Source organism: Crotalus tigris, unplaced genomic scaffold (genome assembly GCF_016545835.1).
Source record: "Crotalus tigris isolate CLP2741 ecotype Arizona unplaced genomic scaffold, ASM1654583v1 scf7180000017752.986373038:1224578, whole genome shotgun sequence".
In the NCBI taxonomy this organism is placed as follows: domain Eukaryota; kingdom Metazoa; phylum Chordata; class Lepidosauria; order Squamata; family Viperidae; genus Crotalus; species Crotalus tigris.
This window is the reverse complement of record NW_024096614.1, coordinates 607,373-744,142: the sequence shown is the minus strand read 5'-3', so window position 1 is coordinate 744,142 and position 136,770 is coordinate 607,373. Positions and strand designations below refer to the sequence as shown.

The 136,770-nt window shown below is 40.3% G+C and overlaps 3 protein-coding genes across 4 annotated transcripts; all 3 read right to left on the bottom strand.

The window, feature by feature from the left end:
* Positions 1-35,772: 35,772 nt before the first annotated feature.
* LOC120306751 (cytochrome P450 2J5-like) lies at positions 35,773-63,305 on the bottom strand. 2 transcript variants are annotated; one of them, XM_039340531.1, is made up of 9 exons: positions 63,085-63,305; positions 57,042-57,204; positions 51,042-51,191; positions 50,686-50,846; positions 48,218-48,394; positions 44,219-44,360; positions 42,806-42,993; positions 41,770-41,911; positions 35,773-36,388 (listed from the first exon to the last, which is right to left on the bottom strand). In XM_039340531.1, exons 1-9 carry the CDS (start codon positions 63,253-63,255, stop codon positions 36,204-36,206), a joined length of 1,479 nt encoding a protein of 492 aa, XP_039196465.1. In that variant the 5' UTR covers positions 63,256-63,305; the 3' UTR covers positions 35,773-36,203. The 2 variants fall into 2 exon arrangements, with proteins under 2 accessions (XP_039196465.1, XP_039196466.1); XM_039340532.1 differs by having other exon boundaries at positions 63,090-63,223.
* Positions 63,306-67,163: 3,858 nt separating this feature from the next.
* On the bottom strand, positions 67,164-80,962 carry LOC120306750 (cytochrome P450 2J5-like). The gene is made up of 7 exons (XM_039340530.1): positions 80,474-80,962; positions 80,113-80,273; positions 79,373-79,549; positions 74,202-74,343; positions 71,661-71,848; positions 70,966-71,107; positions 67,164-68,230 (listed from the first exon to the last, which is right to left on the bottom strand). Exons 1-7 carry the CDS (start codon positions 80,664-80,666, stop codon positions 68,046-68,048), a joined length of 1,188 nt encoding a protein of 395 aa, XP_039196464.1. The 5' UTR covers positions 80,667-80,962; the 3' UTR covers positions 67,164-68,045.
* A 10,868-nt stretch (positions 80,963-91,830) lies between these two features.
* On the bottom strand, positions 91,831-122,562 carry LOC120306742 (cytochrome P450 2J5-like). The gene is made up of 9 exons (XM_039340497.1): positions 122,349-122,562; positions 120,058-120,220; positions 112,672-112,821; positions 112,311-112,471; positions 103,871-104,047; positions 99,688-99,829; positions 97,234-97,421; positions 96,048-96,189; positions 91,831-92,440 (listed from the first exon to the last, which is right to left on the bottom strand). The coding sequence occupies exons 1-9, from the start codon at positions 122,514-122,516 to the stop codon at positions 92,256-92,258; spliced, it is 1,476 nt and encodes a 491-aa protein (XP_039196431.1). The 5' UTR covers positions 122,517-122,562; the 3' UTR covers positions 91,831-92,255.
* Between the last annotated feature and the right edge of the window lie 14,208 nt (positions 122,563-136,770).

Here is a 136,770-nt window from a genome sequence, read left to right as displayed (position 1 = left end):
CCAAATGGATCTAACCCTAACCCTAAACCTAGCACTAACCCTAATTTTCATTGTCAATGGGATTTTCCCATGTATTTCACTGCGGCCCACAAAAGAGTCAGAACGAAAACTGTTATGTTCCCTTTCCTTTGAGAACTTCCTAGAATCTAGCCCTAACAACCCTTTTAAGGCCTTACTCCAAAGGGATGTAACCCTAACCCTAACTCTAGCCCTAGCCCTAACCCTAATTTTCATTTTCAATGGCAATTTCCCATGTATTTCACTGTTTCAGCTGTTTTGTTCTCTTTCCTTTGAGAACCTCCTTACAGCCTTTTTCATCCATGACTGCAAAGTGATCTAATTCTAACCCTAGCCCTAACCCTAACCCAACTTTCATTTTCCTGGTCAATGGGATTTTCCCATTTATTTCACTGCGGCCCACAAAAGAGTCAGAACAAAAAGCTGTTATGTTCCTTTTCCTTTGAGAACTTCCTAAAATCTAGCCCTAACACACTTTTTCATCCATGACTGCAAAATGATCTAACCCTAAACCCTAACCCTAGCCCTACCCTAACCCTAACCCAACTTTCATTTTCATGGTCACTGGTATTTTCCCATGTATTTCATTCCTGCCCACAAAAGAGTCCGAACGAAAAGCTGTTATGTTCCTTTTCCTTTGAGAACCTCCTAGAATCTAGCCCTAACACCCCTTTTCAGCCCTGACTCCAAAAGGGTCTAACTCTAATCCTAACCCTAGCTCTAGCCCTTACCCTAATTTTCATTTTCAATGGGAATTTCCCATGTATTTCACTGTGGCCCACAAAAGAGTCAGAACGAAAAGTTGTTATGTTCTCTTTCCTTTGAGAACCTCCTAGAATCTAGCCCTAACACACTTTTACATCCATGGCTTCAAAGTGATCTAACCCTAACCCAACTTTCATTTTCATGGTCAATGGGATTTTCCAATGTATGGGCTAGATTCATCCAGTTCTCTGAACTCAGGAAAAGTTATCTACCAGTTCTGCTGATCCGGTGCGAACCAGCTGAATCCCACCACTGAGCACCCGGTCTCTTTTATGGAAAAATGGCTGGTAGTTATTATGTATACCTGTTCTGTCCCAGCCTATGTCTGCCCTTGTTGCATCACAAGAACTAACTCCTCTTTAACAGTAGGCTGGAAAAAACTAACCTCTTTTTATTTCCAAAACAGTCCTGATAAGTTTTTCTCCAAAACAAAGATAACAGAATACTTTTCCAAGAGATAATTGGTTACAAAAACAAACAGAGCAGGAGTTAAACAAGAAATTCACTGGTAAAACAAACAGACCATGATCCCTGGAAGTTCTTTACAAATGGTTGCCTTCAGCAACCAGCACCGCCCACACCTTCCCCTTTTATAAAGCAGTCCCAAGGCATGGCTTCTCAATGCCTTCTCCTCCTCCCCTGGAGTTGTTGTATTGACTGCTGCTGACCTGCTCTAGATAATTGCCTGTGTCTACGAGCATCAATCATGTCTATCAGCTGTGAATCCTCCAAGTCTGACTCATCCTCCCCACATAGCTGAGTTTCATCTGGAACACGATTGGAGGGGCCAGGCTCTTCATCAGATTGTGAGTCTTGTAATTCATCAGAGCCTCCCTCTGACTCTGATGGCTCTCCAAATGCCTTCTCCACCTCCTCCTCAGATTCCCCAGACTCAGCTGTTGGGAACACAGGCTGGCACGGAATCATGCACTACCGATGAAGGAGAAGCCTGTGTGAGTGGAAGGTACGCACGTTTACCAGTCACTCACCCACACACACCGACCTATGCTGTGCTGTCAAGCCAGAAAGTTTGGGGACCGCTGTTTTAGACTCACTGTGTGTTGAGATTTCATATTTTTTCTTTTCAGCTAAAATTTCAGTTTTTCTTCCCACCTGAGATTTTTTTTCTCAAATTTTTATTTATCTGTCCTTCTTTCATACATCTTTGGATTACAAACTATAGGGCCACCTCATTTGCATTTAAGTTCTACTTCAACACTAACTATAGGAGGCATCAAAAGACTAACATTTAAGTATTGAAATTTTCAGAGTACTCCAGAAATGGCATCTAAACTTACAAGACTTTTTTGTTGTTGTTGCTATGCTGGTGATAGTGAAATGATGGATTCCTTCATGGACAGAACCACTTTGGTATAGGGGTTAATGCTCCAGCCTAGAAACTGAGATATTCTGAGTTTTAGTTTCAATCCAAACACTAAATTAACTGGCAACACTGGGTGAGTCCCTCTCTCTTGACCCTAAAAATGGTCAATGGCAAATCACTTCTGAAATCTTGAAAAGAAAACTGCAAAGATTTATCCAGGCTGTCGCCAGGAGTCAGGACAAGAGCACACATACCTTTTGGGGAGAATAGTACCACAGATGATTTCCAAGGCTCCCTCTATACTTTACATTCATGATGCTGATAGAAACATATTTGTTTGGGAACCTTCATCTCTTTAATAGAAAAGATGACCCACCAAATGGAAAAAGCCACCAGTGACTTTCACAATAATTTCAAGGGCTTCAATTAACTTCTGGAAGTTTTCGTCTTCAGGAACAAACTGATAGCCAAAACTCAAAGAACATATGACATTAGAAATTGCATGTTGTATTGGAAATGAAGGGTCAAATAGCTGGCCTGCAAATGAAGATATTTTATAATGAATTTCATAAAGAAGAGAACTTCTAAGGGGATGAAGGAAGAAAAATGGAAATTCTGTCAATTTTTTTCAAAAAATTAAAATCAAATCAAATGCATCTCTTTTTATCTGAAACACCGAGAATAAAAAAGATTATTTTCAGACAGACGTGAACCATTTTCATTTCATTTGTTTGTCTAAAGGTCTCCACCAGTTTCTGAGTTGCATCTTCTATTTGATGCTCAATGCTTTTCTTCCCCAGGCCCAGCTTCCGCAGAGAAGTGATGACAATGTGTCTCTGCTGTTTCCAGGTGTGGCCACTGGAGAAAATAATTCCTGTGGACATCAGAAGACAGTGATAAATGATTCCTGATAACATTCATGTTAAAAAACTAGCTAGGTCTAGTTCTTGCCAAACAGCTATAATGCACATCAAAGCCTTCTAAGATTATGTAATTATGTAATTATGAAGAAGTGATAGAGGGAGTTGCAGTTGCCAGAACCTTGGGCAACAGTGACCACATCATAATGGAATTCAATATAATGCAAACAGACGCAATAGAATATAATCCAACCAGTGTCTTAAACTTAAAAGTACTGATTTTAAGAAATTCAGTGAGAGCCTAAGAAAAATTCCATGGATAAAAATCCTAAAGGAGAAAGCAACTCAAGAACCATGGGAAACTCTGAAAAATACGATAAAAAAACCCCAGTCCAACACAATACCACTGAAAAAGAAAAATAAGAAATCCAAGAAGAAACCAGCATGGTTGCACAAAGATTTCTCTGATAAACTGAAAGAAAAAAGGATAAGTACAAAAAATAGGAAGAGGGAACATAAGTAAGGCAGAATATCAGCAGATAGCCTGAATCTGTAAAGATGAAGTCATGAAAGCAAAGGCTCAGAATGAACAAAGACTTGCAAGAAAAGCCAAAGATAATAAAAAAAAGTTTATTTCCACATATAAATAATAAGAAAAAAGTCAACGAAACAGCAGGTACACTAAATAGAGAAGATGGAAAGGAAGTAACAGGCAGTAGAGAGAAAGTAGATCTGCTCAATTCATTCTTAGCATTAGTCTTCACGCAAAAAGAAACTATAGCCCAACCTACCAAAACATATATTTCTAATCTGTAAAAAACAGACTAGAAATAAAAATTAAAATAAGCAAGAAAACCTGAGAGAACACCTGTCTGATCTTGATGAATATAAATCACCAGGACTCGATGGATTACATCCCAGAGTTCTGAAGTAGCTGGCAGATGTTATCTCAGAACAATTGTGTCATATCTTTCAAAAATCCTGGAGCACTGGGAAGCTACCAGAGGATTGGAAAAGAGCTGATGTGGTTCCTATCTTTAAAAAAAAGGGTGGGTGGGGAAACAGACCTAGGAAACTACAGACCAATTGGCCTAATATCAATATCTGGGAAGATACTGGAAAAAAATAATCAAAAACCAGATCTGTGAACATTTAGAAACAAAGTTATAACTAGCAACCAGCACAGGTTTGTTAAAAACAGATCATGTCAAACCATCTTATTTCATTCTTTGAAAAATGGAGGCTAGCTGCTTAGCAAAGACGGTTCTTGTTTATTGATGAGCAGAACCAGCAACAGCATGCAGTTCTGGGACGGATGACGAAATGGCGTTGAGAGTGGGTGGGTTTTTATACTTTCTTTGGGCTTTGTATTTGAGATGCCTGTTGTGAAATGTACTTTGACCTATGCTTGAGTGTGCCCTTTTAGTATTCTAATTGTTGTTGCCTGACTCCCATTGTGGCTTGGAGGTCATGTCCTGTTCTTGGAGTTGAATGGAGAATGTAGATTTTAGGAGTCTTTGTTTTTCTAATCCCATCAGCTCCAGCCTTCTTTGGGAGCTTTGACTGCAAGTGTTTTGCTGATGAATACTGTGGCCACAGTCTTTCCGACTGGATTACCAAATCTCCATTTCTAAAGATTGCCCTCCTCAGGTTTCTGCCTGAGAAAAGGTAAATTGGGGCTGTTTCTGCCTAAGGTTTTTTTCTTCTCTATTTCTCCTTCAGGGGAAATATAATATTCTGCCCCTTTTTAATATTAAGAATAAATAATATTTTAATCTGGGGAAACAGCAGTGGTGGGATTCAAATATGGGAACAATCGGTTCTCTGTGTGGATGCTGCTTCTGAAAGTCCATTCTGGGCCTGGGCAACAAAAAATTAGCTACCGGTTCTGCCGAAGTGGTGCGAACTGGCTAAATTCCACCACTGGGAGGGGGACTTGCTACACTTTTATGGGCCTAAATGCCAATTACTTTGGAGGCAAGCCATCAATAAATGAACAGTTACAATAAAGCTTAGCTAAAACTAACAAACTTAGTATATTCTGAACCAGCATGTGATACTTTTTACCTGACTTATTTAATTGATAAATGTTCAGAATCTTTATTTTTTTAAAAAAAAAAAAGACTCAAAACTGTGTTCTGAACATTAGACCATGCATGGCTGGGCTTCATTAATGTCATTAATCTTAGAGTTTATAAAGTCAGGCAACAAGGTAGAAAAACCCAGGATACATTCAGTTTGTTAATGCCCATTTGTGAGAAATTATTCTTAGAAAAAGTTATTAAGTGGAAGAGAGAAACTGGGAAAATATAGAAGTGCAGTTTTATCAAAATATGACTAAGCTATATCATTTACAAAGGAGCAGTTTCTAACCCTTAAGAAACTAATTTCTTAAATTTGGAATTCACTACAAATTTGGATTCTTCTTAATCAGATATTGTAAAAGAAATTTCAATTCTTGAAGACATTAAAATCATCTCCCTGCACTTAAGAAGACATGCATGTTTCTTCCTTTTATCAAGTGATAAAAGAAGGTCGGGTGAGAAGGAGAGGATTTTTTTTGAAGAAATGAAGGAGGAATAGGGGAAAAAAATTCAAAAAATTAAGATATTACCTGAAGAGTCAAGCATGCCACTTTTATAAACAACACATGGCATTGGACACTGAAAGTTGCTTCTTTTTTCATTATGTGAAACCAGCTAGAGTGCTGTGAAATAATCAGTGCCCTGTGTAAAATTAGCATCTTTGAAAGTTTGTGTCCTAAACTTTTTGGTTTTTGAGGACGATCAGAAAACTCCAGGTCAAACTCACCTTGTGAATCTTTTTTTTTTTAATGTAATCTTAGAAAATATAGGAGAATGTTATATTCACTCTGAGCTATGCAAGGCTCATTATGTGGCTATGAATACATATGCAGAAATCAACTATTTCCCCCCTTTATTTTAATATATAGTTATTATACTATATATACAGGCAGTCATCAAATGATAACAGTTTATTTAGTGACCATTCAAAGTTTCAATGACACTGAAAAAAAATAACTTATGACCGTTTTTCACACTTGCAACCGTTGCAGCATCCCCACAGTCATGTGATCAAAATTCAGATGCTTGGCCACTGGCATGTACTTATGACAGTTGCAGTGTCCCAAGGTCATGTGATCCCCTTTTGCGACTTTCTGATAAGCAAAGTCCATATGGGGAAGCCATATTCACTTAGCCACCGTGTTACTAACTTATCAATTGCAGTGATTCACTTAACAACTATGGCAAGAAAGATCATAAAATGGGGCAAAGTTCACTTAAGAAATGTCTCACTTAACAACAGAAATTTGGGGCTCAGTTGTGGTCGTAAGTCGAGGATTACCTGTCTGTATAAGGAAGCCATCAAGAGTTACCTGATGGTAAGATGGGTGGCCAATAAATAAATAAATAAATAAATAAATAAATAAATAAACAAACAAACAAACAAACAAACAAACAAACAAACAAATATGTTTTTTTTTCACTTTTAACATTGCAAGCCACCGGAGACACTTCATGATGAGATGAGTGGCAAACAAATTTAGTAAATCCTCCTCCTCCTCCTCCTCCTCATCATCATCATCATCATCACCATTTTCATCCCTGGTCCTTTCCAAGGACTCAATATATATTAATGGTCTGGTCATACAGACAGAATTTGTGAAAAACGAATCTGCAAAATCTGGAGGAAGAGACCAAATATAAAGGAAAAGGAAGGGACTGAAGAGACAAAACTGCATCCAGTTTTGGTCACCACGATGTAAAAAAAATGTTGAGACTCTAGAAAGAGTGTAGAGAAGAGCAACAAAGATGATTAGGGAACTGGAGGCTAAAGCATAAAAGGAACGGTTGCTAGAATTGGGTATGTCTAGTTTAATGAAGGATGAGGGGGGACATGATAGCAGTGTTCCAATATCTCAAGGGCTGCCCCAAAGAAGAGGGAGTCAAGCTATCCTCCAAAGTGCCTGAAGGCAGGACAAGAAGCAACGGATGGAAACTAATCAAGGAGAGAAGCAACTTAGAACTAAGGAGAAACTTCCTGACAGTTAGAACAATTAACCAGTGGAACAACCTGCCTCCAGAAGTGGTGAATGCTCCAACACTGGAAGTTTTTAAGAAGAGACTGGACAGCCATTTGTCCGAAATGGTATAGGGGGTTGGACTAGATGACCTCCAACGTCCCTTCCAACTTTATTATTATTATTATTATTATTATTATTATTATTATTATTATTATTATTATTATTATTATAAGATGGAAAAAGTGTTAATTAAATGGGGATGATGAGAGCCTCCCAAAAAGAGGTAGATGTTTAGTGAAAAAGAAGTAATGTCTAAATTGATGTATGAATATAACGGACCAGATAGAAAGCTATGGAGGTGTACAATAATTTGGTGCAAAGTGGATTAACATTTCTTTTGCTTATCTCATGTCGATAAATTATTTTGGTTACTATGCCTGATTTCCCCCCAATACTGTGAATAATCTTACCAGCAGTTATCATTATTACAGGGTGAAGGTTATTTACATACAATTTCTTACTACTTTCACTTACCCAATCCTTTCCCTATAGCGATCAAGAAAGAGTCATCTGGTCGATCAGAGAATTCTTCTGGGAAGCTGGCCATTCCTTCTTTCACAGTTTTGAATCCAGACAGCACTACTAGAAGGTGAGGTCCAAGCCACATGGAGTATATATTTCCATATCGTTTTACATGCTGCCAAGTGAATCAAAGTTGAGAAATGTTACAATCAAATAAAACAGACTCTTTGTCAGAACCCAATTATATTTCATCTCTAGTTTTCGACTATGGAAAACCTCATTTCTGCCCGCTCTGGATTCTGTCATACTACGAAGGGGAAGGGGGGTGAGCAAAGAGGTTTTATGGCTCTCACTTCCTTCAAAGGGACTGAATGTGGATATCATCACTAACCATAACAATAGGGCCCATCACCTTTCATGTACTCCTCTCTGAAGTCTCCCTTCCGCCGGCCGTGAGGAAAAAGGGGGTGGAAATGTAATGCCGGAGATTGTCACTGGAAGGATGGTGGGGGGGGGCTGCTTGGGACCACTTAAAACCTTGAATGGGAGGACTTAGGCCCCAGGTCCTGTCTAGAATGCCTGCAACCATTTTCTCTTAATAAAGATGCCTGTTGGAAGAAATATTCCAAGAGTTCTGTCTTCTTAAGATGCAAAGTGGGGTGGGTCCTTACACTCTTTATACCTATTACACCCAGGGCTTTTTTTGTCATAGAATGCCCAGAACGGAGTTCCGGCACCTTTTTTGGATGGAACCTTGTAGGGTAGGCAAGGCAGGTTGTGTGACGTGTATGAGTCCCGGCACCTTTTTTTTAAACAATAAATGCACTGATTATACCCACCTACAATTTTTCTTAAATCCTCAATTCTAAGACCTTTCACCATATGCAATTCTCTGCTCTTTAGAATTCTTTTTTCTCCAAGATCCCTGCCAAGAACTTCTTTATCTACTTTAAAAAAATTGCTGGGATGTTCCTTTCTCTGTGTTTCTACTTGAAGTCCACTTTCTCCCATCTAATAATAATAATAATAAAGTTGGAAGGGACCTTGGAGATCATCTAGTCCAACCCCCTGGTCAGGCAGGAAACCCTATACCATTTCGGACAAATGGCTGTCCAGTCTCTTCTTAAAAACTTCCAGTATTGGAGCATTCACCACTTCTGGAGGCAGGTTGTTCCACTGGTTAATTGTTCTAACTGTCAGGAAGTTTCTCCTTAGTTCTAGGTTGCTTCTCTTCTTGCTTAGTTTCCATCCGTTGCTTCTTGTCCTGCCTTCAGGCACCTTGGAAAATAGCTTGACTCCCTCTTTTTTTTTGGCAGCCTCTGAGATATTGGAATACTGCTATCATGTCCCCCCTCATCCTTCTCTTCATTAAACTAGACATACCCAATTCCAGCAGCCTTTCCTTATATGCTTTAGCCTCCAGTCCCCTAATCATCTTTGTTGCTCTTCTCTGTACTGTTTCTAGAGTCTCAACATCCTTTTTACATCGTGGTGACCAAAACTGGATGCAGTATTCCAAGTGTGGCCTTACCAAGACATTGTAAAGTGGTATTAATACTTCACGTGATCTTGATTCTATCCCTCTTTAATGCAGCCCAGCACTGTGTTGGCCTTTTTGGCAGCTGCAGCACACTGCTGGCTCATACTTAAATGATTGTCCACTAGGACTCTGAGGTCCCTCTCACAGTTACTACTATTGAGCAAGGTACCCCCTATACTATACCTGTACATTTGGTTTTTCTTGCCTAAATGTAAAGCCTTACTTTTTTCACCATTGAATTTCATTTTGTTAGAATTTATGTCTGTTTGCTCCCTTCTCCCATGCCTCAAATGAGAGATGGTCTTCTTACTGCCCACTCCTCCTGTGACTGACAGATATGTGAGCCAATGGTTATGTGAAACAGATTGTCCATGAATCACATTTTTTGAGCCCTACACTTTGAATGGTTTGCAAAGGCTTTTTCAACCTCTTTATTCTCTGCTTTTTTAAGCCATCAACTGCTCAACTTTCCAACTGATTGTTATATTGAGAGACAGTCTACAGACTTTGTTGTGACCTGATCTAGTGTTCTTCATCAGATGGGTTGCAACCTGAATTAAGATTGGCCACAAGAGCAACTCAATCTCCATAAAACTAATTGGTAAAAATCGATCATCTTCCTTGTAATATATGATCCCCGCAGATAGGTTGGAGTAGAAGACCTCCAAAGTCCCTTCCAACTCTGTTATTCTATTATTCTGTTAGTCTGGAGGATAACCTTGTTAGTCAAACCCAAATCCAAAAGAGTTTAGTAACACTATTACAATCTATAGAGAGCCTTATGAAATTGCTGGTACATTTCACAATAGGCATCTGAAACACAAAACCCAAAGAAGGTATAAAAACCTACTCACTCTTAATTGTATTTTGTCAGCTGTCCCAGAACTGCATGCTGTTGCTGGTTCTGCTCATCAATAAACAAGAACCTTCTTTTCTAAGCAGTTAGCTTCCATTTTTTATTCCTGGCTTGGAACTGGACCTGATTTTTTTTCAACAAGCCTTTTCTCATTCCAACTGAATCATCTGATCTTTGCTTGTTGTTCTAGCATGCCAGAATAAGTATTGAATAATAAGGAGTATTACCAGCATGACTTTGCAAAACACAGCATATGTTTATCAGACTACTAATATGGTAAACTGTGTTCTGGGTTCTCTTAGGACAAGAAGAAAAAACAGAATGAACACCCGAACTATACATGCATCAGATGCAAATTATGTGAACTACTACAGGAAAAGGTTAGGAACTTAGAAGCAACTCTAGCCAAACCCCAACATACAAAAGAAAGCTCCACCCAAACTGAACCAAACAACGAACAAATAACTCCCAGATGACTTGACCCTACCTATAAACCCTTGGAGGAAGACAAATGGAGGAATGCCACACATAGAAGGAAGCACATTATGCAAAGAAAAAAACAGCATACAACAACCAACCCCTTCTGTCCAATCCTACCCAACTGACCAATCGATTTCTCCCCTTAGACAGAAACACACAGACCCACAACCTCCCCTCAAAGAAGACATGCAGACACCTAGCAAAAAGACAACTTCAAATATCCCTAAAAAAGTCACTTCAAATATCCCTAAAAATGCTACATCTGAGATAAAACAGAAAAGCACCCCAGACTGCAGGCCCCCCAACAGAAAAGAGAGTGTTGGTAATAGGAAATTCTATCCTCAAAGGAACAGAATCGTCCATCTGCAAACCAGACATACAATCCAGGGAGGTATGCTGTCTCCCTGGAGCAAAAATCAAAGATGTGACTGAGAACCTAATCAAAATAATTTGGCCCACAAATTACTACCTCCTCCTTCTCCCCCTCCACATTGGGATGAACAACACAATAAACAACCTGAGTACAATAGTGAGGGATTACAAACAGCTAAGCAATAAAGTCAAGAAGCTAGAAGCACAAGTAGTGTTCTCATCAGTACTCCCAATGAAAGGCCAACACTCATTGAGGGAAAGGGAATTTTAGAAATAAACCATTGGCAAAAGGGTTGGTGTTGCCAAGAAAACTTTGGTTTCCTGCATCATGGACTGCATTCCCTACACCAGTGGTTCTCAACCTGTGGGTCGGGACCCCATTTGGGGTCGAACGACCATTTCACGGGGGTCGCCAAACAACGCAGTCCGCCATTTTTTCCCCCTTTTCCTTAGCTGTGCTACTCCCTTTTATTCTATTGGCTTTTGAAAGCCAATAGAATAGACTCTCTTGAATAGAGTCTAATTCTATTGGCTTTCAAAAGCCAATAGGAATTGTCCAGGCTGTCTCTGCCCTGCTGAGCCCGCCAAAAGTCCCATTCTGCAAACGGTGCTGCACCAGTTGAGTAGTCCTCAACTTACGACCGGTTGAGTAGTCCTCGACTTACGACCGGTTGGGGGTCACGGCATTAAAAAGGTTGAGAACCACTGTCCTACACAAAGGACTCTTGGAAAGGTATGGGCTACACCTCACGAAAACAGGGAAATATGTACTTGGAAAAAAACTGGCCCAACTCATCAGGAGGGCTTTAAGCTAAAACTGAGGGGGGAGGGTGACCAATCTCTAGAATCTCTAGAACCTAAAACAATCACAAATCCCAAGGAAACAAATCAAACAATGAGGTAGGCAAAGATGAAAAAAAGAAAAGAAAAACTCAAACAACAATCAGGAGACACAGGAAACACTCCCATGGACAGGCATAAAAATCTTAAATGCTTATATACAAATGCTCAAATCTTGGGGAACAAACAGGGCAAACTATAAGCAATAGTACACGAGGGAGGCTATGACATAGTTGGCATAACAGAAACCTGGTGGGACGAAACCCATGAATGGAATGGATAGTTGGATGGATACAAATTGTTCAAAAGAAACAGGTGTACAAAAAGAGGAGGGGGGTTGCACTATATGTAAGAGAACACTACACATCTCAGAAATGCACATAACCCAAGACAAAATATCTCCAGAATGTATATGGGTCAATATAAAAGAGGAAAAAAGTGACATTACCATAGATGTATATTACAGGCCACCCAACCAACCAGAAGAAACAGATGAACTCTTTGCCAACCAGTTAACAAATGCATGCAGGAAGCACACCACAGTAGTAATGGGAGACTTCAACTATCCAGATATCAACGGGGAGACAAACTCTGCAGTGAGCAGGAGATCAAACAGATTCCTAACAAACCTAGCCGATAACTTTGTCACCCAAAAGGTGGAGGAGGGAACTAGATGTAAAACTATACTGGACTTAATCCATACAAACAGAGAATAAGTGATAGAGGGAATCGAAATTACCAAAACTTTGGGTGAAGGTGATCACATCATACTGGAATTTAATATAACACAAACACAAGCAATAGAAAGCAATCCAACCAGTGTCCTAAACTTCGAAAGAACTGACTTTAACACACTAGGAAAAATCCCATGGGTGAAAATCCTAGAGGAGAAAACAACCCAGGAAGCATGGGAAACCCTGAAAAATGTGATCACAAAAGCCCTGTTCTGTTCTGTTCTGTTCTGTTCTGTTCTGTTCTGTTCTAAAGGCCTGGAGACTAAAACATATAAAGAACGACTGCAGGAATTGGGTTTGGCGAGGGGCAGGCCATCTTTGGGGAACGAGGACTCGCTATGTTAGAGCGATTCCTTGTTTCGGCTCCTCAAAAGGCTCATCCTGTAGTACTGGTGACAGGGGAGTACAGGGCCCTAATTGTAGGCTGCTGTTGCTTAATGCCAGGTCCGTTGTCAGCAAAGCCCTCCTTGTCCGTGATTTAATATTGGACAGCGGGGCGGACCTGGCATGTATAACCAAAACCTGGCTGGGCCCTGAGGGGGGCGTTTCCCTCTCAGAAATGTGCCCGAACGGGTTTGTGGTGCTTCATCAGCCTCGACATCAGGGCAGGGGTGGGGGAGTGGCAGTCATCGCTCGGAAGTCCTTGAGCCCTCGTGGGATTCCTGCCCCGGAGGTTGTTGGGTGTGAGTCCCTCCTATTGAAGTTGGGTTCACGGGTTCAGTTGGGCTTGCTGCTGACGTACCTACCTCCCAGCAGCGTTGCAACAGCCCTGCCTGCGTTGCTGGAGTCAGTAGCCGGGTTGGCGGTGGAGTTCCCCAGACTTATAGTACTGGGGGACTTTAACTTACCATCACTCGGCGATCACTCAGAGGCGGCGCAGGAGTTCATGGCTTCCATGGCAACCATGGACCTGACCCAGGTAATTCAGGATCCGACTCATAGGGGTGGTCACACACTCGACCTTGTGTTTCTCTCGGGGCAATGGAGACATGATCTGGAATTAAGGGGAATAGAGATCTCGCCCTTGTCATGGACAGATCATTTCCTATTGAGGCTGGACTTCGGAGCATCACTCCCCCATCGCAGGGAGAGGGAGCCGACTAGGTGGTTCCGCCCCAGGCGCCTAATGGACCCAGATCGGTTCCAGGAGGAGCTTGGGGAAATACCTGACTCCCTTGTCCACAACTCGTCTGGGTCCCTGGTTGCGGCCTGGAATGAGGCGGCATCCAGGGCCCTGGATCGAATTGCGCCTTTGCGACCTCTCTGTGGTGGTGGTCCCCAGAGGGCTCCTTGGTTTACTGAGGAGCTCCGGGAGATGAAGCGCCACAAGAGACGTCTAGAGTGACGTTGGAGGGCCAGTAACTCTAAATCTGACCGATCACTATTAAGAGCCTATCTTAGGACTTATTTAGTGGCGATAAGGGCGGCAAAGCGTGTTCACTTTTCCGCACTTATTGCGTCCGCAGAATCTCGCCCGGCCGCCTTGTTTAGGGTGACCCGCTCCCTTCTTAAAGTGGAGGAGGCGGAGGAACCCTTGCAGGGGAGAGCTGAGGAGTTTGTTCAGTTTCTTTCGGACAAAATCGCTCAGATTCAGAGAGACCTGGACTCCGACTGGGCAGTGCCAGCCGAGTTGCCAGGGGCTGGTCTTAGTCATGTTATCTGGAGCGAGTTTGAGTCTGTGATCCCTGATGAAGTGGACAAGGCCGTGAGGGCAATGAATGCCGCCACCTGTTTATTGGACCCGTGCCCCTCCTGGCTGGTTTCTGACAGTAGGGAGGTGACACGAGGCTGGCTCCAGGCGATAATCAATGCTTCCTTGATGGAGGGGTCTTTCCCGCAACCTTTAAAGGAAGCGGTGGTGAGGCCCCTCCTCAAGAAGCCTTCCCTGGACCCAGCTGTTTTGAAGAACTTTCGTCCCGTCTCCAACCTCCCCTTTGTGGGGAAGGTTGTAGAGAAGGTGGTGGCGTCTCAACTCTTGCGATCCTTGGATGAAACCAATTATCTGGACCCTTTTCAATCTGGTTTCAGGCCCGGCTACAGCACTGAGACTGCTTTGGTCGCACTGACCGATGACCTCTGGCGAGCCCGGGATAGGGGTCATTCCTCTATCCTGGTGCTTCTTGACCTCTCAGCGGCTTTCGATACCATCGACCATGGTATCCTTCTGCGTCGTCTCGGAGAGGTGGGGGTGGGCGGCACCGTATTGCGGTGGTTCTCCTCCTACCTCTCTGACAGGTCGCAGTCGGTGTTGGCAGGCGGACAGAGATCGACCCCTAGGCACCTCGATCATGGGGTGCCTCAGGGCTCGGTCCTGTCCCCCCTCCTTTTTAACATCTACATGAAACCGCTGGGTGAGATCATTCGGCGACACGGGGTGAGGTATCATCAGTACGCGGATGATACCCAATTATATATCTCCACCCCGTGTCCTTTCAGTGAAGCAGTCGACGTGATGTGCCGGTGCCTGGAAGATGTGAGGGTCTGGATGGGGGTGAACAGGCTTAGACTCAACCCTGACAAGACCGAGTGGCTCTGGGTCTTGCCTCCCAAAGGCCAACTGGATGGTCCATCTTTAGTCCTGGGGGGGGGGCAAATTTACCTCCCTCAGTGCAGGCACGCAACTTGGGTGTCCTCCTGGACTCACAGCTAAATCTGGAACAACATCTATCGGCTGTGGCCAGGGGGACCTTTGCACAGGTTCGCCTAGTGCACCAGTTGCGGCCTTATTTGGACCGGGAGGCTTTACTCACAGTCACTCATGCCCTTGTCACCTCAAGACTGGATTACTGTAATGCGCTCTACATGGGGCTACCCTTGAAGGGCGTTCGGAGGCTGCAGTTGGTTCAGAACGCAGCCGCGAGAGCGATTGTGGGCGCGCCAAGGTACGCCCACGTGTCACCTATCCTCCGCGAGCTGCACTGGCTTCCTGTGGGTCTCCGGACGCAATTCAAGGTGTTGGATATCACCTTTAAAGCCCTTCATGGCATAGGGCCAGGTTACTTACAGGACCGCATTCTGCCGCACAGCTCCCAGAGACCGGTGAGGTCCCATAGATTGGGCCTCCTTCAGGTCCCATCGGCCAGACAATGTCGGCTGGCGGGCCCTCGGGGAAGGGCCTTTTCTGTGGTGGCTCCGACCTGGTGGAATCAACTTCCCCCCGAGGTTCGAACTACTCCCACCCTGCCGGCCTTTAAGAAGGCTGTTAAAACTCTCCTGTTCTGGCAGGCCTGGGGCTGATGTCCCCGGGGGGCCGGAATATGATCGGACTCGCGGTATGACTGTTTTATTTTATTGTTTTTTCATTGTTTTAACTTTGTACGCCGCCCTGAATCCTTTGGGATTGGGCGGCATATAAATATTTGAAAATAAATAAATAAATAAATAAATAAATAAATAAATAAATAAAAGAAGAAATAGGGGAGACATGATAGCAGTTTTCTGGTATCTGAGGGTCTGCCACAAGAGAGTGGGAGCCACATTCACTAAAATAGCAGAGGGAAGGATGAGAAACAAGGGTTGGAAACTGATCAAAGAGAGAAGTAACCTGGAATTAGGGAGAAACTACCTGACAGTGAAGACAATCAACCAATTGAACAGCTTGCCCCCCAAAAAATCACTGGAGATTTTTAAGAAGAGGCTAGACAATCACCTATCTGAGACGGTATAAGTTCTCCCGCTTGAGAAGGAGGCTGGACTAGAAGACCTCCAAGGTCCCCTCCAGCTCTATTCTATTCTATTCTATTCTATTCTATTCTATTCTATTCTATTCTATTCTATTCTATTCTATTCTATTCTATTCTATTCTATTCTATTCTACTCTCTTATTCTATTCTATTCTACTCTCTTATTCTATTCTATTCTATTCTATTCTATTCTATTCTATTCTATTCTATTCTATTCTAATATGGTAAACTGTTTTCAGGCTTTTCTTAGGCCAAGAAGAAAAAGGGAATGAGCTTTTTCTCTATCCAACAGAATCATTTCTCTAAAAATGTACATGTGCTGCTTGGAAGACAGTCACGAATAACACTCTCAGCTCATGAACTATTTATTTCTCCTGTTTTTTTCTCCCTCTTTGTAACTGTTGCTTGGAGATGCATTAGTTCACGTAAAAGCCTTTTGGTGCTTCATTGGGGATAGAATCCTGAAAGTTGTTCTAGCATTCCAAAATAATTTTACAGTACTCAGTCACTATGTCCTGATACTACATTCTGGGTTTTTATTTTTATTTTTTTTAAATTATGAAATTTATTTGCTGCCCATTTTGTGTCAAATGACTCTGGGTGCCTTACATTGTAAAAAAAAAACATTAAAAACCACTAAAATAATCAAATATAAGTAACAAGGCAGATGAAATAAAACCATTAGCACAAGATGGCAAAAGAGAGAGCTGGATGTACAGGGGTGGGGAAGGTGGAGTTACCATTTAACTAGACAATTATCTCCAGTGTGATGCTCACCCATTGGATCCCAAGCCATCTGACAAAGCCAAGTCTTAAGACTCTTACCAAAAGTCAGGAGGGTGGGAAGCAATCTCAACTCAGTGGATAGAATGTTCCAGAATGCAGGAGTCATGGCAGAGAAGTCACTTTTCTTCAGTCCTGCCAGCTGAAATTCCTTGACTGATGGGATCCACAGTATCCCCCCTCCCTCTGGTGGAGTGGTGGACCTGGTCAATCCTATCCGTTTTTAGGGTTTTATAACCTGCAGCTTGAGTTGTATGATTCTTTTTACCTTTGATTTTTTGATGAAATATTGGAACCCAGAAGAAGAATGTCTTTCACTATCTAGGCAAGAATGTTGTTTCAACTTGATTTAACAGACAATGACTAATTATGGTACCGTCTATTGGAGGAATATCATTAGAGTATCATAATTCCACCAACAGTGGTATCCAATTAAATGATATTCCCCATCACACACCGTTTCTTGAAAATTATTTCTGAATTCTAAGGAGTTACATATCTTATATTGCTAAAAGACTTGATGCTGGGGTATGTGCCAACAATGGAGAGGTAGTCAAATTAGACATAAAGTCTAATAATCACCAATATCTACTAAGCAGATATGAAATCTCTGTACAGACAAATCTGTTTTATTGCTTCCTTTTCCAACCAGCTACATTACCTAAAAAAGGTATTACTCTTCATAACTCAGATCCAGAAAGTTTTTGAAATCACTATAGAATTGCAAAATTAGAGAGAATCATTTAGGCTACCAAGTTTCACCTATTGTCCATTGCAGGAATGCAGCATAAAGCATCTTCAACAGAGGAATGTCTCATTTGAGCAGAGTGAAGGGGAAACCACCCCTCCCTCTGGTGAATTCATTGCATTATTAAAGCTTTTTTTTTTTTTTTGTAAAATTGAACTAGAATTTGCCTTCTAAAAATTCAATCCCATCATTTCACAACTGGCTCTGTGAAATGTTGGTGAAAAGGTCTTGGCTTGAAAATTCGGGCATGATGAGAAAATTAATTAACCAAGTGTCATTACTTGATTAATTAAATTCCTTATCTTGCAGGAATATTTTACCCAGTGAATACATTTGTTTATAGTTATGGTACAAAAAAACCCCATTGAGAATTATTGTTCATATTACAGCTTGATTATTTAGAAAGAAATACCTTCCGGAAAAAATCTTCATGAAGCCAAAACCCCTCAGCCCACAAGGTCCCAATAAGAGGTAGAGCTAAAGGACCAGGAGGCAAATGTCTTTGGGACCAGAATTGTTTGAAGAAAAACACAATCAGCAGAGCAAGCAGCAGGTTCAAAGTGGAAAATGTGTGTATAATAATGTATAGTAATAATAATACTGTATATTCCGGCGCATAGGGTGACCCAGCGTATAAGACGACCCTTGAGTTCGACGCCGGGTTGCAAGACGATCGACGCCAAGTCGCAAGACAATCGACGCCGAGTCGCATGCTTAGAAAGTTGTCTTATACACCGGAAACTATGTTATTTCCGGCATATAAGACGATCGACACCGAGTCGCATGCCTAGAAAGTCATCTTATGCGCCAGAAACTACCTTATTTCCGGCATATAAGTTGACTCGGCGTATAAGATGACCCCCGATTTTGGAGGCTGTTTCAACGCTCTCAAAAGTCGTCTTATATGCCGGAATATACGGTATGTATTATTCTTAGTATGAAGTATAGTATGAAGGAAGAAAAATGCAAATAAGAAACAACGGGACAACAAGGACAAATATATCTAAAGAAGAATAAGGGGGGGGGGAATGTAAATAATAGAAGATTACCGTTATGAAATTGCTGTTTAAAAAAAGGAGGAGTACACACTGTGTGTGTATGTGTGTTTTGATTAGTAATAGCCATCCTTTGTGATATTGTGTTTTGCCTTCTGGGCCAATACCTTTATTATTCCTTTTATGCCTTACCATCAAATTAGTGATTGCCTTAATATATTTCATTCTAAGCACAGACTGAAAGCTGAATCATTAAAAAGAAATCTAAGTTCACATCTGCCCTTGTTCTTGAGTTCCAGTTGTTCCAAATGTCCAGACTCAGGTTTCATTTGGATCCCCCAGTTGTCTCCTTGAATTACGTTCTTGCTTGTTATTAATTTGCTAGTTCTCTAAATGTATAAATTGTCCCATTCACCAGGGTAACTCTAGATGATATGCAATAGGTGACTTTCTTTCTCTAAATGCTTTTGCCCACACCCCAGATCTTGCAACCAATTAAAAATAAACAAACCCCTTCTTTATAAGCCACAGTTCAGGTCAGAAATATGTGAATTAATGTGATAACATCTTGTTGACAAAATACAAGCATTAATTAGACAGAGGATTAAAAAATGTGTTGCTTTATGTTTTTGTTCAATGGAGTACAGCGTTCAGGAAGAAAATCTGAAGCATCAGATAAAAGGAACCAGCAGTTTAGTTGTTTAGTGACCATTCGAGGTTATAAAAGTGACTTATAGATATATTTCATTCTAAGACCAGACTGAAAGCTGAATCATTAAAAAAAATATTGAAGCTCACATCTGCCCTTATTCCTGAGTTCCAGGTATTTTCTTTTTCTCCTTGGGTACACAGCAAAATTCTAAGAAAGAATGTCTTTCCTTAAATGGTTTGGCCCCCCACTACAAATCTTGCCTCTGAGTTATATATATGGGAATTTCTACAAACTGTGAGTTGAAAAAGGAGAAGGTGGGAGGAGGAAAGCAGCTAAGGCCCTGCTGATTGGATCTCCATTGCATTTAAACTGCCCAGAGCTTGCTGGGAATTGCTGCAAACTGTGAGTTGAAAAGGAGAAGGTGGGAGGAGGAAAGCAGCTAAGGCCCTGCCGACTGGATCTCCATTGCATTTAAACTGCATTTAAACTGCCCAGAGCTTGCTGGGAATTTCTACAAACTGTAAGTTGAAAAGGAGAAGGTGGGAGGAGGAAACTAGCCAAGGCCCTGTTGATTGGATCTCCATTACATTTAAACTACAAAGACAGAAATCATTAACTATTTGGGATTAGAGCAAGAAGCTATCTCTCTTTCAGGTGCTAATTTAAAAAGTAGGTTAATCACAGGACATTAGCTCAGGGTAATGGCATGTTCATTATACAATTATGAAATTTCATTACAAAAGTTGATTCCTGTAGTGAAACAGGGCTATAAATGGAACATGAGAATACTTCATCAGGTCTATATAGGTTGTGTCTAGGTGCTGTAAGAATTAAAGCCAGGTGTGAACTGTGGCATGGAAAAAGAGTAGGATGTTATTAAGACATAGTAGTAGATATAGTAATTACAGTATCCTAAATATCTATTTATTTATCATACTTATATAACCACTCATCTCACATTAAATAATACTCTGGGCCCTACGCAACACTTAATTAAAAAACAAAAAATACATAAAATACTTGCAATTAAAAAAAATAATGAAAAATGACATAAAGCAAGAGGGAGCTGTTGCATAATTTCCCCAGTCCCCTGGTCTCTCCATTGTTTAATATAGTAAGAATCATTTTTTAAACATTAAAAACATTAGACTTTAAAAGAGTTGATTCTAACAAACTGAGAGAGAGCCTAAGAAAAATTCAATGGATGAAAATTCTAAACAGAAAAACAACTCAAGGGTGGGAAACTCTGAAAAAATATGATCATAAAAGCCCAGTCCAGCACAATACCACTGAAAACGAAAAAAAAATAAGAAATCCAAGAAGAAACTAGCATGGTTGCACAAAGATCTCTCTGATAAATTGAAAGACAAAAAAGACAAGTACAAAAACATGGAAAGAGGGACACATAACTAAGGCAGAATATCAGCAGATAGCCTGAATCTGCAAAGAGATAGTCAGGAAAACAGACTCAGAAAGAACAAAGATTTGTAACAAAAGAAAGATAATTTAAAAAGTTTCTTTCAACATATAAATAATAAGAAAAAAGTCAAAAAATGGTCAGTCCAGTAAAGAAAAAAGATGGCAAGGAGGCATCGGAGAGAAAGCAGAGTTGCTTAACTCATTTTTTGCATCGGTCTTCACGCAAAAAGAAATTATAGACCAACCTACCAAAAACATAACTGTAAAAGACAGACTACAAATAAAAATTAAAATAAGCAAGAAAATGGTAAGAAAACACCTGTCTGACCTTGATGAATATAAATCACCGGGACCCAACAGATTACATCCCAGAGTTCTGAAGGAGCTGGCTGATGTTATTTCAGAACCATTGTATCATATCTTTAAAAAATTCTGGAGCATTGGGGAACTACCAAAGGATTGGAAAAGAGCTGATGTGTTCCCATCTTCAAAAAGGGGGGAAAAAACAGACCCAGGAAACTTCAGACCAATCAGCCTAACATCTATACCTGGGAAGATATTGGAAAAAATAATAAAGAAACAGATCTGCAAACATCTAGTAATAGTAATAGTAGTAAAGTTGGAAGGGACCTTGGAGGTCATCTAGTTCAACCCCCTGCTCAGGCAGGAAACCCTACACCATGTTGGACAAATGGCTGTCCAGTCTCTTCTTAAAAACTTCCAGTGTTGGAGCATTTACTGCTTCTGGAGGCAGGCTGTTCCACTGATTAATTGTTCTCACTGTCAGGAAGATTAGTTTCCACCCGTTGCTTCTTGTCCTGCCTTCAGGTGCTTTGGAAAATAGCTTAATTCCCTCTTCTTTATGGCAGCCCCTGAGATATTGGAATACTGCTATCATGTCCCCCTTGTCCTTCTCTTCGTTAAACTAGACATACCCAATTCTAGCAACCGTTCCTTATATGTTTTAGCCTCCAGTCCCCTAATCATCCTTGTTGCTTTTCTCTGTACTCTTTCTAGAGTCTCAACATCTTTTTTACATCGTGGTGACCAAAACTGGATGCAGTATTCCAAGTGTGGCCTTACCAAGGCATTGTAGAGTGGTATTAATACTTCACCTGATCTTGATTCTATCCCTCTGTTAATGCAGCCTAGCACTGTGTTGGCCTTTTTGGCAGCCGCAGCACACTGCTGGCTCATATTTAGGTGATTGTCTACTAGGACTCCGAGGTCCCTCTCACAGTTACTACTATTGAGCATGGTGCCACCTATGCTGTACTTGTGCATTTGGTTTTTCTTGCCTAAAGTAGAAGCTTGCTTTTCTAGAAACAAATAAAGTTATAACTAGAAGCCAACACAGGTTTGTTAAAAACAGATCATGCCAAACCAATTTTATTTGTTTCTCTGTCAAAGTGACTAAATTAGTAGACCAGCAAAATGCTGTGGATATAGTATACTTAGACTTCAGCAAGGCATTCGATAAAATAGACCACAACCTGTTTCTTGGTAAACTAGAAAAATGTGGGATAGATAGCATCACCACAAGATGGATTTGTAACTGGCTGACAAATTGTATTCAATGAGTGGTCCTTAATGCTACATGGAGGGAAGTAAGCAGTCGGGTACCACAAGGTTCTGCCTTGAGCCCAGTACTTTTCAATATCTTCATAAATGACCTAGATGAGGGAATAGAAGGGGAACTCATCAGATTTGCAGATGACACAAAGCTGGCAGGAATAACCAACACCCCAGAAGACAAGCTCAGGATCCAAAAAGATCTTGACAGACTTGAACAATGGGCCCTATCCAACTTCATGAAATTTAGTGTGGAGAAAAGCAAAGTTTTACACCAAGGCAGGAAAAAACAAAGGTACAAGTACAGAATAGGTGAAACCTGGCTCAAAAAACAATAACTGTGTGAGAGAGCTTAGAGTCCTAGTGGATAGTCATTTAAACATGAGCCAGCAGTACGCAGCAGTAGCCAAAAAAGCTAATACACTCCTTGATTGTATAAAATGAGGCATAGAATAAAAATCACATGAAGTATTATTACTGCTTTATAAAGCCTTAGTAAGACCACACCTGGAATACTGCATCCAGTTTTGATCACCACAATACAAAACAGATGTTGAGACTTTGAAAAAAGTGCAAAGAAGAGCATCCAAGATGATTAAAGGCCTGGAGACAAAAACATATGAAGAATTGAGTATGGCTATTCTAGAGAAAAGAATGACTGGGCGTGGCATGATAGCAGTATCCCAGTCTCTGAGGGGCTACCACAAAGAAGAGGGGGTCAACTTATTTTCCAGAGCACCAAAAGGCAAGACAAGAAACAATGGATGGAAACTAATCAAGGAGAAAAGCAACCTGGAATTAAGGAGAAACTTCCTAACAGTGAGCGCAATTAACCACTGAAACAGCTTGCCTTCAGAGGTTGTGGGTGCTTCATCATTGGACATTTTCAAGAAGAGACTGGACAGCCACCTGGCTGAAATTGTTATGTCCCGAGCCTTGCAAACGGCTTGGGCATTTGCAGGCAGTCCCGGGCAGGTGCAAAGCTGCCCGGGACCAGACAGGCTGTCGCCAGCGCCGTGCGCATGCGCGGGTGCTGGCGCGGGAAAAGTATCGCATTTACCCGGGAAATGTCTATATAAGAAGCTGGGAGGTTTTGGGAGCTGCAGAAGCCATCTACTTGTAAGCTGAACGCAGAATAAAGAAAACTGAGAACTCCAACTGCTTCTCGTGTCTGCTTTCCGCCAAGGACTCAACACTGGCGACAAAGGTGGGATTGCCTTACACCGCCTGGAAAGGAAGAAGTGTAAGCTTACCCAAGTGAGTCCTGAGCGGCGGAACGGCGTCGACTCGGCAGCTACCCGCCAATCCAGTGCGCATTCGGGGGTAGGCTGGCTGATAGACCCGTCTCCTGAAGATGGCAAAAATCGGAAGGCTTTCGGAATTCGACGTCTCACATCCAGAGCGGTGGGAGTCATACGTAGCCAGGTTGGAGAACTACTTCAAGGCAAACCAAGTGAGGGAAGAGAGCTTGAAGGCTGCCACCCTGCTTTGTGTTTGCGGCCAAGACGCCTTCGACATCGCAGAAAACCTTGCAGCACCTGTTCCAGTAGAGTCTGTCAGCTACGCAGATCTGAAGAAGCTAATGAAGGAGCACTTCCACCCCAAGATGTCCGTCATCGCATGGCGCCACACCTTCGAGCAGAGGGATCAACGGCCCGGTGAGTCGGCCAAAGAATTCATCGCCGCATTACGGAAGGCCACCAAGCACTGCGAGTTCAAAGACCTCGAAGAACGACTGAGGGACCGATTCGTGTGCGGGTTAAGGCATCGAGATCTACAACAAAGACTTTTCGCTAAAGAAGAATTGTCATACCAAGATGCCTTAAGGGAAGTCACCGCAGAAGAAGCAGCAGGCGGCGCTGTCAAGAACATGCGGCCGATCAGAAACAGTCCAGAGGTTGCATCCGTGCACCAGGAAGACGTTCAAAGAAACTCCGAGGAGGATCCGGACGAGGAAGTCGACCGTCTCCACCCCACGAAGGAAGAAAAACAGAAGGGAAGCTCTCCAGCTCCGCTCAAGTGCATCGGCTGTGGAGGTCGCCACAGGAGAACCGACTGCAAATTCCGCTCCGCTACCTGCCGGGCATGCGGCAAACAAGGACACATTGCAGCTGTGTGTCTGGGCCGACGAAAGGTACAACCTCAGGAAGAACTGCGCCTGAAAGGTACCAGATTCCCCAGCCAGAATAGGGTCGGGTTTTGCGCTTCGCGAAGAAGCATCCTTAGGACAGGCACACACAAGCCCATTAAGAAAAAGCTGTCACTCAAGGTGAAGCTACAAGGGGGTCCATTATCTATGGAACTAGACACAGGGTCTGCCTTTTCAATTATCTCCTTGCATACATTTAGGAAGATTTGTTCCGGTAGGGGAACTCAGGCCAAGTTAAGGCCTTCTGACATTGTGTTAACAGATTTTCAAAATTCAAGAGTGTGTGTTAAGGGGGAGGCCACCCTTAACGTGCAATACAAGAGTTGTGAAGGTCCACTAGACTTAGTAGTAGTAGGGGGTGAACGAACGAGTCTCATAGGACTCGATTGGTTTGAGGCCCTGGGGATACACGTCACAGGACTCAACAGTTTACAAACACTCGACCTATAGGAAGTCTGCAAAGAATTTGCAGATGTTTTCAGCCCCCAGCTGGGCACATTCAAAGGACCCCCTGTGTCCTTTAAGCTAGACCCCACTGTCACTCCCATTAGAATTAAAGCAAGAAGGGTCCCTTTTGCTTTAAAGAGTAAAATGGACACTGAGTTAGACAAACTGATCCAACAGGGAATCCTAGAACCTGTTGATTCCAGCCCTTGGGAGACCCCCATTGTCACGCCTCTAAAGGCAAATGGGGACATTCGCATTTGTGCTGACTACAAATGCACTCTTAATAAGGCATTGCAGCAGCATGCCTATCCTGTTCCTGTGGTCAGTCATATTCTGGCCTCCCTCAAGGGGGGGTGCGTTTTTGCAAAGCTTGACCTAGCTCAAGCGTATCAACAGCTGCCTGTTGATGATGATGCTACTATAGCTCAGACTATTGTGACCCACAGGGGAGCCTTTAAGGTAAAAAGGCTGCAGTTTGGAGTGAATGTCGCTCCTGGGATTTTCCAAAGCGTAATGGAAAACACACTGCGGGGCATACCGGGGGTTTGCCCCTACTTTGATGATGTCTTAATTGCAGGAGACTCCACACACATTCTCGCTGAAAGGCTAAGAGCTGTTCTGTTAAGATTCAGGAAATCAGGCCTCAAGCTCAAAAAAGACAAATGCAAGATTGGGGTGCCTTCTACTGAATTTCTGGGGTTCAAAATTGATGCTGCTGGGATTCACCCTGCTGAATCCAAACTGACTGCTATTTTAAAAGCACCTAGGCCAAAGTCCAAGGCCGAACTTCAGGCCTTCCTGGGCCTCCTGAATTTCTACAATTCTTTTCTTCCACAAAAAGCTAGTGTAGCTGAGCCTCTTCACAGGCTACTAGACAAGCAAGCAGTGTGGCAGTGGTCACAAACGCATGAGTGTTGTTTTAACAAAGTCAAGGCTTTGCTCACTTCTAACAGTGTACTTGCACATTTCAACGAGTCTCTTCCTGTGTGCATCGCTTGTGATGCGTCCCCTTCCGGGGTTGGAGCTGTCCTGAGCCACCTCAGGTCTGATGGAACTCAGGTTCCTGTTGCATATTACTCCAGAACATTGTCTTCTGCTGAGCGCAACTACGCTCAGATAGACAGGGAGGCTCTGGCTGTTGTTGCTGGAATTAAAAAATTTCATGACTTTCTATATGGCAGGCACTTCACGGTCTTCACTGACTATAAGCCTCTGCTGGGACTGTTTACCACACGTAAGCAGACTCCCCAAATCATTTCCCCTAGAATGCTTAGGTGGTCTATCTTTTTGTCTGCATATGATTTTTCCTTACTCCACAAGCCTGGAAAAGAAATGGGCCATGCTGATGGCCTCAGTAGATTGCCTCTGCCGGTAGTAGAAGCTGACCCTGCGCCAGCTGTCAACATTCTATCAATCCAAGCCTTGCCCGAGCTCCCTCTTAGTGCCAGGGATGTTGCCGCTGAATCAGGTACAGATCACACACTTTCACGTGTCCGTTCCTGGGTTTTGTCCAGTTGGCCTGAGCACTGTCCTAGTCCTGAGTTTCAGAGTTTCTGGTCCAAAAGGAACGAGCTGTCCCTTTCTCAGGGTTGTCTGCTTTGGGGAAACAGAGTTGTCATTCCCACCTCAATGAGGAATAGGGTCTTAGAATCCCTCCACGAGGGTCATCCTGGCATTGTTCGTATGAAGGCTCTTGCGGGCAGCCACTTGTGGTGGCCTGGTTTAGATAAAGATATTGAGGCTAAGGTGCATGCATGCCACCTGTGCCAACGATCTCGCCCAGAGATGCCCCAAGCTCCCGTGCATAGATGGGAGGAAACACAGTCCCCATGGTCTAGGGTGCACATTGACTACGCTGGACCCTTTCAGGGCCAGTTCTTCTTGGTCCTTGTTGACAGCCATTCGAAATGGCTTGAGGTTGTACCTGTATCATCCACCACCACTGCAAAGACTATTCAGGTACTGAGGGGGATTTTTGCTGCACACGGGCTGCCAGATGTCATTGTGTCCGACAACGGCCCTCAATTCACTTCCTCCGAATTCCAAGCTTTCTTACAGGCAAACATGATTCGTCATGCCACATCTGCACCCTTCCACCCGTCCACCAACGGTATGGCTGAACGTATGGTGCGCATCACAAAGGACGCATTGAAAAGACTCACCTACGGGGACTGGCATCACAGGTTGGCTGACTTTCTCCTTTCTTATCGCACCACACCGTCCACTTCTACCGGGAGAAGCCCAGCTGAACTTCGCTGGGGGCGTCAACTTACTACTAAACTTGACCGGTTGCATCCGGACAGACTGCCTTCATCTACCTCACATCCTAGGGCACCTAGACAACTACTTGTGGGAGCCCCGGTTTGGGCTCGCAATTATGGGCCTGGTCATACATGGGTCCCCGCTTCTATTTCCAGGGTCACAGGTCCTCTCTCCTACGAGGTAGCCCTGGACAACGGTCGTGTCCTGCGTCGGCACATCGACCAACTCCGCCCTCGGCGGGACTTTTCAGATGAGACTCCTGGGTCTTTTCCCGGGGGGGAGGGGGACCCTTTGGAGCAAAGGGAAGGGCACGAGCTGCTGCCCATCTCCACTGATGGAGCTACAAATGGCCCATCCCAGGGTTCCGCGAGAGCTCCGAACAAGAATTCTATGAGTCTACCTAATTACCAGGCATCCACGCCTACTCCAGCCAGGGAGTCACCCCGGGGGCATACTCACTTTCCACACACATCACACAGCACTCCAGCAACGGAGGATACCCGGGGGCATCCCAACAAATCATTCCGCGCAAGAGAGCTGGCACACAATTCCCAAGGTTGGCCTGACCTTACCCCAAATCCTACAGGGGGTCAAACATACAGGGAGGTGGTCGAGGAACCAAGTCCCGACTACAACACCTCTAGTCCAAATCAGGGAGTAACTGAGTTTTGGGAAAGTACAGAAACCCACACAAGCCCAGACACAGAACGGGGTTCAGGGAATGGACAGCCTCCTGACAGGTCTTGGATGGACCTAGGAGGTTCAACAGAGATGCCCAGCAGTGGCTATCACTTCAAGGGGCCCGAGGGTCTACAGCTAGGCAGGTCAACCAGGTCACAAAGGGACAGAAGCCCTGGCCTGACGAGCCCGGTGGGCGAGCAAGCAGGCCAGGCAGCGGGGCACAGTCCTTGGAAGGCACCAAGGCAAAATAAGGAGAACAGGCTCACATCTCCCTCCAGTCAGGGAACTCATGCTAGTAAACCAGAGCTGAGAAGGTCACAGAGAGCAAAGAAGTCTCCTAAATACTTAGAGGATTACATAACATTGCTGGCTAAACAAAAGCCAGGTAACGATAGGAGCACTGAGAAGCAGAACACGGCATAAAATAAATGATTATATGTTGGTAGTAGTTTTAGCCCGGGGGAAAGGGGTGTTATGTCCCGAGCCTTGCAAACGGCTCGGGCGTTTGCAGGCAGTCCCGGGCAGGTGCAAAGCTGCCCGGGACCAGACAGGCTGTCGCCAGCGCCGTGCGCATGCGTGGGTGCTGGCGCGGGAAAAGTATCGCATTTACCCGGGAAATGCCTATATAAGAAGTTGGGAGGTTTTGGGAGCTGCAGAAGCCATCTACTTGTAAGCTGAACGCAGAATAAAGAAAACTGAGAACTTCAACTGCTTCTCGTGTCTGCTTCCCGCCACGGACTCAACAGAAATGGTATAGGGTCTTCTTCTTGAGCAGGAGTTGGAGTAGAAGACCTCCAAAGTCCCTTCCAGCTCTATTCTGATTGATCTACTGTTTTTTTGCCAACTAGTTCTGAAATACAACAAATGTAAACCTTTACCATTTGAACCAGATAACACTCAGGGAAGCTAGGTGGCTCTTACATGGAATAATATTCCTTGACTTGCTCCATTTATTGTTTTAAAAATGAAAGGCTGAATGATGAGCCCAATGTCCCCTTGAGAGACCCTAGGAGATGTTTCATCAATCAAGGAAAGAATTTATAGATCTAAAAGTAAAAAGCAAAACATTGTCAGTATCTGAAGGAGCCTTAAGAATATAGTTGTGGATTACATGCCTTTCTTCCCATATCTGGGCCATAGTTTAGTATAGCAGAATTATCCATGGGATAATTTGAACTGGAAATCAGGACCCAGTTACAGTAAAGCACAAATTGGTTATGAGCAGTCCTGGAGTCAAAGTCACATGTAAAGATGTGGGAGGTTATACTCATATGCACATGAGAATATACGTGTGTATGGATAAAGAAGCAAGATATCTGATTAGGTAAATAGAAGAGCAAGTATTCAATTGCATCATGTGCTAATGAGGTCAGTATGGCCATTAGGGTGTAAGATAATGGGGCAGGACTACAATGTAATCCAAAGAGTTGCTTTGGTTAATGAGACGGGTGGCATATAAATTTAATAAATAAAAAAAAAATAAAAAAAATAATTGGGGTTCTGAAAGAACAAGGAGGCTGTTTCTATGAACACATATATCTGAGGAATATAATTTCTATTGATTACCCAGAACTCTATTCATTTCCCAGTATCTCTTCCCAGCTTATTATCCTTGGCCTACTAAAAGTTTGATGGCTGAACTGAGAGTTTTAGTTTCCCTAGAAAAGTGTTTTACGTAGAGAAATAGCTATGTCAGTGCTCTATTTTGGTAAATTACTGCATTTGGGTGCACAGGACATTAAACCAGAAATTAGTCACATATACCAGAGTTATGTAACACACAATTTAAACAATATAATTGGTTAGTCCATGATCCAACTTGTGGGGAAACTCAGTTCTTAGAAGAATGCAATTGTTTAAATCGAGTTGATATATAGAGCTATAAGGCCAAAATTGATTATCTTATTATAACAATCTTCTAGTTTACAATTGTAAATGTTTTTCTTTGTTGATAGCTGGCATTCCCAAACTGCCTCCTCCTCTTGATTTATGACAGATATTTTATTGCTGTTTCATTGCTTCAGTCCCCCCTTTTTGGTTTCTGAAGGAAAACATGTGCAGGAACTAACTTGAGTTCCATTATTTATAGTAATTTAAGATACTTTACCTATGATATAATCTATTGTTTATACATTAATCTTTCCTGTCTTTCCAAGACATATAAATATGAGTGCATCCCCTTGCTGTTGGGGTGTCTCTCTCACAATATGCTTTGCAGCGAGTCCCACCAGCCTGTGCTATTTAATAACATTTCCATACACATATGCTTTATGAGGGTGTTAGTCTGCTTTAGTCTGGCAAGATTCTGTCTATGGATGAGGATCAACAAAGAAATCTGTTGGAAGAATCAAAATATATCTTTCTTGATTTTTGTACTCAGCTCCTAATGCAGTCCTAGATAGCACCATCTCTTCCTTCTGCATCTGGTCCCTTGGATGAGGAATGGCAGGAATCTATAGAGATTGAAGTAGAAGGGGTGATGGGAAGGAGAAAGAGGCTAAGAGAAGAAGGATACAGAAGGTGTATCCTTGGATTATCATTGTAGTCCTACCCCATTACCTTACACCCTAATGGCTCTACTCTCATTAGGCACATGGTGCAATTGAATATTTGTTCTTGTCTTTACCTGATCAAATATTTTGCTTCTTTATCCTTACACATGTATATTCTCAGTAGAGGCTAAAAGAAGAAGGATTGCTGCTACCAATGAGAAAAAAAGAAAATATCTTCAAAATTGTCTTCATACAATCTTGTAAAAAAAAAAAGACTGAAGAGGGTCAGCAGATAGCTGAGTATGTAGATGCAGCCTCTACTGAATTATTTGAAAGGGGAAAGCTACCTCCTAATGCTTCAGCCCAAAAGGCCGAATTATATATTTTACGCTGGATGGGTTGTCTCGCCTAAAGGAAAGTAATTAAAATGCAGACTGATGCTCACTGTGCCTTTGGGATTCTGCATCTTTATGAGCAATTATAGAAAGAAAGAGAAGGTATTTATATTAATTTTAATCCCCCATAACTCTTAGAAGTGAGAGCAAATTTGCTGCAATGTTTAATGTCCGCAACCTGTGAACCATGGCCCAGTACTAGACTATGGCCTGTTGGCCATTGGGCTGCAGGAACAGATAGCAAGTGCATGCACATGTGCATTCCCCCCCCACTTGTGCTAGCACCACCGCGTGGCTGCTAGTGGCCCTGTTTGCACATGCGTGGGGGCGCTAGTACTACCAGCATCACATGGGCAGTAGCGGCCCATTTGCACATCTGTGTGGACACCAGAGTGCCACCAGCGCTGCCATGAGAACACATGTGCAGATGCGCATGCGAACGCGGGGCCACACATGGACACATTTCCCTGCTCCTCCCTTTCCATCTGGGCCGCCAAACCCAAAAGTTTGGGGAGCTTTGGTTTAAGGCATTAGAGTAGAAGCTGGGAAACTGTGAGTTGGCCTTGGGCACAAAACAGCTGGGTGACCTTGTACCAGTCACTTTCTCTAAACCTTAGGAAGGAGACAGTGTCAAACCACTTCTGAAAAAAAAAAATTCAATCAGTTCTGGGAGGCTGTCAGTTAAAACGTGCTGTATACCCAGCACTGAGATTCAAAAGAAAGACCACTAAATTTCATAGTATGTTTGGCATGAAACAAGTTATCGAATTAGGAGGAGTGAAAGTAATAGGAATTATTGAGTTACAAAGTAAAAGTAAGTACTAACATACAGAACCCAATTTCTCAGAAAGGTTGATCAGATGATCTCCAAATCAGCTGCATTATGCTGCATTAGAATTGGGCAATTATAATTGCTCCATGTTTGGAAATGGCTCATTTTTCTTAAAGGCCTGTGGAAGAGCTAATTGCAATGATTCATGGGATCGAAATAGGTATTTTAAGATAATTATACTTCCATCATATTTGAACAGCGCCTCCCTTTAATTGAATGAGTGGATAAATGTGAAAATTTGAATCCAATCAATTGAGTCAGTCCGGAATTACCCATATGGTGCTCTTTATCATTATCTCAATCTTCATCATTGATTGTTTTCCAAGAAACAATTCCATGGCACAAGGAATGAGTATGCAGGAAGACACCATCGTAAAGTCATTCCTGTCACAGATGTTGGATGAGTGGTGAATCTGGATGTCAGGACCTTCTATCCCAAATATCTATTTTCCTGCAATAGTTCATACTGTCAGAAGCTAGGACAAAACACGGTTTCTTCAATAATCCACTAACAGGTAATATACATTCTTCAACAATCACACAAAAGCTACAAATAAAAGTCATCTTATATCTGTCTGTCAGTCCGTCTGTTGATTCATTGTTGATCTACTGCACAGATTCCTAAGGTAATCCTGAAACAGAACAAAAGTCTGATTGTATAGTACATGGATGCACTCTGTTAAGCTTGATTTAGAGTTGCCCACAACTGCAAAGAGGCATCATTGCAAATCCACGCAGCCAAGGAGTTGATGGGCAAGTGTAGGTTGTAGATGGCTGCGAAGGCCAATGCATGCCTTCCAACTGCACCTTGTGCAAAGGTGCGCATCCTGCGTGCTGATTGGTTGACCTAACGCCCTATTCTGCGCTTTGCTTTTTGAGTACCCCGTAGCTAGAAAGAATATTCACAAATGTATAAATCAGTGGTTCTCAACCTTTTTAATGCCGAGACCCCCAACCGGTCATAAGTTGAGGACTACTCAACTGGTGCAGCACCGTTTGCAGAATGGGACTTTTGGCGGGCTCAGCAGGGCAGAGACAGCCTGGACAATTCCTATTGGCTTTTGAAAGCCAATAGAATTAGACTCTATTCAAGAGAGTCTATTCTATTGGCTTTCAAAAGCCAATAGAATAAAAGGGAGTAGCACAGCTAAGGAAAAGGGGAAAAAAATGGCAGACTGCGTTGTTTGGTGACCCCCGTGAAATGGTCGTTCAACCCCAAATGGGGTCCCGACCCACAGGTTGAGAACCACTGGTATAAATGCAACAGCTATACAACCATCTCTGAATGACAGATGCATAAGTTCCCTGATGTGCAGCATAGAGAAGTCCAATCTAGTCTTTAACCTTCCGCATAACCATGAGCACCAATTAGCAGTCACAAGTCATGATGAATACTCATTCTATTCACAACGTATCAGCAGCCTCAACCACAGGTTCAGCTAAAAACTATTAGCATCCTAGTCAATGCCAAAACCCCATATTCCAGGGAATTCTTGGAAGCTTCACATTCAGACAAATCAGCCCTCAATAGACACATAAAGATAAACAAATTTACATATCTTACTAGAGAAACAATAAAAAAGCTAAGAAGGACATAAAAAAGTCAGAGTACTGTACATCCTTCCTAGCACCTGACATCCAAATAAGCAGGAATTAACACATGACAAATGAACAGAGAACAATACCTGATTAAGATATTGCCACAGAGAAAACCCAACCCCCATCAAAACTGGCTGGACAAGCCATTATATATATATAAAGAGAACAACTCATGTTGTTGCCCAACCGGGCAATGAAATATCTGCAAGCAAATAGCCAAACACCAGGAGTTCAACCCTGAGCTACAGATACAGATTGACATAGAGAAAAAGAGAAGCAGCAACAACTATAAGGCAATCGAGTAGTGAGAGAGAATCCAGTTCCTCTAAGTATATTAGAAAGAATCCAGGAATCAACAAGGAGAAAAGACAGCATGATAGAAATATCAATAGTTTTACTTGGTCCACTGCTTTCTCTACTGATTCTGCTCTCTCTGAAACAATGGTGGTCCCGAAGACACTTCCCGCCCGGTCCTCCTTCTCTTCCAATCCTTGGAAATGCATGGGCTTTGCAGATTAAACATAATGAAGACATTTTGAAGCAGGTATTTATTTCTTAGCATAGATCCAATAATTAATTAGCTAAACCATCAACAGAGGCAATTCTACTTTATTTTTTTTTTCTCCTGTGATTATCTCCTAAGTTGCTTTGCTAGTAAAATATTCTGATGCTATATTAATATTATAATAACTTGATGAATAAAATGAGGACAGTGTTGATGAAGGCAACTCTTTTTTCCCAACAATACTTACAAAAACACAGGAACAGCCAGGTAAGTGGAATATATCAACTTGGAAAGCTATTTGGCAAAAGAAGAAACAATTCAAGATTTGACTCGTCCTATCAGATGGAGAATTACATGAGCAAACACTTGTTTGCATATGGTTAAAAGAATAGAGAACTTTTAACATAAAGGGGCCCTATAACAAGAGGGATAAGAGATTTAAGTAGTATAGTATGTTTTACAATATATAAAAAATAAAAATATTGGGATGATGTAACTTTGATAAATATAAATATAAAGAAATATAAACTGATAAGAAAGGATCTTATACGCAGGTGCTATAAGAGCGATGAGAAGTATAATATTTTTATAATGTATGAAATATGAAAATATTGGGATGGTGTATTTAAACGGAAAAATTTGGATATTTAGATGACTGGCACTGAGAAAATCATGACTGATAAGAATGGATTGAATATAAGGGGGAAATTAAGCTTAAACAAAAATCATGAAAATAGGATGCATGGTGAACTAATGAGATAATTTTTATAAGAATAATGTAAGCCGATAAAAAAAGTTATACATAGATGTTAACATTATCTGTACAAATATGAAAAATGTCTATATTTAATCATTAATATATTGAAAATATTAAGAATTATATTTGTTTAAGGTTGAAGAAGGAGAATACAATTGGGAGAAGGGAAGAGCAAAGAAATATATTAATTAATATACTAATTATGGAATTATCAAAACCAATCATTACTGACTGTTAATTAATTATTATTGCTTTTTTTCAAATATTCTATTCTATTTTAGTATTCTATTCTAGGTACCTATTCAATTTCCAGGGGTCTCCAACCCCATTCAGAATTGGGCTGTGCAAGTGGCGGGAGAGCCCGTATGTGCATGCAGTTCCTCTCACGCAAGTAGTAGTTGCTTGCGCTTGCACGTGAAGCTCCATGTTCAAGAGGTGAGCGTTAGCTCCACTTGCACAAACGGCAGACACTTGTGCCCACTGCTCACACAAATGGAGCTGTGCACCTGTGCATACCACTCACACAGAGTATTCTGACTCAAATCTAAAGTGCCTTCTTTTAAATCCAGTCAGATAGTTAACTCAAAAGAAAAGATCTTATAATAAACAAAAATATATTTATTAGAAAAATTACTTGCATTCACGCTGTGGTTGATACTCCTGGAAAATACATCTTTGTCCATTTCTTAGACCGTCTCTTTAGGTAAGGGAATGATGCTCTTTCATACCCTCTTTATAATAACTCAGGCTCATTGTGTGACCTTCCATGGCCCATGCTTCTTACAGACAAAGATATTCCCATGTGGCTTGTGTCCAGGAAGTCTCCCAATGACCTTTGAGACTCCTTCCACTGACCCATCAACATATGTAGCATTTAACCCAATAACTGCCAGACACTTCAACACACTGATACCTGCTCTCCACATAGAGCTATACGGTCCATAGAGCTATATGGTTCAGAATACAGAGCTATCCCCTCTTTCCCACATCTCTCTGCAGGGCCACCAAGCTGGAAAGGTTGGGGACCGCTGTTGTAGAGAAAATTATTAGGGCTGTAACCCCAGATGAAGCAGATATTAAAATTCAGTCCAGGTTCAGCCCTAAGTATGGGATGAAAAGTGCATTGGTCGATCTTGTGGATGTTCTGCATTTGGATTTGGATGGGTGGCACACCCTTTCCTTGTCTTCCATTAATTCTGTCGGCAGCATTTCATCCCTTCAAGGATGATATCATTTTGGATATCATTATGAAATTTGCTCTGGCTGTTGAAAGCGAAGTCCATAGGAGAATGTTATTAAAAATGAAACAAGATACTAAAACTAAATGGAAAGCAATATGTTTTATTGGCATCAAAAAAAAAAAAAGAAAGAAAGAAAAAGAAACAAGTGAAATATAACAAAGTTAATGTCTATGGAGATTCTCAATCATCCAGATCATGGTTATCTCAGAGGTGCTTTATCCCAAAAGGCATCTGAACTTTCTTGGGTTTTTTTTTTATTTGAAAACATTTTGCTTCTCATTCAAGAAGCTTCTTTGGTTCTAACTGACTGGGGGGGGGGGGAATGGAAGGATTTATATTCTTTGTAGTCATCTCAATATTAGCACTCTGAGGGTTGCTTTTTAGGTAATCAATAAAGTCCAATTGCTTTTTGGAAAAAAGCATCTTTGGGACATAACAAGCTTAGTTAGCATATTTTTCACCCGCATCTCCTAGTCTTTGGTTGACCTTGTTAGGTACTGTATGTTGTGTGAACCCAGCAATAGGTTGAAGAAGTAAATAGAAGCAAAATGCAATATTAAGTGAATAGGTATATAGGAAACATTTATGATATTGAATAGCTGTAACTAATTTTACGCTCTTTATGGTGTTTAAGCTTAATAGTGTAAGGGAATCGCACACAATTTGTAAGGGTGTGGATGTGCCATCACTTTTACAACAGGAGCTTCATTGAGTTCTTTCACTCCTTCAGGCAACCGAAAACTGAAGGCCCTCAGCAGGCTGGTCAGAACGATGAAGACCTCAATTCTTGCCAGCAGCTCTCCCACACATGCCCGTTGACCTGTAGATGAGACAAAGCATGCATAAAGGGAATAATAATCAGTTCTCTAGAGTATTTCCCATCAGCAAGGAAATCTGAAAGGATTTGTAGCAGATGAAATAGATTTTCATGATAACCCTGGTATCTTTTAGCAGATTCAATTCCTAGAGCTTTTTTCTCCCTTTTTGTCAGAAAGATGCCATTAATTCAGGTTGTACTAGATGGAACACCATTTCAAAGGCAAAGTTATACATGCATAAAAACACTGATCTGGCATCTTTTTCCAAAGATGGGCTTATAAAGTCACTTTCTCACCTCTCTTGCCCACCAACTTATTCCACAATAATATAGGTAGAGTAAAGAGAGGAGGTATGGGCATGGGAATTCCCTTTCACTAACAAACACCTATTCTTGTTATTCTTTGCTTGCTACATCCGTCTGTCTGGATAAAAGTTGGACTCACAGTCTGCAAAGCAGCCCTTCTTGTCCTCCTCAGAGTAATTGCTACTGTGGCCTTGGACTGCGTTTGATTTCTTTTCCTCAGGGATGTAAATATTCATGCTGCTTAGATTGTCAATTCAGGAGTGACCCAGGATGTCAGTTTTGCCATGACTGCCATTGGGTTTGTCCAAACTACAACTGAGTCCCAGATGCTGACTTTGATATTTTGTTTCTCTCCAAACAAGAACCATAGCACTAATTGCATATCTCTCATGGACAGATGTGGATACCATTCTGCAGGGATGGAAGTCAGCTTCTGCAGAAATTGGAGATGGTCTGAAGTAGGCGTACTTCAGACCACAGTCTGCAGGAATGAAACAGTCTGGATTTCCGGCCAGCAGCGTCATTGGCTGGGAGACTCGGGATGCTGAGCTATTCAGCTGAGTTTCTTCTTGTTTGGGGACCCTAAATGGGCCAGAAGCCGCCCCGGAGAGGTGGCACTGAAGGAAGGTACTTCCAGGGACCTAGGAGAGATGGCGATCTCTCCGATAGGTCCAGGAGAAGCCTCCCAGAAAGCAACAGAAGAAAGGCTAGCTAACTTTTTGTCTAGCCCAGGGATTCTCAACCTTGGCAACTTTAAGACTTGTGGACTTCAACTCCCAGAATTCCTCAGCCAGCAAAGCTGTAAGCTATGGAAGTCAAGAAGCTCTACTTCAGTGGTTCTCAACCTTGACAATTTTAAGGCATGTGGACTTCAACTCCCAGAATTCCACAGCCAGCAATGCTGGCTGTGGAATTCTGGGAGTTGAAGTCCACATGCCTTAAAATTGTCAAGGCTGAGAACCACTGCTCTACTTAAACTGATTGTAAACAGTGTGTTTCAAGCTGGGTAAGAAATATTTTTCTCTATCCTACTTATTTTCCTGAAAAAAAAAAAAGAACTCCCAAGAAGCAAAAATACCTCTGAGAGTGAAAAAAGGGGAGGGATTTCCCCCACTTTTTTGGTCATTGGAAGCAGGGAATTGAACTCTTTAAGGTGAAAAAGAAAACTGAAAAATGATCCAACACTGACATCTACTGGTGGATGAGGAGCTATAAAGCTTTTGTCTGTGGCTTTTAAAATCTTAGTAAATACAGCTGCTTAGAGCAGTGTTTCCCAAACTTGACAATTTTAAGGCATGTGGACTTCAACTCCCAGAATTCCACAGCCAGCATTGCTGGCTGGAATTCTGGGAGTTGAAGTCCACATGCCTTAAAATTGTCAAGTTTGGGAAACACTGGCTTAGAGAAAGCGATATTTACAGAAACAATGGATGTTTTACAAGAGGAAATATGTGATATGCTGCAATCCATTCAAAGGACAATGATTTCAAACCACAAAGAAATACAAGACAGCTTTGCAAATATAAGTCAACTTATCTCCAATTTAAGCTCACTTCAAAAAAAATCCTCAGGAGAATACAGCAGAGTTGATGGAATATAAATCAGAGGGAAAGGACTTAAAGATGGACTTTTACAAAAAAGAAAAATATGATTTAATTCAAGTGGAAGGAAAGTCAACTTATATTTCAACATCACAAAACAAATTGGATGACAACAGAAGGGATTTTAATGGAAAGAAAAGTGCAAGTGTTCAGGACAGAGATGTTGATTTACTTTCCACACCTATAGGAATGCCTATAATCGTAGGGGAAAACCTTTGGATCCAGCAAAGTATATTGATCAAGAAGAATTCTGGGCAAAGAAAAGAGATTAAGAAAAAAAAATGATAGGACATATCAGACAGAATATTTTAAAAAGAAACGTGTTTGAATATGGTTAAAGAAATAGAAAAAAATTGTAACACACCATTTTAAGAGGGATGAAATGTTTTAGATAGTATATATATATATATATATATATATATATATATATATATATATATATATATATGAATTAGAGTTAAGGGATTAGATGATTAGATTTATTTGAATAGAATGTCTAAAAATTAAATATATTCTTAACTATGATTAAAAAGAATAAGAAATTTGAGAAAATAAATACTACCAAACCAGGAGGGATATATATTTTAAATACTATGTTATTTCCTCTGTTCTGTTATTACTGCTTTCTTCTATTCTCTTTTATTTTTTATTTTATTTTATTTTTTATTTTATTTTTCTTCATTCTTTCTCTTTTCCTCTCTTTTTTTTACCAATATATTTAAAACTTAAGAAACATAAAAATGTGAGATAGCTTATATAGAAAAAATAGAATCAAGTTTGTTAATGTAAATGTAACAAATTGTCACCAGTAAAAATTACTTAGAATTTGGTGGGAGAAATAAACTGAAATAAGGACTGTAACAGGATTGATGATAAGGCAATTCAAATGAGTGGAAAGAAAAGAATGCATTAATATGATGATTGTTTTTTAGGAATATTGGAAAAAATATATACCAAATTGTCACTTATTAAAACAATAAGAATTATATTAATGTAATGTTTGCAAAAAAGGATGTTTCAGGGAAAGAGGAAAGTAAACAAAATTAATATATGAAATACAGACTATAGAAATTAATTGTTAAGGATTGTTTTTACAAATGTAACCCAGACATCACACTGTTTACCAACTATTGTGACTTATGTTTGTGCAAAAAAAAAAAAAATTAATAAAAAATATAGAAAAAAATGAAATAGTCTGCTCCAGGTACCAGATAAGTCTGGACGGGTTACATCAAGGGGCTTATGCCTCATCTGTTTGTGGAGTCTGTCTGATTTGTGAAATATGGAGATAGTCCATGCAGTTTCATCACCATTCATAAGTGCTGCTTTTTACTAATCGAGCTTAATCATAGCATAGGTTTATCATCACTCTCAAATATTAGTTATGAAGAAAGCAATGTCTCACAGCTCCATTCACATGTGAATGAAACTGGCCACTTGAACTGCAGCTTTATCTGCCTATGATATTAAATCTGTTTTGGTTCTCTTGACAAATAAGCTATGCCAGAAACTTAATGAGGGGAGAGGTAATTCTTCTCCCTCCATCAGTTACTTTCAGTTCATTGACCATGCATCTCTCTGGTCCATTGGTTGGAGTTGAGCTGCGGGGACACAGTGGTTCCAGTCCTTCTGTTGAACTATAACCAGAAAGTGATTCCACAGAATTATGTAGAAGAGGTTATTTTGGGGGGATTACTATTATGCTTTGGTCATTGATGCTGGGAACAGAATGACATCAGTATGGCATAACTCCCATGTTTAATGCTCCCCACTAACCAACTCCAAGGAAATAATCAGTGTCCTTAAAAGTTTCATCAACTCGATAAATAGTTGGCTAAAGGAAAAATAAGCTGAAGTTAAATCCAGACCAAATGGAAGTACAACAGATAAGGAGAGAGCTAAACTTGGGAAATGAGGTGGAATTTATTTTGGATGGGAGTAAACTCTCCCAGAAAGAGTAGGTTTGAGGTTCTTAGCCCCCAGGTATTATTAGTAATAATTACTGCATATACAAGTGCTTTTCTGCTGCTAAGCAAGGTAGAAACTCAGTTTGATTTCTAGCTCTCCTTGCTGGAATGCCCTTTAGCTGTTTGGGGAAATTTTTTGTCAGATTTAGCAGGCAGGCAGGCAGGCAGGCAGGCATTGTTTTTTGTACATGAGTATGGGAAGACAGAAGATTCAAACAGTGGAGAGGAAAAGGCAATTAATTAGACAAGATTGGACAACCATTTGTCTGAAATGGTATAGGGTCTCCTGCCTGAACAGGGGGCTGGACTAGATGACCTCCAAGGTCCCTTCCCACTCTGTTATTCTGTTATGCCTCCTGCAGGGACATTTGCAAAGATTGGTGGCCATAAAGGCTGATGGTGTACAAGTAATAAGAGGGGAAGAGTAATCATAAGGACAGGAAACAAATGGGATGAGTGTGTGTATGTAGTGTTTGCCATTAGTTCCTGGTAGACACATCAGAACCCAGTTTGAAAAAAACCCAACTTCAATCTTCAGAACTTATTTTCAGGAACACTGGAAAGATTTCCAGTGCCGGAACTCAGTTTATTAGAATCTTGTCTGTATTTCAGAATATGGAGAACATTCCCCAGGGAGGTTTATTTTATTCTAGCTATTCCAATATTTAAAGAAATGGGGTGGGAATGTCTAGCCAACTTTTAACTGTTAATTGATTTCTATAATTTTATTTTTATGCTGGACTTTTTCAAATTTACCATGCCACGCCCTAGACTCTAATAGTTTATCAAATAGTTTAGAAAGTTGCAACTTTAGGTTGACAGAATTCTGTCTATCAGGTACTCAATTACCAAGTCACTATTTCTTCTTTGGACTTGAGCCTGACTATGATGCAGTGGCAAGTGGTGGGAGGCAAAGGGATGGGATGGGATTCCTGGAATTGTGGGAGGGGGCAGCAGATAGCAAGAACCATAGTGATAAGATGACTCAGTTCATTTAGCTTGAACCATCAATTGTATTCATGCAATTTCTTATTTCTATTTCTTATTCATATATTAAGGTATTGCTTATTATTTAGCACATGCACTGCTATAAGTGCAGTACCAGATAGGACTGGAAACACTATGTTACAGGGAACCCTGCAGTCATTAACATAATAGAACTTAAATGCATCTAGAAACATAACTCTGTGATCCAGAGGCATCAGTAAGAAGCTACACCTAGACTACTTTCCTTGGATTTAGCTAATAATTCTCCTGGGAACACCAGAGATTGTTGTACAATCTTGTACATATCTTACAAAGTGCCACTGAATAAGATTGCAGTCTAACTTATTCCTTTGTACACCACAGTTTATAGCCCAGGGTGAAATTCAGACTCTCTTAGTTTTGAAACCAGAAGGAATAAAGATTCCTTGGTTTCCTGTTCAAACAATGATGACCTCAGAACAACTCAGGGATGATGGTGTTGGGAATCTACAAGTTATAACCTGCTTTTGAATCATGGACATACCTATTCCAAATGACAAAAACTCTTCCCGTTCCATGAACTTCCCATCCTTATCTAAAAAGTGATTTGGATTGAATTCTTCTGGTGTCTCCCATTGTTCAGGGTCAAGAAGAACAGAGCGCAGGTCTGGGATAATAATGCTCCCCTGTAAACAGATGATTAAACAGAACAGTTTCATAATGGAAACAGGCAAAAAGGTCAAACAATTTTGATGAAGCATTTGGTATTAACTTGTCACTGTGGTGCCTTATTTGTTCATTTCCAAAGCAGATTCAGAGAGTAGTAGCTGCTCAACTGTTTAGATTCCTTTCTTCCATCCCTTCCCTTAAAACACAGAACTAGGTGTATATTTATCACATCAGATTGCCCAAGAAATGAATAAAGAAACATGTCCAGATATGACTACAGTTCAGCCCTTAATCTATTATCATCTTCCTAGAATAAATAGAAAATGCTTACTGTATGGTTCTCGCTTTGAAATCTGAAAGGCATTTGGATTTAAACCCTTATAATAGTAGTAAAGTTGGAGGGGACCTTGGAGGTCATCTAGTCCAACCCCCTGCTTAGGCAGGAAACCCTACATCATTTCAGACAAATGGCTGTCCAGTCTCTTCTTAAAAACTTCCAGTGTTGGAGCATTCACCGCTTCTGGAGGCAGGTTGTTCCACTGATCAATTGTTCTCACTGTCAGGAAGTTTCTCCTTAGTTCTAGGTTGCTTCTCTCCTTGATCAGTTTCCATCTGTTGCTTCTTGTCCTGCCTTCAGACAATTTGGAGAATAGCTTCACTCCCTCTTCTCTGTGGCAGCCCCTGAAATATTGGAACACTGCTATCATGTCGCCCCTCATCCTTCTCTTCATTAAACTAGACATACCCAATTCCAGCAGCCGTTCCTTAATCCATCCCCCACAAAAGTTTGCTATTTTTGCTTATTCAGTTTTGCATGACCACATTGGCAGTTCCTTAACAGAGAGCTTCTATCTGTTCTGCTTTTCCTTCCATGTTGGGCTACTGGAATGCAGCCTGAACATGTTTCTCACCTTAGGAATGTGGTAACCCCTCATCTTCACATCCTTTATGCTTTGTCTGGGAAACCCAACTAACAAGACACTTTTTAAACGCTGCATTTCATGAATCACAGCATTGGTGTAGGGCAGCTTCTTCCGATCCTGATAGGAAATTGACCCCGAGAAGCCAAACACATCTTCAATCTCCTTCTGGACTTTCTCTAGGAAAAAAATGATGGAAACAAAAGCTTCATTTTATTCATTCAGGCCTGTTGTCTCCAATGTTCTTCAGAGGATCTGGCCTTCTCTTTCAAGTTATTGTCTGCTTCTGGGCTCCATCTCTATTGGAATTCCAATGTTTGCAGCCCCAGTTGGACCTCCAATGCCAGTCACTAGCTCATTGACTTTTATTCTGCAATTATCCCCAGCCCATCTTACCAGATTACTCCAAATCCATCTCCTGTCACTGATCTCTGATCTGGGCCATATACATCACTGCCAAGGCCCCTGTTGACTCTCTGGGCTGGTTTTTGCTTCCAGTCCCCACCAACTTGTTATTCTTCTTGGCTGTCTCCAGCTCTAATTCCAAGTTGGATCTTCATTATGCCTCCACTAGCACATACATACTCTGCCCTTAGCACAGCCTCCAGTCCTGCATTCCCCTCAGATTGGCAGTGGGTCAGACACATGGCCAGCTCTCCACTTCCCCTCAGTCTCTTGTCCTGGTCATGTCCCTCAATGCTGCAGACAATGGCTCTGCCCCCTCCACCCCAAATTTGAGGCCAGGGGTCTGCACTGGTTGGCAAAGTAAAAATACGAGCCTCGGCTGACTCCCAACTCTGAACCAATCTTGCATCTTCTCCATGTCATCCCTAGCTCAGTACCTTCAGCCTCTGATCTCCAGTGAAGTAGCAGGTCAGGCAGTACCAAGGTAGGATTAAGGGAAGATTGAGGGGTTTGTTTGGTGCTCCAAGCAGCAAGGAACCCCCCCCCCTCAATTCTCCCCTCCCTTCTCTTCATGGCAGGGAGCCTTGCATTGTGATCATCTGCTCATGCCTGCCATTGTGAATGTTTTTCTATGTTTATTAACATACTGAAATTTGGTCCTCTATGTGCAATTTAGGCCTGAAACAAGTAACAAAACCATGGTAGATTTCTCCACTGAAATTGTTAAATGTTTCAGATTTGTACTGATTACTAACTTTTAGTTCCTCACAGAATATTTTATTGAGGACTCAAAGAAAGATCTCTGTTTATTTATTTAGCACATCGCAGGTTTTCTCTATGTATATTTTTGCATTCCTTTAATCCTGCTAAATTCATACATCTGCTTATAGAATCAAGGATCAACAAAGGGAGATTGTTATGAAGAATAGATTTTAAATAATTTTTGTGTGTTTTAAAACCTGAGAGTGACTCTTGTTCCACTACACATATCTGTCTCACCTTGGATGTCAGGATGATTTGTCAAGAGGAGCAGTGCCCACATTAGAGTAGCAAAGGTTGTGTCTGTTCCAGCACCGAAAAAATCAAAAATACACTGAGCCAGGTTCTCTTCATTGTAGGTAGAGTTCAGGTCATTTCTGCTCTGATGTTTAAAATGGAAAATGAAAATTACAACAAATTCTATGCAGCTGCTTTTTAATTATTTTTGCTTCTGTGTCATAAATCATGAGAATAAATATATTCTGGATGGTTATATAGGAAAACCAATGCAGGAGAGTAATGATTATAGTGGTAGATTCATACTGAGTAAGACACTATCTTATAGTAGTCAAGACCACTGCACCACCGTGGCTCTTTTCTTTTAACGTATGCTTCCTGGAATGAACCACAAAAATTTAGAAGCAGCATTATTGCATGCATTCTAATTTAAAGTTATGTCCAAAATGATGTATATGATTGCTCTAACGACAAGATGTTGTGGCTTTTTTTACGCCACACCCATGACAAGTTACGCAATTTTTAGAATACAGGTAGTCCTTGACTTACAATCATTCATTTGGTGGTTGTTCAAAGTTTCAATGGCATTGAAAAAAAGTGATTTATAACAGGTTTTCATACCATTGAAGTATCTGCATGGCGTCAAAACTTGATTCGAGTCTTGGTTAATCTAAAGAGCTGGGAGATTCTTTTGTTGAATGTGCGAAATGGGACAGCTGACCCATGGTCACATGATCAAAATACAGGTGTTTGGCAGGCGGGATGTACTATTTGCACTGTCGTGGGGTCATGTGACCAGGAATTTTTTTTGTCATAGAAACCACCAGAACGGTGTTCTGGAATCTTTTCTCAATGGATTTTCCAGAATTGCGTTCTTTTCCTATTGTTTCCTTTCCTATCCTCATTTGTTTTTGAAAATGTCCAGCTGAAGGTACGATGCAAGTGGGTTCCCCTCCGGCATTGTCTGCCTCCTCTAGGAGGAGCTATGAGGCGCCGGAGCACCACAGCCAGAATGTGGTTTGATTGGCTGGGTCGGACCATGTGGTGTGGAAGCTGATGGTGGCGGTAGGAGACACATAAACATGGAGGCCATCTTTCACAAGAGGGCGAGTGAGCCTTTTGCCTTCCCCTACAGAAGGTAGGGTGTGTGTGAGGTTAAAAAGAGGTGAAGTGAGAGGAAAGAAGGGCGGCTGGCATGGAAGCTTGCCCGACAGCGAAACTTTGCTGTTTCGGTTCCTCGGGTAGTTCAAAGGCTGGGATGTCTACGACAATCTCTTTTAGTCTTTTATACTTTATATTCAAACTGCAGAAGGAAAGAATAAGAATAAAGCCAATGTCTTATGATTCGGAGGTATTATTAATAATAATATATATTAATTATGTATTAGTCAGATGTAAAGGTAGACCTACAGTATGAGGTTTCATCAGATCTATTTATTAAATTGGGTTTAACTTAAAGGTAAATTAAAAGTAATATGTTCACTGACAAAATTTCAACTTTAATTTGTTTCAAGTCAATATCCATATTAAACTCCAAATGTAAATTTTTCTCTCTTGTTTGACAACTTCTTAAAAATAATTCAATCTTTTACAAGTGACTAAATTTTGTTTTATTGGGCCAATTTCACTCCACATAGAAAGCTGACATTTCCACTCATTAAACTAAATGGGTATGCCAGTGGTAAATGTCCCAAAAGATTAATAAAATGCCTTCTTATAATTTAAAGCCACAGTGCATGGTAACATTAATATTAACTTACCTTGAACAAAATCCTAGTCTTTTAGATACACTAAAAATTGAAGGGTTTTTTTCATCTACAAAGGTGAACCTTGTAGGGTAGGCAAGGACTACATGTGAAAGGTAAATAATTTATATATTTTAAAAAATAGTAGAGAGATGCATTTATGAGCAGAATTACCGGGGGCTGAGCTGCTGAAAATTGGAAGAATTTTAAGTACCCGATGGGTGTCATCTAGTTTGCATACAGTTTTGGCTGTGTGGAATAATTTTGAATACCTTGTGTATCATTTTGAAGAAGCAATGTATGATCCTACAAGAGATAAAAATGATAAATGCGCTTATGATGGCTTGAAAAGAAAAATCGCATCTACAAAATTTTTATTGGACCTAGGATTGATGTGTGATGCTCTCCAAGAATTATCAGAATTAAGTTTGGACCTATAGGACCACAACATGGACCTGTACAAGGCAAATAAGAAAATAAAAATACTGGTACAAGTTTTTGAAGAAAAAAGATAGAACTTTGGGTCCTATTATAAATGTGCTGTTGCTGCTGTACATGATCTTCACTTTTGTGGAGTTTTACTTCATGAAAAAGATTCAAGAAAGGATCCTCCTATTGACCCAAGTACATTTTATACAAAATTGAAAGAGTCAATCGAAAAAAGATTGTTTGATAGCAAAGACGATGAGTTGGCATATTGGTCTCACATACTGGATCAAAAACATTGGCCTGAAGATGTCAATACTCAACTGATATTTGGAGAAGTGGAAATTAGAAACTTGTCAATCAGAATGCAACTAAATGAAAGAGAAATGATTTGTGGATTCCGTGGAATCCATTCTCGAAAAGACATAGGCAGAAAAACTGTTGCATTTGATATGGACTCTGAATACCATTCCCATTTCTTCAAGTGAATGTGCACAATTCTGGGCTCAGTTGTCATTTTAGGGTAAATAATCATTTAAATATGAATTAATCAAAAGTCCCTATCTTGTTAATTCTTTTCCTTCTTAATGGAAGAAGGGGAAATAAGTAATAGGCAAACAAGACAGGATGACAAATGGAAACATTTCTAACTTCCCCCACAAAGAATGTCCCACATCTAAATAAAGTCTAACATTGCAAAGTTGCGTTATAGCTCTTATTCAGAAGCAAACAGAATTTAGCATGGGCTAAATTCGGAGTGGGAGCTGATTTTTTTTTTAAAAAAAAGCCTCCAAAGAAGACAGTTCCGGTAGCTCCCCTTGTTTAATTATTGATCATGTGTTGAATTACACTGAACTCATTTTAGAAGAGCAACTAAGATAATCAAAGGCCTGGAGACTAAAACATATGAAGAACAGCTGCAGGACTTGGGTTTGGCTAGTCTAAAAAAAAGAAGAAATAGGGGTGTCATGATAGCAGTATTCCAGTATTTGAGGGACTCTCACAAAGAAAAGGGGGTCAACCTATTTTCCAAAGCACCAGAGGACAGGACAAGAAACAGTGGTTGGAAACTTATCAAAGAGAGAAGCAACCTAGAACTAAGGAGAAGCTTCCTAAAAGTGAGGACAATTAACCAGTGGAACAGCTTGCCTTCAGAAATCGTGGGTGCTCCATCACTGGAGGTTTTTAAGAAGAGACTAGACAGTCATTTGTCTGAAATGGTATAGGTTCTCCTGCTTGAGGAGGCTGGACTAGAAAATTTCCAAGATCCCTTCCAGCTCTATTCTATTTTACAATAAACTCATCCCTTCTCTATCTGAAGAAAGATCGTGATCAGTGAAATCTTGTGGCTCATGCAGACTAACTAATCAACTACAACTGTATTCAGGCCTATAGCACACTTTACTCTTCCAACTACTAAATTCAATATACTAACAGTATCTGTCCTTTACCGAACATTTCAGGGAAAGTATTCATTTAAGTATGAATTAATCAAAAATCTCTGTTAATTCTTTTCCTTCATAATGGAATTTCTTTAAAAAAAAAGGGGGGGGGAGGAAATGATAGGCCAACAAGACAGGATGACAAACAGAAATAATTCTAACTCGCCCCACAAAGAATCTCCTCCGTCTAACCAGAGTTTAAGATTGCAAAGGTACAACATAGCTCTTATTTAGAAGCAATCCAAATTGACATAGGCTAAATTCAGAATAGGAGCTAGATGAAAAAGAAAGAAAAAAAATCCAATAAATTTCGGTAGCTCCTCTTGTTTACTTATAGCAAAGAATATAATATTTCCTTGCTCATGTATTAAAACACAATAATCCCATACCTTCTCCATTTGAAGAAGATAGTGATCAATGAAATCCTGTGGCTCATCCAGAGAGTGAGATTCCTTGTGTTTCTCTATTTCCTGCTTTGCAAAGGAGACAATCACATCCAGAGCAGCCAGGGCTTTCTTGTGAGGGCCTGGGAGGTAGCTCATTAATCGTGGGAACACAAAAAGCATCTAATAGAAATTGGAAAAAATATTTAGTTATTTCCCATTACAATTAGAAAAGACTCTCAGCAGCTCACAGTAATAGACAGCACTTAATAACCAAAGAAAAACATTGCAAGCACATTGAAACATGGCAAACTATACATGGTGTCACACCTCAAAAACTCTCCGGGAAAACTGTTTCCAAATTCTTGTAGAAAACAAGGTTAGTGGCAGATAGAATATGATAAAGCTATTATAAAATTCTCTCATTCGCTCCAGGAGTCTTTGTAAATATGGTTACCTGTGGCTAACTGAGCCATGATTTAATAAATTAGACCAATTAGATTCAAATGCCAGGCTAAATAATGAATTAACTACATGGATCAGATTTTCAGTGTGCTACTGATGAGGATTCTCCTAACCGGGACGCAACGACCAGCGCTTTGAAGAATAATTGAATAATGAAGCTGAGCTGCTGGGAAAAAAAGCCTTTAATGACAAGAAACCAAACCCTAGTGACATTCAGCAAAGTTTCTTGGCTAGCTAGAATGTTTGACATCCAAACATGAGTTTATATATCTTTTCTGAGGTCTTTTCAGTCTAACACATACTAAACCGGTGTTTTAATCCTGTGCCTACTGATGGGATATTTTTCCCTATTTGGCATTGTTTGGAAGGAAAAAGGCCTAATCTCTGTTCCTAAAAAGAAGCGGAGTGGGCAAATCTAGCTAGTTCCTGTGTCTGTCTGTTTTGTCAATTGGTTCAACAAGTGGCAGCAATTGTGTTACGTATCTCGCTACATTTTATTACACTCTTGTGTATTCTTTGTGGTTTTGTTAATCTCAAGTGTTTGCGCTTGCACTGGCCTGAGCCTGTAAGCTTTGAAAATGAGCAAGATAAGGATTTAAACTGTTGTGATTTAATTATTTCTTTGTGATTTAATTTTTCCTGTCTCATGGTTTCTTCTTTTATCTGGAGAGGGGGGGGTCTTCATTCAATCCATTGCTTTTTACAATACCTTCAGGTACTTTGGGAAATAGATTAACTACCTCTTCTTTGTGGTAGTCCTAAAATATTAGAACACTGCTGTCATCCCTAGTTCTTCTTCTCAGTAGACTAGACAGATAAAATTTCTGCAACTGTTCTTCATATGTTTTAGCCTTCCACCTCTAATCATCTTTCTTACTTTTCTCTGCAATCTTTCTAGAGTCTCAACATCTCTTTTATATTGTGGTGAATCAATTGGATGCAATATTGCAAGTATGGTCTTACTAAGGCATTATATAGTGGTACTAACACTTCATGTGATGTTGATTCTACTCCTCCGTTAACGCAACCTAAGACTGCATTGGGTTTTTTTGGTGGCTGCTGCACATTGCTGCCTAATATTTAATGGTCCACTAGGAGTCCAAGATCTTTCTTGCTATTATAGCTATTGATTCAAGTGCCACTTATTTTATATCTGTGCATTTGAGTTTATTTCCCTCCATGTAGATATAAATTTGTAGATCTACAAATCTGAAAAGCTTGGTAGATTTCTACATTGAAAGTGTTAAATGTTTCAGATATGTAGCAACTCTTCTTTATATATTTTAGCCTCCAGTCCCCATATCACCTTTTTTGATGTTCTATGTACTTCAGTATTAGGGTATATCAGCAGAGGTCTGGTATCTGGAAGAAGTAGGTATGCTTTGCCTGGAAAAAAGAAGACTAACAGAGCCTTCATATATTTGAAGGACCATCATGTAGAAGAGAAACAGGGTGATTCAGAATTGTTATAGAAGTTTGGATGAAAACAATAGGTTTAAATTGTAAGGAAGCAAATGTTGGTTCAGTATTAGGAACAATTGGTGAAAATTGTTCAGTGATGGACAGACCCAGAGAGTGGTGGACTATCTTTTGCTAGAGCTGTTTAAACTTGGTATGGACAGCCATCTGCTGATGATACTTAAATGAAGGATTCATTCATGGGCAGAATCACTTTGGTGTACTTGTTAATGCACCAGCATAGAAACTGAGATACTCTGAGTTCTAGGCCCAACTCAAGCACTAAGTCAGCTGAGTGACCAGTCCTTCTCTCTCAGCCCTAGGAAGTGGGCAATAGTAAACCACACCCAACATCTTGACAAGGAAACTGCAAAGACTTGTCCAGGCTCACACCTGGAGTCAAAACTGATTCAAGGACACAAACACCTACTGGGGATAATAGTGCAATAGATGAGTTTGAAAGCTTCCTCCATGGATTCTATTCATGATTACATTAAATTGCTGATAGAAACATGGCTTTTGAGGGAGCTTTAATAGAAAACATGACTCACCACATGAAAAAAGCCACCAGAGAATTTCACAAGAATTTCAAGGACTTGAATTAACTTCTGGAAGTTTTCATCTTCAGGAGCAAACTGATGTCCAAAACTCAAAGCACATATGACATTAGAAACTGCATTTATTACTGGAATTGAAGGGTCAAATGGCTGTCCTGAAAACAAAGATATTTAAACAAAGATATTTCATAATGAATCATTAAAAAACAGGACTTCTAATGGGATAAAGGAAAAAATTTGAGAACTCTGTCAATTGTTTCAAAACTAAAACAAAATAAAATCAGATAATCTCTTTTTATTTAAAATAATCAGAATGGAAAAGATTTTGACAGTCACCCTAAATTGCATACCTTTTGTTTCTCTAAAGCTCTCTACCAATGTCTGAGCTGTGTCTTGTATTTGATGCTCAATGCTCTTCTTCCCCAGGCCCAGCTTCCGCAGAGAAGTGAGGCCGATGTGTCGCTGCTGTTTCCAGATGTGCCCATTGGAGAAAATAATACCTGAGGGCATCAGCAGACAATGATAAATGATGACATTCATGTTTTTTTTTTAAAAAAAGGTCTGACTACATTCAGGTTAAAAACCAGTTAGGTCTAGTTCTTGCCAAACATCTCTCTGGATTTCAGATGGGAATACCAAACTTTTGTGACATGTTGCCATTGTCATGGTTCCGATAGAGGAAACCAGTTAAAAGAACTTCAAAGCAAGATTTCTTCCTTAAAGAATATTTTATTAGGAAACAAAGTATCAGCACTTACATAGTTGAACCCAAGAATGAAATTCCCTCCTCCCAGATACAAAGTAACAAATTGCAATTCCCACCCCACAAGAGTTGTCATAAATCACATTCCCCAATTAGCATGAAACGTAAGCTTTTCTCTCCAGCCTCTCAGCCCGCCAAAAGCTTATCAGAACATGTCCTTGAGTTCCCACACTTCTACATTGTTATGGCTAGCTAAACCTTCAGGCATTTACCCCATCCCCCCTTCTACATCTGAACTCTAAAAGAATAGAAAGGCACATTAAAAGCAAAAATAAAAATGTTTGTGGTTCTCAGTTGTCAGAGCGACGACATCCATTGTCACAGCATTGACATCTGCCCCCCTTAACAAAAAGGTGTAATCCTGCAATTTAAACAGAAGCATAGGTTAAGGGTTGCCCCTTAGCTTGTTGGGGTGTTTGTCATAGAATTTACAGATGAGCCTGTCAGCTTTCACATCATCTGATTTCACCCAAGTGACATCTGATAATGGGTATCCCTTCCACTGTGTTAAATACTGTAACTTCCCATTCAAAATTCTAGAATCAAGTATATGTTTTACTTCATAATGTGATTGTCCAGCTACCACTAGGGGACCAGGGGCTTTCTTGGGAGGAGGTCGTAAAGTGTACCCCTGGAAAGGTTTTAATAAACTACAATGAAAAACAGGGTGACTTTTTCCTAGGAGCCGTGGGAGTTTCAGCTCCACTGTAACTGCGTTTATGATTCTGACAATGTGGAAAGGACCTAGGTATTTTGGTCCCAATTTCTTACTAGGCAATTTGAATTGCAGATATTTTGTTGATAAGTAAACTTTTCCCCCAACATGGAACGATCTCTGGGGAGCCTTTTCTTATCAGCTTGTTTTTTGTAAGTCTCCAAGGCTTTCTTCAGCATGATTTTCATTTTGTCCCATACTTCCCCCCACCCCTCCAGCCATTGGTCAAGAGTCTGGGAGGTAGAGGGTCCTTGAGGATACTCAGCTATTGGGTTGAATTCCTTCCCCCTAGCAATCTTAAAAGGTGTAAAACCAGTGCTGCTATGAACGAGGTTGTTGTAAGCCACCTCAGTGAAAGGGAGGAGGTCAGTCCAGTTCATTTGTTGATAGTCCACGTAGCATCTAAGGTATTGCTCCACCATTGAATTCGCTTTTTCGGCCACCCCATTCGTAGACGGATGAAAAGCCAATGACAACCCCTGCGATGAACCAATTATTGCCAAAAACTTTCTCCAAAACTTGGCTGTAAATTGCACCCCACTGTCAGAGATTATGTGTTTTGATGTGCCATGTAATCTATAAATGTGTTTTAGAAACATTTTGGCCAGTTTCTGGGCTGACGGAAGTCCCTTGCAGGCGATAAAATGAGCCTGCTTTGAATAAAGATCAATCACAGTCCATAGAACCATATGTCATCTGCTTTCAGGTAACTCAACTATAAAATCCATGGCACTCTCTTCCCATGGATGGGAAGGGTCCACGATGGGCTGCAGCAGCCCAGGGGGTTTTCCTGGAATTCTTTTCATGGTGGCACATACTGCACAGCTTTTGACATAGTTTTCTACATCCTTTTTCAAACCTGGTCACCAAAACTGTTGGCAAATCAAGTGTAGCATTTTCAAATAGGCAAAATGTCCAGCTTGTTTCACATCATGACTGCGCTGTAGTGTGTGGAGGCGGAGAGTCTCAGGCAAATATAATTTTCCCCCTTTGTAGGCTAATCCATCCCTGAAGGTTAGGATGGCTTGATTGTCCTTAAACCATTGATCATTGAGGAGTTCCTGTTTCAGCTTTCTTGTCACAGGATCATCAGGGGTTGGTTTTGTCATGGGCTGGACCCTCTGTGGTATTAATTGAGACATGACCTGTGGACTAGGCATAATCAATTCGTTGACTTGTTCTTGCTGGCTCTTATACTGAGGTAATCTGGATAGAACATCCGCTAAAAAATTCTTTCCCCCCTCTTTTCCCATTTTCAGTAAGTCCATGAGAGGTAAAGCAATTTCAGCAAAGGAAAGAATGAATTGCTGATAAAAGTTTGCAAACTTCAGAAAGCTTTGAAGTTGTTTTCGAGTCTTTGGGGGTTGCCATTCAATCACAGCTTGCACTTTACCTGGATCCATCTCAATGCCCTCACTGGAGATTCAGGAACCCAGGTAATCCAGTCGGGCTTGGTGGAACTCACACTTCAATAATTTGACATATAGTTTAGCACTTAGTAGTTTCTTTAACATCTCCCACACTAAACTCACATGGTCAGTCATATTTTTGCTATAAATTAGGATGTCATCAAGATACACCAAAACCCCTTTGTATAGATGACCATGCAGCACCTGATTAATCAGCTGCATGAAGACAGCTGGAGCTCCCTGTAGTCCAAATGGCATAACTTTGAACTGATAGCTGCCCATAGGACAGTTAAAAGCAGTTTTCCATTCATCTCCTTCTTTTATTCTCACTCGGTAGTACACTTCTCTTAGATCTAGTTTGGTGAAAATTCGTCCCTTTGACAGATGGGTTAGTAGGTCCTTCAGGAGCAGGAGGGGATACTTATCCTCCACACACTCAGCATTTAACCCCTTATAATCCATGCAGAGCCTCAGCAACCTGTTTTTTTTTCCTTAAACAAAACTGGAGCCCCCACGTGGGATTTAACTGGCTCAATGAAGCCTCTGGCTAGGTTTTTATTCACATACTGCTGTAGTTCTCCCATTTCGAGGGGGGACATAGCATACATTTTTAGTTTAGGGAGCTTGGCCCCCGGTAATATTTCAATGGTGCAGTCATTTGGCCAATGTGGTGGTGGTACTACGTCACATTTCTTTTCACTAAATGCCTCCGCTAAATCCCGGTACTTGCTGGGGATGAGCAGCTCGCTGGGTAGGGGAATGGTGGCCACTTTTACTGTTTCTGCTGATGGATCTGGTTCTCTGGTAACATCAAAAGAGTTTAGAGGGGGGTTGGGTCCTATTGGCAATCTCATGGTCCTCATCCCCTTTTCCCACCAAATAAAAGGCTTCTATTTGTCTAACCAAGCTAGACCTAAAATCATAGCTTCAGTCATTTTCGGAGCTACTACAAAACGGATGAGCTCCCAATATTCACCTATTTCTAAACATATGGATTCAATTAGGTGGGTGACTAAAGTTCCTCCCATTAAAGATCCATCCGCTTGCTCAAATCTCATGGGTTTGGAGAGCAATCTTGCTTGTATGCCCATCTTAAGGGCAATCGGCAAACAGATAATGCATCAGGAGCATTCTGAGTCTACTAGCACCTTTAAGTCCATTTGTACCCCTATCTTAGGGACTAGGAGCTTGGCAGTGAGTGAGAAAGGTGGGATGGGCCACCTTTCCAAACAAATGTATGACATTGTTGATGCACCTTGTGAAATTGATAAATGTCCAGAATCCTTATATTAAAAAAAGACTCAAAACAATCATTTGGGCATTAGACCATGTATGGATGATCTTCAGGATGACATATTTGAATGCAGCGGGACAAAGAAAACATTGCCAATGTTGAGATTGTTAGTTTCATTGCTACATGGTAGAATGATTCTTTCCTGAACTTCATTAATGTCATAAGGAGATCAATCGTCCCAAAGATCATTTTTTCATGAGGCAACTGGACTTTCTTGTTTTTTTCTTTGAAGACATTTAGCTCCTCATCCAAGAAGCTTCTTCAGCTCTGACTGGATGGTGGGGAATGGAAAGATTTATACTCCTCACAGACAGCTGGTCATTTGCATTCTTTTAGAGAGCTGTTGAGGCCACTTTGAGGTTTCTATGTCCTCAAAGTCACCTGAGTAGTGCAAATGGGTATGGAGCCATCTTGGAACTGTTGAAAGGTCTGTGTTGTAGACTGGAGATAGATGATTTTATATCCCTTCCCCGCTGTTGTGAGAGGGCTGTTCAATTTCAAGAAAGTCCAGTTGCCTCATAAAAAACGATCTTTGGGACAACTATGACCTGGATGAATCTCCATAGATAAGGAGATCAGTCCTAGAGTTTATGAAGTCAGGCAACAAGGTAGAAAAACCCAGGATATGTTCAGTTTGTTGATGCCCATTTAAGGGAAATGTGCACACAACACGTGTATTAAATAAGAGGAAGCTGTTATTAATAATGATACAAAACCTTTCAATTAGACCTTCTGCCCCAGCTCAAGTATCACATGTGGCCTTCAACACTGCAAATCTTGGAAAATGCACACCCTGTTTGTTATGTCCTCGGCCTTTTGAATGACTCAGACCATGTGGTTGCCCAGGACCAGATAGGCTGTCTCCAGCCTTGTGAGCATGTGCAAGGTGGGAGACTAGCCTTGCATTGATAGGCTGATGCTGTCCCTGCAAGGGAAGTATAAAAGAGCCAGCGCCATTTTGTTTCTGTTCTGTTTGTGATCTCAATAAAGAAGTTGTGTTTGTTACTCCTGCCTCGCTTTGATGTCTCTGATTCTAAAACAGAACACTGTTCTTGCCCCAGAAGATGCATAATAGCAGGACCCTCTTGTGGGGTTTTCAGAGAGTCTGGAGGCTTGATGTGTCACATAAGTTTGCAATCACCACATTAGGGGGAGATTTTTAAATATTTTATGTGTGTTTATATCTACTTATAACCACCTTCTCTCCCCCCCTCAGTTAAACAGGGCTATTAATGGCCCTTCAAAAGTAGAGTATTGCCATCTTGGATTTTTATCCACCTGCATAGAGTAGAGCGGTCCTTCACTATGATGTCTACCTTTAGTGATCTGGCTCATATTTATAATTGGTTGCAGTGTCTTGGAGTCATGTGGTCATCTTTTGCAATCTTCTGAGTGATGATGTTGAAGTGGTTAGAACAGTGGTTCTTAACCTGTGGGTCGGGACCCCATTTGGGGTCAAACAACCATTTCACGGGGGTCGCCAAACAACGCAGGCCACCATTTTTTCCCCTTTTCCTTAGCTGTGCTACTCCCTTTTATTCTATTGGCTTTTGAAAGCCAATAGAATAGACTGTCTTGAATAGAGTCTAATTCTATTGGCTTTCAAAAGCCAATAGGAATTGTCCAGGCTGTCTCTGCCCTGCTGAGCCCGCCAAAAGTCCCATTCTGCAAACAGTGCTACACCAGTTGAGTAGTCCTCGACTTACGACCAGTTGAGTAGTCCTCGACTTATGACCGGTTGGGGATCGTGGCATTAAAAAGGTTGAGAACCACTGGGTTAGAATGTAGGATGGCAGGCTAACTCTGCTGACTGCCAGCAGTTCAATTCTCACCAGCTCAAGTTTGGCTCAGCCTTCCATCCTTCTGAAGTCGGTAAATTGAGGACCTAGATTGTTGGGGGCAAATATGCTGACTCTGTAAACCATTTAGAGAGGGCTGTAAAGCACTGTGAAGTGGTATATAAGTCAATGTATCAATGTAACAGACAAGATGGAATGCAATGGAGATGGATAATAATGTTATGAAAAGTGGATTATAGCAATATTCCTTTTGCTCATCTTATGACTGTAAATCATTTTGTTTACTCCCCCCCATGCTATGCATATTATTCCCACAAATGGTAACAGTATAATGGCTATTTAGATACAATTCCTTATTATTTCTACTTACCCCTTTTATTCCCTAGAGCAGTCATGAAAGCATCTTCTGGCCGATGAGAGAATTCTTCTGGGAAGCTGGCCATTCCTTCTTTCACAGTTTTGAATCCAGATAGCACTACTAGAAGATGAGGTCCAACCCACATGGAACATATATTTCCATATTGTTTTACAGGCTGCCAAGTGAATCAAAGTTGAGAAATGTTACAATCAAATAAAACAAAATATTTATAGTTAATAAACCATTTACAGTCTTTCCTAAATCCTCAATTCTAAGACCTTTCAACATATAGAATTGTCAGCCTTTTAGAAACTTATTTTCTCTCTCTAAGATTCCTGCCAAGAACGTCTATATGCACTTCCTTAATTTTCCTGGGTTGTTCCTTTCTCTTTGTTTCTTTCTGAAATCTGGTATCTCCTATCTGTTTGCTCCATTCTCCCTTGCTTTGAATGAGAGATCAATCGGAATACAGCTGGAAGGGACCTTGGAGGTCTTCTGTCCAACCCCCTGCTCAAGCAGAAGCCTTATACCATTTCAGAGAGGTGGCTGTCCAGTCTTTTCTTAAAAACAACTTCTCAAGGCAAGCTGTTCCACTGGTTAATTGTTCTCACTGTTAGGAAGTTTCTGCTTAATTCCAGGTTGCTTCTGTCCTTGAATAGTTTCCATCCATTGTTTCTTGTCCGGTCCTTTAGTGCTTTGGAAAGCAAGTTGATCCCCTCTTCTTTGTGGCAGCCTATCAAATACTGGAATAATGCTATCACGTCCCCCTTGTCGGACCCTGCGAGGCCTAGCCATCCGGATGGGTGGAGTCGTTGCCTGCTTACCGCTCCACAGTCCGGCAGGGTCCCGTCATCCATGTTGCCGCCCTACGTCTCCCCACGCCATTGTGGCTGACCGCCGTCCTGCTGTTCCCAGTGCCATTGTGGCCGACCGCCGTCCTGAAGCGCTGACGTCTTCGGGAGGCACCCTGCTTTGTTTCCTACTGTTGGGGCTGAGTGCTGTCCTCCCAGCCCACTGACGTCATGAGGGGGTGCCCAGTTCCATTTGCTGCTCTTTGGGCTGTTTGTATTTCTCCTGGACTGTGGGCATTCTGCGGAAGAGCCTCACTGGGTCTGACAGCGTCTAGGCGGTCCACGAAGCCGGACGGCAAGGGCAAAGGACTTTTTCTTACCTGGGCTACTGACAAACGGCCTTGCATGGCTGATGGCGTATTGGCAGCAGAAGAGGAGGCACAAGGGTGCTGTGTTTTGCAGGGAGAGGGGCTAGGGACTCGACGGATGCTTTCTTATAACACCACCCTAATTGTGGCTTGTTGAGTGGGGCTGGGCCAGGTAAGGGTGGGGTCTGGTGTGGGTTGGGTGTGCTTGTTGTATATAAGGCACTGGGAACAAGCCACTCCCAGTGCTAACTTTGTTTCCATATAGCAAATAAAGCTGTTGGTTGTTTAGCGTTCCTGGTTTCTGGCTTTCATTGGAGCGCAAGCAGGATGGCTTAACACCCCTAGTCCTTCTTTTCTCTAGACTGGCCATTCCCTAGACTGGCCATTCCCAAATCCTGCAACCGTTCTTTATACGTTTTTGGTATTCTTACTTCTCACTCCTCTTGTGACTGACAGATATGTGAGCCAATACTGTAGTTGTCTGAAACAGCCTGTCTTTGAATCATATATTTTAAGCACTCCGTTCAGGTTTTCAGAGGCTTTCTCAATCTCTTTGCCATCTGGTTTTTTTTTTTTAAGCCATCAACTCCTGAACTTTTCAGCTGATTGCTGTATTGACAGGACAGTCTCTAGAGACTTTGTTGTTTCTTGATCTAGTATACTTCATCAGATGGGTTGCAACCTGAATTAAGATTGGCCACAAGGACAAAACAATCTCCATAGAAACTATTGGGTAAGTTGTTGAAATAATTGATCAACTTCCTTGTGGTAGATGACTCAGGCAGAGAAGGTGGAGGAGAGTCTTATTAGTCAATAGTAGTCCCAAATCAAAAAGAGTCTAGTAACACCCGTTCACACTTTAGAGAGCCTTATTGTGCTGTTGGGGAAAGAAGTCATCTTCAACAGAGGACAAATGCACTCCCTGCATTCCTCTCAGTGCTACAATTTGCTCAATAGGAAGCAGAGATTGCGGCAAAGTCCATTTCTCTGCCTCTAGAGAAAGATAGAAGAGCTGGAGAAAATCAGCTGCAAGTACGTACAACAAGTTTTCACTGGATTTTACTTGTTTATAACATTTGTATCTGTGTCTCTTTTATATGCCTATATGTAAACAGCCTCGATCCATTTAGATCAGTGGTTCTCAACCTGTGGGTCGGGACCCCATTTGGGGTCGAATGACCATTTCACGGGGGTCGCCAAACAACGCAGTCTGCCATTTTTTCCCCCTTTTCCTTAGCTGTGCTACTCCCTTTTATTCCATTGGCTTTTGAAAGCCAATAGAATAGACTCTCTTGAATAGAGTCTAATTCTATTGGCTTTCAAAAGCCAATAGGAATTGTCCAGGCTGTCTCTGCCCTGCTGAGCCCGGCAAAAGCCCCATTCTGCAAACGGTGCTGCACCAGTTGAGTAGTCCTCGACTTACGACTGGTTGAATAGTCCCCGACTTACGACCGGTTGGGGGGTCGCGGCATTAAAAAGGTTGAGAACCACTGATTTAGATGAACTGGGCTGTGTATAAACTTGATAAATCAATCAAATAAATATATATTCTGCCTACAGAAATGATATTGTGTAGCTGGTTTATTACTGTTGTGATGGTTTCCTTCAGGTTCCTTTTAGGATATCTCTGTTGAAATGGCAACAGAAATTGTTTCTGAGCTGAAATTTTAAAATCTGTTCAGGGAAAAGGAAGGGTTTTCCCCCCCCCCATCTATGTCTATGGAGATTCTCAGTCATCCAGGTCATGGATGTCCCAGGGTTTTGTTTTTTTTCAAAAAGCAACTGGACTTTGTTTTTCCTTGAAGATGTTTTGCTTCTCAGTTTCCCCTGGATGATCCCAGTCTTAGACATAAAGAAAAATACATAGTTAAAGTAGCCTCCGAGAAAGGAACACAAGTCTAGAAACAGATCCTAAATCAGCGGTTCTCAACCTGTGGGTTGCGACCCCATTTGGGGTCGATTGACCATTTCACGGGGGTCGCAAAGCAAGGCTGTCTGCCATTTTTTCCCTTTTTCTGGCGGGTGCCTTACCTCCCTTGGGCTGGGCCAGCTGGTGGCCCAGCCGGTGGTTGGCCTGCTCCATCTCTGCTGCTTGCCAGCTATGCCTCGGCCGGCGCTGGGGGTGGCACCACGCATGCGCGGTGCTCCCGGGCAGGGAAAGTCCTCGACTTACAACCGGTTTAGTCTTTGACTTACGACCGGTTGGGGGTCGCGGCATTAAAAAGGTTGAGAATCACTGTCCTAAATGATAGTGAGGTTATCAGCACAGTTCTGCAAACACTTTCCAGATCACTAATCTGATAAATTGTTCTCTGGCTTCTCTTAGACCAAGGAGACAAAGGGAATGAGTGTTTTCTCTCTCCATCTGAAACATTTCTCTTAAGAATGTACATTTCCAGCAGATAAATTGTTTTGTTCCCCCCCCACACACACACTTTTGTTCTTCTCTATGTAACTGTTTTTTGGTGATACATTGGTTTAAGTAAAAGTCTTTTGGTCCTTCACTGAGAATAGAATCGTCATGTTTGTGTATAATTCTAGCATCCCAAAATAATTCTACAGTAATCAGCCATTTCAAAATAATCTACTAACATATCTTGTATTTTTTGGCTTTATAACCTACATCTTGAGTTGTCTGATTCTTTTCCCTGTGATTTGTTGATGAAAAAGTGGGACCTGGAAGAAGAATGTAGCTTTCATTCTTCTTCTTCTTCTTTTGCCATATCCGTTATTGGACGTTGGCAATCATGTTGGCAATCCTGTTTTTATCAGCAGCTGCACAAAAAAGTGCTGCTGAGTTTTGTCCAAACCAAGCCCTTAGATTTTGAAGCCATGATGTTCTTCTTCTGCCTGGACCTCGTTTGCCTTCAATCTTTCCCTGGAGGATTAAATGGAGTATGCCGTATTTTTCTGGGTGTCGCATCACATGTCTGAAATATTCTAATTTTCATTTTTTAATTGTTTTGATGATTTCCCTTGGCTTTCCCAGGTGCCTGATCACCTCCTCATTTCTGATCATGTCAACCCAGCTTATATGTAACAGCCGCCTGCAAATCCACAAAGATTTCATTATCTAGACAAAAGGGTTGTTTCCAGTGGTGGGATTCAGCCAGTTCACACCAATTTGGTAGAACTGGTAGCTATTTTTTTTGTTGCCCAGGCCCAGAATAGACTTCCAGAAGCATCATCCATGCAGAGAACTGGTTGTTCACATATTTGTATCCCACCACTGGTTGTTTCAACAGTACTTATCACACAATGACTAATTACAGTTGTGACTATTGGAGGAATATTAATAGAGTATGATCATTCCACCAATAGTAGCGTCCAACTAAATGATGTTCCCCATCACACATAGTTTCTTGAAAACTACTTCTGAATATTAAAAAATTAGGTAAGAGTCTTGGTGCAGGATAACCTGCCAGAAGTAGAGAGGTGGTTCAATTAGACTTTATAACCTCCAATATCTAGGTCAGTGGTTCTCAACCTGTGGGTCGGGACCCCATTTGGGGTCGAACGACCATTTCACGGGGGTCACCAAACAACGCAGTCCGCCATTTTTTCCCCCTTTTCCTTAGCTGTGCTACTCCCTTTTATTCTATTGGCTTTTGAAAGCCAATAGAATAGACTCTCTTGAATAGAGTCTAATTCTATTGGCTTTCAAAAGCCAATAGGAATTGTCCAAGCTGTCTCTGCCCTGCTGAACCCGCCAAAAGTCCCATTCTGCAAACGGTGCTGCACCAGTTGAGTAGTCCTCGACTTACGACCGGTTGAGTAGTCCTCAACTTACGACCGGTTGGGGGGTCGCGGCATTAAAAAGGTTGAGAACCACTGATCTAGGTCATACTATATCACATACCAAGCATATATTAAGTATCTGTATAGACAAACCTGTTCTACTGCTTCCTTCTCCAACCAGCTACATATGAATCATTATCTAAAACAGATATAACTCTTCAGAACTCAGATTCAGACATTTGAAATCAGAACTTATAGAACTGCAGAACTGCAGAATTAGAAGGGGTCATTTAGGCTATCAAGTTCCACCCATTATCCACTGTAGGGAATACAAAATAAAGCATCTTCAACAGAGGAATGTCTAGTCTCATTTGAGCAGAATAAAGGAGAAACCATCCCTCTCTCTGGTGAATTTGTTCCATTATCAAACATTTTGTCAGAATCCAATTATATTTCATCTCTAGTTATCAACTATAGAAAGCCCCATTCCTGCCTTCCCTGGATTCTGTCATACAATGAAGGGAAGGGGGTGAACAAAGGGGCTTTATGTCCCTCACTTCCTTCAGTACACTTCAAAGAGACTGGATGTGGATACCACCAAAAGGACTAACCATAACAATGGGGCTATTACCTTTCATGTACTCCTCTCTGATGTCTACCTCCTGTCGGCAGTGAGAGAAAGGGGGTGAGAATGTAATGCCTGGGACTGTCGCTGGAAGAAGGGGGTGATGGGGGGAGCTACTGGGGAACCCCTTAAAACCTTGAATGGGAGAACTTGGACCCCAAGTCCTGTCTAGAATGCCTGCAATCAGTTTCTCTTAATAATGATGCCTGTTGGAAGAAAGATTCCAAGAGTTCTGTCTTCTTAAGATGCAAAGTGGGGTGGGTCCTTACACATAGTAATCTGCCTTCTAAAATAACAATCCCATTATTTCACATCCTGCTCTGTGAAAGGTTGATGACCAGGTCTCAGCTTGAATATTCTGGCTTGATGAGGAACATATCTAACCAAGCATTATCACTAGCACTTGATTAATTAAATTCCTCATCCTGCAGGGATATTTTACTGGGTTAATACATTTGTTTATAATTATGATACAAGGAAAACAATAGAATATTATTTTGCATATTACTGGTTGATTATTTAGAATGAAATACCTTACGGAAATAATCTTCACGAAGCCAAAACCCATAAGCCCACAAGGTTCCAATGAGAGGTAGAGCCAAAGGACCAGGAGGCAAATGTCTTCGGGACCAGAGTTGCCTCAGGAAGAAGAAAATAAGCAGAGCAAGCAGCAAAACAAACAAAAATGCTCCCATCGCCATCATTGTCCTGCTGGTTCTTTATTTCTCTGATGGGAAAAGAATAGCAACATGTTGTTTAATACTCTGCCTAACCCGTGTTGGTACTTTGTGAGCAAGATGTTATTTGATAACATGAGCAAGGATGAAATTATAGGTAGAGAGCTATAGGTGTTTTCAAATACTTATCTAAAAATGATCTCACCATGCCAGCTGCCTAATCCATGTACACAACTGGAAATGATCCATATTACAACTTCACAAGGAACAATTGCCCAATTCTGAAACATCATAAGGCTTGGTAGCACAGAGGTTAGAATAGGGTATTGCAGGCAAATTTTGCCCACAGCCTGGAGTTCAATCCTGATGGCTCCAGGTTGACTCAGCCTTCCATCCTACTGATGTTGGTTAAATGAGGATCCAAACTGTTGGGGACGATATGCAATTAATGCTTCTACATTGTAAATCCTCCCCCCCCCCAAATAATGCTGTAAAGCTCTATGGGTGGTATAGAAATTTAAATGCTATTGTCATTGCTGTCACCTTAATTTGGGTTAAAAAGGTTATTTCTGACCATGTGCCCCAGTAATAATATCTCTCCGTGGGGCTCTTCTGAGTGGCTTAGGAAAATAAAATGGGGGGAAAGAATTAAATCAATGTAAACTTAGCAATAGCAAAGGAAAAAACAATACAAATAAATAATGGAATAATAAATAATATGAAATTTTAAAAAGGGGTGGAAGGGGAGCAGAAGCTCAGCCACCTCCAGTGATATTGGGTCACTGTTGGGTTCCCAGGCCAAGAAGCACAGTCAGGTCTAAAAACTCTTGCAGAAGGATAGGAGGATGGGAGCAAACCTTACCCTGGGAACAGGATGTTCCAGAGAACTGGTGCTACAGCAGAGAAGATTCTTCTCCTGGATCCCTTCAGTCAGAATTCCTCGACCAATGGGATCCTCAGTAGGTCTCCGCTGCCAGCACGGTGGGCTTGTCTTAGCAAGATGAGATGGTTCATCAAGTAATCTGGATCTATGCTTTAAAAGGTCATAACCAACACCTTGAACTACACCCAGAAGCAATGTGGATTGTCTATCCAAATCCCAATCAAATCAAACCAGTAGGCCAAGAAAACTTTCAAACCAAGAGTTGTTGGTTTGTTTGTTCCTCAAGATGATATTACACCACTTAAAATAAGCTAAGTCTTTGAAGTGACTGGTTCAACACAAATCATCCTCCCAAATGCACCAATCACTGAAGACATTGGACATATCCTTGTTGACTGCAAGCTCCACTTTGAAGAAAGAACTGCTTATTTAGATTCTTATTAAAAACTAAAAAGTACTGTACAAGCTAGGACTGTGGTAGTGAACCTATGGCATGGGTGCCACAGGTGGCACGTGGAGCCCTATCTGTGGGCATGCGTGCCATTGTCCCAGTCCTAGGCCTTCAGTTGGGTTTTATAAAACTTTTTCACTATAGGCCTCGCCACCATGTGCAAAAAAAAAAAAAGTTCAATCAATCAATTTCAACTTCTTGTGGGAAAAAAAGATCTCGCAAAATTGGAATTGATTGAAATTTTTAGTCCCACCCAATCTGCCGTTATAACCATAGCCACACCCACCCAATGGGCCATGCTCACCCAATGGGCCACACCCACTCGATACCCAATGATACATAAGAGGGTTTTGGGTTGCAGTTTGGGCACTCGGTCTCTAAAAGGTTCGCCATCGCTGAGCTAGGAGAAACTGTTTTTCTTTTTGTAGGGAATGGACCTACATATCCTTATTAAGATCGCACTCTATGTCAAAGGCCATTTTGTAGAGAACAGAATATTTAGACCAGATTAGGGTTATCTGCAGGAGGGACAACTTACTATGAACACATCCTCTTGTTTTCTTTGCATCTACTAGAATATTTGCATTAGTTTTACTTTTTGATATGATTAAATGACTAAATCAGTAAAGCTTTTGTTCTGTTTCATTCTGAGATATTTTGCATGATGAGGAATACACAATTCTGAGAGCAGAGCAAATTTATCATAGTGGAATGAGGAGCTGGACCAGAGCTGGACCAGAGAGAATGCGGGAAAAGTAATTAATGTAATTAAATACAGTACCTTCAGCAGCATGAGAAACAAGCAGTTTTATTTTTTCTAGATGCAGAGAAAGCCTTCGACCATTTAATTAAACCTCTACGTTCAAGGTTTTAGAGGATATGGACTTTGGATAGAAATTTATTCAAGAGGTCAGATTAATTTATACATCTCAACAAATACACATTTATTGTTAATGGTGTTGATGGCGATTTAAATAAGGTGTGTGAAATCCAAAAGGGCATGAGACAAGGATGTCCTCTGTGTCCACTGTTGTTTATTTGAGTGCTGGACATTTTCAACAAAGAAAAATAATGGGTATAAAAAAATTAAGAATGAAACGTTATAAACTGAGAGCTTTTGCTGATGATTTAGTTATTTTTCTGTAAGATGCCAAAAGTGGTATGGAATATTTGATGAAGAAGCTGAACGACTTTGGAGGTTTATCCAGTTTCAAAATTAATAAAGACAAAAACAAAAATGCTGGTTAAAAATAAAAATATCCAAGACTGAACTTCTGATGGAGAAGTCAAGTTTTAAGGTGGAGGAAAGAGTTAAATACCTTGGGGTGATGCTTACAAATACAAATTCTAAATTGTTCCAAAACAACTTGGAACATTCATGAAAATCAGGTGTACCATTGATTGAGATTTGCCAGCCAGGTTTTCAACTCTTATAGCAGCCATGACTCCAAGTTACAGGAAGAGAGATGGAAATGATCTTTTGAGAGAACATGGCGGTATCAAGATGATTTGTTCCTTCGGTAGCTGTATGTAGGACCCTGCATAGGAATCAAGTATAAGCCATGAGTACTGCTGATATACTGCCTTCCTCACTGACCATGCCTTTGACCTCATTGTCCTGATGTTGGTAAATTCATCCACACATCTTATATTCAAAAACATCAATCTCTATGTGATCAGAGCATGGTCTAAGTCAGTGGTTCTTAACCTGGGCGATATTGCTCCCCAGGGGAAGATTTCATTTTTCAGGGGGGCGATGGAACAAAAAGGAGTGATGTGGGGGCAAAGGAACGAAAAGGGGGCAATATGGGGGCGATGGAGCGAGAAGTTTTGGGGACACTTTTGAGACTATTTCATACAGTGAATCGCTGCATATCTGTCGTACAAAAACATCAGATCACTCGCTATTAGTGGATTGAATTGTGTTTTCAAATGTTCCTCCAGCTAGCTTCAGTACAGAACGCCGTACATATGTGAATACGCATTGCTTATCTTCATGCGCATTGCGCAGCAGCCTCTACCCGTACAGTGGCACGCCATTGGCCAGAATATGGGAGATATGGGAAAAAGACTGGAAATAAATTAGTTGCATTGATATGTCCTGGTGACAATTTTAAAGAAAACAAAAAAAGTGTTTGCATAAATTGAAGAATTATTTCCTATGTTGTGATTGAGAGGTTATGTTGGGGGAGGGGGGTGATGACAACTTCCTCATTGGCTCAAGGGGGCGATTTGTTCAAAAAGGTTAAGAACCACTGGTCTAAGTGACCTAGAAATTCATGGCCCCCAAGACAAAACCAAGAAGTTATCATGATGCTAACTCACACTGAGAGCCAACACACAATTGGTCCATTTTTTTTCTCAACTAGCATGGGATCTGAAGATCAAGGACATTCACTCAGTCATGGTGAGATTATTTTCCATATACCAGGAACTTGCTGCTACCACCCACCACTCTGTTTAGGAGGTATCATCTGGTTTCTGCAGCCATTTGCCGAATGTCCCAGAAGCCTGGCAGCCCCTTCCATTGGGTATCTACTCAATCTCTTGAATATAAAGGGAACAAAGGTACTAGTCAGGATTAACCTCAAGGGGGCGCTTTCTTTGCACTGATTTAGAGGAAGATTTTGAATAATCAAAGGATTCTGGGAAAGGAATTGCCAGAAAAGACAACTGGAGCAATACTGGCAAAAAAAAAAAATTCTTTAGGGAACGTTATATGGAAAGTAATTAGACTGTAACCAGAGAGGGCTCTAGATGATCCAATCTACATTCAGGCCTAAGTATGAGATGAAAAATGAACTGGTTACTCTTGCGGATGTTCTGCCCTGGGATGTGGATAGGAGGCACAACTTTCTTCATCTTCTGTTAATTCTGTTAGCAGCAATTCATCCCTTCAAGCAGGATATCATTTTGGACTATCTGTGAAGTTTGGTCTGGCTGGAGAAAATGAAGCCCACAGCAATATGTTTTATTGGCATCCAGAAAGAAACAAAGGTTAATAACAAGCTTAATGTCCATGGAGTTTCTCAATTATCCAGATCATGGTTATTTCAGAGGTGCTTTATTCTAAAAGGCAACTGGACTTTCTTGAGTTTTTTTTTTATTTGAAAACCTTTCACTTTTCATTCAAGAAGCTTCTTCAGTTCTGATTGACTGGTGGGGAATGGAAAGATTTATATTCTTTGCAATCATCTAAACATTAGCTCTCTGAGGACTGCTTTTAAGCTAATGAAGAAAGTGCAGTTGCTTTTTGGAAGAAAGAACCTTTGGGACGTAGTAAGCTTAGTTAGCCCATTTTTCACCCACATATTCCTAGTCTTTGGTTGACCTAGTTGGGTATGTTGTATGAACCCAACGATAGGTTGAAGAAGTTTCAGTATTGAGCAAATAGAAGAAAATGCAATATTAAGTGAATAAGAAACATTTATCATACTGAATAGCTACTCTATAATCATTTTATCCTTTTTATAGTGTTTACGTTTAAGCCTTTGTGGGAATAGCACACAGTTTGTAAGGGTGTGGATTCATTGTCGCTTTTACAACAGGGGCTTCATTGAGTACTTTCACTCCTGCAGGCAACCGGAAGCTGAAGGCCTTCAACAGGCTGGTCAGAAAGATGAAGATCTCAATTCTTGCCAGCAGCTCTCCCATGCATACGCGTTCACCTGTAGATGATAAAAGCATGCATCAAGGGAGTCATAATCAGTACTCTAGAATATTTCCCATCAGGAAGGAAATCTGAAGGGATTTGTAATGGATGAAATAGATTTTCATGTTGAACCCTGGTATCTTCTAGCAGATTCAATTCCTAGTGCTACCTATTCCTTTTTATTCTGTTTATTGACACTACCTGGGGGTAGGGGATCCCTTTCTTCCTGGCCCAAACAGAGTAATTGTTCCTGTGGCATTGGACTCCCTTTGATGTCTTTCTCCTCAGGGATTTAAATATTCGTGCTTACATTGTCAGTTCAGAAATAAGACAATTTAGGGCCTGGAGATGAAAACATATGAAGAACAGTTGCAGGAATTGGTATGGCCAGTCTAGAGAAAAGAAGGACTAGGAGTGACATGATAGCAGTATTCCAGTATTTGAGGGGTTGCCATAAAGAAGAGGGAGTCAAGCTCTTCTCCAAAGCGCCTGAAGGCAGGACAAGAAACAATGGATGGAAACTAATCAAGGAAAGAAGCAACCTAGAACTAAAGAAAAACTTCCTAATAGTGAGGACAATTGACTAGTAGAACAGCTTGCCTTTAAAAAATGTGGGTGCTTCACCACTGGAGGTTTTTCAGAAAAGACTGGACAGCCACATATCTGAAAGGATGTAGGATCTCCTGCTTGAGCAGTAATTTGGACTAGAAGATTTCCAGGTTCCCTTCCAGCTCTATTCTGATTGAAATGGCTCAGGATGTCAGCTTTGCTGTGATTGCCATGGATCTGTCCCAACTACTGTTGGATCCCAGGTGAGAAAATAAATTGCCAGAATATTGATGTGGGGAGAGAGAATTCTCCTGCCTCCTTCAGTTACTTTCAGTTCATTGACCATGCATCTCTCTGGTCCATTGGTTGGAGTTGGGCTTTGGGGCCACAGTGGTTCCAGTCCTTCCTGTTGGACTAAGCCTAGAACAGAACAGAACAGAATAGAATAGAGCTGGAAGGGACCTTGGAGGTCTTCCAGTCCAGCCCCCTGCTTGTGCAAGAGAACCTATACCATCTTAGACAGGTGATTGTCTAGTCTCTTCTTAAAAATGTTCAGTGATGGAGCGCCCACAATCTCTTAGGGTAAGCTGTTCCACTGGTTGATTGCCCTCACTGTCAGGAATTTTCTCCTTAATTCCAGGTTGCTTCTCTCTTTGATCAATTTCCAACCATTGTTTCTTGTCCTTTTCTTTGGTGCTTTGGTGCTCTGGTGAACAACCTGGCCCTCTCTGCCTTGTGGCAGCCCCTCAGATACTGGAACACTGCTATCATGTCTCCCCCGTTACTTCATTTCTTTAAACTAGCCAGACCCAAGTCCCACAGCCGTTCTTCATATGTTTTAGCCTCCAGGCCTTTGATCATCTTAGTTGCTCTTCTCTGAATTTTTTCCAAACTCTCAACATCTTTTTTATGATATGGTGACCAAAATTGGCTGCAATATTCTAGGTGTGGTCTTACTAGGACTTTGTAAAGTGGTACTAGTACTTCGCCTGATCTTGATTCTTTGCCTCTGTTTATACAACCCAGGATTGTATTAGCTTTTTTGGTTGCTGCTGCACATGGCTGGCTCATAGTCAAGTGATCGTCCACTCACAGTTACTATTTTTAAGCCAGGTCTCACCCAATCTGTATTTGTGCCTTTGGGTTTTTCCTGCCTAAGTGTAAGACTTTGCTTTTCTTCATGTTGAAACTCATTTTATTGGATAGGATCTATTGTTCGAGTTTGTCAAGATCTTTTTGGATCCTGAGTTTGTCTTTGGAGGTGCTGGCTCCTCCTGACAGTTTGGTGTCATCTGCAAAGTTTTCCTTCAATTCCCTCATCTAAGTCATTTATGAAGATATTGAAGAGTACTGGGCCTAAGATGGAACCTTGTGGTACCCCATTGCTAACTTCTCTCCATGTGGATGTAGTGCCATTGAGGGTACGGTTTGTCAGCCAGCTACAGATCCATCTGGTAGTGCTGTTGTCTATTCCACCTTTTTCTAGCTGATTCCACAGGATTATGTACAAAAGGTGATTTTCAGGGATTACTGCTTTGATCACTGATGCTGGTTGAGCAGATCATGGAAGTGGAGCAACATCAGTATGGCAGAACTCCCATGTTTAATATTTCCAACCACAAACGATAGGGAGAGTGAAACTCAGTTTGATTTCTAGCTCTCCTTGCTTAAAACCCCTTCAGATGACTTTTAGCTGCCTGGGGAATTTCTGTGGAGATTCTCAGTCATCCAGGTTATGGTTATCTCAAAAGTGCTTTTTCAAAAAGCAACCGGACTTTGTTTTTTTCTATGAAAATGTTTTGTTTCTCATCCAAGAAGATTTTTCAGTTCTGACTAAATGGTGCAAGATGGAAGGATTTGCTGCAAGGAATACAATAATTCTGTGGTCCAGATCCATCAGCAAGAAGCTACAGTTAAGCAAGAGTTCTTTGGATTTAGCTAATAATTCTCCCCAAGCACTAGAGATAACTGTACAGTCTTGACCATATATTACAAACCTCCAATAGTAAAATTACAGTCTAACTATTTCTTCATTGTTCAAAGTTTATAGCCCAAGGAAAGTTCAGACTCTCTTAGTTTTGAAATTAGAAGGAATAAGGATCCCTTGGTTTACTGGTTCACATCATGATGATCTCAGAACAACTCAGGGATGGGAAGGGTGAGAATCTATAAGTTATAAGCTGTTTGGGTTCATGGAGATACCTATTCCGAATGGCAGAAACTCTTCCCGTTCAATGAACTTCCCATCCTTATCTAAAAAGTGATTTGGGTTGAATTCTTCAGGTGTCTCCCATTGTTCTGGGTCAAGAAGAACAGAGCGCAGGTCTGGCAAAATCATGGTCCCCTGCAAACAAAGAGATGATTAAACAGAACAGTTTCATAACTGAAATGGGTAAAAAAATATAAACAAAGAGATGATTGAACAGGTTTTTAAAAAGTACAAACCATATTGATGAAGCATTTGGTTTTAGCTTGCTTTTATGAACTCATACTTGTTCATTTCCATAGCAGTTTTAGAGAGCAGTAGCTGCTCTACTGTTTAGCATCCTTTCTTCCATCCATTAAAACAGAGAGCTGGGTGTATATTTATCACATCAGATTGCTCCAAGAAATGGACAAAGAAACATGCCCAGATACAACTACAATTCTGAACTTAAGTTCAGCTTTTAATCACTTCCCACCTTCCTAGAATAAATAGAAAAAATTATGGTTCTAGCTTCAATATCTGAGAGGTGTTTGGATTTAAAATCATAGACCATCCTTCAAAAAAGATTGCTATTCTTGGTTATTCATTTTTGCATGATTACATTGACAGTTTCTGAACAAAGAGCTTCTGTCATATTCTGCTTTTCCCTCCCTAAAGGACTACTTCAATACAGTCTGAACATGTTTCTCACCTTTGGAATGTGGTAACCCCTCATCTTCACATCCTTTGTACTTTGCCTGGGAGCCCCAGCTACAAAGACATATTTTACACGCTGCATTTCATGAATCACAGCATTGGTGTAGGGCAGCTTCTTCCGATCCTGATAGGAAATTGACCGTGAGAAGCCAAACACATCTTCAATCTCTTTCTGGACTTTCTCTTGAAAAAAATGATGGAAATAGAAGCTTTATTTTACTCATTCAACCCTGTTGCCCCCAATGTTCTTCAGAGGATCCAGTCTTCTTCAAGTTATTGCCAGCTTCTGGGCTCCAATTCCTGATTTGCAGCCCCATTTGGACCTCCGATCCCAGTTGCCATCTCATTGGCCTTTATGCCGCTATTGCACCTTACAGAGGGCTCCAAATCCATGTCTGATCTCTGGGCACTGCACTGCTTCCATTGGCCTCTGATCTCTGATCTGGGCCATGTACTTCACTGCCAAGGCCCCAGTTGACTCTCTGGGCCAGTTCTTGCTTTCAGTCCCCACCAGCTTGTCATTTATTTATTTATTTATTTATCTATGAGACTTATATACTGCTTTAAGTGCAAGCACTCTCTAAGCGGTGTACACCAGTAAGCAATATATATATATATATATATATATATATATATATATATATATATATATATATATATATATATATATTTACATTGCCCCCAACAATCTGGGTCCTCATTTTACCTACCCCGGAAGGATGGAAGGCTGAGTCAACCTTGAGCTGGTGAGATTTGAACTGCTGACCTGCTGAACACAGTCAGCTAAAGTGGCCTACAGTACTGCACTCTAACTGCTGCGCCACCTTGGCTCTGTCATCCTTCTGGGCTGCAGCTCCAACTCTCAAGTTGGCTCTTCACTATGCCTCCACCAGTCTTTTGCCCTCAGCATACACTCTCCCCACCTTGGCCTCTAGGCCTGCAACCCTTTCAGACTGGCACTGGGTTAGACTCAGCCTTGGCTCTCCACCTCCTACCAGTCCCTCATTATGCTGCTCCACTCACACACACACATGCTTAGAATGGAAAGTTCATGGACACATTGTTCCAGCAACACCCATTACTTTGCATGGGATTAAATAGGAAATGCCAGTAGAGCCTGTCCCAATGAGAAGATTGTCTCATCGTGAAAAACGTGGCTGACCAGTGTTCCACCTTTCTACTCTCAACCATTTGCATCCTTAGATTTGGAGGAGGTATGGACTCCATCTCCTCATCCTCACTGACTGCCAGCATTTGCTCGCGTTCTCCACTTAGATCCTCCAGGCTCACCTGGGGCAACTGCGGCTCCCTCGGCTCTTTCTCAGTCTGCCACACATCCAATAATGCTGGCAGTGGATGTCCTGTCAGTCTGGGGCCCTCCGCTCCCTGATCCACCTCTCTCTGCACTACATCCCCTTTTTCCCAAAATGTCAGGACCTGGCTCCTCCTCCTGCCCCTCCTCCTCTGAACTCATATCTGGAGAGCGGTCTTAAGGACAGTCCATTACACTCATCCTGGTTGTGTACCTCTATGTAATAATAATAATAGTAGTAGTAAAGTTCGAAGGGACCTTGGAGGTCATCTAGTCCAACCCGCTGCTCGGGCAGGAAACCCTACACCATTTTGGACAAATGGCTGTCCAGTCTCTTCTTAAAAACTTCCAGTGTTGGAGCATTTACTGCTTCTGGAGGCAAGCGGTTCCACTGATTAATTGTTCTCACTGTCAGGAAGTTTCTCCTTAGTTCTAGGTTGCTTCTCTCCTTGATTAGTTTCCACCCGTTGCTTCTTGTCCTGCCTTCAGGTGCTTTGGAAAATAGCTTAATTCCCTCTTCTAGAATGGCTCTGCCACCTCCACCCAAGATCTGTTTCCAGGATCTGCACTGATTGGCAAGGTGAGCATACAAGCTTTGGCTGCTTCCTGACTCTGGACCCATCCCCTGTCTTTGCCATGCCATCCTAGTTCAGTCCCTTTAGTCTCCAGCTTCCAGCCAAGTAGAAGGCCAGGAAATAGCAGAACAGAAGAAGGTAGAGTTTAGGAGAAGATTGATGGGTTCATGCTCTGAGTGACAAGAAACCACCCACAATTCTCCCATCTCTTCTCTTCGGGGCAGGAAGCCTTGTGTTGTGTATCTGCTCATCCCGCCATTTTGATTTTTTCTATGTTAATTATCATACTGAAATTTGGTCTTCTATATGTAATTTACACCAAAAAAACAGTAACAAATCTGAAAACCATGGTAGATGTCTTCATTGAAAGAGTTAAATGTTTCACATTTGTGCTGATTTCCAGTTTTTAGTTCCTCATGGAATATTTTATTGAGGATTTAAAGAAGGCTCCTAGTTTATTTATTTAGCATATGGCAGGCTCTCAGTATGTACATACTTTGCTCACCTTTAATCCCACTAACTTCATACTCCTGCTTATAGAATCAAGAATCTACAAAGGAAAATTATTGTGAAGAATCGATTTCAAATAAATTCTGTGAATTTTAAAACCTGAGAGTGACTCTTGATCCACTAGCCATGTCTGTCTCACCTTGGATGTCAGGATGATTGGTCAAGAGGAGCAGTGCCCACTTCAGAGTAATCAAGCTTGTCTCTGTTCCAGCACCGAAAAAGTCAAAAATACACTGAGCCAGGTTCTCTTCATTGTAGATAGAGTTGGGGTCATTTCTACTCTGATGTTTAAAATGGAAAATAAATATTATGATGAATTCTACCCACCTTCTCTGTAGTTATTTTTGCTTCTTTATCTAAAATCTAGAGAATAAATACATCCCTAGGGGTTATAGTGGAAAACCAATGAAGGAGAGTAATAATTAAAGTGGTAGATTCATACCGAGTAAGACACTATCTTACAGTAACCAAGACCAAAGAAAGGCTCAGCTTTTGAAGAACTTTAATGCATTTTGTTTTAATTTATAATTGATTTGCTTCAGTAAATGTTTGCATATGGAACTGTGATTAATCGGTGCTTACTAGAGTGAATCACAAAAATTGAGAAGCAGCACTACTAGAATTACTGCATGCATTTTTGCATTTAAAGTTATGCTCAAATTGATGTATATGACTACTCTAACTGCCAGATTTTGTGGCTATTGTGCCACGCCATGCAGTTTAAGCAATTTTTAGAATACGGGTAATCCTAGACCAGTGGTGGTAAACCTATGGCATGGGTGCCAGAGGTGGCACTCAGAGCCCTCTCTGTGGGCACACACGCCATCACCCCAGCCCTAGCCTCCCATGACCCCCATCTCACCAGCAGCCCCCTGGAGGAAAGTCACCCCAGGCGCAGCCTGTGCAGAGCAGTGAAGCCAAGACCCGGCAGCCAGGCAGTGGGGACAAGACTCCACCCTCGCGCCCCATCGTGTACAGATGATGCTGTGAGGCACAGACAGAGGGCATGGCTACCACGACACTGCTGGGCCTCCTGGGCGATCTGCTGTGATGGGCCATGGGGATGGTGGGTGGCCCTGTGGGCAGGAGATGCAGGGACAGGGCAGGGTTGAGGCGGGTTTGGGGCACTCTGTCTCTAAAAGGTTCACCATCACTGTCCTAGACTTATAATCATTCATTTGGTGATCATTCAAAGTTTCAGTGGCACTGAAAAAAGTTACTTATAACAGGTTTTCATACCATTGAAGTATCTGCATGGTGTTAAACTTGATTCGAGTCTTGGTTAATCTAAAGAGCCGGGAGATTCTTTTGCTGAATGTGCCAAATGGGACAGCTGACCCATGGTCACATGATCAAAACACAGGTGCTTGCCAGCTGGCATCTACTAATTGCACTGTCCTGGGGTCCTGTGATCATCATTCGCAACCTTCCCAGCTGGCCTCTGACATTCCCATAAAGCTAACATTGTTTCATGTTTTGCAGTTAATTGGGCTGTACTTTCTGAGATCCTGAATCAGAGGTAGAATAATGGAAGTTTAAGCTGGAAAACTTCCAAAGGGAGGAGTAAAGTGGAATGAAATAGAATAACGTAGAATAAAATGAAGAATAAAATAGAATAATAATGATGATGATGAAAAAAAATCATTATTCAAGTAAAATGATGTGTCTGCATAATTCCTGGAAGAAGGCTATGTTAGCAAAAGCTGTATTAACAATATGTGACTGACCTAATGCACATTTAGAAACATTGTATAAAGTAAAACTGCCTTCATTGTATTCCCATGAGAAATGAACCTAACATGTGAGAAACTAACTGAATGATATACAATGTAAGATTCCATGTGTGCTCCCTTTGTTCCTTAGAAAGGGGAGAGCTAAAAAGATTGTAGTTTGGAACCGCCCCCCCCTGTTCAGAATTTTGCTGTGTTAAACCGGTTCTGAACCTTTGCGCAAAATAAACCTCTCTGTTTCACCCTCTGGAATTCGTAAAAGTCCTTTCGTTTTCCACAAGAAAACAAGCAAAGTCAATGAGGGAAGCCAGATTTGCATAACAATCACAGGATTTACCTCACCACTGCAATGATTCAGTAAACAACTGTAAAAAGAAAGGTTGTAAAATGGGGCAGAATTCATTTAACAACTGCCTTGCTTAGCAATAAAAATTTTTGGCCTCAGCTGTTGTTGCAAGATTCTGGTGAGACAACATAAACCTTGCACCAAACCAGTGCAAGAATCGTAGGATGACTGACACAATACAGCCCATCCACCTATTGAGGGAGAAGCAATTTGAGAAACCAACCACCATAAACAAGGCAAACAAGACAGGATGACAAATGGAAACGTTTCTAACTTCCCTCACAAAGAATGTCCTGTTGTTTAAAATATAAATTATTGCAGCCTTTTCCTTATTTTTTTTATGATAGCACAGGAGCATAAACATCTGACAGTGGTTTGTTAAAAGAACTGTGGTTTAATATACAATATGAAACAACAATATTCAGAGAGCATACAGAATACAAGGTAGTCAATTATATTCAAACAGCTGAAGAGTTAAAGATTCCAACTGTCATTCTCCTCAGAACCAGCCTCTTAAAGGGATATTACTCTCAAAATACTCTGCTGACTCATTCTCTATATATCACTTCTGCCAGTCAGCTACTAAATTATAATTATCACATCTAACTAGAGTCTAATATTGCAGAGTTGCATTATAGCTCTTATTCACATGCAAACAGAATTTAGCATGGGCTAAATTCAGAGTAGGAGCTGATTTTTTTTTTTTTTTAAAAAAAATCCTCCAAAGAAGACAGTTCCAGTGTTATAATTCCTTGCTTATGTGTTAAACTATATAGAACTCATTTTAAAAGAGAAATTAAAATGATCAAAGGCTTGGAAACTAAAACATATGAAGAACAGCTACAGGACTTAGGTTTGGCTAGTCTAAAGTAAAGAAGAAATAGGGAAGACATGATAGCAATATTTCAATATTTGAGGGGCTGCCACAAAGAAGAGGGGTCAACTATTCTCAAAGCACCAGAGGGCAGGACAAGAAAACAATGGTTGGAAACTGATCAAAGAGAGAAGCAACCTGGAATTAAGGAGAAACTTCCTAATGGGGAGGACAATCAACCAGTAGAACAGCTTGCCTCCAGAAATCATGGGCGCTCCATCACTGGAGATTTTAAAGAAGAGACTAGACAGTCACTTGTCTGAGATGGTATAGGTTCTCCTGCTCGAGCAGGGGGCTGGACTAGAAGACCTCCAAGGTCCCTTCCAGCTCTATTCTATTCTATTCTATTCTATTCTATTCTATTCTATTCTATTCTATTCTATTCTATTCTATTCTATTCTATTCCATTCTAATGTCAGTCACTGAGCTAGAAAAAGCATTTGAACAAGTACCACATGACCTATTTCTTTTCCATCCACAAATGATCCAAACTCTCACCATTCCTCTTTGTGCTCAGTATGGACACTGTAACCAGGAATCTTCCAACGTAACACACGTAGATACTATTCTTGTGGAAAAATAAAAGCCTTAAAAAAAGGACTTTTACGAATTCCAAGGGTGAAAGAGAGGTTTATTTTTGCGCAAAAGGTTCAGAAGTGATTAACAATCAGCAAATTTCTGAACAAGGGGGCGGGTCTAAACTAAAGCTTTATAGGTTTCTTTTTCTCAGGAACAAAAGAAGCATAGATGGAATCTTGCATTGTATATGGAATCTACTTTGTGTAACATTCAGTTAGTTTCTCACACGTTAGGTCCATTTCTCATGGGAATACAATGAAGGCAGTTTTTACTTTTATACAATGTTTTTAAATATGCATTAGGTCATTCACTTACTGTTAATACAGCTTTTGGCTAACACAGCTTTCTTCCAGAGATTATGCAGACACATGATTTTTGCTTTTAGTGATTTTTCATTATTATTATTATTATTCTACTTTATTCTTCTTTATTCTATGTTATTCTATTTCTTTCCCACTTTACTATTATATGCTGATGTTACCATGATGGAAAGTCAAACATGAATAACCCTCAGATCATTAATAAAAAAGTGGAAAACTGCTTTAATGATATAGCAATGAGGGACAGTATTAAGAAGACTGTACATCTTGACTGTGGGGGCCATACCAATGGTACATGACTGATGATGTCAGATTGTAAATAAAGGCGCCCAGTGCAAAATAACTTCAAATCAATAAAAGATGCTTCTAAAAATAATCAAATATATGAAAATATTAGAGAGGAGGACTTTTTCTTCCTTGTTTCAAACTGTTTTACTCTTTTACTGATGGTCAAAGGCGGTAAAAGTATCTGCCCTTTACCGAACATTTCAGGGAAAGTATTCTTTTAAATTTGAATTAATCAAGAGTCCCTGTTAATTATTTTTCTTCTTAATGGAATTACTTTAGAAAAAGGGGAAAGAAGTGATGGGCAAACATGTGACGATGACAAATGATAATAAATCTAACTTATCCATGAAAGAACCTCCCTTGTCTATTAAGAGTTTAAGATTGCAAAGGTACAATATAGCTCTTATATAGAAGCTACCTCAATTAACATGGGCTAAATTCAGAATAGGAGCTAGATGAAAAAGAAATAACTCCACTACCTCTGGCTCCTTGTCTTTACTTATAGCAGTGGTTCTCAACCTTTTTAATGCCGCACCCCCAACCAGTCGTAAGTCGAGGACTACCCAACTGGTCATAAGTCGAGGACTACCCAACCGGTCGTAAGTCGAGGACTTTCCCTGCCCGGGAGCGCCACGCATGCATGGTGCCGCCCCCTGCACCGGCCAAGGCGTAGCTGGCAAGCGGCAGAGACGGCGCAGGCCGACCACCGGCTGGGCCACCAGCTGACCCAGCCCAAGGGAGGTAAGGCACCCGCCGGGCCCCACGCACGCCAGCAACCCTCCCTGCGCCTGACGGCCTCCCACCTCCCACCCCTGGCCCTCTTTTATTTACATTTTTAGTAGTTGCTCAGCAGGGAGGGGTGGAAGCTTCCAGACAGCTCGCCTTCGCTGCAGACAACTTGCAGTACCGTTTGCAGAATGGGGCTTTTGGCGGGCTCAGCAGGACAGAGACAGCCTGGACAATTCCTATTGGCTTTTGAAAGCCAATAGAATAAAAGGGAGTAGCACAACTAAGGAAAAGGGAAAAAAATGGCAGATTGCGTTGTTTGGCGACCCCTGTGAAATGGTTGTTCGACCCCAAATAGGATCCTGATCCACAGGTTGAGAACCACTGACTTATAGTGAGAAATGTAATAATTCCTTTCCCAGGAATTGAACTACAATAAACCCATACCTTCTCCATCTGAAGTAGATAGTGATCAATGAAATCTTGTGGTTCATGCAGAGAGCTGGATTCCTTGTGTTTCTCTATTTCCTGCTTTGCAAAGGAAATGATCACCTCCACAGAAGCCAACCCATCCTTGTGAGGGCCCGGGACATACTTCATTAATTGTGGGAACACCATGTTCATCTAACAGAAATGGAAAAGGAAAAGTTTGTTTATTTATTCCCCACCACAACAAAAGAAGACTCTTAGCAGCTCACAGTAAGAGACAGCATTGAATAACCAAAGAAAAACATTGCAAGCACATTGAAACATGGCAAACAATCATTGGTGTCAAACCTCAAAAGTCCTCCAGAAAAGCTGTTTTCAAATTCTTGTACAAAAGAATGATAGAGACAGATCGTCTTAGTTGTTCATCTCTGCACTCTTTCCAGAGTTTCAAGATCTTTTTTTTTTCATGGTCATCAAGACTGGATGCAATAATGCAAGTGTGCATTATTAAGCCACACTAACCTTTTATATGATCTTGATTCTACCCCTCTGTTAATGCAGCCTAGGACTGTGTTGGCTTTTTTGGTGACTGCAGTAAAAGAAGTTCTAGAAGTCATGACTGACTCAAGGACAGACACACCTACTGGGGAATAATACTACAATAGATGAAGTCTTCCTCCACAGATTCCATTCAGTTACATGAAAATACTGATAGAAACATAGGTTTTGAGGGAGCTTTAATATAAAACACAACTCACCGCTTGAAAAAAGCCACCAGTATATTTCACAACAGTTTCAAGGGCTTGAATTAACTTCTGGAAGTTTTCGTCTTCAGGAGCAAACTGATGTCCAAAACTCAAAGCACATATGACATTAGAAACTGCATTTATCACTGGAAATGAGGGGTCAAATGGCTGTCCTGCAAGTGAAGGAATTTTATAATGAATTTTTAAGGAACAGAGCTTGTAAGGGGATGAAGAAACAGAATTGGGACTTCGGCCAATTGTTTCAAAAGGTAAAAAAAATCAAATCAAATACATCTATTCTTGTTTGAATTACGCACAAAGGAAAAAAAAATTCTGCAGATTGAGACTTGCATCATTACCCCAAATTACATACCTTTTGTTTGTCTGAAGACCTCTACCAATGTCTGAGCAACTTCTTCTATTCTGTGCTCAATGCTTTTTTTCCCCAGGCCCAGCTTCCGCAGAGAAATGATGCCAATGTGCCGCTGCTGTTTCCAGGTGTGACCATTGGAAATAATAATTCCTGTGGGCATCAGCAGACAATGATAAATGATTCCTGGGGACATTCATGTTAAAAAAACAGTTAAGTCTGGTCCTTGCGGAATATGTCTCTGGATTTCAGGTAGGAATACCAAACCTTTGTGACATGTCGCCATTTTGCAATATTCCAGCTATGTTATTTTTTATTACAAAAATATTCATTCGTTTTGGGAGTCACATAGACACTGGGAGGCACATGTGATATGGTGACCACTGATGTAATGTTTGTTAGCCTCTATCTTATATGATGGACATCAAAAGATTCTAAGATGATGTAAACAGTCACGTACGAGAACCTATGTTATAGGCACAAGGGACAAGATCTTCTCAGGGGTGGCAGAATCCATCTACAACAGGGGTCTTCAAACTTGGCCCTTTTATGACTTGTGGACTTCAACTCCCAGAATTCCTCAGCCAGGCGCACCTGGCTGAGGAATTCTGGGAGTTGAAGTCCACAAGTCATAAAAGAGCCAAGTTTGAAGACCCCTGATCTACAACCTCCTCCTACAAGATTGAAACTAATCGGCAAAATAGCTGAATGGCTTTTTTATTCCCCAAGTTTAATCAAGTTACCAATAAAGAAGGATATTTGTAGCTCAGGGTTGAAATGAGAGGTCGTTGTGCTCTCTGAGCTTGAGTATTTTCTTGCAGGCTTTTCATTACCCAAACTAGGTTACATCATCAGTCCTGATGATCAAGTTACTATTGTGTTTCTCTGCCAAGGATTAGGTACAATGTTTTAAATCAGTGGTTCTCAACCTTTTTAATGCCGCGACCCCAACCGGTCGTAAGTCGAGGACTACCCAACCGATCGTAAGTCGAGGACTTTCCCTGCCTGGGAGCTCCGTGCATGCGTGGTGCCGCCCCCTGCACCAGCTGAGGTGTAGCTGGCAAGTGGCAGAGACGGAGCAGGCAGACCACCGGCTGGGCCACCAGCTGGCCCAGCCCAAGGAAGGTAAGGCACCTGCCAGCCCCACGCTCGCCAGCAACCCTCCCTGCGCCCGACGGCCTCCCACCTCCCATCCCTGGCCCTCTTTTACTTACATTTTTAGTAGTTGCTCAGCAGGGAGGGGTGGAAGCTTCCAGACAGCTCGCCTTCGCTGCAGATAACTTGCAGCCCATTTGCAGAATGGGACTTTTGGCGGGCTCAGCAGGGCAGAGACAGCCTGGACAATTCCTATTGCTTTTGAAAGCCAATAGAATTAGACTCTATTCAAGAGAGTCTATTCTATTGGCTTTCAAAAGCCAATAGAATAAAAGGGAGTAGCACAGCTAAGGAAAAGGGGGAAAAAATGGCGGACTGCGTTGTTTGGCGACCCACGTGAAATGGTCGTTCGACCCCAAATGGGGTCCCGACCCACAGGTTGAGAACTGCTTTTTAAAATTATTTTATATAAGCCATCAATAAATGAACAATTACTTAAAACTTACTATATTGTGAGCCAGTATTATTTAAGCATACATGATAACATATGACCAATAGTTTATTTTTTTAAAAAAACCTTCAAATTAAGGAGTGGGAGAATAATATATTTCAAAGATAAGTGCAAGACGTTAGGGTACCAAATAACTGAATAAATGAAATAATAGGTTTAATATGTATAAACAAATTAAGAAAATGTCTAAACAAGTGTATGACATTGTTGGGTCTTTGTGAAATTGATAAATGTCCAGAATCCGTATATTAAAAAAAAAGACTCAGAATAATCTTCGGGGCATTAGACCATGTATGACTCATCTTCAGGATGAAATATTTGAATGCAGGGTATCAGAGAAAACATTGCAAATGTTGAGATCAATCAATCAGAATAGAGCTGGAAGGGACCTTCTAGTCCAACCCCCTGCTCAAGCAGGACCATACCATTTCAGACAGTCTTTAAAAAATTCCAGCAATGAAGTACCTACAACTTCTGAAAGCAAGCTATTCCACTGGTTTTTCTCACTCTTAAAAATTTTCTCCTTAATTCAAGGTTGCTCCTGTCTTTGATTAGTTTCCATCCATTGTTTCTTGTCCTGCATTCTGGTGCTTTTGAAAATAAGTTGACCCCCTCTTCTTTGTGGCAGCCTCTCAGGTACTAGAATACACCTATCATGTCACCCACTAGCCCTTCTTTTCTCTAGATTAGCCATTCCCAATTCCTGCAACCGTTCTTCCTATATTTTTGTCTCCAGACCTTTAATCATGTTAGTTGCTCTTTGCACCTTTTCGAAAATCTCAACATCTTTTTTATAATGTGGTGACCAAAACTGGATGTATATTCCAGATATGGTCTTATTTTATAAAGCAGTACTAATACTTCATGTAATTTTGATTCTGTGTCTTTGTTTATACAACCAAGGATTGTACTAGCTTTTTTGGCTGCTGCCACACACTGCTGGCTCATGTTTAAGTATACTACTGCAGACTTAAGGTCTAAGGTTCCTCTCACAGTTACTGTTTTTGAGCCAGGTTTCACCTAATGTGTATTTATACCTTTGATTTTTCCTGTCTAGATGTAAAACCTTGCTTTTCTCCACATTAACAGAGCAATGGAGGTGATTGATTGAGTAATAACAGATCCCACCTCCCCCTCACTCTGCCCCCACCCTTCCCATGTGTCTTTGGTTTTAAAGTTATAATAATAATAATAATAATAATAATAATAATAATAATAATAATAGTAGTAGTAGTAGTAGTAGTAGTAGTAGTAGTAGTAGTAAAGTTGGAAGGGACCTTGGAGGTCATCTAGTCCAACCCTCTGCTCATGCAGGAAATCCTATACCATTTCGGACAAATGGCTGTCCAGTCTCTTCTTAAAAACCTCCAGTGTTGGAGCATTCACTGCTTCTGTAGGCAGGTTGTTCCACTGGTTAATTGTTCTAACTGTCAGGAAGTTTCTCCTTAGTTCTAGGTTGCTTCTCTCCTTGATTAGTTTCCACCTGTTGCTTCTTGTCCTGCCTTCAGGGGCCTTGGAAAATAGCTTGACACCCTCTTCTTTGTGGCAGCCCCTGAAATACTGGAACACTGCTATCATGTCCCCCCTTGTCCTTCTCTTCATTAAACTAGACATACCCAATTCCAGCAACCGTTCCTCATATGCTTTAGCCTCCAGTCCCCTAATCATCTTTGTTGCTCTTTTCTGTACTCTTTCTAGAGTCTCAACATCTTTTTTACATTGCGGTGACCAAAACTGGATGCAGTATTCCAAGTGTGGAATACTTTGTTTTTCACTTTTTATCTTTTAGCTTAGATGTAACTGTAAACCACTCAGAGTTATCCTATGGTAAGATGGATGGCCAATAAATTTTATAAATAAATAAATAAAATCATGTTATTGGATAGGGCCCAATGTTCAAGTCTGTCAAGATCTTTTTGTATCCTGGGCTTGTCTCCTGGGTTGTTGGCTATTCCTGTCAGCTTAGTGTCATCTGCAAATTATGAGTTCTCCTTCTATTCCCTCATCTAAGTCATTTATGAAGATATTTAAGAGTACTGGGCCTAAGATGGAGCCTTGTGGTACCCCACTACTTACGTCTCTCCATGTGGAGGTAGTGTTGTTATCTGAGTTTAGTTAAGATCATTAAAGTTGCTGATTTTATTCCAATTTTAGAAATGTTATTAGCTTAGATTAGATCCCAATTATATCTAATTCTTGTACAGGGGAAATACCGAAAGCTTATGATTATTTACGTGGGTAGTCAGTATGAAAGTAGGGCTTTTAGGTGGGTTGGTCACATACAGAGAATTGGTTAAAATCAAATTTGTAAAATTTGAAGAAAGTGGCAAAATTTAAAGATGACTCAAAAAGAAAGGACTAAAGAGATAAAGGAAGACTGAGACAGTTTTAGTTGAATGGGGATGTTGAGAGCTTCATAAAACAAAATTGTCTGTTTAGTGAAAAAGAAGTGATGTCTAAGAATGTATGAATGTAATGAACCAGATAAAATGCAACGGTGATGTATAATAATCTGTACAAAGTTGACTATAGCAATATTTTTTTGCTTATCTCATGCCATTAAGTCATTTTGTTAATTATCCCTTACTTCCCCACCCCTCATGCTATGCAGAGTATCAACCCAAATAATAATAGTGTGGTACTTATTTAGTTATAAGTGCAATTTCTTACTACTTGCACTTACCCCTTCCTTTCCCTAAAGCTGTCAAGAATGCATTCTGTGGTCGATCAGAGAATTCTTCTGGGAAGCTGGTCATTCCTTCTTTCACAGCTTTGAATCCAGACAGCACTACTAGAAGGTGATGTCCAATCCATATGGAGTATATATTTCCATATCGTTTTGCAGGCTGCCAAGTGAATCAAAATTGAGAAATGATACAATCAAATAGAACAGATTATTTATAATTAATTTGCCACTTACACTCTTTCCTAAATCGTTAATTCTAAGATCTTTCACCATATGAAATTATCTGCTCTAAAGAAACTTATTTTTCTCTAAGATTCCTGCCAAGAACTTTTGTTCTTGTGCTTCATCTATTTTCCTGGGATGTTCTTTTCTCTATGTTTCTACTTGAAATCCATCATCTTTTATCTGCTTGCTCCAGTCCCCCTTGTCTCAGATGAGAGATGGTCTTCTTATTGGGTTTATGACAACTCGCCATGGCCAACTTGCCACTAAACAACTCACCATGGCCAATTTGCTTCAAGACAACTTGCCATAGGACAAGAAATTGAAGAAATAGTCTAATAGAATCATTAAAGAAAGGATGCCCAAGAAGGGACAAAATAAAATGTGAATAACAAAAAATAGAATATTTTTTTAAAATTATGTTAAATAATTAAATTTAATTGTTGAATTGTCCTGTGGCAAATTGTCCCATCGAGAATTAGCCACGATGAATTGGCCCATGGTAAGTTGGCCATGACGAGTTTGCCATGGAAGTTGGCTGAGGCAAATTGTCCCATTCCCCTTCTCACTGCCCAATCCTCCTGTGACTGACAGATATGTGAGCCACAGCTTGTCTATGAGTCACATCTTTTGAACACTACAGTTTGGATGGTTTTCAGAGACTTTCTCAGCCTCTTTGCCTTCTGCTTTTTTCGGCCATCAACTCCTCAACTTTCCAACTTCAGTTACATTGAGAGAACCTTCTAGAGATTATGAATTGTCCTGAAGTAGAGAAGAGCAACTAAAATGATCAAAGACCTGGAGACTAAAACATATGAAGAACAGCTGTTTGGCTAGTCTAAAGTAAAGAAGAAACAGGGGCGACAGGATAGCAGTATTCCAGATTGGCCACAGGGGAAATACAATCTCCATACAAACAATTGAAGAAGTTACTAAAACAATTAATCAACTTCATTTTTATGGTTCTATTTTTATTTTATTCAAAAGAACAATTAAAATACAAAACTCAAAAAAATACAAAACAAACATTTTAAAAAGTGCATTAAAAAAGAAAATAAAACTAATATGTTGAATACTGATTAATTCATTACTATAACATTAATTTCTCACCAATTGCAAAACAGGTTCCCAAAATTTTTAAACCACTGAATCTATTTACAAATTACTGACCTGTCATCTTCATACTTTATTAATGACAAAATAGTTAACAAGAAGAACAATAATAATAAAAAGGGCAAGATTAAAGTTTCAAACCCTCTGTTAACAAACTGTTACTTTAATCAACTCATAGAAAATCTACCATGGCATCTTATCTATCCCAAATCATCCCAAGTTAACAGTGATTCATCCTAGATTAAGTATCCACATTTGTTTCTTAATACCATCTCTTATCAATTGTTGTCTGATTAAATATAATAAATTCAATCTCCAAAGTTACCGTAGTTTATCTTCCCAAAGAAGTCCAGATGAAATTGTTTTCCAATTAAGTATGATAAACCCATTCCCCAATCTCCTTCAATCCTCCTAGGGAAAACATTTTTTTTTATTTCTCTCACTCTTGTTATAAAAAATTCAGGCTTGAACTTCATGGAGGTGTGTGCAATCAACTTAGTTATTTCTAAACCTGTAGAGTCCATATTTCTGTCCAATGAATCTGCTGCTTTCAAATCACATTCTTTTTGTGTATCTAATTTATCCACAGCTATATGGATCTGAATATTTCCCATAGCCGTTATCATTTCATCAAAATTTTTAAAAAGGCTTTCAACTAGGGATTCCATGTTACCATTTTTTTTTAGATATTAGCCAGATTTGCTTGTCTGTAATCTGATAAATTGTTGCTCTGTAACTTAGCAATGATAGATAAGAGAATACAGGAAACAAAAAAATGCTGAAGCGAAGTAAAGAAATAGGAAAAATAGAGAAAATATTTTCTGGATATTTTGATCCAAAATTAAAAAGAAAATTAAAAAATTAAGCTCCAAATATTTTGCAAATTAATAAAATGCAAAAATCCTGTGGTGAAAGTCCAATATACTTGTAATTCAAATGAAAGCACTTTCCCTATCCATGAACACACTGTGTTTTCTTACAAGAAAGCAAACCTTATTTAAAAAAACCCACATAAATCAAAGGGAAAAAAGAAAAAAAAAAGAACAGATACAGTCCAGCAGGAGGTTAAAATAAATCAATATTCAGCCAATTTCTAAAGATAAAAGGCAAACTGAAACAAAATATTCAAAAAGTGAAATTAAAACCCAGGCATGCTTAAGAAAACTAAACTGCTGATAGGACGATGAATGACCAGTGACTTTTCTAACTGTGCCCACAGGGAACTGGAATCTTCAAGAGTCCCCTTCCCAGGTGGGTCTATGGCTGTCCAAAAGCTGTCTTCAGTCATTCCTAAGTGCTCTCATTCAAATCCCGGGAGCAGCACTGCCAAGAACCAGCTTTGGCAGCATAATCAGCAGATTGTCAGCAGGAAAAAGAAAAATTAATACTATTCAGCAGCCATCTTGAGGAGAAAATGCTTCCTTGTGATATATGACTCATGCAGATAGTGGAAATAAATGTTAGTCTAGAACTTAGATCCAGAAATATTTTGAAGTTATTATGGAATTGCAGAAGTAGAAGGAGCTATTTAGGCTATAAAGATCCACCTATTGCCCACCTCAGGAATATAGAATAAAACATCTTCAACAGGAGAATGTATAACTTTATTTGAACAAATGAACAAAATGAAGTGGAACCTACTCTCTCTATGAAGAATTGGTTCCATTATTAAACATTTCTTGGTAAGATTGAATTAGAATCTGCTTTCTAAAAATTCTTTCACATTGTTTTCTGTCAAGCAGCTAGAAATAAAGTCTTCCATGAATATTCTGGCATGATGAGGAAAATAACTAATCAAATGTCATCAATAGCACTTGAAGAAATATATTCCTCATTGTGTGGGAATATTTTACTAGATTTATCCATAATTTTGATACAAAGAAAACAATTGAGCATTATCTTGTGTATTACTGGTTAGAAATACCTTAAGGAAGTAATCTTCATGAAATGAAATCCCATTTGCCAAGGCAGTCCCAATGAGAGGTAGAGCCAAAGGACCGGGAGGCAAATGTCTTCGGGACCAGAATTGTCTCAGGAAGAGGAGAATCAGCAGAGCAAGCAGCAAAACAAACAAAAATGTTCCCATTGCCATCATCGTCCTGCTGGTTCTTTTTCTTTGATGCTCACTGGTGAATCTGAAGAAGGTTGTATGCTTTTGTCTGATGTTTTTTTCTTCCTGTTTTATATGCTCCATTGATGGAAAACAAATAACAACTGATCTTTTAATGCTCTCTCATTAGTGATGGAACTTTGTCAAGAAGATATTATCACATTAATTCAGGTTAATGAGGTTATCTCTGACCATGTGCTACACAAATAACAGAGGAAGACATTTTTTTAAAAAAAAAAAATCAAGGGCTGTGTAATCCATTTTATCCCAAACATTGTAGTATGCCAGAATTATTTTAAAATTATAGTGTATCACATGTCCATGAAATTTATCTGAATACAAAGGAGAATCTTGTTGGACCACAGAAGTATTATCTACTCATACATAGCCTTGCAAGCCCAGCATCAGAACATTATCACTAAAGATCTTGCTCAACTTTGCTTTCAAATTAGGGAAATGTCTTCATGAAGGCTTCATATTGTTGAGAACGATCTCTGGTGCTGTGCAGCCTTTTGCAACTAAAACAAGTATAACCACTAGACTAATAAAGAAGGGCTGTTGTAATAGATTCTGCAGCAGCTGTTATTGTTTGAAAGATGTCCCACATCCAAGCAGCAAATTATAGGTAGAGAGCTACATGTGTTTAGAAATTCTACATTCAAATGATGTCACCAATCAGCTGCCTAACTCATCACCACATCCGAAAGCGATTCATGCTAAAGTTTTAGCAGCCACAATTGTCCAACTCTAAAGTACCTATACAAATACATGACCTATTTCTTTCCCATCCACAAATGATCCAACTCTCAGCATTGCTCTTTGTACTCAGTATGGACACTATAACCACAATAACAACACCCACGGGTAGTATTACATGTTGATGATAGCTTGGTAGATAGTAGAACATGAAGCCTTTGAACCATTAATACGAGGGTGGAAAACCTGCCTTAGTAGTTTAGGAATGAGTGCCTCTATTAAGAAGATTGTATATCTTGAAAGTGGTAACCAGACCAATGCTACACTCAAGACTGATGATGTCATATTATAAATAAAGTGACCCAGTGCAAAGTAATTTCAAATTAATAAAAGTTGCTTCTAGAAAAAAATCAACCTTTTTCTGAAAACATTGGAGAGGAGGACCTTTTTTCCTACATTTTTACTGATGGTCAAGACTATAAAAATAACAGTATATTGCGTAACAGCTCTCCAGATGAAGTCAGAGATGCTAACAAAAATGTTTAGTCTTTTATATATAGTATATACATATATTTAACATTCAACATCATCCAGACAGAAAATAACATAAGATAGTCAAGAACACAGGAACATTGTGAGGTAAATTAAACAGTATACAGAACACACAGAAGAAAAAGGCAGGAAAAAAGGGAAATTCCTCCTTTATACGTACAGCAACCAATCATAGCGTAGATTGGCTCATGCATGAGTCAGCATTCTCTAACTAATCAGCTACAATTGTGTGTTCAGGCCTATTGCACACTTTATTCTTCCAGCTACTAAATTCAATATCCTAACAATATCTGTCCTTTAGTGAACATTTCAGGGAAAGTATTCATTTAAGTATGAATTAATCAAGAGTCACTGTTAATTCCTTTTCTTCTTAATGGAATTTCTGTACCCAAAGCATCATGTTTTGATCATGTGACCATGAGGATGCTGCCATGGAATGAAAACCTGTTGTAAACCATCCCAAAGGTGCTTTTTTTCACAAGGTAAGAGGACACAGTGAGCTTCGATAAGAAGCAAAACATCTTCAAAACAAAAGAAAACAAAAGCAAGAAAGTCCAGTTGCCTTGTGAAAAAAGCACCTTTGGGATAACCATGACATGGATGGCTGAGAATCTCCATAGATGTTCTAAGTCACTTTTTTCAGTGCCATTGAAACTTTGAATGAACACCAAATGAATGATTGTAAGTCAAGGACTACATGTATTCTAGAAATTGCATAAATTGTCACGATGTGGCATAATAGCCACAAAATCTTGTAGTTAGAGCAGTCATATGCCTCAATTTGGGCATAACTTTAAATGCATGAATGCATGCAGTAATTCTAGTAATTCTGGCAATGCTGCTTCTGAATTTTTGTGATTCACTCCAATACAGATTAATCACCGTTCCACATGCAAACATTTACTGCGGTAAATTAAATTATACATTAAAACAAACTTCATATAAGTTCTTCAAAAGCTGAGCCTATCTTTGGTCTTGGCTACTTTAAGATAGTAGCTTACTCAGTATGAATCTATTACTTTAATTATTATTCTCCTGCATTCATATTCCTATATAATCCCCAGGGATGTATTTATTCTCTAGACTTGAGATAGAGAAACAAAAATAATTACAGAGAAGCTGGATAGAATTCCTCGTGCTTTTTATTTTCCATTTTAAACATCAGAGCAGGAATGACTCTCACTCTAGCTACAATGAAGAAAACCTGGGCCAGTGTGTTTTTGACTTTTTTTTCTGTTGGAACATACACAGCCTTGGCTATTCTGATGTGGGCACTGCTTCTCTTGGCCAATCATCCTGACATCCAAGGTGAGATATACTTGGCTAGTAGCATAAGGAATCAAACTTCTCATATTCAAAAACATCAATCTCTATGCCATCAGAGAAGGTCTGAGTGACTCAGAAATTCATGACCACCAAGACAAAACCAAGAAATGATGATGATACTCATTCACACTGAGACCGACAAATGGTTCATCTGTTTTTTTTTTTCTTAGCTAACATGTGATCTGAAGATCTAGGATATTCATGTCACTCGTGGTGAGATAACTTTCCATACACCAGGAAGCTTGCTGCTAGGACCCATCTTTCTGTTTAGATTACATCGTCCAACTGGTTTCTCAGAGGCACTGGGGAAAATGTGCCACAAGTCTAGCAGGCCCTTCTATTGGGACTCTACTCAGTCTCCCGAATACATGGATAATAAAGGGATCAAGGGGCCTCATTCTTTGCATTGATTCAGAGGAAGATTTTTGAATAATCAAATAATTCAGGGACAGGAAATGACAGAAAAAGACAAGTGGAGCATTACTGGCAAAAAAATGTCTCCTTTGGGGAAGCTTGTATGGAAAGTGATTAGACTGTGACCAGAGAGGGCTCAAGATGATCCAGTCTACGTCAGGCCTAAGTATGGAATGAAAAATACATTGGTTACTCTTGTGGATGTTCTGCCCTGGGATGTGGATGGGTGGCACACCCTTTCTTCCTCCGTTAATATTCTCAGTGCCATTTCAACCGTTCAAGCAGGGTATCATTTTGGACTATCTGTAAAGTTTGCTCTGGCAGGAGAAGATGACATCCATAGGAAAAAATTAAAAATGAAAATGGATACTAAGACTCAATGGAAAGCCATACGTTTTATTGGTATTCAGAATAAACAAAGGTTAATAACAAGCTTAACATCTATGGAGAATCTCAATCATCCAGATCAGTGTTTCTCAACCTTGACAATTTTAAGGCATGTGGACTTCAACTCCCAGAATTCCACAGCCAGCATTGCTGGCTGTGGAATTTTGGGAGTTGAAGTCCACATGCCTTAAAATTGTCAAGATTGAGAAACACTGATCCAGATCATGGTTATCCCAGAGGTGCTTTATTCCAAAAGGCAACTGGACTTTCTTGAGTTTTTTTTTAATTTGAAAACATTTTGCTTCTCATTCAAGAAGCTTCTTCAGTTCTAATTAACTGGGGGGGGGGAAATGGTAGGATTTACAGTATATTCTTTGCAGCCATCCAAACATTAGCACTCTGAGGGTTGCTTTTTAGTTAATCAAGAAAGTCCAATTGCTTTTTGGGGAAAAAAAAGAACACCTTTGGGACATAACAAGCTTAGTTAGCACATTTTTCACCCATATCCTCCTAGTCTTTAGTTGGCCTAGTTAGGTATGTTGTGTGAACCCAGCAATAGGTTGCAGAAGTTTCAGTATTGAGTAAATAGAAGCAAATGCAATATTAATAGGAAATATTTACCTTACTGAATAACTATTCTATAATAATTTTATCCTTTTTAAGATGTTTAAGTTTAAGCCTTTGTGGGAATTGCACACAGTTTGTAAGGGTGTGGATATAATGTCACTTTTACAACAGGAGCTTCATTGAGTTCTTTCACTCCTTCAGGCAACCGGAAGCTGAAGGCCCTCAACAGGCTGGTCAGAAAGATGAAGATCTCAGTTCTTGCCAGCTGCTCTCCCACACATATGCGTTCACCTGTAGATGAGACAAAGCATGCATCAATCCTTTTTTATATATAAATATTTTATTAATTTTCTGGTTTTATAATCAAATATTTTATAAGCAATGTATTGTCTGGGTCCATTAATAATTCAGCAATATTCGTTAACTTCTTTAGTTTAGAATCCAATATTACCCCATCAAATGCTTCCTCTCTTCTTCCAGTAATATCTATTTTCCCTTGCTGGGCAAATACAATTCTTATTGTTATCAACTAAATATAAACATCTTTGTTACATTTATCAATAGTGTCAGTTTTAAGTAATTTTTCTAATCAGTACATATCTTAATTGCATTTGCACTTAACATCCATATATTCCATCAATGTCCTGTTTTTGCTTTTTTAAAAATTTTAATTTCCATCTGTATTCAAGATGTCTCTATTGTTTATAATTTCAGAGTAAGTTATATTTAGGTGACCAAAAGTTTCCCTTTTTCAAACTTCATAGTGTTTTCTTGTTTCTCTTCTCATACCAAAATCTAATATTCTAATTACAAATCTTATATTTCTAGTTATATTTCTATTTCTAACTATTATCTATTCTTCACCATGTTCAACCATCTAATTAATAATGTAGTGTCTCATCTAGTGGATCAGAACCTCTTTTTTTTTAGTCTTACTCTAGCTTTTTTCTTTTGCCAGCTAACTTTTCAACTCAGTGCTTTTGAATCATCAAGTAATTTTTCCTCTGTTTTTGTGTGTATTGTTTGGAATACATTTGGTTACAATATTTTTGGAAGAATCCATTGATATTCATTAAACAGCCTCCCTCCTTCTCCAATTTCCCACAGATGTCCTAACAGCTCTATCTTCCATTCAATCAATTCTTCTTCCTTTTCCTCAAATATATTCTGAATTCTTGATTTGTAAAATGCCTTTAACATTTTCAATATTATCACTCCATCTTCTAATTTTTCAGTTGTCTGGATCTGTCGGTCAATTCCTTGCTTTAAGTCCTCCATCTTGGGATCTGGTTGCTGTAGTTTTCCTTCTATTTTCTGCATTTTTAATTCCTTCTTTGTTGTCATGTTCTGAGTTTGTAGATTTAGATTAGAAAATTGTTCTTTTATCTCCTTTATGTTATTTATAGTTTCATCACGAGCTAAAACAATACTCTCTTGTATTGATTTCAACATGGAGAGGATTTTTTTCTTATATTCATCCATATTTTCTTGGTAATTCATTAAGTTGAAGACTTTGGGGACAGGTGTTAAAGATGGTTTTTTACCATTTAAAACTGAGTATGGGACATCCATTTCACTTTTTGTGGGTGGTCTTTATTGTGGAAATTGTTCTTCAATTAAAGATTTGTAATCCAAAGTATTCCATCATTCAAGTAATGATGTGTGTTTCTCCTGTAGGGAAATGATTTCACAACACAGCTCTGAAAGTCAATAAATATTTATATTCATGGTTCAGGCAGGCTGGTTTCAAAATAGTTCATCATCTCTGCTACACTGATAAGCAGCCCAGAATTTTTTTTCCTTTCTTTGCAGCTGAAATCATCAAAGGTAAAAATGTTCAAGGACAGCAAGAGTTATCTAAATCTGGACTTCGAGCCAAGTTTCCTTTGAGCATAACAAATTGTAGTGCCATAGTTCACCACTAGATGTCATTAGTGCCATTCTCTAGCTTTTTAAATCCAATTTTATACTACAAGTTTTTCAAATCTCTCTCTTTTTTTAAGAAGTCTCAAAAAGCACTTTTAGTCCCCAACTTCCAGTGCCATTATATGTACAATTAGTTTCAAATTAGCCTTGTAGTTTTCTTTGTTTCCTCCAGGTAATTAGCTCACCACTTTTCTGAGGGAATGGGGTGGAAGCTTTCCTTCCCTCTCATGGGGGGGGGGGTAGAAAGCTTTGGGCAATTTTTTCCAGGAAGAGCTCTTAAAGTCTTAAAGAGAGGATAAACCCTGGTATCTTCTACCACATTCAATTTCTAATGTTGCCATTTCCTTTTCATTCTGTTTGTTGACACTTGGGTTGGGGGGAGTGCCTTTCTTCCTGACTCCAACAGAGTAATTGTTCCTATGGCACTGGACTCCATTTGATATCTTTTTCCTCAGGGATTTAAACATTTGTGTTTAGATTGTCAGTTCAGAAATAAGATGATTAAGGGCCTGGAGATGAAAACATAGAAAGAATGGTTGCAGGAATTGGTATGGCCAGTCTAGAGAAAAGAAGGACTAGGAGTGACATGATAGCAGTATTCCAGTATTTGAGGGGCTGCCACAAAGAAGAGGGGGGGGTCACCTTATTTTCCAAAATACCAGGAGGCAAGAGAAGAAGCAATGGATGGAAACTAATCAAGGAGAGGAGCAACCTAGAACTAAGGAGAAACTTCCTAACAGTGAGGACAATTAACCAACAGAACAGCTTTAGAAATTGTGGGGTGCTTCACCTCTGGAGGTTTTTCAGAAGAGACTGGACAGCCACCTATCCGAAAGGGTACAGGGTCTCCCGCTTGAGCAGGGAGTTGGACTAAAAGACATTCAAGGTCCCTTCCAGCTCTATTCTAAATATTGTTATTGAGTACTAGATAGGTCTGGATGGAATACACCAGGAACATCTTATGCCTCGTCCTTTGTGGAGTCTTGGCTGATTTGTAAAATATGGAGATGGCCCAAGTAGTTACAACATCACTTATAAGAAAGTCTTTTTTACTAGTAGAGCTAAATCATATTTTGGTTTATGATTATAGATCATTCTCCAATATTACAGGCAATTAAGAAAGCAATGTCTCACAAGTCCAGATGCATTTGGATGAAATTGTCCATTTCACCTGGTGATTTATTTGCTTATGCTACTGAATCTGTTTTGGTTCTCTTCAGAAAAAAAAAAAAAAACTTGCCAGGAAATTGTTGTGGGGAGAGAGAATTCTCCTGCTTCCATCAGTTACTTTCAGTTCATTGACCGTGCATCTCTCTGGGCCATTGGTTTGAACTGGGCTTTGGGGGCACAGTAGTTCCAGTCCTTCCTGTTGGACTATAACCAGAAAGTAATTCTGCAGGATTATGTACAGAAGGTGGTTTTCAGGGATTACTATGTTCTTTGATCATTGATGTCGGGTGAGCAGGCCTTGGGAGTGGAGCAACATCAGTATGGCATGACTCCCATATTTAATACTTCCTACCACCCAAGGTAGGGCGATAGAAACTCAGTTTGATTTCTATTTCTTTGAAGATGTTTTGCTTCTCATCCAAGAAGATTCTTCAGTTCTAACTCAATAGTAGAAGTTGGAAGGATTTGCCGCAAGGAATATAATAACTTTGTGGTCCAGATCCATCCTCAAGAAGCTACAGTTAAGTGAGTGTTCTTTTGAATTAGCTAATATTTCTCCCAAGCACTAGAGATAATTGTACAATCTTATACATATGTTACAAAGCTCCAATAGTAAAATTACAGCCTAACTATTCCTTCATAGTTTGACGTTTATTGTCTAAGGGAAGTTCAGACTCTCTTAGTTTTGAAACTAGAAGGAATAAGGATTCCTTGGTTTTCTGTTCAGACCCTGATGACCTCAGAACAACACAGGAATGGGGAGGGTGAGAATCTATAAGTTATAAGCTGCTCATGGACGTACCTATTCCAAATGGTAGAAACTCTTCCTGTTCAATGAACTTCCCATCCTTATCTAAAAAGTGATTTGGGTTGAATTCTTCAGGTGTCTCCCATTGTTCTGGATCAATAAGAACAGAGCGCAGGTCTGGCAAAATCATGGTCCCCTGCAAACCAAGAGATGATTAAACAGAACAGTTTCATAACTGAAATGGGTAAAAAAAAAGTTCGAACAATATTAATGAAGCATTTGGTTTTAGCATGATTTATGAATCCATATTTGTTCATATCTCAAACAGTTTCAGAGAGCAGTAGCTGTTCAACTGTTTAGCTTCCTTTCTTCCATCCATTCCATTAAAACAGAGAGCTAGGTGCATATTTATCATTTCAGATTGCCCCAAGAAATGGGCAAAGAAACATGTCCAGCTATGACTACATTTCTGAACTTAAGTTCAGCTCTTAATCACTTACCTCCTTCCTTGAAAAAATAGAAAATGTTTATGGTTCTAGCTTCAATATCTGAGAGGTATTTAGATTTAAACCCATAATCCAGTGATGGCAAGCCTTTTAGAAACTAAGTGCCAAACTGCAACCCAAAACCCACTTATTTATCGCTGAGTGCCAAGTGGGCATGGCCCACTGGGTGGGCATGGCAGTGGTGGTCATAGCAGATTGGGTGGGTGTGGCCAAGTGGGTATGATCACCTCGATGTTGCTCGTGGGGAGGGACGCGTGTGGGGGCCGGGCAGGGTTGGGGGAGATCCAAGGGGTCTCTGGGAGGTGGGATGGTGGGCAGGAGGCTCGTCCTGCTGGGTGAGGCAAGGCAAAGCGGGGCTGCCATTGTCACAGGGCAAGGTGAGGCAGGGGTGGCTACTGCCTGACACCATCAGCCCCCGCACACAGAGGCCAGCGAGTGCATGGTTGCTGGAATGCATCTGGCCATGTGAGACCTGGTTGAAGAGGGATGGTTGCCATCTCCAGGGCATGGTGCATGTGCCCACAGAGAGGGCTCTGAGTGCCGCCTCTGGCATGCGTGCCATAGGTTCACCACCATGCTATAATCCATCCATGAAGCCACCACAAAAGTTTGCTATTCTTGGTCATTCGACTTTGCATGACTACATTGGCAGTTCCTGAACAGAGAGCTTCTGTCATGTTCTGCTTGTCCCTCCATGTGGGACTACTGCAATACAGCCTGAACATTTTTCTCACCTTTGGAATGTGGTAACCTCTCATCTTCACATCTTTCCTACTTTTCCTGGGAACCCCAACTAGAAGGACATATTTTATACGCTGAATTTCATGAATCACAGCATTGGTGTAGGGCAGCTTCTTCCGATCCTGATAGGAAATTGACCGTGAGAAGCCAAACACATCTTCAATCTCTTTCTGGACTTTCTCTAGAAAAAAATGATGGAAATAGAAGCTTTATTTTATTCATTCAACCCTGTTGCCCCCAATGTTCTTCAGAGGATCCAGCCTTCTCCTTCAAGTTATTACCAGCTTCTGGGCTCCAGTTCCAGATTTGCAGCCTCATTTGGATCTCCAATGGCAGTTGCCATCTCATTGGCCTTTGTGCTGCTACTTGCACCAGACCACCTTACAGAGGGCTCCAAATCCATCTTTGTTCTCTGGGCACTGCACTGCTCCCACTGGCCTCTGATCTCTGATCTGGGCCACGTATCCACTGTCAAGGCCCCTGTTGACTCTCTGGGCCAGTTCTTGCTTCCAGTCCCCCCCCCCCAGCTTGTCATTTTTCTGGCCTGCAGCTCCCACTCCAAGCTGGCTCTTCATTACACCTCTACCAGATTTTTGCCCTCAGCATACACTCTCTGCCATGTCTTCCAGACCTGCAACCCCTTCAGACTGGCATTGGGTTTGACTCAGGCTCAACTCCTCATCTAATACCAGTTCAAAGTTCAAGGGTTATTATTCAAAACCTCCAACAGTTTCAGAGGTAAAACAAACAATGTGTGGACCCAGTTACCAAGCTCAGCGTGAGACGAACTCTTAACAAGATTCAGATCATGAAATGCCAAACAAAGTCTAAAGCCAGTCCTAAATCTATACACAAGGTTGCAAGTCAGGTTGCAAAGAACAGAAACCCGAGACAAGAAATTGGACATATTGTTCCAGCAACACCCATTGCTTTGGGCGGGATTAAAAAGGAAATGCTGGTATGGTCCATCACGATGGGTATATTGCCTCATTGTGAATAACCTGTGTTGCACCTGTCTCCTCTCTGCCATGTGCATCTTTAGAGAGGGAGGAGGTAGAGACTCCATTTCCTCATCCTCACTGACTGCCCGCATTCCCTGCCTGGATCCTCCAGGCTTACCTGCCACAGCTGTAGCTACCTTGGCTCTGTCTCAGCCTGCTACGCATCTGATAGTTCTGACTGTGGCTGCTACGTCAGGCTGGGCCCTCCACTCCCCAATCCACTTCTCTCTGTACCTCTGTTGTCTCTTTCCCCAAAATGTCAGGACCTGGCTTATCCTCCTCCTTCTCTCAATTTACATCCGGAGAGGGGTCTGAAGGAGGGTCCATTATACCCATCCTGGTTGTGTCCCTCTATGCTGCAGACAATGGTCCTAGAATGGGTCTGCCACCTCTACCCCAAATCTGTTTCCAGGAGTTTTCACTGGTTGGCAAGGTGAAAATACAAGCTTCGGCTACCTCCTGACTCTGGACCCATCCCCTGTCTTTGCCATGTCATCCTAGTTCAGTCTGTTTACCTCCAATCTTCAGTCAGGTAGAAGGCCAGGAAGTAGCAGAGCAGAAGAAGGTAGAGTTTAGGAGAAGATTGATGGGTTCATTTGATGCTCTGAGTGACAAGGAAAACCCTCCCCCCCCACACACACAAACACACAATTCTCCAATCTCTTTTCTTCAGGGAAGGGAGCCTCGCTCTGTGCATCTGCTCCTCCCACCGTTTTTATTTTTTTTTCTGTTAATTATCATACTGAAATTTGATGTTGTATAATTTATATGTAATTTAGGCCCAAAACCAGTAACAAATCTGAAAACCATGGTAGATTTCTGCATTGAAAGTTTTAAATGTTTCAGATTTCCAGTTTTTAGTTCCTCACGGAACATTTTATTGAGGATTCAAAGAAAGCTCCTGTCAACGCTGCAAATATTGTATATTCTTGCTTTTGACAATATGCAGAATTGTCTGGCAAATATGGGGCTAATAAAGAGCAGATGGGGCATTGGGGGTAAAGCCCGGGAAAGAAAGAGGAAGAAAACATTTGACCTTCATACTAATTGGATAGTGTGAGGTATGACAGCTAATTTAGGGAGGGAACATGCTGATAATTTAACTGCTCAGAGGAAGAGAACTTAGATCCTAGCATCCCTCCGTTGTGCCTGTGCCGACATTTTGTAACATTAAAAGACTTTTAGTAAAATAAATGCCTGGAAGTTCTTTGGAATGTTTCATTAGCCGGAACCACATCAGCTCCCTGTTTGTTTATTTATTTAGCATATGGCAAGCTCTCAGTATGTACGTTCTTTGCTTTCTTTTAATCCCGCTAACTTCATACTCCTGCTTATAGAATCAAGAATCTACAACGGAAAAATATTGTGAAGAATACATTTCAAATAATTTCTGTGTAATTTAAAACCTGAGACTGACTCTTGTTCCACTAACTATGTCTGTCTCACCTTGGATGTCAGGATGATTGGTCAAGAGGAGCAGTGTCCACATCAGAGTAATAAAACTTGTCTCTGTTCCAGCAATAAAAAAATCAAAAATACACTGGGCCAGATTCTCTTCATTGTAGGTAGAATTGGAGTCATTCCTGCTCTGATGTTTAAAATAGAAAATAAACATTACAATGAATTCTACCCAACTTCTCTGTAATTATTTTTGCTTTTGTATCTCAAGTCTAGAGAATAAACACATCCCTGGGGGTTATATAGGAAAACCAATCAAGGACAGTAATAATTAAAGTGATAGATTCATACGGAGTAAGACATTATCTCATTGTAGCCAAGATCAAAGACAGGCTCAGCTTTTGAAGAACTTTAATGCATTTTGTTTTAATTTATAATTGATCCATCTCAGTAAATGTTTGCATGTGGAATGGTGATTAATCAGTACTTACTAGAGTGAATTAAAAAAAATCAGAAGCAGCATTACTAGAATTACTGCATGCATTCATGCATTTAAAGTTATGCCCAAATTGATGCATATGATTGCTCTAACTACCAGATTTTGTGGCTCTTATGCCACACTATGACAATTTATGCAACTTTTCAAATAAGGATAGTGCTCAACTTACAATCATTCATTTGGTGATCATTCAAAATTTCAATGGCACTAAAAAAAAGTGACTTATAATAGGTTTTCATACCCTTGAAGCATCCCTATGGTATCAAACCTGACTTGACTTTTGGTTGTTGAATGTGCCAAAGGGGATGGCTGACCCATGGTCATGTGATCAAAATTCAGGTCTTTGGCAGCTGGCATGTACTAATTGTACTGTCCTGGGGTCATCTGATCACCACTCGTAACCTTCCCAGCTGGCCTCTTACAACCAAAGTCAATGGGGGAAACCAGATTTACTTAATGATCACATGACTCATTTAACAATTGCAGTGATTTGCTTAACATCTATGGCAAGAAAGGTCATAAAATAGGGCAAAATTCACTTTATTACTGCTTTGCTTAGCAATAGAAATGTTGGGCTCAATTGCGGTTGCAAGAGTCTTGTGAGATAACGTTAATCTTGCAACAATCAGTGCAACTTTGTGAAGAATTGTGGGACAACTGACATAATACAGGCCATCTACCTACTTGTTGAGAAGTAATTTGAGAAACAAACCACTATAAATATGTCAGTCACAGAGTTAGAAAAAGCATTTGTGCACGTATCACATGATCTAATTTCTTCCCATCCACAACTGATCCAAACTCTCATCATTCGTCTTTGTGCTGAGTATAGACACTGTAACCAGAAACCTTCAAATATGACACACATGGATGTTATTATATGCTAACGATATCATGATAGAAAGTCAAACATGAATAACCTTCAGACCATTAATAAAAAGGTGGAAATCTGCTTTAATAGGACCAGTACTAAGAAGACTGTATATCTTGAATGTGGGGGCCATACCAATGGTACACTCAAGACTGATGTCAGATTGTAAATAAAGGGACCCAGTGCCAAATAACTTCAAATCAATAAAAGGTCCTTCTAAAAATAATCAATCTTTTTCTGAAAATATTACCATAGAGAGGAGGACCCTTTTTATTATTTCAAACTATTTTACATTTTACTGATAGTCAAGGCTGTAAAACAGACATGTAAAACACAAGGCCCGGGTGCTGGATGTGGCCCGCGATGTGGTTTCACGTGGCCCACGAAGCCATCCTGGAAATAGTGAGGGAACAGTCCCCTCTGCCTTGGCCCTGGCCCACGCCAGCCAGGAGCCAATGTACAATTTTGTGGTGGCCATCTATGCTGAAACACATTCAGTCTTAGCTCCACAAGGCCATCTGGAAACAGCGAGGAACCAACCCCTGCTGCATCGGCCTTGCCCCCTGGGTGCATCCTTTGTGAGGAATGAAAAAATGTACCATCACCTGGAAGTGGCCAGCAAATGGCCCTCGCCTACTTCACCTAATCGGCTTGATGGGCTCTATGGGAGGGGTTTCGGCAGGCAGTGGGGTGCTCTCCTCACAGCGCTGAGAGGCTAAGCTGGGCAGCGCGAATCCAAAAAGAAGTGCAATGCTGCCTAGCCCCCAGCCTGCCCGGTTTCAGCAGGCAGCAGGACACTCTCCTCACAGAGCTAAGAACTGAGCCGGGTGCCACGAATCTGATGAGAAGTGCAATGCTGCCTAACCCCCAGTCTGCCCAGTTTCAGCAGGCAGTAAGGTGCAAAGCTGATGAGCTTCGCACCACCCAGGTCAACTTCTCGGCACTGTGAAGATAGCACCCCGCTACCTGCTGAGACTGGGCAGGCTGGGAGCTGGGTGGCAATGTGCAGGTAATGTTGACTCTCATGCTGTTCATGGCATCCCCTCTCCCAGAACCCACCAAGCCAGATATGTGAAGTAGGTGAGGGCCATGTGCTGGCCACTTCCAGGCGATGGTGCATTTCTTCATTCCTTACGAAGGGTGACACCTCCCCAGCTGCATTTCTTGCCTGTTTTTCTCCCTCCCTCATCTCAAATATTTTCCCCCACTCTGTACTTAGGAAGGAAAGAAGGAAAGGAAAGAAGGAGAGGGAGGGTCTGAGGGAACTCCTGCCTTATTCCTGCCTTGCTGCCCTTTCACCATCTCCTTGCCCCCTCCTCCTGGCTTATCCTGGGGGTGTCCCATCCTATTGCTAAGGACGCTTTGGATACAAAGATGGGTCTCCTCCCATGGAGAGGGAATGGGCCTCCCTCTGACTTTGCCCTCGTATCCATCATGAGCAACTGGCTAAGGAGAGCAAGCACAGCAGCAGCAGCCTTGAGGAGATAAGTGCAACTGGGCACCCCCTTGGGGAAGTGGGACTAGGCTTGATGCCGCAGGTGCTCGAGGGCCAGGCTGGGCATTTGACCTCTGCTGCCCAGGACTCCGGGCAGCCCGCACCACCAAACCCCCCCCCCTCGCATGGCCTGAGAGGAACAGTGAGGCTCCTCCAGTGGACCATGCCTTGGCACTTGCCCTGGTCCCATCCCCTTCTGCCAGAGACCTTCAGATCTGTCCCACTCCTGCCCAGGCCCCCACAGGCACTCTTGACATGAATGATGTAGAGATGGCCATGCCCACCCAGTAGGCCACACCCACTCCATTCACGCTTACCCAGTAGGCCACACCCACCCTGGCCACGCCCACCAGGCCCCCCCAAGGGCAACCACAATGCTGATGCGGCCCTCAATGAAATTGAGTTTGACACCCCTGCTGTAAAAGTATGTCAGGGAATTGCTCAGCAGCTGTCCAGATGAAGTCAGAAACACTAACACAAATGTGTAGTACTTTATATATAAAAATATATTTAACATTCAATATCAACCAGAAAGAAAAAAACATAAGATAGGCAGGAACACAGAAACATTATGAGGTAAATTAAACAAAATACAGAACATACAGAAGAAAAAGGCAGGAAAAGAGGGAAACTCCCCCTTTATACTTACAACAACCAATCACAATACAGATTGCCTCATGCATGAGTCAGCACTCTCTAACTCAGTGGTTCTCAACCTTTCTAATACCGTGACCCCATAATACAGTTCCCCATGTTGTGGTGACCCCCAACCACTTATACATCATCGGGTGCCAGGGGCGTGGCCAAAGAAAAGGGGAAAAAAATGGCGGACAGCCTTGTTTGGCGACTCCCGTGAAATGGTCGTTCGACCCCAAATGGGGTCCCGACCCACAGGTTGAGAACCACTGCTCTAACTAATCAGCTATAACAGTGTGTTCAGGCCTATTGTATACTTTACTGTTTCAACTACTAAATTCAATATCCTAACAGTATCTGTCCTTTACCAAACATTTCAGGGAAAATATTCATTTAAGTATGAATTAATCAAGAATCTCTGTTAATTCTTTTCCTTCTTAGTGGAATTACTTTAGGAAAAGGGGAAAGAAGTGATAGTCAAATATGAGAGGATGACAAATGATAATAAATCTAACTTCCGCCACAAAGAATCTCCCTTGTCTAACAAGAGTTTAAGATTGCAGGGTTGCAATATAGCTCTTTAGAAACAATCTGAATTAGCATAGGCTAAATTCAGAATAGGAGCTAGATGAAGAAGAAATAACTCCATTACCTCTAGCTCCTCGTCTTTACTTATAGTGAGAAATATAATAATTCCTTTCCCAGGAATTGAACTACAATAAACCCATACCTTCTCCATCTGAAGTAGATAGTGATCAATGAAATCTTGTGGTTCATGCAAAGAGCTGTATTCCTTGTGTTTCTCTATTTCCTGCTTTGCAAAAGAAATGATCCCCTCCATAGAAGCCAATACATCCTTGTGAGGGCCCGGAACATACTTCATTAATTGTGGGAACACAACGTTTATCTAATAGAAATGGAAAAGTTTGTTTATTTATTCCCCACTACAACAAAAGAAGACTCTTAGCAACTCACAGTAATAGGCAGCACTGAATAACCAAAGAAAAACTTTGCAAGCACATTGAAACATGGCCAAAAATGCATTGGTGTCAAACCTCAAAAGTCCTCCAGAAAAGCTGTTTCCAAATTCTTGTAGAAAAGAATAATAGAAACAGAGTTCATCTCTGCACTCTTTCCAGAGTTTCAAGATCTTTTTTTTTAATCATGGTCACCTAACTTCAAATCAATAAAAGATCCTTCTAAAAGTAATCATTTTTTTTTTCCTGAAAATATTACCGCAGAGAGGAGGATCCTTTTTTGTTGTTTCAAACTATTTTACATTTTACTGATGGTCAAGGCTGTAAAGGTATGTCAGTGAATTGCTCAGCAGCTGTCCAGATGAAGTCAGAAACACTAACACAAATGTGTAGTATTTTATATATAAAAATATATTTAACATTCAACATCAACCAGAAAGAAAAAACATAAGATAGGCAGGAACATCATGAGGTAAATTAAACAGAATACGGAACATACAGAAGAAAAAGGTGGGAGGGAAGGGAAACTCCCCCTTTATACTTACAACAACTAATCACAGTGTAGATTGCCTCATGTATGAGTCAGCACTCTCTAACTAATCAACTATAGCAGTGTGTTCAGGCCTATTGTACACTTTACTGTTCCAGCTACTAAATTCAATATCCTAACAGTATCTGTCCTTTACCAAACATTTCAGGGAAAGTATTCATTTAAGTATGAATTAATCAAGAATCGCTGTTAATTCTTTTCCTTCTTAGTGGAATTACTTTAGGAAAAGGGGAAAGAAGTGATAGTGAAATATGAGAGGATGACAAATGATAATAAATCTAACTCCGCCACAATGAATCTCCCTTGTCTAACAAGAGTTTAAGAGTTGCAATATAGTTCTTATTTAGAAACAACCTGAATTAGCATGGGCTAAATTCAGAATAGGAGCTAAATAAAAAAGAAATAACTCCACTACCACTAGCTCCTCATGTTTACTTATAGTGATGAATGTAATAATTCTTTGTTCATGTATTGATCAATGAAATCTTGTGGTTCATGCAGAGAACTGGATTCCTTGTGTTTCTTTATTTCCTGCTTTGCAAAAGAAGTGATCAGCTCTAAAAAGCCAAGGCATCCTTGTGAGGGGCCGGGACATAGTTTATTAATTGTGAGAACACAACGTACATCTAATAGAAATGGAAGTGGAAAAGTTTGTTTATTTCCCACTACAACAAAAGAAGACTCAGAGCAGCTTACTATAATAGGCAGCACTTAATAACCAAAGAAAAACATTGCAAACACATTGAAACCTGGCAAACTATACATGGTGTCAGACCTCAAAAGTCCTCCAGAAAAGCTGTTTCCAATTTCTTGTAGAAAAGAATAATGATAGAGGCAGATTGATTATTATAAAGCTATTATATCATTCTCTTATTCTCTCATTGTCTCCAGGAGCCTTTGTAAATATGGTTTCCCATGGCTAACTAAGCTGTGATTAGAGCAGCTGGATTCACATGACAAGCTAAATAATGAATGAACTACACGGGTTGGATTTTCAGTCTGCTAGCTTTTCTTTTCTTTTCTTTTTAAAAAAACAAATTTTATTAATTTTCCAATTTTACAAAGCTCCAGGTATTAAGGAAGCAACATGGTGATTGGGTAATCCATAATCCAATAACAAGCTCTTTCGTATATATGTCACGTTACATCATCAAGAATTTCCTCTCTTGATATTTTTATCCCAAAGTTTTTGCCAGTCTTCCAAATCTATAGAATATCCAAAGTTCTTTGCCCATACTATCATTGTTTCTTTCACTTGTTCTTCCATCTTCCAGTTTAAAAGAAATTTATAGAGTTTTCTAATCAAGTTCTCATCTATTTTTAACAAAATTTTATCCAATGAGGTCTGTTCTTTGTAAAAACCTCTCAATTGTATATCTTTTTCGTATCTTGTTTGAATTTGCAAGTAGGACCACCAAGTCAAGTCAATACCTTGTAGTAATAGTAGTAAAGTTGGAAGGGACCTTGGAGGTCATCTAGTCCAACCCCCTGCTCAGGCCGGAAACCCTACACCATTTCGGACAAATGGCTGTCCAGTCTCTTCTTAAAAACTTCCAGTGTTGGAGCATTTACTGCTTCTGGAGGCAGGCTGTTCCACTGATTAATTGTTCTCACTGTCAGGAAGTTTCTCCTTTGTTCTAGGTTGCTTCTCTCCTTGATTAGTTTCCACCCGTTGCTTCTTGTCCTGCCTTCAGGTGCTTTGGAAAATAGCTTAATTCCCTCTTCTTTATGGCAGCCCCTGAGATATTGGAATACTGCTATCATGTCCCCCCTTGTCCTTCTCTTCGTTAAACTAGACATACCCAATTCTAGCAACCGTTCCTTATATGTTTTAGCCTCCAGTCCCCTAATCATCTTTGTTGCTCTTCTCTGTACTCTTTCTAGAGTCTCAACATCTTTTTTACATCGTGGTGACCAAAACTGGATGCAGTATTCCAGTGTGGCCTTACCAAGGCATTGAAGAGTGGTATTAATACTTCATGTGATCTTGATTCTATCCCTCTGTAATTATAAAGTAAGCCTGTACTTAAGATTTCCCTCTTTGTCTAAAATGTCTTTATAACTAACCAGTTTGTCATAACTAATCAAATTTGGATAAGCAAATGCTTCCATTGTTGAAAGCCACTCAGGTATTTTCATATATATTTTATGTTTAATTTTCTCCCATTCTGAAAGTAGTACGTTTCTTATCGCATGATTTTGAAAGTACTTATGTGCTTTAGATTTCTCATACCATATAAAAGCATGCCAAACTAGCTGAAGGTCGTGTCCCTCTAAATAAAGCAATCTTTTGTTTCTCAATACAATCCATTCTTTTAGCCAAAGCAAAATAGCCGCTTGATAGTAAAGTCTCCAATCTGGAAGTCCAAAGCCCCCTCTATCCTTAGATTCTTGTAACAATTTACATTTGATTCTTGCTTTCTTTTTTTGCCATATAAATCTTAGAATCATTGCTTTTAAATCATCAAAAAATTCTTAGTAAGTTTAATAGGCACTGTTTGAAATAAGAAAATTAGCTTTGGTAAAATGTTCATCTTAACCGTCGCTATTCTTCCTAAAAGTGATAATTGAAGATTTTCCCATCTTTCCAAGTCCATTTTTATTTGTTTCATTAATCTCTCATAATTATCTTCTTTTAATGTAGTATATTTCGCCGTTAAATAAATACCCAAAATTTAACTTTTTTAACTATTTGAAGATTTGTCATTTTAATGAGTTGAGTTTTCTGTTTGTCTGTTAGATTTTTTGTTATTACTTTAGTCTTTTCCCTGTTTATTTTCAGACCAGCCACTGCTCCAAATTTCTCAATTTTCTGGAGGAGTTTATCAGCTGTTTGCAATGGCTCCTCTAGAATAAAGACCAAGTCATCCGCAAAGGCCTGTAGTTTATATTTCTGGTCTTTAATCTCCAGGCCTTTAATTTCTGTATCTTGTCTGATATTTCTTGCCAAAACCTCTAATATAAGAATAAACAATAGAGGAGACAACGGGCATCCTTGTCTAGTGCCTTTTTTAATCTCAAATCCATCTGTGTAATCTCCATTTAAAAGTATTCTTGCTGTTTGTTTCTTATAAATTGCCTGAATTGCTTTGTTAAAATTTTCACCAAAGTCCATTTCATGAAGTTGTTGGAACATAAATTGCCAATTTAAGTTATCAAAGGCTTTTTGTGCATCAAGAAATATAAGTGCCATCTGGTTCCCTGGATGGATTTCATAGTACTCCAAAACGTTCAAAATAATCCTCAAATTATTCTTTATCTGTCTTTTTGGTAGGAAACTATTTTGGTCTGGGTGTATAAATTCATTCAAAAAATTTTTCATTCTTTCTGCCATTATTGCAGCAAAGATTTTATAATCCACATTTAGTAGTGATATTGGTCTTTAGTTTTTAATTAGTGTATAATCAGTATCTTCTTTAGGTATCAAAGTAATATTAGCTTACAAAAGCGGTAGCATATAAAGAAAACTTATATAAGATGTTTTATAGATGGCATATGATACCAGTTCGCTTAGCGAAAATGTTTAAAAATGTTTCGGATATTTGTTGGAAATGTAAACAACAGCCAGGCACTTATTACCATGTCTGGTGGACATGCCCTATCACTAAGAAATATTGGGCTAAGATCCATAGATGGTTGGAAAAGATGATGAAACTACAGATAGAATTTAAACTGGAATTGTTTTTGTTAAGAATATTAAGACCTACTTTTGGTAAAGAGAATGATTACTTGATATTGCATGTTTTAACTGCTGCAAGGATAGTATTTGCCCATTTTTGGAAAAATGAGAATTTACCATCTGACCAGACTATTATTACCAAAATTTTAGAGTGTGCAGAAATGGATAGACTAACATTAGAAATGAAAGAAAAAGATGATTCAATTTATTTTAGAACTTGGGAAAAATTTTATCAATGGTTAGAGACACGTTAGAACTTGAAAGATTCAATATTTTAGAATAGATGATTGATTTTTAATTAAGTTCTAACTAACATTTTGATGATATGATTACTTTTCCTGATTTACTGACTTTCATTGGTTACTTTTGATTGTTAGATTTTTTTTGAGATTTTATCAGTAGTGTTTACTTAATAGATCAACGTATTTGTTTACTATTTTTTTTGATATGTTACAGTCTAAGCTTTGCTAAAAATGGTTGAATATGATATTCACTCATTATTATGATCCAGACGGTAGCTTGTTTGTTGAAATATGTGATTGTATCTATCCTTATTTTACCCTAATTTCTTATCTCCTTCCTCTCCCCCTTTCCTTCCACCCCTCCCTTTAGCATACCTGTATTGTTCCTATTTTTCCTCATCTATATAAACTTAATAAAATTTTGTTTAATTTTTTTTCCCTTTCTGTTTCCCTTGGTTATTATATCACATTCAAATTAATACACTGCTAGTTATAATTCAATCGGTTAAAACATTTATCAATATATTTTGACTTATATGCCTCCATGTCCTGTTTTTAACTTTTATCTAATTTCAGTTACAGTATTCCAGTTAGTTTAGTGTCCATAGTATTTAGTTTTCGGATAACCCATGGTTCCCTTAGTTCATTACAAAATAATTATCATATCTAAGATACACTTATTATTTACTCAAATAAATTCTTACTTTATTTCACAATTGTATTCTATTTCTCATCCTAATATCATCACTTACTAATAAAATAACCTTTATCATCTCAATCCATCTTCTATATTATAATTCAAAATGATTATTCTAATAACTAGTTTTAGTTCCCTTATAGGTCTCAATCCTAAATATTAAATCAGTTAATGTCTTTTAAAATCTCCTTAGCCCATCAAATGAGATCCCAGGCTCTTCCATTAAAGGTCACATAAAGAAATCCCATTTTTTAAGTCTGACTCTGGCTTTCCTTTTGTGCCAAACAGGCTTCCATTGCAGTGCTTTTAAATCCTCAGGTGGATCTCCCTTCATTTCTTCACATGTCATTTGAATCAAGGGAGACCATCCAGTTATCAATTTTCCAAGGAAGCTGGTCCCTTCATAGGCATTAGATTGTTGGCCTAATAATTTGAGTCTCCATGTTTGGCTTAGTATATTTGTCATCAGTTCAGATTGGCCTTCTTCTTCTTCTTCTTCCGGTTTCAGCTGATTTAAATAAAAAGCCATATTCAATGTTGTAGTTGTTGTTTGGTTGTCTGGGTTATCTAAATTCTCCATGTGCTGTGTATGTAGGTCTTCAGCACCTTCCGTCTTAGTGTTGTTTTGTTCAGTTTCTGTTGCTGTTAGAATTGCAGATTTTTTAGTTAAAATCAAGGTTTGGTTATCAGGGTTCTCAGTAGGTTGTAGCTGGTATTCTTTAAAATCCACTTTAGTGTTAATTCCTTCTTCTGTTGCCTTTGAGTTTTAAGTTCATCAGTTGAAATCTGGGCTGCATTTTGTAGCTTTAAGGTGGCGCCTTTATCTTTCAGTGTGGAATTCATTAGCTCAGTAGCCTCTAGGATTTTTTCAAGTATAAATTTGTAGTTAAGTTGTGGGTAGTATTCCTCCATTTCTGTGGTGTTTACAGATAGTCCTTTAATGAAGGCTATTTTTGATAAAAGTCAATAAATGTCCACCTCCACTATAGAGAGTTGTTTTCACCACCCAGCTTTTTCAGGTTCTTATCTTTTTTGATAGTGTCAAGGACAAATCTTAGTCTCACAGGTCTCCCAGTTAGAAAAAAAATTCACTTGCTATACCAAATTTCACCACACGATGTCCCCAGTAACATGTAAAATATTTTCCCAAACTCAAGTTAGGCTTTTATCCGGTTTTAAAAAAGAAATATTCTTTTTTTTTCCAGCTTAACAGATAGGTAAGATAATAAGTCTCTGTAGGAATAGAAACCTTTTGGGACCCCAGGTACCCAAAAATTACAACAACAATTATTTAGTTGTTTAGTTTAGTTTAGTTGTTCTTTTTTTTGTTTTCCATAGCTTTATATTTCCACAGTAGGCAGAAGCCACCAAATTAAGAAGGGGAATAAAAAGAATTTCCAAAGGCTTTTATAGGAAAGTAGTTGGGAAGCAAGAAAGGTAAGATAATGTCTCACCCAATTCCTCCATGTTGCTTTCATTATGCTTGGTAGTGCTTTTGGCTTTCTGCTGGAATGGCTTCTTCGTCGGTCCAAAGTAGCTGCCTTGGATCAAACGGAAGGGCTACCGCCCTTCTGCAATCTGTAGAGGGTCCTCCTTAGTGCTGGTTGCCCCTCCAGGGCAACTTTCGACCCTTTCCAGGGTTTTCTGATGAAGGGAAACCAGACGGCGGAGAGAGCACTCTCTTCGTATATCCGCCGGCGCCACGATTGCAAACAGGAAGCCAGTCTGCTAGCTTTTCATAACAGTGTAACAGAGTTGGAAAGCACCATCCATTGCTTCTTTTCCTGCCTTCAGGTGCTTTAGAGAATATATTGATCCATTCTTCTTTGTGGCTGTCCCTCAAATATGGGAACTCTGTTATCATGTCACCTATCAACTATCCCAGTATGCTAGTCAGCAAAAGAAGCTCCTGAGACATTTTTTTCCCTCCAAGAATATACTTTACTGAAAAGCCATGTGTGTACAGAAGTAGGAAAGCCAGTTCTAATATTTTGTGTGCAAAAGCATAAGATAATTTCACCTTTTTCCCTCCTGACCCTCCCTTTGTCCACCAATCGGTTGTGCCTGGTTTGCTTTGAGAACGGTCTGTCTGCCTTGGGCTTTCTCAGAGTTGGTGACCTTTGAGGGGTGGAACTTTCTTAGGTTTCCAGATGGCACACTTGAATTCCAGAGTTTCTCTCCCAAACCACCCTCACATTCCAGTGCCTTCCCTCCCCCTCCCATTATTGTTGTCTGGTTGCAAGTCAACCATGACATCACCCCAACTCCTTCTTTTTACTAGACTAGACATACTCAATTCTTGCAACCGTTCTTCATATGTTTTAGTCTCCCTCCCCCATCATCTTAGTTGCTCATCTTTGCACTCTATCCAGAGTCTCAAGATCTTTTTTTATCATGGTCACTAAAAATGGATATAATATACCCAAAGCATTATTAAGTGATACTAACCCTGCGAGTCCCTTGAAACTGCAAGGCGATCAAACTGGTCAGTCCTAGAGGAGATCAACCCTGACTGCTCTTTAGAAGGCCAGATCTGGAAGTTGAAATTCAAGTACTTTGGCCACCTAGTGAGAAGGAAGGACTCACTGGAGAATCGCCTAATGCTGGGAAAGATTGAGGGAAATAGAAGAAGGGGAGGACAGAGAATGAGGTGGCTAGATGGAATCACTGAAGCAGTAGGCATGAGCTTAAATGGACTCCAGAAGATGGTAGAGGATAGGAAGGCCTGGAGGAACGTTGTCCATGGGGTCGCAATGGGTCGGACATGACTTTGCAACTAACAACAACAACCCTTCACTTGATCTCAATTCTATCCCTCTATTAATGCAGCCTAGCACTGTGTTGGCTTCTTTGCAGTAAAAGAAGTTCTAGAAGTCATGACTGACTCAAAGACAGACACATCTACTGGGGATAATAATACAGTAGATGATTTCCAAGGCTTCCTCCATGGATTCCATTCATGATTACATGAAATTACAGATAGAAACATAAGTTTGGAGGAGCTTTAATATAAAACATGACTTACCGCATAGAAAAAGCCACCACTGAATTTCACAAGACTTTCAAGGATTTGAATTAACTTCTGGAAGTTTTCGTCTTCAGGAGGAAACTGATGTCCAAAACTCAAAGCACATATGACATTAGAAACTGCATTTATTACTGGAAATGAGGGATCAAATGGTTGTCCTGCAAGTGAAGGAATTTTATAATGAATTTTTAAGGAACAGAGCTTGTAAGGGGATGAAGGAACAGAATTGGGATCTCTGCCAATTGTTTCAAAAGGTTAAAAAATAATCAAATCAAATACATCTGTTCTTGTTTGAATTATGCAGAATGGAAAAAAAATCTGCAGACAGAGACTTGAGGCTTTACCCCAAATTGCATACCTTTTGTTTGTCTGAAGATCTCTACCAATGTCTGAGCAACTTCTTCTATTCTGTGCTCAATGCTTTTTTTCCCCAGGCCCAGCTTCCGCAGAGAAGTGATGCCAATGTGCCGCTGCTGTTTCCAGGTGTGACCATTGGAAATAATAATTCCTGTGGGCATCAGCAGACAATGATAAATGATTCCTGATGACATTTATATTAAAAAAAACCAGTTAGGACTAGTTCATACGAAATATATCTCTGGATTTCAGGTGGGAATACCAAATCCTTCTGACATGTTGCCATTTTGTAAGATTCCAGCTATGTTATCTTTTATTACAAATATATTTATTCATTTTGGGAGTCACATTGACACTGTGAGACACATGTGGTATGGTGACCACAGGTGTAATGTTTGTCAGCCTCTATTTTATATGATGGACATCAAAAGATTCTAAGACAGTGGTTCTCAATCTGTGGGTCGGGACCCCATTTGGGGTCGAACGACCATTTCATGGGGGTCGCCAAACAAGGCTGTCCGCCATTTTTTTTATCCCTTTTCTTTGGCCACACCCCTGGCACCCGGTGATGTATAAGTGGTTGTGGGTCACCACAACATGGGGAGCTGTATTATGGGGTCACGGCATGTACGAGAACCTATGTTATAGGCACAAGAGACAAGATCTTCTCGGGGTGGCAGAATCCATCTACAACTTCCTTCTACAAGATTTAAACTAACCAGCAAAATAGGCAAATGTTTTTTTTATAATGTTTTATTGATTTTCTAATTTTACATTTAAGTATTTAAAAAGCAACATGGCAGCTGAGTTAATCAATAATTCAATGACATAAAAGTATCTTTAGTACAAGTCTCAAACTATCACGTTAAATATTTCCTCTCTTTTCCCCTTAGTATTTACTGTCTCATGTTTAAACTAATACAATTCTTATATCAATTAAATAAAAATAATTTTTAGCTTATACATATCCTGGTTATTTTAACATTCGGTCTTTTTATAGACAATCAATGTCCTAATTAATTTTTTCCCAATTTTTAGTTTCCCATTAATATTTAAATTTAACATTTAATATTTATAATTTCCAAGATTTAAGTAACCAAAGTTCCCTTTATCACAATTCATCACAAGGTCTAATATTCAGGATACACATCTATTTGAATATATTCTACTTCTCACCATCTTATCTAATTAATAATACAGTATAACATTCTTATTTTCTATTAATTTCCAAATGTCTTAAATTTAGTAACCAAAATTTCTCTTGTTTCAACATCAAATACTTCCTCTCTTTTTCTCTTAGTGTCTGCTATCTCATATTTAAGCTGGTACAGTGCTTATTATATCAGCTAAGTAACAACATGTTTATTACATTTATCAATAGATTTTTATCTTATATATATGTAAGATATATATATATATATATATATATATATATATATATATATATATATATATCTTAATTACATTTACATTCAACCTTTATAAACAAATCAATATTCAAATTTAACTTTTAATATTTATACTTCCAAGTTTTAAGTGACCAAAGTTTTCTTTATTTCAGTTCGTAACAAAATCTAGTATTAGTAATAATAATAGTAGTAAAGTTGGAAGAGACCTTGGAGGTCATCTAGTCCAACCTCCTGCTCAGACAGGAAACCCTATACCATTTCGGACAAATGGCTGTCCAGTTTCTTCTTAAAAATTGGTTTATAATTGGTTACCTCAGTAAATGCTTGTATGTGGAACAGTGATTAATGTGTACCTACTAGAGTGAATCACAAAACAACACAAGCAGGAGTATCTGCATGCATTTTAATGCCCAAAGGTGATGTATACGATTGATCTCACCACCAGCTTCTGGGGCTATTATGCCCACCATGACAACAACAACAACAACAATAATAAAGTTGGAAGGGACCTTGGAGATCATCTAGTCCAACCCTCTGCTCAGGCAGGAAACTCTATACCATTTTAGACAAATGGCTGTCCAGTCTCTTCTTAAAAACTTTCAGTGTTGGAGCATTCACCTTGCTTTTTTCACCATTTAATTTCATTTTGTTAGATAGTGCCCAGTGTTCAAGTCTGGCCGCATCCTTCTGTATCTTAAGCCTGTCTTCTGGAGTGTTGGCTATTCCTGCCAGCTTGGTGTTGTCTGCAAATTTGATGATTTCCCCATCTATCTCCTCGTCCAAATCGTCGATGAAGATGTTGAAGAGCACTGGGCTCAGAACAGAGCCCTGGGGCACCCCACTACACAAAGTACACATCTTGTCTATTTGAGTATATTCTATTTTAATCCTCACTAATAAGTCAAAATCCCAATTTTCTTCAGCCTTATTCTAGCTTTCTTTCTTTGCCAACTTGCCTTCCATATCTATGCTTTTAAGTCATCAAATAGGTCTCCTTCTGTTAGTATATATATTGTTTGAGATAAAAGAGGCCATCCTTTTTTGGAAGGGCTAACAAATTGTCTCTCTATTTTTCCATCTTGATGTAATTGTCCTGAAATGTTTATCTTCCCTTTGGTCTGTAGAGATCCTCAGGTTTCTTCTGGTTTATATAGAAAGTCTTTTCCATTTTCAGTATTGTCAGCCCTTTTCTGGGTTTTCCGTTAACTGTGTTTGTTGATCAGTTGAATCTTCTATCATAGTATTTGATTGTTCCACTTGTTCTATTATATTCTGTGTAGTTGATTTTTTAGTTGTAATAAAAGTTTGGGTTTGTATATCTAGGCTGACATCTTGTTCTTTTCTGTAGCTTCTTATTTCATCAGAAGCTGTAAGAATAGTTTCATAAATTGCTTTCAACATAAAGAGAATCTGTTCCTGATCTTAATCTATGTTCTCTTAGTGGTGTGTTAAATTAAAAGTTTTACAATCAGAGAGTGAAAATAATTTTGTCACTGAGTATAGAACACAGTTGATATCTGCCAAGGTTGCAAAAGTCTAAGCTATAGTCTGGGCTTCAAGCCAAGTCTTTTTTAGACAATAACAAGTTGTAATATCAGGTTTAGCCACAAGATGTCACCCATACCATTTAAGATTTATTTTTTAAGTCCAAAATTTTTATAATCCTTTTTCTAATTTTACTTCTTTTTTGTAAATAAAAACCCAAATCTTTAATAAAAATAAGAAATCTTTTAGTCCTCAAATTTTAGAAAGATAGAAATCCAGTTAGAATCAGGTTATTCTTTCAGCGTTTTAAGCTCCCCTGGATAGTCAGTTGCTGCTGTTTTTAGAGCAGGGCTTTTCAACCAGTGGTAGGGGTACCACCTGTGGTACATTGGCACCTGGCAGGTAGTAAGTGACCATCCTAGAAAAGTGGTAGCAGGGAAGGGGAATGAGTTGAACTGGTGGCAGCACCGCACAAGCCTGAGAGAGAGATGGCTGGAGCTGCAGGGCAGTCAGGGCTAAGTGGAAGCGTCAGGATCAGCACTTCTTCAGGGCTGTCAGGACTCAGTGGAAGTGCCAGGATCAGTGCCAGGCTCCAGCTGCAGCTCAGCGCTGATCCTGGCACTTCTACTGAGCCCAGAAGAAGCACTGATCAGCTGGAATGTTGCAGCATCTCCAGGGTCTTGTGATTTACATTCAGATGCTTGGCAACTGATTCATATTTATGACAGGCACAGTGTCCCATGGTCTTGTGAAGTGACCAAAACCTGCTGCAATGACCCAGCAAATGGGAGGGAATACAAACCAAACACCCCCACCCCACCCCCACTGCCAATCCTCAATAGAAATGCTCACAACAATGAAAACCTCGGACAGGAGAAAGACTACCGCCATGTGGGCAGGCAGGTGTCTTGCTCGGCTGTGGCTTGGGGGGCACTTTTTCAGTGCCATTGTAACTTCGAAACAATCACTAAGCGACCTGTTGTAAGTCGAGGACTACCTGTACTTCATCACTTTTTTCCTTTTTTTTTGGTCATCAAGTTTTTGATACCTTGCTAGGCGACTGGTGGTACTTGGATATTGCCTATCCTAAAAGTAGTACAATGGGTGAAAAGGTTGAAAAGTCCTGTTTTAGAGGGTGGGATAGAATTTCCCTTCTCTCTCTCCACATGGGAGAAAATACGTTGGGCAGCTTATACAAGTAGAAAAAAAGTAGGATTGAAGAGAGGTTCAGATCTCACCCAGTCTCATCCGCACTGCTTTATAGGTGCCTGGTGGTAAGTTTAACTTCAACTGCATTCTAGTGGCGGGCCATATTTCTATGGTCGGTCTTTCATCCGAGGGCTGTCCCGGATTGAGTAGAAGGGCTACCACCCTCCTGTGATCAAGCAAGGATGCCCTCCTTGCTTGTTGTCCCTAAAGGGCGACTTTCAACCCTTTCCTGTGTCTCCCAGTGGTGTGAAATCGGACGTGGAACATGGAGCTCGCCTTCAAGTGGCTGCGGCGGCAAACCAGAAGTCTAGGCAAATGATTTTTTTTTTTTAATTCACCAAGCTCAATCAAGTTAGTTACCAATTAAAAAAATGTAGCTCAGGGTTGAAATGAGAGGTCCTTGGTTCTCTCTGAGCTTGAGTGTTTTCTTTCAGGCTATTAATTACCCAAATTAGGGAACATCATCAGTGCTGATGATCAAGTTATTATGTTCTTCTGCCAATAGAAAATGTAGGGAAAAAAATTAAATTCATCAACAAATGCAAATTTGTCTCCCTGAACTTAAGAAGACATGACTTTTCCTAAAACAGGCTACAGGTTGGTAAAAGGAACAACCCAGCTACCATGAATACAAATAAAAATAACTTGAGGAATTACAGGGTGGTAAAAAGGAAAAAACAATATGAGAAATACTAATTATACAATTGTGTTTTTAGTTACAGAAAAACAAGCTATGAATCATAGAATCATAGCTGGAAGAGACCATGGAGATCTTCAAGTCCAGGCAAATGGTTTTACAGTCTGTTCTTGAAAATCTCCAGTAATGGAGCACTCACAATCCCAGGAGGCAAGCTATTCTATTAATTAATTGCTCTCACTCTCAGAATATTTATCCTTATTTCTAGGTTGTATCTCTTTGATGAGTTTCACCCATTACTTCTGGTCCTGCCCTCTGGTGCCCTAGAGAATAAATGAATCCCCTCTTCTTTGTGACAGCTGCTCAAGTACTGGAAGTCAGCTATCATGCCCCCCAATCTTTCTCTTCAAATAGGCTAGACACCCCTATTGTCCTACAATTTAGCCTCCAGGCCTTTATCATCTTTTTTGCTTTTCTCTGCACACTTTCCAGGATCAAAACATCTTTTTTTGTACTGTTTTCTAAAACTGGATGCAGTGATCCAAGTGTGGTCTCTCCAACATGATGTAAAGTGATACTGCTTCAGACAGGAAGGCGGTGCAGAGAGTGGTGAGAATGGCCAAAAAGATCGTTGGCAGTTCCCTCCCTCCCATCCAGGACTAGCACAGAAGCGCTGCTTGAACATGGTCTGTAAGATTATCTGGGATGCTACCCATCAACTCTCCATGACCTGTTTTCCTTATTCCCTTCTGGGAGGAGGGGGCTTCATGGTATCCGCAGCAGAACATCCAGATTCAGCCAGAGTTTCATTCCATACAGCATTAACCTTGCAAACTCTCAAGCTTCCTCCTTCCGTTATATATTCAAGACGGACAGTATTTAATATTTATTTGTTATGTATATGTAGGGCTGTGGGTCTATACATATGTTGTTCATAGTATGTTTAGGTGTGTGTCATGTATGTGTTTCACTTGAGAGCAGGCAACTAAATTTCATTTTTGATGTGTGTTGTGCCCACAGTAAAAAAAATGACAATAAAGGTTATCTTATCTTATCTTATCTCTTATCTTATCCTATCTTGTCTTGTCTTGTCTTGTCTTGTCTTGTCTTGTATTATCTTATCTTATATCTTATCTTCTTATATCTTCTTATATCTTATCTTATCTTATCTTATCTTACTGTCAGCTCTCATTGTCTTGATGCCATCCTTATATTGATGCAACCTAGAATTGCTCGTTTGGAAACCAACCCACAAGCTCGAAAAACGAATCTTCACCCTCAGAATTAGAAATACATTCTTCTACTTTCTTTAATCAGTCCTAGAAGAGATCAACCCTGACTGCTCTTTAGAAGGCCAGATCCTGAAGTTGAAACTCAAATACTTTGGCCACCTAATGAGAAGGAAGGACTCACTGGAGAAGGGCCTAATGCTGGGAAAGATTGAGGGTCGTAGAAGAACGGGACGACAGAGAATGAGATGGCTGGATGGAGTCACTGAAGCAGTAGGTGTGAACTTGAATGGACTCCAGAAGATGGTAGAGGACAGGAAGACCTGGAGGAACATTGTCCATGGGGTCGCGATGGGTCGGACACGACTTCGCAATTAACAACAACAACAACAACTTTCTTTAAAAAGACACAGGATAGCAGAACTAATTTTCATTTTAGAAATACCCCCCTGCCTCCAACTATACAATACCACAGTGATAATGTGAGGATGGAAGGATTTAACAACCAGATGACTGAAAGGAATATAAATATAAATCTTTCCATCCTCTACCATTCAGTCGGAACTGAAGAAGCTTCCTGGATAAAAATGAAATGCCTGCAAGGAAACTCAAAGGTGAAAAAGCACCTTTGGGATAATCAAATTTATAATTCAATTTGTCATGAAAAAATTTATATTGGATGTATTTAGAAAAACTTGCACTGACTTGCTCGCTTCCTGCTCGAGTAAGGTCCGTCAAGAACTTCTGTTGGCTTATTTTTTTTCTTTTTAATTGGTTTCTCCTCTTTTTTTATTTGTCATTTATATTGGTACTTTATGTGGATATTTAAATTGTAATCTTGATTTCAGGTGAGATCATTAAACCTGCTGATTTTATTCCAATTTTAGAAATGTTATTAGCTTAGAATAGATCCCAATTAAATCTAATTCTTGTACATGGAAACTACTGAAAGCTTATAATTATATATATGGGTAGCAAATATGAAAATAGTGGTTTTAGGTGGGTTGGTCACATGCAGAGAATTGGTTAAAATCAAATTTGTAAAATTTGAAGAAAGTGGCAAAATTTAAAGACGGCTCAAAAAGAAAGGACTGAAGAGATAAAGGAAGACTGAGACAGTTTTAGTTGAATGGGGAGGTTGAGAACCTCATAAAACAGAGTTGGCTGTTTAGTGAAAAAGAAGTAATGTCTAAGAATGTATGGATGTAGTGAACCAGATAGAATGCAACGGCAATGTATAATAATTTGGTATAAAGTGGATTATAGCAATATTTCTTTTGCTTATCTTATGCCATGAGGTTATTTTTTAAACTATACCTTACTCCCCACCCTCCCATGCTATGCATAGTATCAACATAAATTATAATAGTGTGGTAGTTATTTAGTTATAAGTGCAATTTCTCACTACTTGCACTTACCTCTTCCTTTCCCAAAAGCACTCAAGAGTAAATACTTTGGTCGATCAGAAAATTCTTCTGGGAAACTGGTCATTCCTTCTTTCACAGCTTTGAATCCAGACAGCACTACTGCAAGGTGAGATCCAAACCACAAGGAGTATATATTTCCATATCGTTTTGCAGGCTGCCAAGTGAATCAAAGCTGAGAAATGTTACAATCAAATAAAACAGATTATTTATACCATATTTTCCGGTGTATAAGACGACTTTCTAATCCCTGAAAATCTTCTCAAAAGTCAGGGGTCGTCTTATACGCAGGAATATATGGGTAGCTGTTCTTTGAATTTAAAACCAATCTGCCCCCTAGTGGCCAGCCCTATTTTTTTTTTACAGAAATAAGCACTAACAAGACAAAGCTTTCTAGCAGCAAAGGAGCTCCTATTGTGCTCATCTATAAACAGAAATTCAATATTATACTGTATTTTCTGGTGTATAAGATGACTTTCTAAACCCTGAAAATCTTCTCAAAAGTTGGGGGTCGTCTTATATGCCTAGTCGCCTTAGACGCCGGAATATACGGTAGTTAATATGCCATTTACAGTCTTTCCCAAATCCTCAATACTAAGATTTTTCACCATATGCAATTTTGTAAATTGCATATGGTGAAAAATCTTAGTATTGAGGATTTTATAAATTTTATAAATTGCATGTGAAATTTATTCCCACCCTCCCACCCCCAGATTCCCACCCTCCCACCCCCAGATTCCCACCAAGAACTTTTGTGTTTGTATTTCATTTGTTTTCCTGGGGTATGCCTTTCTCTTTGTGTCTGCAGGAAAGTTGAGAATTGTTACAATCAAATAAAACAGATTATTTATAGTTAATGAGCCATTTACACTCTTCCGTAAATTCTTAAATCTAAGATCTTTCACCATAAGAAATTGTCTGCTCCTGAGAAACTTATTTTCTCTAAGAATCCTGCCAAGAACTTTTATTCTTGAGCTTCATTTATTTTCCTGGGCTGTTCCTTTATTTATGTTTCTACCCAGTGCTTTTTTTCTTAAAAAAAAAAAAAGTGCCGGAACTCACACACGTCATACAACCCACCTTGCCTACCCTACAAGGCTCCATCCAAAAAAGGTGCCAGAACTCCATTCTGGGTGTTCTATGATAAAAAAAAAAAAAAAAAACCTGTTTCTACCTGAAATCCACCATCTCCTATCTGCTTGCTTATTCCCCTTTGTCTCGGATGAGAGATGGTCTTCTTACTATAAATAATGGAAATAAATGTTAGTCTAGAACTCAGATCCAGAAAGCTTTTGAAATTATTATGGAATTGCAGAATCTTCCTGGGCTCCAAAATCAGCATAGATGGGGACTGCAGCCAAGAAATTAAAAGACGCTTGCTTCTGGGGAGGAAAGCTATGGCAAATCTAGACAGCGTACTAAAAAGCAGAGACATCACCCTGCCAACAAAAGTACGTATAATCAAGGCCATGGTTTTCTCAGTTGCAATGTATGGTTGTGAAATTTGGACCATAAGAAAGGCTGAGCGCCAAAGAATGGAGGCCTTTGAACTATGGTGCTGGAGAAGAATCCTGTGGGTCCTGCGGACTGCAAGGTGATCAAACCGGTCAGTCCTAGAGGAGATCAACCCTGACTGCTCTTTAGAAGGCCAGATCCTGAAGTTGAAACTCAAATATTTTGGCCACCTAATGAGAAGGAAGGACTCACTGGAGAAGAGCCTAATGGTGGGAAAGATGGAGGGCAATAGAAGAAAAGGACAACAGAGAATGAGGTGGCTGGATGGAGTCACTGAAGCAGTAGGTGTGAGCTTAAATGGACTCCAGAAGATGGTAGAGGACAGGAAGGCCTAGAGGAGCGTTGCGCTTGGGGTCGCGATGGGTCAGACATGACTTCGCAGCTAACAACAACAACAATTTAGGCTGTAAATGTCCACCTATTGTCTACCTCAAGAATATAGAATAAAGCATCTTAAACAAAATGAAGGGGAACCCACCCTCTCTCTGAAGAGCTGGTTCCATTATCAAACATTTCTTGGTAAGACTGAACTAGAATCTGCCTTCTAAAACTTCAGCCCCATTATTTCACATTGTGCTCTGTGAAATAGCTATAAGTCTTACCTGAATATTTTGGCATGATGAGGAAAATAACTAATCAAATGTCATCACTAGCACTTGAAGAAATGTATTCCTCATTGTGTGGGACTATTTTACTAGATTTGTCCATAATTTTGATATAAAGAAAGCAATTGAGCATTATCTTGTGTATTACTGGTTAGAATCAAATACCTTAAGGAAGTAATCTTCACGAAATGAAATCCCACTTGCCAAGGCAGTCCCAATGAGAGGTAGAGCCAAAGGACCGGGAGGCAAATGTCTTTGGGACCAGAGTTGTCTCAGGAAGAGGAGAATCAGCAGAGCAAGCAGCAAAACAAACAAAAATGTCACTATCATCATTGTTGTCCTGCTGGGTTTTTTTCTTTGATGCTCACTGGTGGATTTGAAGAAGGTTGTCTGATTTTGTCTGATGTTTTTTTTTTCTTCCTGTTTTATATGCTCCATTGATAAGAAACAAATTACAACATGTCTTTTGATGCTCAGTGTCATTAGTGATGGAACTGTGTCAACAAGATATTATCACATTAATTCAGGTTAATGAGATTACCTCTGACCATGTGCCACACAAATAACAGAGGAAGGGATTTGTTTATAAAAAAAAAATCAAGAGTTGTGTAATCCATTTTGCCCCAAACATAGTAGTATGCCAGAATTATTTTAAAATCAGTGCGTATCACATGTCCTTGAAATTTATCTGAATAGAAAGGAGAATCTTGTTGGGCCACAGAGTTTTATCTACTCCAGGATTATATCTCATACATACCCTTGCAAGCCCAGCATCAGGACATTATCATGAAAGACTTCACTCAGCTTTGCTTACAAATAAGGGAACATCTTCATGAAAGCTTCATACTCTTGAGAACCATCTCTGGTGCCATACAGCCTTTTGCAACTAAAACAAGTATAACCACTATACTAATAAGGAGGACTGCTGTAATAGATTCTGGAGCAGTTGTTATTGTTTGAAAGGTGTCCTAAATCCAACCAGCAAACAATAGGTAGAGAGCTATGTAAAAATGATGTCATCAATCAGCTGCCTAACCCATGACCACATCTGAAAATAATTCATGCTAAAGTTTTAGCAGCAACAGTTGCCCAAGTCTGAAGAATCAAAAATCAAAGATAATAAAAAAAGTTTCTTTCAATATGTAAATTACAAGAAAAAAATCAAGGAAACGGTCTGCTAAAGAGAGAAGACAGCAAGGAAGTAACTTTTTTGAAGCTCACATCTGCCCTTTTTTCTGAGCTCCAGATGTTTTCTTTTTCTCCTTGCTACAAAGCAGAACTCTAACAATGACCCAGGTTTCACTTGATTTCTACAGTCATTCAACAATTATCCCTTCATAAGACCTTTAATTGGGCAATTTGTAATTGCATGCCAGACCCATGTCACAAGGATTGTTGTTGCGAAGTCGTGTCTGATCCAATATACAAGGATAAGAATCCCCAGTTATTTTCCTTGAATTACCTTCTTGGTTGTTATTAATTTGCTTGTTCACTAAAAGTATAAATTATCCCATTTACCAAAGTGACACTTGGTGATATGCAATACGTGACTTTCTTTCCCTTTGCCCCTATGCCAGTCCTTGCCATGGATTTAAAATAATAAATAAGGCCCTTCCCCTCCTATTTAGAGTAAGTGAAGCATGATCAGAGGTATGTGGATTAATGGACCAATATCTTCTGAAGAAAATTCCAGCACTGATTTGACAGAGCATCAAAAGATGGGTTGCTATTGGTTTCCAATCAGCAGAGAATAGTGATCAGGAAGAAAATCTAAAGCATCAGATAAAAGGAAGCAACAGCAATAGTTACAGCAGTGGTTCTCAACCTGTGGGTCGGGACCCCATTTGGGGTCGAATGACCATTTCACAGGGGTCGCCAAACAAGGCTGTCCGCCATTTTTTCCCCTTTTCTTTGGCCACGCCCCTGACACCCGGTGATGTATAAGTGGTTGGGGGTCACCACAACATGGGGAACTGTATTATGGGGTCGCGGCATTAGAAAGGTTGAGAACCACTGAGTTACAGCAATAAGAGAGAAGATTCCAACTTACCATGGCCAATTCACCACAGAATAACTTGCATGGTCAACTTGCTGTGGGACAACTCGCCATAGGACAAGAGTTATACTAATATAAAAGAAATGGTGGAATATTATTATTAAAGAAAAGATGTAAAAGGAGGGACAACATGAAATGTGAATTACATAAATGAATATAATTATTTCATTATTGTAAGTAATTAAATTGAACTGTTGAATTGTCCTACAGACAGTTGTCTTGTGGTGAGCTGGCCACAGCAAGTTGTCCCATTCTGCCCCAATCACTATATGATGGAGAAAAGTGGAACAACCTGCCTCAAGAAGCTGTGAATGCTCCAACACTGGAAGTTTTTAAGAAGAGATTGCACAGCCATTTGTCTCAAATGGTATAGGGTTTCCTGCCTGAGCAGGGGGTTGGACTAGAAGACCTCTCTTCCAACTCTGTTATTCTATTCCAGTGGTGGCAAGCCTATGGCAACGGGTGCCAGAGGCGGCACTCAGAGCCCTCTCTATGGGCACGAGCACCATCGCTCCAGTCCTAGGCCTTCAGCTGGGTTTTATAAAACTTTTTCACTTTAGGCCTCCGCTGCCATGTGCAAAAAAAAAAAAAAAAGGTTCAATCAGTCAATTTCAACTTCTTGCAGGGAAAAAAAAAAGATTTTGCAAAGTTGGAATTGATTGATTGAACTTTTTAGTCCAACCCATTCTGCCATTACCACTGCAGCCATGCCCACCTAATGGGCCACTCCCACCTGGCACTCAACGAGGCATAAGTGGGTTTGGGGCTGCAGTTTGGGCACTCAGTCTCTAAAAGGTTTGCCATCAGTGATCTATTCTATTCTATTCTATTCTATTCTATTCTATTCTATTCTATTCTATTCTATTCTATTCTATTCTATTCTGCTTCTGCTTCTGCTTCTGCTTTTGCTTTCTTCATAAGCTCCATTTCAGTTTGTTACTATACATGTTACTACTCTCCTTTAATATGATACATGCTAGATAAATGCTGTGATAAATTGTATATGAACATTTCTTTAACCAATATTCATGTACATCACCTTGAATCTCATTCTCTTGATATATGATTCCTAGCCATTTAGATATAAAAAGAATATCATTTGGATGGTTAATAAGCATCAGTTGGTTGTGCTGAGAATTAGCATTCAAGTCTAAGCTTCCTCTAAATACATTTTGCAGTCAGTCTTTCCCCCTGTGTTATTTTTTCCATTGTCCATCTGGCTTCTGTCAGGTTGCACACTCTTGGGTTAAACTATTGTCTCCTTTTCTTCTTAACTGAGGGGCTTGTTTGATTTCTTGTTTATGGTATTGTTTGTTTTATGGAACAGCTTACCTTCAGAAGATGTGGGTTCTCTACCCCTGGAGGCTTTCAGACAGCCACCAGTCTGAAATGGTATAGGGTCTCCTGCTTGAGCAGTGGGTTGGACTAGAAGACCTCCAAGCTGCCTTCCAACTTTGTTATTCTGTTATTCTGTTAAAGGGAGAGGGAAATTTGGAATACCTGGATTCTTCAAACTAGATTGCGCCACATAGTTAATATAGTTAACATGGGTCATTGGAATACCAAAAAGAGAGATTGTGTTATCCTTAAGTCCACATCTCCACTGTCAACTTCTTCTAATAAGCCCAAAGGGAGCAGAATGGCTACCCACTAAAAGGGAAAGTAGGAGAGTTGTGCTGTCATTTAAATGCTCTACAATACCTACTATACTGCTTAAAAAAAAAAATCTTTTCTGGGTACACTAGATGTGTTTCATAATAAAATATGGTCACATTTTCATCCTTCTAAATAAGCTGAAGATCTCCCTCTAGGCTCTAGGAATGATAAACTATCTACCATAAAGAGGCTTGAAAGTTTGGCCTTGACTCCAGTCATGTGCTAACAAAAAGGTTTCTCATAAATTTCTAGAAACAGCTCATTCATTCATTTGGAGCCCCACCAAATAGTGAGCCAGATGAAATTAATGTAGTTACAATGGACACTGTTATCAACTCATACAGCAGCAGAATCTCTGACTGAATTTGTGGTAACATTCTCCCCAAAAGGGTTGCAGGAACAGTGATAGCAATCTACAAACACCTCTGATACACTTTGACTTAAGTGAGGATTTTCAACAGAAGAGCAACCAGAAGGAAGACAATTGGACAATTTTAAAAGATGAAGAAAGGTTGATCTTGCACCATTAAAAACAACAACTTCATTTCCCCTGATGCCATGGTTTTATCAGAGGGACTGCAGGGTGAATGGACCCCCCTCCAGAAGAAAATTCACAAAACTTTGGATCAACCCACTGCCAAGAACAGTCTAACAACACCTCTAGCTCACCAGACTCAATCAAATATTCAAGATCTTCAGACCTCTTCTAGCATTGAGCCTAAGATCGGCAAACTTAACAGCAGTGCATTGGAGTGCCAGGTGAAGACTCGTAAGGAAATTAAACCATTTGCAAGAAAAGGAAGACAATATGGCAAAGATCAGGTAAGCTGCTTTGACAAGTAGAGTCAAGGTAAATCAAAGTCACCAATCAGTGTGTATACCTGAATATATCAGATTCCCTTGATATCTGTTGATCATTGATAGAATGGGATACATTACAACTTACCCCTTAAAAGCTCCTTTTGGATAAGAATAAACTAGCAAGTACATGGAGTCTCACCTTTTTTTTTTTTTGGTATTCAGTTGCAGGAATGTTGGTTCCCTTTGAATATCCCTATAGCTGTCTCCATGTGTGAGGAATATTACTTCCAATGATTCACTGCCCCAAGCTGTAGTGGACGAGAAGATCCAAAAAAATAATAATAATGTTCTATTTCCATGCAACTTTAACTGAATGGATATTCTAGGGGACTCATTCAAATTTGGAAGTTCAGCAAGTCTACTGGGGAAAAATTTATACCTCCTAAATTATTGAAATGTCACTTTGATTGGTGGGCTTCCTTATTTGCAGTTTTATTTATCTGCCAAATTCTATCTGATTGAGATCTCTCTGTTGTGGTACCCATTTACAAAAAGGGTGATAAGGATGATAGCAAAATTGTAAGCCAAATGTCTTTGACACCAGATTGAGGACTTGGTCATTGAAAAGGGCTAGCTATCTAACTGATTTTAGGTCTGGTCACCTCCCCATTGATAACTGTTTAATTTTATGTCATCTAATAGAAAAATATACCGTTAAAGATAGACAGATGTTTACAACTTTTATAGACTTCAGTGCAACATTTGATTCAATAAACTGAGACCTTCTTTGCAAGAAACTGATGGACCTGACCATGGATTCTAGACTTCTCTATTTATTTAAGGCAGTGGTTCTCAACCTGTGGGTCGGGACCCCATTTGGGGTTGAACGACCTTTTCACGGGGGTCGCCAAACAATGCAGTCCGCCATTTTTTCCCCCTTTTCCTTAGCTGTGCTACTCCCTTTCATTCTATTGGCTTTTGAAAGCCAATAGAATAGACTCTCTTGAATAGAGTCTAATTCTATTGGCTTTCAAAAGCCAATAGGAATTGTCCAGGCTGTCTCTGCCCTGCTGAGCCCGCCAAAAGTCCCATTCTGCAAACGGTGCTGCACCAGTTGAGTAGTCCTCGACTTACGACCGGCTGAGTAGTCCTCGACTTATGACCAGTTGGGGTCGCGGCATTAAAAAGGTTGAGAACCACTGATTTAAGGCATTATACACCAGTATTTGAGAGACTGCCACAAAGAAGAGGGGGTCAACTTATTTTCCAAAACACCAGGAGGCAAGAGAAGAAACAATGGATGGAAACTAATCAAGGAGAGAAGCAACCTCGAACTAAGGAGAAACTTCCTAACAGTGAGGACAATTAACCAGTGAAGCAACTTGCCTTTTAAAATTGTGGGTGCTTCATCACTGGAGGTTTTTCAGAAGAGACTGGACAGCCACCTATCCAAAAGGGTACAGGATCTCCCGCTTGAGCAGGGAGTTGGACTAAAAGACATTCAAGGTCTCTTCCAGCTCTATTCTAAATATTGTTATTGGGGTACTAGATAGGTCTGGATGGAATACACCAAGAACATCTTATGCTTCGTCCTTTGTGGAGTCTTGGCTGATTTATAAAATATGGAGATGGCCCAAGTAGTTACAACGTCACTTATAAGAAGGTCTTTTTTACTAGTAGAGTTAAGTCACATTTTTGTTTATGATTATAAATCATTCTCAAATATTACAGGCAATTAAGAAAGCAATGTCTCACAATGTCCATTTCAGCTGGTGATTTATTTGCGTATGCTACTAAATATGTTTTGGTTCTCTTGAGGAAAAAAAAATGCCAGAAAATTGATGTGGGGAGAGAGAATTCTTCTGCCTCCATCAATTACTTCAAGTCCAGGTTGGGTCTTCACTACTCCTCCACCAGCCTTTCACCCTCAGCACACACTTTCCACCTTGGCCTCCAGGCCTGTAACCCCTTCAGACTGGCATTGGGTTAGACTCAGGATCAGCTCTCCACCTCCTACCAGACCCTCACTCTGCTGTCCCATTCATGCACACGCACTCACAACGGAAAGTCCAAAGGTTATATTCAAAACCCCCAACAGTTTCAGCAGTAAACCAAATGACGAGTAGGGCCTGGTTACCAAGCTCAGCACAAGATAAACTCTCCACAAGATTCATTCCAAGAAAAGCCAGACACAGACCAAAGCCAGTCCTAAATCCATACACAAGGTTGCAAGTGCACTCACAAAGAACAGAAACATGAGGCAAGAAACTGAACACGTTGTTCTAGCAACACCCATTACTTTGGGTGGATTAAATGGGCAACACCGTTCCAACCCATTATGATGGAGGAAATTGCCTCATGTTGAATAAGTTGGCCAACCAGTGTTGCACCTATCTCCTCTCTGCCATGTGGGTCATTGGATTGGGAGGAGGCATGGACTCCACCTCCTCATCCTCACTGACTGCCAGCATTTGCTTGCATTCCCCACCTGGATCCTCCAGGCTCACCTGTTGCAGCTGTGGCTCCCTCGGCTCTTTCTCAGCCTGCCACCCATCCAATAGTCCTGGCTGTGACTGCCCCATCAGGCTGGGGACTTCCATTCCCCATCCACCTCTTTCTGCACCTACATCCTCCTTTTCCCCAAAATGTCAGGACCCAGCTCCTCCTCCTCCTCCTCCTCCTCCTCCTCCTCCTCCTCCTCCTCCTCCTCCTTTGTTGTCTTTTTTACTTTAAAGAACTGTTTAACTCCATTGACTGTTTTATTGAACAGCATAGGTGGGGACTGTTGGGTGAATGTGCCAGCATATGGGAGGGCTGTTGGGTGAATGTTGGCAGTGCTTACAAAGACAATTATTCTGACCAGCTGTGCTTTGCCTCCATTCGGGGCCTTGGTCATCACAAGAGGACTGGAAAAGAGCTGATGTAGTTCCCATCTTCAAAAAAGGAAAAAAAATGGACCCAGGAAATTACAGACCTATCAGCCTGACCTCAATACCTGGAAAGATTCTGGAAAAGATAATCAAACGATGAATCAGCGAATACCTAGAGGCAAACCAAGTCATTACTAAAAGCCAACATGGGTTTGTCAAAAACAGATCATGCCAGATAAATCTTATTGCATTCTTTGACCAAGTGACAAAATTAGTGGATCAGACGAATGCTGTGGATATAATTTACTTGGACTTCAGTAAGTCATTTGATAAAGTAGATCACAACCTACTACTTGACAAGATAGAAAAATGTGGGTTAGACAGCATCACCACCAGATGGATCTGTAGCTGGCTGACCGGCTGTACGCAGCGTGTGGTCCTCAATAGAACCGCATCTACATGGAGGGAAGTGTGTGGCCAGCAACAATCATGCATTCGACTTTGCTGGGGTGGGGGCCATCGCCCAGGGTGTCACCAAGGGCGGCCGGTTACTGAAGAAGGCTTAGCTGTCAGATGAGGACCCAATTAATCACCACATAGAGTTACTGCCTGCCTATCAGGCACTAAGAAAATGGGAACAATGGTGCAACAACTCACAATGAGTGCAATGGGCACAGCCTATATAAGATCAGAACTGCTGGCTCATGCAACAGTAAAGAACTACGACCGGTGAAAGGGAGAAATCCCCAGCACAATCCATGCAGGAACCAATGATGGGAGGCAGGATGCCCCACACACACAACGGGGGGATGGCCATAGAACAGGAGGCACTGGGGGGGCAACCTATAACAACATGTATCCAGACACATCCAAAGCGGGCAAAGAGAGCAACAACAAGAGAGGCAATGATCCCTGAACCTATCAATATACAGACGGATGTGGGACAACTAGAAGCAATATGATCAACTGGGGTGGGTAGACCGATAACATGCTCTATAAGCAGAGCATAAAAACAGCTGGTCTTATAAGCAGGCTTTCGAACCTCCAGCATTCCACTCTGATGACGTTGGCAGTTATCCAATGAAAGTTTAGTTTATTAAACAGTTGCTAGTTTACTTAACAGTTGTTTTTATATTTATCCTAGTGTTCGACTATTTTTTTCAACATGAATGTACCCAGGATTCGTATTTTTAGTATAATTAGAGACAATATATCTGATTTTAGTCTTTTTCTTTCACTAAATGGCTTTTCTCATCCATCTATTCCACTTAGTTAAAACGTTTTGCCACTTTCTTCTTCTTCTTCTTGTTGTTAATTGCGAAGTCGTGTCCGACCCATCGCGACCCCATGGACAAAGTTCCTCCAGGTCTTCCTGTCCTCTACCATCTTCTGGAGTCCATTTAAGTTCACACCTACTGCTTCATGCCACTTTCTAGTAGCTAATTATTCATCAAACAAGGAAAAATCTCCAGAGACAGAAAAGACAAGCCACTGAGGGAACTAGCTTAAAAAGGCACATTCCCTTTTAATAATTAGCTGCCACTTTCCCTCAGTGGCTTGTCTTTTCTGTCTCTGGAGATTTTTCCTTGTTTGATGAATATATGGAAGAGGGAAAATATGGTGGTGGGAGTTTTCAAATGCTTCTTTCAGAAGGAGATGAGAATGAGAAAGAGGGAGGCAGGGAAGGATAGAGGGAGGGAATTCCCGTCTTAGCACTTGGCCACCAGCAGCTCTGCCATTGATTTTGCTTGTCAAAAGATTGCAAAAGGGGATCACATGACTTTGGGACACTGTGACCATCATAAATATGAATCAGTTGCCAAGCATCCAAATATAAATCACATGACCCTGGGCATGCTGCAATGGTCATAAGGGTGAAAAATGGTCATAAATCATTTCAGTGCAATTGCAACTTTGAACAGTTTGTTTGTTTTTTGGTCATCAAGTTTTTGACATCTTGCTAGGTGGTACTCGAATATTGCCATATCCTAAAAGTGATACAATCAGTGAAAAGGTTGAAAAGCCCTGCTCTATAATAACTATTATGCTGCTTTGAAATAAAATATTTTCTGGGTACAGAATTATTCCCACTAGATGTGTTTTATGATAATAAAATATGGTCATTTTCCCATCGTTCTAAATAAGTTGAAGATCTCCCTCTAGGCCAGTGTTTCTCAACCTTGACAATTTTAAGGCATGTGGACTTCAACTCCCAGAATTCCACAGCCAGCAATGCTGGCTGTGGAATTCTGGGAGTTGAAGTCCACATGCCTTAAAATTGTCAAGGTTGAGAAACACTGCTCTAGACTCTAGGAATAATAAACTGTCTACTACAGGCAGCCTTGAGTTTGGCCTTGACTCAAGTCATGTGCTGACAAAAAAGATTTCTCATACATTGCTAGAAACAGCTCATTCATTCTTTTGGAGCCCCACCAAAAAGTGAGCTAGATGAAATTAATGTAGTTACAATGGACACTAGTAATAACTCATACAGCAGCACAATCTCTGGCTGAATTAGTAGCAACATCCCCCGCCCCAAAGGGCTGCAAGAACAATGGTACCAATCTACAAGCACTTCTGATACACTTTGACTTAACTGAGGATTTTCAACAGAAGAGCAACCAGAAGGAAGACAATACGGCAATTTTAACAGGTAAAGAAAGATTGATCTTGAACCATTAAAAACAACAACTGCATTTTCCCCTTATGCTATGGTTTTATCAAAGAGACAGCAGGGTAAAAAGACACACACACACATACACAGACCCCCGAAGAAAATTCACAAAACTTTGGATTAACCCACTGCCACGAACAGTCTAACAACACCTCTAGCTCAGCAAACTCAATTAAATATTGGAGATCTTCAGACCTCTTCTAGCACTGAGCCTAAGATCAGTGACCTTAACACCAGTGCATTGGAGTGCCAGGTGAAGACTCGTAAGGAAATGAGAGCAAACTTTGCAACAAAAGGAAGACAATCTGGTAAAGAATTTCATAGATGAGATAAGCTACTTTGGCAAGTAGAGTAAAAGAAAATCGAAGTCGCCAATCAGCGTGTATACTTGAATATATCAGGTTCCCATGATCTCATATCTGTTGATGATTGACATTACAACCCACCCCTAAAAGTTCATTTTAGACAAAAGTACAAGTAAACTAGCACAGGGGTCTTATAATAATAATAAAGTTGGAAGGAACCTTGGAAGTCATCTAGTCCAACCCTCTGCTCTGGTAGGAAACCCTATGCCATTTCAGACAAATGGCTGTTCAGTCTCTTAAAAACTTCCAGTGTTGGAGCATTCACCGCTTCTGGAGGCAGGTTGTTCCACTGGTTAATTGTTCTAACTGTCAGGAAGTTTCTCCTTAGTTCTAGGTTGCTTCTCTCCTTGATTAGTTTCCATCCATTGCTTCTTGTCCTGCCTTCAGGTGCTTTGGAAAATAGCTTGACTCCCTCTTCTTTGGGGGCAGCCCAAAGAGATATTGGAACATTGCTATCATGTCACCCCTCATCCCCAATCGCAGGTCCATGGACCAGCACCGGACCATGGCATACCAGCAACCAGGCCATGTAAACAATTGGAGCCCCATCCGCTGGGTGCAGGTAGGACACAAAACCACGGCCCCTCTGGTCCACGGAAAAAATATCTTTCTCCACAGAACCAGTCCCTGGTGCTCAAAAGATTGGGGGCCTCTGAACTAGCAAGTGCATGCTTGCAGTAATGTTGAAGTAAATGTTGGTTCCCTTTGAATATCCTTATGGCTGTCTCCATGTGGGAGGAATATTACTCCCAATTATTTATTGCCCCAAGCTGTAGTGGACGAGAAGATCCAATAATAATAATAATGTTCTATTTCCATGCAACTTTAACTGAATGGGAGACTAGGGGACTCATTCAAATTCGGAAGTCCAGCAAGTCTACTGGGGAAAATTTCCCACCCCTATATTATTGAAATGTCACTTTGATGGGTGGGCTCCCATATTTGCAGGTTTATTTATCTGCCAAATTCCATCTTGTTGCCATTTCTCTACAGGTAATCCCCCAGGTACGAATGTTTATTTAGCAAATTTTTACCAAAATGAATTCATTCAGAAAGAGTACTTACGTTAGAAATTCAAAACTGTGAGCAAAAAGAGGCCTGTGTAGCCACGTGACTTGAATTCCATCCCTGCTGCAGCCGTGGCCATTTTGAACTCTCCATTCGGCTTATGAAGCAGGTGGGGGGGTTTTGGAGGGGAGTCCCTGGTCACATGGCCAAACAAGAGCCAAGCCGGCATTTTTTATGTTGGTGCTGGTGAAGAATCTGCTACTGCTTGGGCTTCAGGACTAGGACTGCTTCTGTAAGTATTTTAATTTTGTTGTTGCTGTTGTTACTCTAGAATGCTTGCAAAGTGCTTGTTTGCAAGCACTTTGGAAACTGCTCTTCTTTTTAAGTACTCATTATTGTGTTTCTAAGTACAGTACCGTATATGCCGCCGTATTAGGCGACCGGCGTATAAGATGACCCCCGTCTTTATAGCCGGGCCGCATTCCTAGAACATCGTCTTATACGCCGGAAACTACCAGTATTTCCGGCGTATAAGACGACCCCTGTCTTTGGCACCGATTTCAGCGCTCGCGGAAGTCGTCTTATACGCCGGCATTTACGGTACTTGTAGAAATGCTAGCCAGCCTCCTCACAAAGCATTCTATAATGTTGTGTTTCCTTGCTTTTATTTTGGAGATTAGCATATATTACTGTAGTTTGTAGGTTTTAAATTTAAATTGCCTCCAGAAGTTGTGGGTGCCTCATTACTGAAAGCTTTGAAGAAGAGACTCAATAGGTATTTACCAGAAATACAGTACTCTCTTGTGTGAGAGCAGTGGGTTAGACTAGATCACGGGTGTCAAACTCACCACGTCATGTGACGTGTCATGGCGTATCGTGATTTTTTTTTTTGCATTGCCGGAGCTGGAGTGGGTGTGGCCTCCGCATGATGCAACCGGCCACAGGCCAGCAGTTTGACATCCTTGAACTAGATGATCTCAAGGTCCTTTCCATCTCTGTTACTGTTGCAAGCCAACAGTTCTGTAAACCCCTCCCTCATCTCCCTCTGAGTGCCTGGCTGGAGACTTAAACAAATTAGTGGCAACAACAAAAATCTTTGCAAAAGGAGATGCAGCCTGCTTGCAGGCATTTAGTTCCTGAGTGGAAGCAAACAGCTGATGGGCAGCCAGCAGCAGTGGGAAGGCCTCTCAGTTCAGGTAGAGATCAATTAACAAAGCAGAGGAAATAGTAAGTCAGATCTTTGTTCATTTAACAATCCAGTGACAGGAAAGATCATAAAATGGGGCAAAACCTACTTAAAAACTATCTTGCTTGGCTATGGACTACCAGTATTAATGATATCCCAAGATCCCTCCATTTAACCAATATGCATAACCTCAGAATTAAACATGTACACATATTGCTTTTAGAACCCCAGAATAATTCTACAGTAATCAGCCACTTCAGAATATGCAACCACATCCCGAATTGTTTGGTTTTGCAGCCTACATCTTGGGTTATATAATTATTTTCGCTCAGATTTTTTTAATGAAGTGGTTGAACCTGAAAGAAGAATGCAGCTTTCATTATTTAGACAAAAAGGTTGTTTCAACTGGCCTTAGTGCACAATGACTAGTTATGGTCGTGACTATTGGAGAAATAGTATTAGAGTTGATAATTCCACCAATAGTAGTGTCCAACTAAATGATACTCCCCATCACACACCTTTTCTTGATACTCCCTATCAGTTTTAATGTTCTGAAGTAGTTCTTGAAAATTGTTTATAAATATTAAAAATTAGGTATTTTACATTGCTCAGAGTCTTCATGGAACAGAACTTGCCAGAAGTGGAGAGCTGATTTAATCAGATTTTACAACCATTAATATATCACATACCAAGCATATATTAAGCGTCTGTACAGAGAAACCTGTTCAGCTGTTTCCTTCTCCAACCAGCTACATATAAGTCATTATCTAAAACAGATGTTCCTCTTCAGAACTCAGATTTAGAATGTTTTTGAAATCATTATAGAAATGCAGAATTAGAGGGGGCCATTTAGGTTATCAAGTTCCACACATTTTTTCACTTCAGGGAATACAAAATAAAGCATCTTCAATAGAAGAATGTCTAGTCTCATTTGAGCAGACTGAAGAGAAAACCACCCTCTCTCTGAAGAATTCTTTCCATTATCAAACATTTATTGGTAAGATTGAATTAGAATCTGCCTTCTAAAAATTCAGCCCCACTTTTTCACATGCTGCTCTGTGGTGGTGAACAGGTACTTGAGTATTCTGGCATGATGTAGAAAATAACTAATCAAATGTCATTTGATTTATTTTTTCATCAGGTAAAAATATTTTATTAGGTTAATATATTTGTCTATAATAATGGTACAAAAAACTCATTGAGAATTATTTTGCATATCACTGCTTGATTATTCAGAATGAAATACCTTACGGAAATAATCTTCATGAAGCCACAACCCATAAGCCAAATCTTCAACGCCTTGCAGAAAGAAAGGAGATTGGAGATTATCCTCACCTGGGGAGGGGACAGAGTGTTCCAGAGATCTGGCATTACAGTATAGAAGACTCTTCTCCTGGATCCCTTCAGTCAAGTTCCTTGACCAATGGGATCCTCAGCAAGCTTCCTCTGCCAGCACAAGCAGGGTGGGCTTTTCTTAGCAAGACATGATGGTTCAACATAGATAGGTAGGTGCAGGACCTCACCTAAAGAACCTAGTGTAAGCTGTGAGTACTGCTGCTGTACTGCCTTCCTCACTGCCCAGGACTTTGATCTCCATGCCCTGGTGTTAGCAAATTCATCCAGGCTTCTAAAATGTCAATCTCTAGCCATCATAATGGGGTCTGAGTGACTCAGAAATTCAGGGTCACCAAGACAAAACCAAGAAGTTTCATGATACTCACTCACACTGAGACCAACAAACACTTTGTCTGGTTTTTTTCTTAGCTAACATGTGATCTGAAGATCTAGGACATTCACATCACTCATGCTGAGATCACTTTCCAGATACCAGGAAGCTCACCGCTACCACCCACCTATCTATTTAGATCAGATCATTCAGAAACAACTAGTTTCCAAGAGGCACTTGGGGAAATGTCCCAGAAACCTGGTAGGCCCTTCTGTGGGGAATCTACTCAGTCTCCAGAATACAGG

Coding starts and splice junctions, on each gene's coding strand:
- LOC120306751 (XM_039340531.1), bottom strand. CDS start 63,255: ATGATGGCGATGGGAGCATTTTTGTTTGTTTTGCTGCTTGCTCTGCTT. Junction 44,361..48,217: donor ATCTTCTTCAAATGGAGAAG/GTATGGGATTAT, acceptor TTTAAACATCAG/AGCAGAAATGACCTGAACTC. Junction 36,389..41,769: donor GTTTTTGTCATTTGGAATAG/GTATGTCCATGA, acceptor TCTCATCTACAG/GTCAACGGGCATGTGTGGGA.
- LOC120306750 (XM_039340530.1), bottom strand. CDS start 80,666: ATGTCCCCAGGAATCATTTATCATTGTCTGCTGATGCCCACAGGAATT. Junction 71,108..71,660: donor GGGGTTACCACATTCCAAAG/GTGAGAAACATG, acceptor CTTTGTTTGCAG/GGGACCATGATTTTGCCAGA. Junction 68,231..70,965: donor GTTTCTGCCATTCGGAATAG/GTATCTCCATGA, acceptor TATCATCTACAG/GTGAACGCGTATGCATGGGA.
- LOC120306742 (XM_039340497.1), bottom strand. CDS start 122,516: ATGATGATAGTGACATTTTTGTTTGTTTTGCTGCTTGCTCTGCTGATT. Junction 112,822..120,057: donor TGCTTTTGGGAAAGGAAGAG/GTAAGTGCAAGT, acceptor TGATGCCCACAG/GAATTATTATTTCCAATGGT. Junction 92,441..96,047: donor GTTTCTACCATTTGGAATAG/GTACGTCCATGA, acceptor TCTCATCTACAG/GTGAACGCATATGTGTGGGA.